Below are 113,429 nucleotides of genomic sequence, written 5' to 3' on the forward strand. Positions count from 1 at the left end.
CAGGCCCGTATCAAATTAATTGGCGTAAGAGTAAATTAAATGAACTTAAAGAGTAAATTTGATTTACTCTTCAATCAATTAATTTATTGCAGACCTGGTGGACTATTTTATTAAGAAAATGAAACTTTGGTTAAAATCTTAAAAGAAGTTAGGAGATTGACTAGTTGCAACAAATTCTTCATAAATTATTGTTGTTTTATGTTTAACTTAAACTTTTGATAATTAAATATTTAAACTCAACAATAAAAATAAAAAATAATTACTATAAAAATAAGCATACTCTATTATTTAAGTTGTATTGTAGAAAATAATTTAGATTATGAATTAAGCTCCAAACATTTAAAATCATATGAATTAAACTTTGATTATATATATATATATATATATATATATATATATATATATATATATATATATATATATACATACATATTTAATACTAAACTATGAAATAATTAGATTGGAATAATGCTTAAATATTTTGTGTAATTTTGACACCAAATAAATAGTATTACACCAAATTGGATTTGGTGTAACACTATTATTTGGTGTCAAAATTACACCAAATATAGAGTAAGAATTTTACCATTGAAGAACTCCAACTCTATGTGGTAGCTAGCTTGGTAGCTTGGTCTAGTGGTAATCTCACACCTAACTTGACGGAGAGGTCCTAAGTTCGAGTCTAATGGGCTGCAAAAATGCATGCCCCATACATGATTTAACAATAGTGTCACATACGCTTGCATTGATAATATAGCATATCATGTAATATTGGCCAATAGTGCCACTTCTCAACCAAAAAAAAAAAAAAAAAAAGAACTCCAACTCTCTTTATAAGATTTTAGGGTTCTGGATGCGCTTAGTCCACTGTAACCAAATTATCTACGAATAGAATCCAAATAGTGACATTGAAACATTAACAATAAAACTTAATAAACAAAAAATAATTATGAAATTACTATACGTGTAATGAGATGTTATTAACTGTTAGTTGTGACAACAAGTTGTACAACTGATTACTTTTGAAAGAACAAATAAACAAGCAATCAAACAAGAAGAAACAATAATAGACACTAATATTTGAGCAACTCTGTTCGGTGACAAAGCACCTACTCAAAGGGAATGATATGTCTAGTGGTGAAAAACAATCCAATAATAATCAACCAAATGTAAGAGGACTCAAATTTGCACACTACCTCTCAAACTTCCGTCTTCTTTGATTCGCCGGTGAATTGCAATCTAAGATCCCTTTAGATTAGAGAATCTCTCTCTTTTCCGCGCAAACTTCTCACGAAGTTTGTCAAACACACGTCACTCACATAATTTGTACAAATAAAGTACATAAGTAGTAGGCAATTCCTTAAACCAGTCATCGATGAAGATCTCCAAGGTAGAGAGATTGCTTCACGTTTAACTCGGTCGTGCGAGACTAAAATCCAAGTTCAAGACCTAATTAAAACCTTAGGAGAGTTAGATTACGTTTGCAACTAAATCTTACTCGAATATGTGTAATTGGAAACCAAATCTGATGATATCTTTCCAAAAATCTCAAAACTAGAAACATATATTCTTAGTTCAATTCACGCGGGCAGAAACTGTGACTTGAGTAACAACTTGTTACAGAATGTCTTGAACAATTTTACAATGGTTTTTCCAAGCTTAAAGCCATGCAAAAGAAGATTCAACAAATTAGAAACACGAAAAGAAAAGCGAGAAGACATTTCCCTAAGTATGAAGAACAATCTATCACAACTCACTAGCACAATGATTAAGAACTCGTTACACATACTAAAATTGTTCAAACTCCGGTTCCGGCGAGATTTTTCTCGGTTCTTCTAAGCTCTCGATCTCACTCCGAGATAGTATTCATTTTTATGAATATGTGAGTGAGTTTAGGGACCTCAAAATCGTTTTAATTATAGGCTCCTAACCATCAATTGAGAAAATCTTACAAGAATAATTAGACGGACTAGCCAAAATCAAACGTTAAGATTCCATATTAGCCAACGTTTAGAATTTTTTTTTTTAAATAGTTAGAATTGATGATGTGGCGTTTCAGCCCATTTTTTTGGTCGAAAAGGCTCCACTGAGAATATAACATGTTTTTTTTTACAATTATACAAAAACAGAAAGTCAAATGTGTCTGATTTTTGTGATTAATAGCAATAAATTTCTTCTCAATTACAATTTGAATTTGATTACGTGATCTCTCTCTTTCTCAACCATAATCCTCTGAGGTCTGGTGCCGCTGAGTGAGAGTCACCACAACTGGTCTTCTTCTTCGCGTGCTTTCTCTGGAGGTGCCTTCCCTTGACGAATGCGACACGAAGCAATCCTTCATCTCCGAGGTTCGACTCTGCGATGGTGGTTGGCGAGTTTCAGATCTGTCGACAAGCTTCCTTGATCGTGCGACTGCATGCCTTGAAGATTTTGCAAGCCTCGGATCCAAGTGGAGAGCTTCGTCCCGATCCAGAGCTGGCGTTCCTTCCCGACACGTGTGGTATACGCCGGATTTGCGTCGGAGGGAGCTTGTGCTCGACTTCCCCGATGTTCCACGTGATTCAACAACTTCTCCATTTTTCGGAGCTTCGAGCGACCAAGGTGTGTCGTTTCCAAGTCCGACTAGTGCGCTCCCAAAGAGGATCGACGAGGGGTCGGGAAGGGCATTCCGGGGAGAGTCATGCATGGCTTCGGGTCTGGCGTCCTATGGAGGCTTGACCTCCGACACCCTAGGAGCTCTGATGAGGTTCGCGAGGAAGATGCAGATTTGTTTATTTATTTTTTTTTATTATGATTTCTACCCGATTTAAAGGTTTATATGTGTTAATATATGTTTATTTCTATTCTTTCGTTTTATTTTTGTGTATTTTTACGAGGGTCTGACCTAGATCTGCCGGCGTGCCTTTACTCCTCTGGTCCGCGTCGGAGAGAGACGACGGACGTCCTATATCCTTCTCTGATCGAAGTCTATACATCATTATATTGTTTGCCGGCGTGCCTTAACACAATTTCTCAACATGTTGTTACAGGTCCGGTCCGGTTGAAGTTCATACATCATTATATTATTTGTGGTCTCTTTGAGTAGTATTTTATAAAGTGGTAGTGACTTTCATCGATTTTTATTTTTACTCCGATATATTTGGCCCCCTCTTACAATTATAAGAATCTGGCTCCGCCCCTGCGGATTGGGGAGCCAAGAGGAAGCTCACGATGTTGGGGAGATTAATATATTAGGGAGATTGATATTTTATTGGGTTCTATAATTATATAGCCATATAGAAACTTTTACATTTGCATAATAGTCAACGTTTAGTTTTTAATTAGCCATCGATTAAATTGACAACTTTGTCCAAATAATTCTTGCTTATTAATTGAGTTATTTCGACAAATTGTCAATTTAGTTACAGTTAATAGAATCCATGGCTAATGCCTTATATTAACAGAACATTGGCTATTTAACAAAAAATAAGTTTGATTTTGTTTAGTTGCTTATAAATTTATATTTTATTTTAGGGAGATTCCTTTTTTTTTTTCTTTTCTTTTCTTTTTTTTTCAATTTTATTTATTAATATTAATAATCAAACTCTTTTACGTGAAATTTCTGCTTAACTATTTGAATCTGCATGACACCTACGTTGATTTTTTTTTTTTTTTTGAAACAAAGGTTGATATTGTATTATATAAAATGGTGACGTCGTCAATCATATATTTTTTTTTCTTGTTGAAGAAGAATTACTCAAGAAACACATTACAAAAGATTGTACAAATACTTTTCAATGAATACCTCACTTGAGCCTCAACGAAAAATACGGTCAAGACTGGTTTTTACCAAAGTAGGAATGTGAACTTTGTCCAAAGAAGAATCAAGACCTCCAAGAAAATAACTCGCTTTTGCCTACATCCGTGGATATACCTCGGCATCACCTAAAATGATTATAGTGGTGGTTTTGAAACAGGTCTAGTTATTGCCAAACACAGGTGAGAGAATGAAAATAAAGGGTTGTCATGTCATCATATTGCAAACCCTTGTATGGAGTGCAAAAATATATGAATCTACAAGAATATAGCAAGCAAGAGATATTGCATTCGCATCCTAAATTGTCTTGGTCGTTGGAGAAAACAAGTTCAGCTCCCCAGGTGAGTAACCACGGACCGGATCGTTCGTCCATGACATTACGAGGGACTTCTTGAGCCGAACCTGTGGTAATCGAGTTAGGCAAAGAACCATCGAGGTAGTCAATTTCACATTTTCTCCGACGTAACATCAAAATAGAACATAACCAGTGAATAAAGTTTGAACCAGCAAGCTCAGGCAGCAGACATTACGGGATAGAAAGTAAGCTGAGAAGTGTCCAAAACCGCTTCAGTCAAATCCTCTGCTCAAGCCAGCTGTCAAGCCAGTGGTATTTATCCTGCTCAACTCTAGAAGGCAGTCTTTGTAGCATAAAAATGAAGTACATAGAATGTGCTATAACAAAAGTCTTATTGCATTTTGAATTAATCGTATATCTTCAAGTAAAAAAATAAAGGCTTTTATTCAACGTCTTTACGTGATAAGCTAAAGACTAGCAATCATATCATAAAATATATTAAAATAAAGGACTTAAATAGCATTATATCAGACCGAGTCTGCTATCCCATCTAAATATGATATGTTGACCAAGTCTAATATATATAAATATCGCCAAGTACATATTTATTTCATTAAAGCAGAGGCCTCCTGAAACAGCATGTACCATTACACTTGTCTAAATGCTTCCAACTACAAAGCTTGACAAGAGAGAACAAAAAAACAGCTAAACGCATTTGCATGGACAGACAACGATGACAACAACAGCTATGTACAATCCCATATTCCAATGATAAACACCACACAATACAGTCCATTACCTTTCACGAGGCCTAATGATCTACACCGTTCTTCTTCTTCTTCTTCCAAAACCAGTAGAAATTGGTTGGTCGACTATCGGCGTTGCTGGCAAATCTGGCAGACTGTGGCGGACCTGGCGTTTGCGTAAGTGCACTGTTCGCAAGACCAGTGAGTGGAGTCGTCGTTATTTCTAGCGGATATGCTTGTTTTGGAGCTCGTAGCCTTGCCCCTCCCACCTCTCTTGCTGCTCGTACTTCCCATGCTCTTCGAACTCGTCGTAGTTCTGCTAGACGCTCCATGCGAGTCCACATCCGATAGCCCGTTCTCTAGAGCCCGTACTAGATTCTCAAAGTAGTTCCGGGTCACGCTACATTCAGTCATGAATTTGTATCAAGTCAGTTGAGAAATCAAATAGCCTCCTCTATGAATGAATGACTTGTATTAATTACGAGAGTTTAGAAAGTTTTTGGGTAGTAGCAACAACCTGGTCAGTCCAGCAAGTTTTGTGCGGAACTCGTTGAAATCTTTTGATGGGCCCTCGGTGGCACCGAGATACGTTTGTAGCTCCTTTTCTGCGCATTGATGAAGTTTTTCCAAGCCAGACTCGGCCTCGCCTTCATAGAGAGTAGTGTTGGAAAATATGATAAAAAAAAACATCTATCAACTGGAATTTCTAGAAACTGGTGATACCTTGCAGGTACTCAAAGAACTGTCTTTTAGCATGTTCGTGTTCCGGTAGGTAATATCCATACGCATACGTCCATTTTAGAACTCGCCTGCACTCAACTATCTGAGAACAAAAATACACAGCGTAAGAAATAGCAGCATCCAATGATTCTAGATAGAAAGGGTGAGAAAATACCTGAAGCCAGGCCTCTGTTATGAACTTCAGCTGTGACTCAGGCTGGCACTGGATATCACTTAGCTTCTCAAGCTAAATTGGAGGCATCAAAATAATAAATTAGTTACATGTAAAACTAACCTATACTTTATGGCGTGATAGATTGCTTAAATTTGAAAAAAATATGAAATAAATTTGACCATCTGCCCGCTAAAATGAAAATATATTTGCTTCAGGTCATATTACAGAATGGAAAAAAATGAAAGAAAGATCTTGATCTCAAGGAAACATGACAGAAAACAAATAAACTCTACTGATCATATCGACCCAGACTTAATTGTGCGAAGCTGACAATGTAAAAGCACTAGGAATTTCAAAGAACTTACATCTACCCACTCTAATGAACTTACATCTATACCTTTTCTTCCAAGAAAATACTGTTAAATTAAATACTTATAGAACAAAGAGCCGAATACCGAACATTCTCCAAAGTACTTTTTTCCCCACTATCACTTGAAATCAATCAAACAAATATATAATTAAAAAAAAAAACCTTAATTAAAAAGCATATACAAGTTTCACAATGATAGCCGCATAAGTAACTACTTACATGTACGGTTTGCATTTGATGTAAATCCGCTAGTGCTTTTTGCCTAGACTGCAAAGGATAAAAAAATATAAAATTCAAACTCAAAGTTCAAATAATAAAAAGTATTTAACGTTCATAAACACAGGTTTATACACAAGACATGAATCATGATTCAGCATTCACTATTCGCTACCTGATTAGAACATTTGGAATTAAACAAAAATTATTAGAACAAACGTTACAGGGCACCGGACCATTCCCTTACTAAGTCTACCGGGGATATTCTTTAAACTCCGGGTGAGAAGCAAAGAGTTGAGCCATACTCCGGTTTACATTTTCTAACAGATCATAAACATAAGCAGCACGATCATCTCCTTCAAAAAGATTGCTATTCTTTCGCCAAATGCTAGTGGCAGCCGCAAGGACTCCAGTTTCAGCACCGGTGTGCCACTTCAAATTTTGAGTACAGGTCGTACGGATCTGGAACAATTCTTCTAAAGATGCAAGCCTATCGGAGTCGCAGTTGAGCTTGAAGAGCAGGTTTTCCCAGACCATGATGCTGAAGGGCATGAGAGAAAAAGATGACTGGTCATCTCCTCGGGTCTAACCTTCCTTGAAAAAAATTATGGATGATTTCTCTATTTCGTCCGCCACTCCAATCAACACGCTGAAGATGGTCACGAAATAAATATGGAGAACTGCCAAAACGGATTGGATTTGAGTTACTTTTGCCGCCCTTGAAAAAAGAGCTGCCTCTTCCATCCTTCCACGTCTTAAAGGACTTTTGCAACCACTAGATCCCAAAAACAAGTTTCCGTGGCTATCCACAAGAGCACTCAATATGAAGTTGGCACCAGGTCACATCATATACAAGCATCAAGGAGTTCAAAACAGGATAACAATCAGGAAAAATGGTCTCGAAAAGAATGATTTTGGTCCATCTCATTCTAGGCAAAGCTCATCAAAATTGTTCAATGAACTGCCAGGGGTTTGGTCTGTGGTAACTACCTCCACCTACACCTAAGTGTTTATGAGTTTGAGTAATCCGCGAGTACTCAAAAAATAATCTAAAACTTCCAGGGAGTAGCAAAGGAACTCTGATGACTAAGATTCCTTTTTGTAACTTTTTTTTAGGCTCAGTTATAAATACAAGAGAAAGAGATTGTACTTTTCAAGAGAGAGAAAATACAGTACTTATCGCCAGGAAAGAAAGTATACTGACATACTTCATGTTGAAGTTATCAGTCATCAAGCACAATGGCCAATACTAATGGTGCATACCGATTGGTTAGTCGCCCATCTTTCATAGTAATGTGTGTACCGCTCTAAGGAATTCTTGGCCATCTCTCTTCTTTTCTCAGCCTCGTCATACTGTACATTAAATTATTTGAATATTATGACATGCAGGGATTTGTAGACTTGAGACGCATTTCTAGAGTAACAAAATTAACTTGAGGCATACCACTCCCTCTTGCTTAGCTGTTTCATAGCGGTTGCACGCATAAAACCCACCAGTCCTCTCACCATGGTCTGACCATGCTCCAAGACAAAGCCTGCAAAGCATTAGCTCTTTATAAGGAAAAATTACAATCACAATAGCTTCCTTGTGAAAAGTAAAAATGACAAGATAAGATTAAGATTAGCAACGATTCAACAATGTTGGTATTACTGTACTTAAAGAATGCTACCAAACAACAAAATTTATTGATTAATTTATTTTTTATACCCAAGCCTTTTATATATAATTTATATCCTTTATAAAAAAAAATAAGAACTTCATTTTATCATCTTTAAAAATTAAATATATGCAAAAACATCATTTCAACGCTAATAAAAGTAAAGATATCAAAGAGGATCCACTATCCTCAATCAACAACAAAAAGAGGCTATACCCGAATAAGCTCAGAGAAAACACTGTTTGAATATCTAAACTCGCCACACACGCACACAAAATCAACACTTAAGGTTATGTGTTCTAGAATTTTATAATCATGCAGTTTATGATCTGCATGATTGATATCGATAGAATGAGGAAAACAATATTATAAATTAACCATTAACTTTATGACATTGCAAGAGTGTAATTCCAATTGTCTAATGAATTTGAAATGGAGAAAAAAACTTACCAACAAAACTCAAACTTGCAAGGTGGAGTGCAAGTGATATGCATACACCCCTGATTTTTTTCAATTGGTCGTTTGCACTTTGGACAGGGTTTCGAGTTGGCCAATATCCTAAAATCACCAAAGTCAGACAACTTTGCATTTGTAGCTAGAAAAGTCATACAAAATATCTGGATACCTGGTAATTTTGGCGAATGATAAATGCTAGAAAGAATAAAATTGCTTTAATTGCATGTATTTCCCAAAAATAGCGTTTTTCATCAGTTGTAACGACAGAAGGAAATGCTAACCACCTTTGAAGCAACAGAGCCAATTAAAGTAATTCATCTTTTATGTATTTGATCAACTGGATACGTTGCCAATCAATTCAATACGTCCCATTCAAACTTTCTAAGTTTATGAAAATTCGGCTAACAGTTTTGTTTCATACTCATACCAGTTCATATTTTCAGATTCAGCACTATTCTTTAAAATCCATTTGCCAACAGTGCCACAATCAACTGGACGGTGAGCTTCCTCAGTACACTGCCAGGTCAAATTTATAAAGTTATGCTACGACGAGAAGGGCTCATAAAAAGGGAATAGGGGGGGATTAAAAGAATACATTTTCTCCTTAGAAAAAAGATAGAGGATACGTTGTATCCACATGCTGTACTTACATTCCAACAAAAACTATGTGAGCACTTGCATACAACATCATAACTTCCACTGCCAATAACAAAATCTACAGCATAATCACATCCGGGAGCCGGACACCACTTGGTCTACAAAATCAAAGCATTGAATTGTTGGAAGCTTGTATAGGAAGTAAACGCCAGGCTCGATATGCAATATGGGAAGTGCAATGCAGAAACTCCAGTTTTATATTAATGATCAGTAAAACTTACCTTCCTATTATCTTCAACATAAGATCTAATAAAATAACGAGAAAATTTTTCGTTGTCTTCATCAGAAGCTAATTCCTTGATCATATCTTGACCAACAGCAGCAGAACAAGATGGATCAGGGCATCGCAACATCAAACAGCCAGGACCATCATTGATGGCTGTACTGATATAGCCTAAAGAAGGGAAGAAAAGATACGCATGTCAAATCACATGAGAGGTGAAGAGAAATAAACAAATTTCAGCAATGCTCCATAAGAGTAAGTAACAAAGAAACATGATCGATATAAACCCAATTATCATCAAAGAAAGCCTCGTTTAGGCACTGAGCATCTGATAACATAACAAACTTTCTACCTACAAAATACTGTGACATTCAGAAGCAAACCTGACCAACAGGAATCACAAAATGGATGGCCGCAAGCAGTGGCACGAATTTTATCACGAGGATAGGCCTCGAAACAGATCCCACAAGTCAACTGTCAAAGTAAGAACATGCAAATGAACTCGTGAACATAAAAATTCATTGCCGAGCACCAAAGCACTAGGTAGAATTCAACAAGCTATTAGAGTTTTAGCTACACAATTGACAAAGACGAATAATGAACATGCATTTAAAACATATATTCGATAATGAAAACTGATTTTTTTAACCTGAAGGTACACTTACTTCTTTTGCATTTGGATACTCGACTGTATTCTCCAAAAAGCCGACAGCCTTACGAACCTTTTCCTCATCTGCAAACCACTCATCATGTACCTTACTGACACTCCTGTTAAAGAAAATAGCTTACTTAGAATTTAGCTACGAAGTTCCTTTAACAAATAAGCTAACTCTTCCATAAAAGCAGTCTATATCGAACTGAAAATGGAACTAGGAAAAGGTTTGAGTACCAATTATAGTAGCGGAGCAGTATACTTGCTGGATTCTTAGGGATAGAAAGCACAGTAGAAATCCTCATGATATCATCTTCTTGACGCCGATGAATATCATTTTCGGTTAAAATGGTATAGTTTTGCTGAAAATTATAAAAATTATTAGCGAGAATGATAAGGGGGTACTTTGCTGGCTTGTACAAGTATACTTGGTTTACTAATGACTACTTTTACAGATACATTTATGGCATATGCATTGACGTAACAGATTTGGTAAAAATCATGTGACACTAACGCTTAGACACAAGTACTGCATAGCTCAGTCACGGCTATGACTGCAAATTTCACATGAATGACTTCTAACATATGGTTCAGCGGCTTCCCAATGAGCACTAACATGATAAGTTAAAAGCAAAATTGCCAATTTCCAATTGTCTTCATTGAATTGCCAAGGAAAGTTGTACGCAGATGCCAGATACTGATATGATAAGCATTGAGATGCTCATTATCTCGAGAACAAACAAACCAGTTGATTAAGGCAGGCATTTGTTTACTTTTGTATGTTCAAACTTAAAGTTAGGCAATTCAGGGTCGTGTTATAAATGCCCTTGCGAAAAGCTGTTGATGGTGTAGGTGAAATTTCAGAAGCTAGATTTACTATGTTATCTAAGCGCAGCTAGCCTCCTTTAGTATTCACTGAGGCTTTGATAGATAGACTACTCACATGCTAAACGCAGCTACCCTCCTTCAAAGAATGGATAATTTTGATTGAAATAAAGCACCGAAACACGAAGAAAATATCTTAAAAGCTAAAACCATTCTAAGCTATGTAAAAAGAGGGGAATCCCCACAGCACGTAGTTCATCCCAAAAATCGTCCTTCTACATAAATCCGAGATTAGTACTTCACTATTTACTGACACACAATGGATCAAGTCTTTACAACCAAACTGAGTAATCATACACAACGTGAACTACCAGGCACAAATTAGAACAAAATATGATTAAAACTTATCGGTGATCACCAATCCACACACTTTAATAAGCTCAGAAGCAGAAATAATTGTAAAATGAAGATAGAAAAAGAACAAAGACCGAGACACACAGAGCCGCAGAAGAGTGCAAACACGCGAAAATTAACCTAGCTTCGAATGAATGCATCAAAACGACTTCTCCTCCTACCAAACGTTAAAAGCTCAAACAAATTTAACCAAATGCTATGAAAAAGTTCAGATTTTGAGCACAAATTCGCTACTCCACAACCATGGACAACAAAAATTTTAAGAAATGAAAGTGAAAAGAAAGACCTAAAATGTTAACAAGCACTGACCTGATGCCGATGCGACATAACATCGTCGGAATCATCGGAATCGTTGTCGATGAACTCGTAATCGGCGATTTCGGCATCGTCGCTGTCGAGAGCCGCGGCGGCGTCGTCTTCGCCGCCGCTGTAGAAGTCTTCGTCGTCATTGTCATCATCGTCGTCTTCGTTCGCATCGTGCATGTCAAACTCGTCCTCCGAGTCCATTCTGTCCGATTAAGAACCCTAACCGGGCCAAATCGCAGACGCCGTAAGAAAGGGAATTCCGATCAGATAAAAGAACCCGCGGCAGATGCGTAATATAAGCAGAAATCGAAGGGGCAAATTTGAGTTCAATGATGTTAATTTCCCTGGTTCAAAGAAAATAAAGGTCTGGCTGAAGAAGAAAAGTGGCTCTTCCGATGAGAAGTCGATGAGAATAAATAATTATGGAGGCCTTCCTTAATACTTATAAATTACAATACGAATAATTATTTTTTATTTTACATCTGATAAAACAAAAATATTTATTTTTATTTTACAAGTTTGTACTTTGTAATTTTTGTAAATTAATCAAGGTGAGGTAGCTTAGTAGCCCAGGAGCTCACCGAGAAATAGCTCAAGTTTGGTTAATTTAGAAAAATAGCCCGAGATAGCTAATTTGACACTGCACTTCTGAAATTGCCCTCATAAATATTGAAAAAAAAAAACAAGCTCAATTCTCAATCGTCCAAAATTTATGAGACCCCAAAACACGAAAAAAAACCCCCTAAAAACTCTCGTTCTGTCGTGGAGATCCACACTTTGTCGCACCAATTCACGTAGTTTTTGGCCGTCGCCGCTCGAAGACATCTCCGCCAATACATTTGTCTTCGTCTCCGACGCCATCTTCCGACACAGCTTCTATTCCACCGTTCCAAAAGGTACATTTCTAAACTAGGCAAGATTAGTTAATTAATTAACTCGAATGATTCACTGCATCTGAATTAGAAATTAGGTTAGGTTTGTTAAGGTAATTTATTAACTGATTGAATTCGAAATTAAGTTAAGTTATGATTTTCCTGTGAATTGGTTATTAAGTTAAATTATTAATTGATTGAATTAGGAATTAGCTTAGGTAATTCGCGAGCATAATACTTGTTATAAATAAGTTGAAGCATTCATTTTTTTGAAGATTGTGTCTATGATTATTACTTTGCATCTTAAAACAACTCATAACAAATGCATAGTCAAGTAGTAATTTGTAAGGATGAGTCGATCCTACGAGAACTAAAATTAACCGAGAATTTATAAGCTAGCTATGAATTGAACCCAAAACTTTGAGAATGTGATTATTAACTTAAAAAAACTATCAAATTAAACTAGATAAATAAACCAGTGGTAAACGGTTATGAGGAAGGACATGGTACTGGTTTCACTATCCTCTCTTATGGTCGGGATTCCTAGAATTAAGTTCGATTCGATCAATCCTAATTTGCTAATCAGGTTCATGTCATCACCAAACCTCGCTCGAGTATATAACAACATATGTCAATATCGAACTTGTATCTCTCGATCTCAAATTTTAAAAATACGAAAAGTATTAAAACACGACTGTAGTAACCTAGGTTATCTCTTGTCTAAGAATGCACTACGATGACTCTTTTTCTCAACTGAATGAATCTTTCTCAAGCATCTAAACGCTCCTAAATTCAAGCACGAGGTAGCTAATCTAACACCATTACTCTTGAGGGGATTAAATCATGGAGACGAGAAACAAACAAGAAAAGTAATTAACTAAAATCCTTAAAAACTAAAGCAAGATAACAAAGCATAATTAAACGAGTGTTCCAAAGAAAATATTATAAGATGAAAGGCTTATTTTTGTGGCGGAAATGACGGTGGCGGAATGGGTCTTCTCCTCCAATTCTCATTCTCTCCCAAACTCTCCTAAAACATAAGAATAATTAAAATTTGTGTTTTAGAGGTTCTAATTCGCGTAAATAGCTTATCTAGGTATTTTTGGAGCCTTATGGACCTTTGGATCGTATCTGATGGCCAAGATTACATTTAACACGCGAGTAAAATTCAGGTGAAAACTAGCATGGTGTGGTGTACCACCATTATGTGCAGCACGTAGCTTCTTCTAGCCAACGTTATGTGTTGCACCACGGGCACACTGCCTATGCACCAAGCCTTCCTCGAGCCTCGAATCTAAAAAAATTATAAAAAAAGAGAGAGAAGAAGGAAAAACTCCAAACGACGATAAAAACGCTTGAGAATTTACAACATTTCAATGCCGTGAGCACTAGATTAGCAGTATAAAATGCACTTATCAAATTCCCGCAAACTTGAAATGTCGTTCGGCCTCGAGTGATAAAAAACAAAGTTATCTACTAAATAATCACTAAAACTCGATGATTTAGTTGCTTTGACAGATTAATATTTGCCCCAATTACATATCTATAGACCTACAACGCAGCAATGAGAGTCAACTGCAAAGTGTAAAAGAGAATTGTCTAACGCCTAATTTTTGTGAATTTTGATTCATCACATCCATACATTTACTCTTCTCCCTTAGTATTCAATAATGTGCACACATCATTTCTATCATTTGTAGTCGGCATGCAGGTCTTTGTGACTTGTAACGTTCAGGCGGGTAACGTTCAGATATAGATAAATTCATGGATAATAATCAACCTAGCAAGGAATGCGAATCATTTCTCGCTAAACACTCAAACCTCACACCGATTCGATCTCGTCCTAGTACTCATACGTGAATACAACTAAGACTTTTTGACTCAACAATCGTTCCTCCTAATCATTCTTAAACTCGTTTAAACATCTTAACCAAAAAAAATGAACACAAGAAAACTAGATGCTAAGAACAAACATCACTCTAAAATTTCTTGCCTGTTTTGAGTATTATTTTTGTTTTCCAAAGCATATATTGTGATCGAATAAACAAAAGAAGACAAACAAAAACAAATAACATAGAAAGAGTTACGGTGTTTAACAATTTTTTCACACAATTCTTCAATGATTCGCAATGATGTCTTTACTAAATCAATGGGTTATTTGTTGGATTGTCTTCATTGGCTAGGCTTCATTACATAACTAAGCTTAGGAAGGTTACCAAACTTGGATAGAACCATATCACACTAAGGTAGTTCATGAACTATATTCCCGAAAGAAATGCTAAGATCATACAATTTTCTAGACAAACAAAGTGCAAGTATTACATGATCCTTTGCTGTTTACATTTCTCAAATTAGCATTAGGAATAGTTTTATTTTCTTCCTTTTAATTTATCATGCATATTAATTCAAATTTTTATTTTTTATCATTGAGATTTGTAGATACTATTTACTTAACCAAAATTTCTCAATTGGGTTTGGTCGAAGAGGCTTTTACAAAGCTTTTTTCAATTTATTCATGCTCATTATGTTACACTTGCATTTTAGACCATATGTTAATAAACTTACATGAAAAATCAATTAAAATTAATTACTTTTTAAGGAAACCACAATTTTCGGCTTGTCCCACAGAATTCTAGTTTCAGTTTTATAAGTACTCATTTAGACGGGCGAGGGCATTCTATTATGGTGACAATCAGAATTCCAGTTTGGACGGAACAGAATACTTGTTCCATACAAACTCCCGGGATTAGCCCATCTACAAAAATGAATATGCTAGTTTAGCTAACATACTTCGTGAGCAGAACACAGTTTAGTAACGCATATTTCTTTTTCTTTTTTTTTTTTTTCTTTTTTTTTTTTGAATGAAGTAACGCATATTTCTACAGTTCAATTTTGGGACAACCTTACCTGCAAGAAAATTTAATAAAATTATCAAGGAGACCACTTGTGCAGCAAAAAAAAAAACAAAAAAACAAAAAAAACAAAAACAAAAACTTCGCTATTAAACACAGCAACCTCAGTATAAGCGACACAACTTTCAAAACAGCCCTCTACTTGTGGATTGAAACCGCAAAGATCCTCAAAACTCTAAAAACAATATATAATTTATCAGCACAGACAAGCACGCATATTTACAATGTCCTAATTACAGTACAAGTCATAACATAGAGAGTGAAGAGAGAGATCCACAAAATTCATTGCTCGTTTCCAACACCCAAGATGCACTGCGCTAGATGAGTCAGATACGGCTCTGCTTGGGAACTACTGCTCAACATCGGTCCAAGGCTCTGAAGTTCCGCATTGAACTCCTTCTCGAATTTTCTGCATTGCATAATACGGAAAACTATAAATATAGGTTCAAAAAAATGGGCACGTGGGTTTCAAAAAATCTAACTTACAGTATCGATTCTGTGACACTTGTATTGGCAGAACTTAGTTTTATTGCACGGCTCGGATTCCTTGACTTGTGTGTCTCGGAGGAATTTTCCGGGCTGGAAATGTCGATGGACGATGATATCAACCATTGAGTCGCTGCAGCGTATTGTAGGCAAAGTGATTTCAGCTTCTCCATTTTCTGCAAATTTGAAAGAACAATCGCTCTAATGTTGCCATGTATCCCCAATGGTTCAATAATAAGCTTTCTTAGTCTGGTCATTTTACAAAATAAATAACCAGCAACATCTATGATGAAAAGCAGAGAAATAACCAGATACCTTGACTAACTCAGGTGAAAGAAGCAAACATTCTCTGAGACACTTGTCAAGAAAAAAGTCATGGTGCTGGATAACCTGTTTAGAAAGATTATTGTAAGACAGCCTTTACATTCATACCACAAACTCGATCCTTTTTCATTTTTATAATATCCTATTTAACTCAGCTGTGATACAAAGTAAAAGGGAGTGACGCTAGAAACAAGATATAGTGTAGAACTTCAGTATGATTTACAAGTAGATATTGCATGCCTCTTTAATACATATTTCATCATTTTTTTTTTTACATTTTGAAAATAAAAATTATAATCTTATCATATAGGCTTTTAGAAAGGCGAAAAAGTATTACTTACGACTCAGAGTAGATCAGAATTAACTAATGTAAATACAGTTTGTTTTTTTCTTTTAAAGCTTATTGACTTTCAAATACTTGAACTTTTTCTTGCGCAACTTTAAAGGCGTAGGTCAATTATATATATTTTTTTAAGAAACACTGATTTTATTGCATTAATAATTGGCAAAGCCGGAAAGTGTTACAAGGCGTAGTTAGATTTTATATGCTTAATTATATTAGAACAAAAAAATATAATGAAGTTACCGTTTCAAAAATATATATATATATTAGAACAAAAAAAGATTAAAAAATATAGTAAAATTTTATTCTAGAGGTGTATACAATCGATAACGCAAAAACAAATGTGTACATTATGCTAAATCCTACAAAAGAGGTAATTAAGAAAAAGGGATAAGTAAACCTCATCTATACTCTTTGCTGTTTGAAGTCTATTATGCATAACATGCCAATTCGGTTCCAGAACCTGAAAAATGAGTACCATCAAAGGCTGTTAACAAATATAATTTACTAGATACATGCGGTTCAATCATTTACAGAATTATTTTGCAAAAATAGAGCGTAAAAGACAACCATGAGCACATAAATTATCTTAGATTTTCATAATGGAAATAGGTTTTGTACATAAGAAGATGGCAAAAGCAGTCTAAAGAATTGAAAGTAAAAAGATAAATCACCTCAAATGTTAGATAATGCAGAAGGCTGTTAATGAATTTTAGCATGCTGCGACAGAGCAATGATGATCTAGGAATGGCAGTTCCACGCATTTTGAGGCTGCGAATTCCCTACAAATTGATGATATCAGTAAAATAGAACAGGAAGAGAACGTATGTTGAATAAACCTTAAACATGCATGAAATTGAATCAAGGAATTTTCAGCCCATACTTGATGTATTTGCCATGCCCCACAAAGCTGCCGATCCACATGCTTGCAGTGAAACAGAAAGCGGAAAATCAACTGGTACTTAGCCAGGGCTTCTCTAGATATAACTATCGACAATGGCCATCGAACCTGACAGGAATAACCAGTGTTAATCAACAACAGATTACAGCCCATACCATAATAATTTACATTACTTGCACCTTGTAACTCAAAGAAAATGTCTCCAGGCCTGTTATGTTCATGGGTTCCTCGAGGTCATCACTATCAGAAATGGTTCTGCTATTGTCACTGCTAATGAGTGTGCCCAGCCTTTTAAACAATGAAGATGTTTCCTGTGACGACACCAAATAGACATTATATTAGAATTTACATTTGCACAAAAAGGTTGATACCTTAAAAGCACTTTTTTCCCACTTTGTAACTCAATCCTCCTTTTATAGGTTATTAACTAATACTAGTTTCTTCAGATGTGTACCACACAGCATGTCAAATCTTCATGGCAAGGATCGGCTACGGCAGCTGTGCTACGCAAAGCAAGGTCTAGCAGAGACTTTAAAAAAAAAAACCCAATTACGAAAGAATCATAATATAGTTCCAAGATCAGAATCTTTTTTATAATAATAATAATAATTATAATAAAATCCAAACCTGCAGTTTCTCCACAGATATATCGTCAATCTTTTTTGTAAGCTCATCCCTGGCGATATCCATAAAATGGACTAAGAAATCACCCTGTAAGACATTATTACAATTTTAGGAGTTGATTTGATTGTCGTACACTTGTATCGGAACAACATGTTGAGATATCATAAACACAAACAATCTTTTACATCATGTCTAAACCAACTTGCATTTAGTCACGATACGGTTAAACTCGCCCATTGAAAGGTTACAAAAAAAAGAGGAAAACAATCATTTATAACTATACCCAAGTCTAACATTATATATATATATATATATATATATATATATATATATATATATATATATATATATATATATATATATCAATACCTGATCAAGCAGAAGATAATGCTTTATAGATCGCAGTTTTCCCATAATATCGTACTACATATATACAACAAAAAAAAATGATACAGAGGGTTAGTTGATGAGGTATAATTGCGTAAAAAAATACGAAAGATACCGATTACCTAGATACAAAAATAAATAAATAAAATAAAGTGGGTTGGAACCATATGGATTACGCGCGGATTAAGCACATAGATAACAACTTTACGTAGGACCAAATATAGAATTTTGTGAGTTAAAAAAAAATAAATAAATAAAAAAAGCATGATTAAATCTCACCTTGTCTTTAATAAGGTTGAGGAGTTCACCACTGGCAAAATCATAGGAGGATTTTATACACTCAAGATAATGATGGTTTGTGCCAAAGCTAATGAATTTTATGTTTTCTGATACAGGGACCTATAATAAAAAAAACAAAATTCAATACCAATGATATTAAGAAATACAAATTCCACAAACTAAAAACAGATATACACAATTGTGTTGTGTAAGCATCAAGTAACCTGAACATGGTGCCCACATTCTCTCATGACATTTAGGTATTTCCCGGTTGTTAGAATTGTCCCAGCAACATTGGCAAGGAAGCTAGGAATTCCATCCTTCAGACTGTAACGCTGCCTCCAATACTTAGCATCATAATCTTGAGCCAAGCTCTCCTGAAGTATTGCAAGACTACCATGTTTACTTATTAGGTTTTTGTAAATGATGTCATGTATGCATCGTGAATTACCATACCTTTTGAAGACTTTTGTTCTCAGCAATGAAAAATTCTCCGTAAGGATCCTCAATTACCCCTTCATAGACCCACCTAATTTCGTTTCGTTTCATACAAGTGATAGAAGGAAATCATCAATCAGAAAACACTACACTGTATAATGAATAAGAATGATTAAGAAGATAACGCAGACCCAGACAACAAATAAAAGAATAATGTCATGATTTCCTTTGATTTTCGATAAATAAACTTGGATTCCGACCACTACATGTAATTATTATTCTCAATGAGCATTGGAAAAACAAGCCAAAACAACATTCTTCAGTCTAAAGGAAGATCCAACACTAGAAAACAGTTACAGTTCCATTCCAATAAAAACCTAATGATTAAATAGCTAATAATTAGAAATTATCAATTATTTCCGTTAGAAGCTAACAATTGAAGTCATATTAAACAAAAGAAAAATATTAGAAACTAATTCCTACCAAAAAAAATAATAATAGCGAACATAGCTCTATCAAACCAGTGTTGAACCATATATCAAGGCACAGTTTCCAAGTTTAGTCCAGAGATTACAATGCGACACAGCGGCGAAGCAAAAAAGATCATAGTTGACTGTTAAATTAAAAATTAGTATGTACCTCTCTAATATTCTAAGGTATGCATTGCTTGCACATTGTGTCATTTTCTCTAACAACGACCTAACAGCATTATCACCAGCCATTGCCTTAGCCTGAATATAACAAATAAAAAAGTAGATAAAATATAAACTTGAAGAAATATTCAAGGGGTTTATATACGGCTAGATAGCTAATAAAGGAAGAAACAGTGAAACACCGAATCATGTCATGCAGAAAAATTGACTGTGGCTCATTAGAAACTCAACCTGGCTCTGCAATAGGTTTAGGACTGCTGAGCCTGCAAAATTGTTAGCAGAAGCCTTCTGTACGACAGTTGATAGTGCTTGCATGGACCCCATCATTGGCTGCAACACACGGTACTCATATAACAACAACAATAACAACAACAACAACAACAACAACAACAACAACAACAATAACAGCAATTAAAATTATAATAATAATAATAAACTGAGCATCAAAAAAGTCATACCTGACAATAAAACCACAATCCTTGAAGGGAGAGTCTTCCAAGTCGAAATTGGTGTTCAAGTTGAGCAACCATGGCCTGGTAATCCTGAATGAACAAAATTAAGGGGCAATCAAGTGAAACTTATGAGAACTCGTATCATCAGCATTAGCTAATATGAATGCATAAGTGACATCGCACGAGAACAGAGTAAATAAATTTGTTGGAAATTGTAATTAATCTCTCTCCTCGTACTGTTCCTGTACACTGAAGTAGGACAAGCAAGAAGAAAAGCCCCCCTAATAAACCATTCATTCAGTTATTTATAAGCCTGGAAAATTTGTGTTCATAGTTGTTAACAGTAAAAGGATTTCTTTTGGACCACCCCACCCAACACCAAGTTTTAGAATAAAACAGGGCAAACTTTTAGCTCCTAAGATACCCTCTTCTGTACCCACTAAACCGATAACTTGGATGAAAAACAACTAAAGAGCGGTGCATTTATTAAACTAATCTTACTGAATATTACATAAAACAAACAACACCAATAAAATGAAAGGCCTGCACAACATGCCTAACCAGAGAAGAAAAACTTACTAATAGCAATGCCCTTAGAGCAGCAGCAAAGGCATGATTGACTAAGCCATTCTTAAACTGAGACCTTGATTCAGCAAATAGATCTATCACCATGAAGCTCTCACACAATGGAAACATCCTCTTGGCCAATTCCTGACCAAAAACACCAACTTAAATAACTTGCAAACTTATTCAGTTGCCAAGTACAAAATATATGGCGGCATTTGCTGCTTTAAACAAAATAACGCAACAATTCAATAGCCTCATGGTCAGAACACTCGATGTCCTCCGTTTGACTGCTTCTCAAGTAAAGTTACTCATAGTTACCTAAAGCTAATCACAATTTTAAAACGCCCACCTGAAGAGCTAAATCCATGGATGAATCGACTTGAAAGCTAAAATTATCTTCCTTTCCGTGGACCCTTTTGATGGAAATGTACCGTCCTTCAATCCCAACAAGCACAGACAATAGGTCATCGATCACAATAAGTTCCTACAGGAAACGACACAAAGCAGAGTTACATTTCCTTAATAAACACAGACTAGACTTGGAAGACTTCAAATACAACTATTCACATCAATAAAAAACCTTCAAGAGCATCGAAATTATTTACAAGATTTTACCTGAACCGAAGCGCTGTAACAGCCAATAGCCTTGTCGGATACTAAACTGCAGGAAGAAAACAAAAAGATTGAACAAAGAATAAAACTTGAACTTACAAACTCCGTCGTGTAAAACTTCTGATTCGTACTGTATGAAAGTGAAACAATGTCGCTGAGAAGAAGTCAGATACCTTAGGGAATCGACTGACATTCCCTTGGAATCGGAGAATCGCGACGTCGCTTTGACCTCCTGAAGCAAATTAAACACCCACATTCTCAGACCTCAGAATTCGAAAGAAAAAAATGAGAGGGAAAGAGGGATCGAAAGACCTGGTGAAATCGGCCAGTTAGGTAAGGTCTATCGGAGTTCCAACGGGGTGTTGAAGGGCAAGAAATCTCCATTGAAGACTGAAAGAGAAAGAGTGAATAGAACAGATCGGAGAGAAGTGAGGGAGTGAAAAAGAAAGACGATGACGATTGAAACACAAAAAAGAGCGAGTTATGTTTTTCGAAATTTTGAACTTTTATTCGTTTTAGATTATTTACTGGCAGTCATAGTAACCCAGATTTCACAAGCAGTATTCCATGCTTGGTGGATGTAATTAATCCCTAATTTTTTTATTTCATAAAAATCCGTTGTTTAATTTATCAAAGAGGAACTACCATTGTCTTCTTATATTGTTATGATGTTGTTATGTTTACATTAATATATTGCTCTAGTTATTTTTTTAAATGAGGTCGTGTAATATATTATATTCTTTGAGATACATAATTTATGTCTTGATGACAATATGGAGTATAATATATTGTTAATGGGTTTGGTTAGGATCGGGAGTGAAAATGATTTACATTTAGTGGTACCATGTCTCATTTGCGAACAGCAGTGCCATCATAGAGGTTGAAGAGGAATATGCAGCCAAAGAAGAGAAATTTAGGGGCCGTTTGGTTTAATTTTCTAAACTCGTTTTCTGTTTTTAAATTCTGTTTTCTTATTCTAATTTTTAAATTTTAAAAACAGATTTAGAATTACGTTTCAGAATATTTTAAATGTTGTTTGGTTATGTTTTCCATTTAATTGTATAGAGATAAAATAGAAAACAATTTTTCATTGTTTTCTGTTTTCTAAACAAATTTCAAAGAAAACAGAAACATGATTCTAAATCTGTTTTCTGAATTTATAACCAAACAGTTTTTCTAAAACTGTTTTCTAGAATTTAGAATCAGAAAACAGAAAAAGAGATAGAAAACATAACCAAACGGGGCCAAATGTCTCGGAAGAAGAAAAATCGGATCATGAAGAATGTTCTATTCCGATTATAGGGACTTACCCTGCACGAAATTGATTTGGTTTCCATAATACTATTGTGAATCAAGACTTTGTTTAGAGAATAGTGAGGATTTGTTATACTTAAGTAACGGTAGTTCTAAAGATGTGATTAAATAACAAGTATGAAGATCAAAGAAGAAACAAGATATGTATACAATGATCATATTAATATGTCAAATCTTGTCTTCAATATTGGAATGATGTTTTCGGATGCAAAATTTCTTAAATTGGACTTTAAGATCATGCAATCAAGATCCCCACATGTGTTTAAAATTGACAAAAAAAACGATAAAGCAGGCAAGATGTGTTGTAGTTTGTCTTACGGCAATGTTTGCATCTTTGAAAAGTGGAAGCACTTCATTTATTATTAAAACTTTGAATTAGGAGCATAGTTGTCCATTAGAATTCTCTATAAGAATATTTGAACATAATTGATTATGTAAGAAGTACTTGAATCAATTTAGTGCGGCTCCAAATTGGTCATATGAATGGTCTAGACGACGAGTGAAATAAGCTACACTAAACGACCTTTGAATGGCCGTTTTATAGAGCTAAGCCTGAGAAATTATTCACGGTTCAATGAAAATGCAATATAGAAAGCTTTAGAATTATGCCAAAGATTTGTGGAAATCCAATCATGGGTCTACAGATATGGTTAAGTGTTACCCTCTTAATCCAAATAGATATGAAATCATAAATTCATGAGGATGTATATTTGTGTGGGTGAAACAAAAAAAAGGTTAGTTAGTTAGGTGTAGGGGCGGACCCAGTAATTAAAATCGACGGTGGCCAACTATAAAATATAAAAGAATATCATATGAATTAAATTTCATAAAAAAATCGTAAAACCTGTTTGATAATACATTTAATTAAAACAAAGAGCTTCTTGATTCCAAATCACGGAAATCGTCTATTATTAAATATGTGCTAAACATCTCAACAATTTCTTTCTCGATGTTCACGAGCAAACAATCCGATAATATATCACCTTCCATCTTGTTCCGAAGTGCGGTCTTCATTATCTTCATTGTTAAAAAAATAATGTTTAATAGTAGTGGTAGAAACTGGAAGTGTGGGAATTAGAGTTAAACTTTATACACAATGAGAAATGTTCCCAATTTTCTTGTTTTCACCAACCGTTGACATACATCGAAAATCGTTGTCATCACAATAAAATCTGGAATTTTCGGACTTGATCAAAATGTTGGAGTATCATATGCAACATTGTCATATCATATTCTGCAAAGTCGTTTGAGTAAAATTTATGAACAAGCTTACATATATCATCAACTCTGAGTGTTGCACACATCTTCTTAGAATAAAAAGCTAAACTGAGAATCATCAACTCCACCATGTTATCATTAAATGTGCTATTCAATTCTTGCAGTTGAAAGTCTATCATATTATCATATTGTATAGAAAATATATATCTCAACTTTTCAACCAAATTACTCTATCCATCATCTCTAAACTTCTGTAGGAGTGACTTAGTTGTTGAAACAAGCTGCATTGCATTTAAAATATCTTGAGACTGAAGCTGCAAATCATGTTAATAATCTCTATAATTTTTCGCATGAGATACATAATGAAGACAAACTAATAAGAAGTCGTTGTCTCTAAGCTGAACCTGCTTCACCACTTTGGCTATGAGTAGTTCCATCAGCGATGATGTTCAATAACACTTCACATGTTGCACTAAACATCTTGATCAAACTAGAAATTGATTTACAGTGAGAAGTCCGAGTATCACATGCCCTTTGTAAAGAGCCTGCCTGATTTATGCATTTCCCACTTTAAAGCTCATCAATATCAAGTAAATAAGCAATATTTAATGCACGGACATCTTTAAGTTGGTCGATGCACTTACATGATGCACTAAAAATATTCACATAATCATATATTGAATTGCATGAAACTCATATCCATATATAATTTCATTCGAACCATATTTAATTACAAGAACGAATCAATTAATTAAATAAAACATCTGGCTCTGATACCACTTGTTGGTGATAAACCGGGTTGGTATCAGACACGAACAATCGTTCTGACACAAAGGGTTGTTGATTATTCACCTTATCATAATAACTGTGCGGAAAAATAATTAATTATACTATCTTAATCTAATCAATTTAATGGTTATTAAAACAAGATTGTCACGACCCAGAGCGTCGTCACCTCGCCCGCAAGCCGCGATTTGTCGAAACCAACATCACATATCCCAAGCATGTCATCATATAAGTAATAATATTTAAATAAAAATACTCAAGGCGAATATATAATTAATGAAACATATAATAAACGAAATACAACATTATTTAAATTGCGGAAATGTTTATTACAAAAGTGGTTATCAAAAATCTCGGGAAATTTTTCGTTTTTCGTTTAGAACTTAGAAGTCATATATCGACCCTTATACATACATATATATATATATATATGTACATAGAAGCTCCCGACTTTACTCATATACACGGGATATTATTCTAGGAAAGGTTGATATTATACAAAATATTATATAGAAGATTATTTCTCGAGTCAGAACCCATAGCCCGTAGGTCAAGAGATACCCGTCCCATCTCGGTTTTCCTTCTCGCTGCTTACATTGCCGTCTTGCCCTTATCTGCATTACCAATGGACATAGAACTATGAGTCGAATGACTCATAAATGGGAGTCTAACATAGGAAAGAAAAACAGTCTAATGCAGAGCATATGACGTGCGAACAAGCGTACAAGAATGCAGGATGCAGCTATCACCTAACAGTGACTAATGAGTGCGCATCCTAAAAACACTTGCCGTTCCGTAAGGTTATACACTCCTCACTGCTATAACCTCTGGTCCGACCAGAGACCATCTTTAGACTTCGAGCAACAGTCATCACCTGATCTAAGTTTTAACACTTGTCTGGGATCCATTAGTGGTACATTCTTCGTCATGACGTCAGCGCCGCTGGTCTCTGGTATAGTGAGCTCGCAAACTGCGGCCTTCACCCAATGCGACCCCAATCAAGGCAGCTCCTGTTGAGTCTTTTTAGCTAGCAATGAGCTCGCGATGCGCGACCTTCACCCATTGCTTTGAGTACTTGGCGTACGGACCGGCATGGCCCGCTAAGCACAAGTCAACGTGGGTACCACCGACACTAGCTTAATTAAAGTTTGGGTACTCTGCAGCTATTAGCGTACACGTTAAACTTGTATACGGAAGAGCGTAACGGGATAAACCCCGAAAGAACTTATCGTTTCCCTTTGATGCCCATTAAATGTTTTAAGCTGAAAGCTCGAAATGTGACTTTTGAACCCTTTACTCCCAATTGAATTCGTGAGTCTATCGCTCTTCCGTCATCTCGATTCTAACCTACTTCCTAGAGTTAGAAGAGAAAATTAACTATACACGTTGTAAATGTGGCCGGTTCAAGTTAGCGTTTGAACCTTACGGGCGTACCCGAACTAAATTTTTCAAGCAAGAGTGGCCGAAGCCTTAATTTTCAAGTTTATTCATTTTAGGGCTTTCACTTACTCTTGTTTACTAACAAATAAATGCACAAACAAACAGGGTTATCCCCTTGGTAAGAAGTTGACTTATGTATCCTCACTTACCCGGAATAATTCAACAGAAAGCTCGACGACTTTCGGCGATGTCTTGCTTTTCACGTTCTTCGAGACACTTGGCACTTGTCGAAACATCGAAAGAACTAGCATCCGGAGTTAAAAGTCCGTTAGTTATTGGATTCGAGATTACTTGAAGAAGATAGGTTTCGTTGTCGGGATTAGATTCGAGTCGGTTCGGAATTCGAGAATTTAATTCATTATTCTCCGGTTTTTCGGAAGTTAAACTTATTTAAGACTCCGTACTTTCGTCTCAAAAATTATACGAAATAAAAGTCAGCAATATAATTATGAGTCTTAAATAAACTAGTTAATCTGAATCAAAATAACCGAGAATTCCAAAACGAATAATTAAATTAAATTCTTAAACGTTTTTAAAAAATAATCATAAATTATTTATTTAAATAAAGGAAATACGCTACATAATGAAATTAACGATTCAATTCCAAGAGTATTTAAATGCTACAAGCGAGTAATACACTCACGAGTTAATCGAGCTTTAACTTTAATAACTCTTTTCTCGAAAACTTTGAATTCCGGCTTCGTTGCCTTCGACTCTGGTTCCCGCTCGTCCGTCTAAATCTGTAATCAAGTTGCGGAATCCGATAACAAGTCAATTTCATAATTTCAAACTCATATCAATCCTGAAATCCGAATCCCGACATTTCGACCCAAACCCAACGTTTCCAATTCAACTCGACAAACAACCATAACCATAACACACACATACACGGCCTAAATCAAGCCTACGACCAAAATCAAACACACCGCCAAATTACTAGTTCATCACCAAAATTCCCAATAAAAACAGTTTACATACAACTTCAAACGCCAAAAACGTACCTACAATATCAACACATCATTTCAGAATTCCCAGCCGAAAAGCCCTCCAAAACCACACGGCCAAAACGAAATAACCAATGAAATTCGTCCAAAAATTAAACACCACTCAAACAGTAATTCGCAACCAATACCCAAACACTAAACATGTTCAAAAACGTCATAAGATCATCAATCAATCCTCAAAAATCCAAAAGTCCAAAATTCAAATCTCCAAACCCTAGATTATGAAATTTTTGGCCAAATTCAATCCAAACCAAGAAATCCAAAATCAATCCTCCAATACAAGCCATTAATAACATCAGTCGAGCTCAATGAACAAACAAAACCAACCAAGTTTGCGACATACGCGTTTGGGGATACCCGTCCAAAGTGAGTTCCACAAGAAAAGAAACTAGACCTTAGGACTATTAATGGGAATTTCATTGGATATTCCAAAAAGTCTAAAGGTTATAGATTATATTGTCCATCTCACAGTACTAGGATTGTGGAATCAAGAAATGCTAAATTTCTTGATGATGACTTGATTAGTATGAGTGACCAACTGCATGACTCAGTCTCTGCATTAGATCACAATGAAGCTCGACCTTCTAGTTCAAGTGATAGACTGATTATTATACACATTCCTCAAGCTCAATCGTGTATAAGATAATCAGTTGTCAAAATTCCACAAGTTAATAATGTTGATTCTTTAGATCAAGTTGCTGATCAATATCATGTTGAACAAAAAATCGAACAAGTGATTGAACAACAAAATCCTCAAGAGAATGATGAAGCAACATTAAGAAGATCTACTAGAGTTAGAAGATCAACAATCCCTAGTGATTATGAAGTGTGTCTGCAAGAAATGGACAGCAACATTGGAGCCAAGAATGATCTCTAGATGTTTTCAAAAGATTTAATCTAACTTGTGGCACATGGCCATGATTGATGAGATGAACTCTATGGTAACTAATCAAGTCTGGGATCTCGTTGAGTTGCCTGATGGTGTAAAAGTCATTAGATGCAAATAGATCTTTATTAAACCAAGAAAGACTCGCAAGGCGACATCGAGAGACAGAAGTCAAGACTTGTAGCCAAAAGGTTTACTTAAGGAAAAGGTATAGATTACACAGATACATTTTCTATTGTACCAAAGAAAGATTCTATTCGAACGATTATGACATTGTTAGCTCACTTCAATTTTGAGCTTCATCAAATGGATGCGAAAACGGAATTCCTTAATGGAGATCTAGAGGAAGAGGTCTACATGAAACAACCCGAAAGATTCTCCTCTAGTGACGGTGAGCATTTAGTTTGCAAGCTTAACAAATCCATTTACGGTTTGAAACAAGCCTCCCACCAATGGTATTTAAAGTTCCATGATGTCATCACTTCATTCGGTTTCGAAGAGAACGTCATTGATCAATGTATATACCAAAAGGTTGGTGGGAGTAAGATATGTTTCCTTGTTTTATATGTGGATGATATTTTGCTAACAACTAATGATAATGGATGTAAGATGTGAAACAATTTCTTTAAAAGAACTTTGATATGAAAGATATGGGTGAGGCATCTTATCTCATTGGCATTAAGATCCACAGGGAAAGATCACGGGGCATTTTGGGTTTGTCTCAAGAGACCTATATCAACAAAGTTCTAGAGAAATTTCGGATGAAAGATTGTTCACCAAGTGTAGCTCCTATCATGAACGACAACAAATTCAGCTTGGATCGATGTCCAAAGAATGACCATGAATGGAAAAAATGAAGGATATCCATATGCTTCCGCTTTAGGAAGCCTTATGTGTGCTCAAGTTTGTACCAGACCTGACATTGCACATGTTGTTGGAGAATTGGGTAGATATCAGAGTAACCCAGGTCTTGACCACTGGAAAACTGCAAAGAAGGTTATGAGTTACATTCAAGGAACAGAGGACTACATGCTTATGTTCAGACGGACCGATAAATTGGAGGTGGTTGGCTACTCTGACGCTGACTTCGCTGGCTCCATGGATTCAAGAAAATTCACTTCATGATATGATTTTATGCTAGCTAGCGGAGCCGTGTCTTGGAGAAGCACCAAGAAGACATTGACTGCTACTTCCACTATGGAAGCTGAGTTTGTATCTTGTTTTGAAGTTACATCACACGGTGTTTGGCTGAAGATTTTCATATCTGGACTTAGAGTTGTCAGCTCTATTTCTAGACCGCTAGAGTTGTATTATTACAACTTAGTTCCTATTTTTATGGCTAAGAATAACAAAAATGGAAGTCAAAGCAAGCACATCGACATCAAGTATCTAGCCATAAGAGAACGTGTTAAATATGATAAAGTGATCATCCAACACATTAGATTTGTTTTGATGATTGCCGATCCTTTAACTAAAGCCATGCCACCAAAGAAATTTAAGGATCATGTAGAAAACATGGGACTTAGCTCCATGATGTAATCTTTCGTTGTACATTACTTTTATTTTAATAAATTCGTATTTTAGTTTGATAATTTCTCATATAGTTGTGCACATTCATTTTAATTTATCGAGAAATATCGTTTCAGTGGACCTAGAATAAATATATGGTTTATTCACTAAAAAATAAAAGGTCTATCGAGTTGAGAGACTTGAAATATTGTAATACGTGGAAGATAATATTCGCTCATAGAGAACTTACCGCCATGATTCATATATTTTGTTTTTTTGTAAATTTTTGAGCTTATATGAAACAAGTGGGAGAATGTAATAATATTTTCTTTAAATACGGTATTAATGAAGAAATATTATCTACATTATAATGGTCCATATATATTAAGTTGACCAACTAATTAATGGACAAAATTGTGCTCGAATAAATTGACAAAATCAAGAAATTACCTACAATGATGGAATTGTGATTTTTCTCATTGATGACTATACGGCTATAAATACAAACGTTTTGGGGTCCCTAAGCTCAGTCACACATTGAGTAACCAAAACCATCTCGGGGAGAGCGAGAGCTTAGCAGAACCGCGAAATAACTCGCCATAATCGGAGTCCGAAACTCGTCGAAAAACACAACAATGACCGAAAGTAAGTCAATCTTTTTCTCTTCCATTTTTACGTGTTCATATTATTAGAACATTTTTAGTATGTGTAAAAACTAAAAGTACTTACAATGACTCCTCGTGAAGATTTACTATCTAATGACATAAGATTTTACATAGAGAAAACCAAACTTGTATTTTATTAACAAAATCAATCAAAAACTCAAAATTGAGAAAATCAATCAGAGGCGAAACGAAAATCAAAAGTCAAACTCTAAAGACACTGAACAAATTCACATGTCTAGAATGAATTATTTAAGCATAAGAAAATTCATTTTTCTTGCTTCCCTATTTCATTATACATTACTCCATTTTTTACAAAGTGTGAGTTTACCTTACTCTCTCATGTTGTTTCATAATAGATCATTAGTTGCCTTCTCCTCATTGAATGTAACACTTTTATTAATGAGATTTGTAAGTAACTAGCCTCTTTATAGAGGGAAGCTTAAAATAATAGCCTAACTATTCAATTATTTAAGAAAATAGCCAAAACTAATTAGAGTTTCCAAAATTACCCTTTTTCTCCCAATTCACCTCTCATTCTTCTCAGTAGACACGTTCCTAAAATTGATTGAATATGGCTATGAAGAAGAAGAGAAAGGACGGCAAATCTCAGGCGAGCTCGAGGGATGTCTTCCTGATCGAGGCTCTTCTCTCGCCCGCGCTTCATCAGCGGGTTCATCCGCCAGAACGAGAGCGGCGAAGGAGGATCGCGGCAAGAAACTCTCTGGCCTCGGCTAGGGTTTCGGCGAGGACGCGGAGGAGGGAGAGAGGGACGACGATTAGGGTTTCGGTGAGGCCTTGGCGAAGGGGCTCGGACCAGAAGGACTCTAGGGTTTGTTGGATTCCTCGGAGCGGGATCGAGCAGAGAACCGCCCAATGGATCGGACGGAGGTATTGTTCTAGAAGCTTCGAGAGACCGAAGAGGACGAAGATCGCGAGCCCGAGCCCCGCGTGAGCCATCGCGGTGCACAGAGCGAGTCGAAATTGGGGTCCGATGATGACGTGGCAGAGAGAGAAGGATCTCGTTCCGGCGAAGCCTGAATCGCGATTCCGACGAATAGATCTGTTTGTCCGGTGTCTCAATTTCACGATTCTAAGGTCGATTCTCTTAACACTCGTAGCGTGTTCTTCAATCGCTTCGCTATTTTAGGGTTCTAGGGTTTCTGACCAGTGATGAAGTCCGAAACCCCGATCCCCTTTCGATTAACGTTCGTTTCTCCTTGCATTTGTTTCAGATCTAGAGGTTACCTCGACGAAGACGTCGTTTTCGACTCGATCTGCTAAAGCATCTCAGTTTAGGGTTTTCATGTTGTGACAAAAAAGCTTCTAAATCAAATACTGATCTTGTTTGTATGTATCTGTATTCCTGTAAAGAGAGAGATAAAAACCGGTGTCTCTTACGAACCAGAGCTTGTATCCTAGGGTTTTGAAAAACTCCTCGAGGTCTTTGTATTCTCAATCCATTAGGTTAATATTGATCGTTTTATCTCTCTGTCTGAGTTTGGTTTGTTGGATTGGAAGAGAAGAAGAAGAAAAAAATGTCGATTTTACCAAAAGGCGATTCGATCGAGATCCGAGAGGTATGGAACGAGAACCTGGAAGAAGAGTTCGCAATGATTCGCGATATCGTTGAAAAGTACAACTACGTGATCGAGAAGCTCTTTCCCGGGGCCATCATGAATTCTAAAAAAAAAGTGGGTTCTTTCTGTTTTCAGTGGTCGAATAACACTCCAATTGAAAATAGGATTTACTGTTATATTTACCATAGAAACGAATGATTTACTTAATGATTAATATGATTTACTATCGGATTTACTTACTCGATTGTTCACGAAAATAATTAGTAAATCGTATTTACTGCTAGATTAGTAAATCGTATAAAGAGATGAGCGATATAAAGAGAAGAGCGATATAACAGTAAATCGGATTTACTATTATATTTACCATAGAAACGAATGATTTACTCAATGGTTAATATGATTTACTGTCGGATTTGTAGTCCTCGATTGTTCACGGAAATAATTAGTAAATCGTATTTACTGTTAGATTAACTAGTCATATTTACCATAGAAACGAATGATTTACTCAATGATTAATATGATTTACTGTCGGATTGTTAGTCCTCGATTATTCACGGAAATAATTAGTAAATCGTATTTACTGTTAGATTAACCAAGTCCTCATCTCTGATACTTTTCCTGTTAGTTTAACTACAAAATGTTACGGTAAATAAAATTTACTTTTGTTCTTGTTACGGTAAATAATATTTACTGTTGTTCTTATTACGGTAAATAATATTTACTATTGTTCTTGTTACGGTAAATAATATTTACTATTGTTCTTGTTACGGTAAATAAGATTTACTATTATTCTTGTTACGACAAATAAGATTTAATATAGTTTTTGTTATTGTTAATTAGATTTACTAATTTTTCTGTTATAGATAATATTATTTACTATGATAGTTAATAATATTGACCTAAGGGTATAATTGGAATATTGGAAAGTTGTCATGATAAATTGGCTATTTTCCTAAATATGTTAATAGTTTGGCTATAATTTTAAAGTAGGGGTGTCATTTTGGCTAGTTCTTTAGCCGGCCCTTTATTAATTAATGTTTTATTATTCCAAGCAAGGTTTCAAATGTCGTTTTCGTTGTCGTTTCGAGACTCTTGATTTACGAAAAATCGACACACCGACGGAAAATTGAACGGAAAAATGTGGAAAAGGGCAATTAATATGCCGTTTTCGATGGAAAACCGACAAGCCGATGGAAAACCGAACGGAAAAAATGTGGCATAATATATTAAAAAATACATATATATATATATATATATATATATATATATATCTTCAATTTTAAATTTGTAAAATATATGGTACTTAATATATGTATGATATTTATTTAAAAGTTTATGACAATGTATATATTATATCTTTAAAAGTTTAATTATATGTATGTCAAATATATTTATTTTTTTATACAATATATATATTCATTTACTCTATATATATATTCATATATGTATTTATACATTTATTTAAGAGAACAAATAAATAATGTAATAAAATAATTTATATATATGTGTTTGTAAATATGTGTGTTCATTTAAAATATATAAATAATATTTTCAATTAATAATATCTATTGTTTATATTTTTTTTACTTTAATATTATTAATACATAATACTGTATAATATAATATATTTAATGTAGGGTGGTGTAATTGTACTAGAGTCTAGATTCATTGAAAATATGAAATGATGTATTGGAAATATCGAAACGAATGGGAAATAATAAACTAATATTATTTGTACCGTCAAATTAAAAAAAAAATCTATCTCTCTCTTGCTAACTCTCCATTTTCCCACTCAAAAGCAATATCAATGAGTCACTAGAACTTGTACCGTCAAATTAAAAAAAAAACTGCTACACTAGTACACTGCTACACTAATATTACATATTTATTTATTAAAAATAATTATTTTTCGAAAAAGCTAACAAAGTACAAACTCAATTTCTCAACCATCGTTTACTTTATCTCTCCCATCATTTTCTCACTCATTTTATCTTCTTCTTCACCATTTCTTCTCCACCATTTTTTTACAGAGACAAGAAACATAACATACATCTCTCTCTCTCTCTCTCTCTCTCTCTCTCTCTCTCTTAAACAAATCTCGCCGATTTTCTCCGATCGCCGCCGATATTTTGTGGAAATCACCTTGAGCTTGTCCGATTATTGCCGATTAGCAACGAATGTCGCCGAAAGTCGCCAAAAATTTGACGTCGTCTCAGCTTGGAAGGTCCGGTCCGATAATCGTCTCTTCCTCGCCGCTGGTCATTTAGTGTGGAAACGACACGTCGCGAAATTAGAACGACAAAAAGTGAAAAAACAACATCAAGATGATTTTGTTTTGTAAAGGTATATCTCCAACCAATTAAGTTAATTACTTGAAGGAATGTAATGAACTAACATTTGAAACTAGGTTAGGAGGGTTGCGCCAGGCCCAAGCTGTAGTGCAAGGCATGGGCGACGCTCGAGGTCCCCAGCAGCAAGCTACTGTGGCGGGCACTCACCCTTAAAAAATTAATTTAATATCGTGTGGGCCAATGGCCCACATATCAGATATTAAACTGATAAGAACAGATACTACACTTGATCTTAGCCAAAAGGCCGAGAAAGGTATGAGTAGAAATGAAAACTGCATTGTAATTTATATCTCATCTCCTTCTCATTTACCTATACGCTTAGCGATGTGGGATTGTTTCTAAGGGTTTATTAGCCTAACTCTTGTTTTTAGTTTTTAGTTTTACACTTCATTACAATATTTCGAAAATGTAAAGAAAACGTGAAGGCTTTATTGGATGAAGTGATGAACTACCTGCTTTGCTTGTGATTTTTTTTTTTTACATACATAAATACGGTTTTACTACAAAACTATCACTTTTTTTCTCTTTGAACGGTTTTGCCATCATGTAGAATGCGAGTGCAGCTGCTAATAATCCGAATACTTGTGTAGAGTAATTTTTTAAAAAAAAACTTGTGTAGAGTATTGCAAAAGCATCATCATCAACAATCTATCAAATTACAAAAACTCATCAATAAAACATAGTCAACAGAACCAAATGGATCCTAATACAATTGAATTTTAGCTAATGGGGAACTCAGTACCCTTTTCTTTATCTAGTTACTGAATGTTTTCACTATAACCACACTTGCTTCACGAAACATTACAACCTCAAAGTCAACTAAAAAAGTACCAGCATGAATCAACACCAAAGGGCTAATTGACATGTTTGTAATCCAGGCCCAAAGAAAAGATATGAAAGAAGATAATCCAAAATTTTACAAGACTTCATGAGAAAAGGTGGAGCCACAATCAAGTAAATGAAATGGTAACCATATTCTCTTTCTATCAGCAATCTATAAGAGCCTTGGATTTCATTCTAACTCTCTCTTCCTCCTATTTCACAAACTAGAATAACAAACATCAATTTTCCGGTGCCCCAAAAAAAAAAAAAAAAAAAAAAAGTCCTAACTTCCGAGTTTGAAAGCATCGACGAAAAGCCCTAAGCAAACACCGGCTTTCCAAAAGTTGACCATCTCCACGAAAGACTGCAACCTGGAGGTGGAAACAGAGGGTGGCTTTCTGTACATAAGCACGCCGATGCCTTCAATGGCGGCCACCACTACTCCGGCGACCAGAACGTCCCAATCTCCGGTCTGGCCGAGAATCGTGGCCAAGGCATTCGCGGTGTAGAAGCCCAGCAGAACAAGAAACACCTTCATCGGAAAGTTCTTCCTCGCCGCCCTCAGCTTCTCCAATAGCTGCCTGCCACCTGCCCCCACTATCCGGCCCAAACGGGTCTGGCCCAAGTTGGGCCCACCTCCTTCCTGCTCGCTGTTCCCGCTCCCCGAAAGCCCATCCGTGTTCAACGCAAAACCTAGTCTCCACCGATGTCTCATCGTCCTAAGACATTAAAGACATTCCAGGAGAGTTCTTAGAGCCCGAGAGTGATGAGCTATATGAAGGTTTGTTGTTGTTATGTACCTTGTTCGGGGAAAACGTGCCGACTTTAATAGGATGCTTGTACTCGACTCTGCATTAAAGCTTGGGTCACAGTGTGGTCTATAGTGATTGCACGTTGAGATAGTCGTGGGTGATCTCTCGTGGGCTTCGTTCTCCATTGTTGTAAAGCGCATCATGGTCATTGTTTGGCATGCCATGACCTGAAGAACACACAACATTTCAATGTGGAACTTCAGCTTCGAGAAGAGCATATTAAAGCAATAACCCTTTTTGCTAATTCGAGAAAGTTAAGATCACAGTTGAGAGTTGAGATTGTTTTTTCTAAATAAAATAGAGGAAACAAAAGCTGTATCAGGAAAGAAAAAGGAAAAACTCGTTCCGGAAAAACAGAACCAGAGCTGAGTTTGAGACTTGAGACAACTAAAATAGGATCAGTATATCCATCTGCGAACAGCTCATTCATCATAACGATTTGGTATCAGATTGACTAGAAAATCCAATCCAACACACAATTCTCTTTCACGTTCATTTTCATGATTATTCTTCATTATTCCTTCAGCCGTCATAGGCCTAAGCGCAAAAGGCTTACATTGTTTCGGTTTCAGAGATTAAAGCTGGAAAAATGAATCCATAGTCAAATCTGGAGAATTTAGTTCCGTTACTAATACAACCAATGCGAGAAAAAATTCGGTCACCACTGAAAAACTTACAGAGCATAAAACTCAGATAGAACGAAGAAGAAATCCGATAAACTAACTGGAAAATAATCTAAATAAAACAGGAAAGCATGTGATACCTCTGGAAAGGAGGCCAATCAAATCCAGTGATGAAAATTTAAGCAACTCGTTGTCACCAAGTAGTTCATGAATGGGCTCCGCTCAGTGAGAGACGAACATTGTCATCAGATTAATGATGTGCCTGAAATTATACATTTCTCTCCTCTGCGCTGCTCGTGAGTTTCGTTCTTCCCGGAGAGAGAGAGAGGCTTGCCATTTCAGTGGACTAAAATGACCAAATCTCTGTCAACTTTCAGCTTTTCTACCCAATACGCATATGCCACGTATAAATCTGTCGTATCAGAAGGAAAAAAAAAACGACTTGACGATAAAGCCTAATTTTAGTAAACGAAAACAAGCTAGTACATATGAAGTTGAGAAAATTATAAGAAAAATCGACAAATGTTTTATGTCATATTGATTGTCTTGATATTTGTAAGTTTTTTCAAATTTGTGTGTATAAAAAAATAAAAAAAGCTATGAAATTTTCTAACAATTTCATTGTTCATTATTTTTAATTCTGAGATTTGCAATATGTTATTGGATGCGTTTGGTTGAAATTAAAAAGCTCGCTCTGTTTTTGTTTTTAGAATAAACTAAACTGTTTATTTGGGTGGTGTTTGGTTAACTTTTCCAAATTTGTTTTCTGTTTTCTGATTCTAAATTCTAGAAAACAGTTTTAGAAAAACTGTTTGGTTATAAATTCAGAAAACAGATTTAGAATCATGTTTCTGTTTTCTTTGAAATTTGTTTAGAAAACAGAAAACAATGAAAAGTTGTTTTCTATTTTATCTCTATACAATTGAATAGAAAACATAACCAAACAACATTTAAAATATTCTGAAACGTAATTCTAAATCTGTTTTTTAAATTTAAAAATTAGAATCAGAAAATAGAATTTAAAAACAGAAAACGAGTTTAGAAAACTAAACCAAACGGCCCCTTGGTGTTTGGCAAAACTGTTTCTACAAAAAACTTCAAAAGCGATTTTAGATTTTGTACAAGAGTTGGAAAAACTAAGATTCCTAACTTTTGAAAAAAAAGTGTTTTTATTTAGTTTGCTATACAAATTACTGTAATATCCTAGTACATGAGACAGAGGAAAGTTTTTTTTTCCTCAGACAGCGATGTCTTGTCTCTCTCTCTTCTCTGTTTATTTATTTTATTTTATTTTTTTCCTCTTTCTATGACTGATCTTATGAGAACATAAAATACAATAGTACGATACTAATTTGGTTGGCAAGTGATGTGATTACTATTTTATCATTTTTTTTTTCCTGCAGTGTTGTATTTTTAATAATAATTATTACTTTTGTTTAGCGAAAGGTTTATTTCATTTTTTTTTTCATTTTTGTAACAATAACTAATGACTTTATACGAGAGATGTAAAAACCTTTATGGTACGCAACATTATATTTTGGAATTACATAGTTGTCTTCCATCTCCAAAACCTCCTTCTTTGGAAATACTTGAATCTCAATTTTCCTGTTTTAGCTTAATAAGTATTAAGAACATAAACATATAAATAAGCGTATTAATAATTATTATTTAATTTTTAAGAACATATTTATTTTAGTCTTTTTACTATAATATATTTATTTTACCAAACGTTAAATCAGTTTTTGTTACCAGCAACAACTGTTTTATAAACAGTTTACCAAACACTTGTCAATTTTTTTTTTTTAAAAGCATTTTTTTCAAAAACAAAGTTACGTCAAACGATGCTATTATTTTAATTTTTATTATTATAATCAGTCTCCCTAAAAAAAATAAAAATAAAAATTTGTAAGTGACAGCTTGAGTGGTCAATTAATATTATAGTCCAACTATTATTTTATTTCAGGAAGTATCCAATATTATAATAGGTTCCTAATTACCATATTCAAGCAATTATTAACAATAACAATAGTTAATCTAATTAAAGAAAACAATAACAACAATTAACTTTATTAACAATAACAATTAATCTTATTGTTAATAAGATAAACTGTCACTTAGTTTTATTAACAGCTTCATTTCCAACTGACTATATATTTGAAACATAATATCAGTTTCTCAATCCCTAAATAACTTTACGAGAATGTATCATATGTCCATTCCTACCAAAAGGCCTATTCATCATAGTCCAATTCAAACATTGCCAAAATCTATCATCTAATCCTAATGATAGAGAAACTGGAGCTCAATCTCTAACAACTACTAGCGACCTAACTCTAACCTAATTATTCAGCTAATTTATCATACCTCCCAGCAGAGGCAGCTCAAGGTCTTCGGGGCCTTGGGCGAAACATAAAAAATGGGCCTTTTAATAATAATATTTCAATAAATTAAGAAATAAAAATAACATATTGTAATATTATCATTTCAAGGTTCTCTAACATACTCTTTTTCTTTTACTATCTGTGCTCTAATATATTCAGATTTTTTTTTTTATTTTACTTATTGTTTTAGTTTTTGTTTGACCATTTTTATCAAATGTAACAAAATTTTCAATTGCTCTTTTCTCTATTCAACAAAGTTTTCATTCTTTTTATTATTATTTAATTATTAGACACGTCTAATTTTTATTTCGAAAAAATTTCAATGTACAATTAAATAAAACGTGCCAATATGTTGACAATAAAAGGCATGAATTCTTTTAAAGAGAGGCATTGACAGATAAAGCTTGAAAATAATGTATCCAAAATATACCATTTGAAATAGACTCTTAGTTTTTTTTTATTCTTATTTGTATTTCTCTGTACTCTTTTTTCTCTTAACTATCAAATTTTTTTTTTTTTGTGAACTTTGAATAGTTGATTAAATCACTTGAAGTTGAAACAACAAACTATAAATAGGAGAACTTTTTTTTTTTTATAAAGCCATAGTTGATTAAGGAATACAACATTTTGAGCTTTTAAAAATACTTCCAATATTTAAGTGGACTTTGAATAGTTGTTTAAATCACCTGAAACAACATACTATAAATAGGATAATTTTTATTTTTATAAAGCCATAGTTAATGTAGAATACAACATTTTGAGCTTTTAAAATTATTTCCAATATTTAAGCGGGATGGAGTGTAGAAACATAGGTTACGTTAAAGTACTAACCAACTTTTTGTGCGAAGGCCCTAGAATAGGAGTAAAGACCAAACTAATGCTCTACTGTTTTTTTTTCTTTCTGAAAAATGGGGCCTACTTCTGGGAGGGGCTTTGTGCCATTGCCCTTTTCGCCACACCTTTGGACCGGACCTGCCTCTCAGTAAGATGAATAAGAAGAACAAAAACAGACATTAATTTAACAAATCTTTTAAACTTTAGTTATCAACCTCTCTCTCTCTATATTCATTTAGCCACACTAAAGAATTATATTAGAGGGAAGACGGAGCATCGTACAGTGCATGGAGAGGAGCCTGGCCTCGTGCGGGCTGGATCAAGGGCATGGTTGGAGTTTCCTTCGTGAGAGCAATAGTCATTGAGGTCTCCTGCCAAACATCTCACCATGACACCTCAAGCTATCCTCTACGGCAAGCCACCACAACCAAGCCCCGACAACTCTCCTATTATTGTATCTATTATTATTATTATTATTATTATTATTATTATTATTATTATTATTATTATTATTATTATTATTATTATTTTTGTTGTTGTGCATTTCCAAAGATTCTAAAAACTGGTCATTAAATAGAAGATCCAAATGACAAGTTTGCCAGTTCTAACAGACTTGTCATTAAATTTTCAAACAAAAACCTAGATTTAATGACCAGTTTGAAATCCCTACTTGTCATCAAAAACTGTTTTCAACAATAAGTTTGTCGTTAAATACTGGATTTAATGATATGTTTGTCATTAAAATACCACTTACTACTGTGCCGCAACTTTGATTTCACTAGTAACCTGCATACCGTTGAGGTATTCCGCGGTTTTTGAAGCATACCGCGTATCGAGCTGACTAACTAAAAGGCGAAGAAGTGTCTCAAAGGAGTTATACATAAATAAATAAAATCATCATCTATAATCAGAATCAACGATAATAACTAACTGTATAGCTTTGAGATGCATCAAACCCCATTAATAACAGCAAGAAGCTACTCAATTAACATCACAAAATAATCGCCCGTATTGGTTGAAAGTTGAACATCTCGATAAAATGCCTGTTACATTTTCACCTCAACAAATGACTTGGACACTGCAAGACCTTTAAAGTTCAAGAAATGACTAAGCAAAATTTTCAATGAGTAAGTTATACAGTGAGCGTTTTCATTTTACATCCCTTAAATAGCCAAATCACTTGAAGCAAGATTTGTGGACCCTACCCAGTGATGGCACGGATAAAAAAAGACCTAAACTTGTTAAGTCATCAAAACTGTCTGTAATGTGGGATTATATACTCCTAGTTTTGTAGACAGTGAAGGCCAACAGTAGAGGGATTGTGAAGCTATACACTGGACTGTGGAGAATCGGATTCATTTCGTAGGCTTTCACAAGCGCCTCGCAATTCTGTAGCAAAAAGTCAAACCAAAAGGAGTTATATGCAAAGTGTACAAAAATCAAACCAAAAGAGCATAGCGGAGTAAGACCGCAAGATTTGACTGCAGTTATTTTTAGTTCTAACGTAAATAGTCCTTGGCCTATTATGCGAGTGACGTTTGGTTCCTAAACTATTCTGTGAGTAAATTGGTCCTCAAATTTAAAAATTCTTTGTCAACTTAGGTAATTCTGTTTCTTACAAAAGAAACTTTTTTTTTTTTAAGAAATAAACCGAGTTTTATTGGTAAAGCAAACAGCCTATGAGAAGTACAAAATATGTGACGGGAAGAACTAGTTCAATTATATTATAGCTCTACGTACACTAGATAAAAAAAAAAAAAAAAAAAAAAAAAAAAAGGGGGTCAAATCAATGTTTTATTTTGAGTGAGATTTTGTTTTAATCATACTTTTTTTAAATTATAAACTAGTTCAGGGACTATTTGTTGTAAAAGATCACAAAATAGACAAGAGTGAGCACATGTTACACATGATCCTACAAACCATATAAGGTTTAATATTCAATCTTGCAGTGGTCATATTTTAGAGAGAGAGAGAGAGAGAGAGAGAGAGAGAGAGAGAGAGGGAAAAAAAACAAAAAAAAGGAGTGTAGTGATTGTCTTACCTTAAAATGCTTCCAACAGATTGGTAAGCAAAGGATTAAAAGAGCATTACGGACCCATCGCTTCCCAATGCAAGACTTTGACTCTCTATACTGACCAAGATCATCTTCTTTCTTTCCTGTAACTGACAGAAAATGTTTCCGGTAGAACCCTTTTTCGGCAGCCAAAAGAGCAGTCACGATTATAGAAGGCCAAACCACAAAGAAAAGATGGGGAATAACAACCAGCATTATGTCTGGAACCCCAAGATATTCGGGTTTTTCTTTTGCATAGAGAGATCTAACCAACCATCCCCGGTATGTCATGTATCCCCACTCGTCACCCTCGGTGAAAACTCTTCCGAAAAACCAGGGGAATAGCACAAGGTAAAATAGGTATCCCACCAAACCAAACCATACTAAAGGAATCTTGCAAAGTTCAAGAAAACCCCATAGTATGCAATTTTTCAATCCTTTAGGAGCAATGGAATCCTTATAGGTGAACTGCTTCTTTGAAAAACACAGCAAAACCTTTGGAACGATGAGAATGGAAAGCATGACAGATAGAGCAGACCACAGTAGAGGAAAATAAATGGCAGACCATTGACAGCCCATGACTTTAAATTCCGTCCATGTCCAAGTGACCTTAGAATTCAGACCGTTAATCGAAAATGGCCTCATATCTGTTACAGTCGACCTTCCTGTGGCATCAGACGCTTCTATCTGCAACCAATATCTATCAGCAGATGGGTCTTCAAAGGCTCTGTAATTCCACGAAGCAATGTAAAGATCCCCCCTAGAGGTATTATCGGCTATCTTTTCCATTCGAGCCTCCAAGACAAGATCGAGGCTCCCGGACATCGAATCATAGACCCGAGCGACGACCGAGGAAATTTTAGAAGCAGAAAACACCAGAGCTCGAATCGACTCGTATGATGACGGAACCATAACTTGGCATTCGTGATCGCGATGTGACGAAGAAGTTGACATGAAGCGCGAATCGAGAGGAAACGTGGGCAAAATCACGATGGTGTTTTCTTCTCCAGACTTGAAGTCGACATCGAGGTACGAAACGTGGCCTCTGTCGATCGCCAGAATCCTCATGGCTCTACTCTTCCTCCAATCACCCATCTCCCACTCCCAAAACTCCTTGACCGGTGTTGCTCCAACTGAACAATTCACCGTGTCCTCGTACAATACCTCTTGAGGATTAAATTGGAAAAAGTTCTGCAACGTTGAACTGAAATCGTGATGATGCCGTTTCAAGTTTTTCCCGAACTTTGTGTGTAAATGCCCACAAAGATAAGCAGACAATGAATGCTTGAGAAACACGTCCTTTAGGCTCTTGCCGGAAGTAGACAGTGCTGAGAACGAAATAGGGAAATGGCCAAAGGAAATCTTGGTGGGTGGTTTTCTTGACTGAGAATCCCATTGAGAAAGCTCCGAATCAAGATCTGCTAGTAGCTGATCTGTCGGATGCCCGAAAAGATTAGTCGGGCCACGTACACCAATACCTGTACTATCTACACCGACAAACAAATGTCTCTTCCCACCGATCTAGACAAAGAAGAGAAAACATGTCAAACCTTTATATAAATAATGTTACCATAGATTTGCATGTATACATGTGTTTCTGCCAACAATTTCAAGATAGAGTCTCCAGCAACATCTAAAGCATGATTCTTCCAAAGTTACTTCCAAAAAAAAGACAAAAATTAAATCAAACAAAATCTCAAATCTTCTGAAACTCAGTGAAAATCAAAACTTTAATTTAGATTATCGCACGTTGAAAAAAACCAACCACATAATGAAACCAGCTTTCCAGAAAAAATCGCTCACCTGAAGTGTGACACTATTAACATTTTTAGTCCGCCCCAACTGCCCATTGATGCTATACCTCGTGAAGAAATCGAGAGAACCACCGACTTCCGGTACGCCAAAATTATCGTGATTGCCTCTGAGGTCGAAAAACACGCTTTTGTCGAGTCCGCTTCTCTTCACAACGTCTTCCATTACATTTTTGTATTCCCTCCATTCATCCTCGTTCAGCTTCATAGTCAACATATCCTTGCTTTTCCCATCTACCACATTTTCGGGGAATTTAAAAGGAAAAGAAAGAAAAAAAAAACATGAACTTAAATGAATTGAAAAAGATGATATAGCATAGCTCTATTTATAAAATCGTGATCGCTCTCGTCTAGGCGGAAAAATTAAAATCTTCCTAAGAGAACCAAGTAAGTGTGTATTGATGATTGGTCAACCTATCCCAATGTTTATCTGAACAAATAAAACTCGTAATCCTTCCAAAAATAACTAAAATTTTGGTCACTATGCATATAAATCCACAAAAAAAAGGGTAAAGATATTTAACACAATGACAGCACTTTCAGGCTTAACCTAGCTCACTGAGAAGCTCCATTGAAAGACAAGTCGGTTTTGATCTAGTAACAAGTCAACCTAATCACGTACACTCGTAGTCGAAAAAGAAATCCAAAAAAAAAAAAAAGAGAGTAAAAGAGAAAGACCTGTGAGATCACCGGTGATGAGAACAAGAGACGGGTTTATGATGGAAAGAGCGGGACCGACGAATCGTTTAAAATCGAGAGCTCGTTCGGGATGGTGGACACTGAAATGGAGATCGGAGAGCTGAACCGCCCAAACCACCTCGTCTGGGCCTCCATTGACGTCAATGATTCTTCTGTTGTTGTTTTGAAAACGGGGTATTGACGAAACTGATCGTTCTCGTCGTTCTATTTCGTCACTTGCAGTCGTTTCATACGATGAAGAGTGGGAAATGGAGATGAGAAGCAACAAAAGCACCGTCGTAGTCAATCGGGGACTTCTCATTCTCGCCGGAGTTTTTTTTTTTTTTTTTTCTTTTTGTTCTTAAACTGCTCTGCTTTACCATGGAGCAGGTTCTCTTTGTTAATTGTTGGGAAAATGACACATTTGTTCTGTGTTTTAGTTCGTATAATTTTTCATAAATGATAATGTCTTCTTTTATTGAATTTTTTTTTTTTTTTAGATATTGACTCTTATATAAGAGATCTAACTGAGACCCAAACTAATATTTTAATTCTCAATTTCTAATTTTGAAATAAAAAATAGACCTAAATCAAAATAAACTATTAGAATTTAGAGGAAATGGCGGCATAAGTGTCCAAAGTTTTCGTGTTTTTACACTTATGTACCCAAACTTTTTTTTTCGTGGCATAAATATCCAAAGTCGAGTCTCCGTTTCGCTTTTAGTGTTTTGGACGTTAAATCTAGATGGTCTTTGAAATGGACGGTTGTGACTGATTTGCTTAAATAAAAGAATTTTGAAATGAAAAAATAAAATAATTTTGAAATGGAAAATAAAATAATTTTGAAATGAAAAATAAAAAAAATAAAATCCCTAAATTCGCTCCTAAACCAAACCAGATCGACTAAACCAGAAACCATGGTTGAAGCACCGACGCGACTCGAGGAAGCACCGACGCGACTCGAGGAAGCACCACCGCGACTCGACGAAGCACCACCACTGGTCGACGAAGCTGCGTCGCGGGTTGAGGAAGCACCACCAGACTCGGATTCAGTTGAAGAAGAGGCTGAGGTCGACGAATCCGACGAGGACGAAGCAGCAGACTTTGATCTTCATGAAGAAGAGTATGCAGACGAGGAGGCTGAGAATGATGAAGCCAGAGCTCAGTCACAATGGTGGGCCGACATTAACAACGTATGCAACGATGTAGAACAAGTAGATGCAGAGTCTGATGGATTGGCTTCCGAGTCCGACCTCAACAGCATATGTAGCAGCGACGACGAGCAAATGACGAAGAGGACGAGGACGAGGATAACAGGTATTTGTTTTGATTTATATTTGATTTACTGATAATCTGAGACTTTTGTTGGTTGATTGAGAATCTGATATTATTTGGGCAGGTCATGTTCCGAGGGACCGAGAGTTTTGCGGTGGACTTAATAGGTAAGACATGTACATGTCGCCTATTCGAGTTGACCGGAATCCCGTGTCCACATGCATTAGCATGTATTTGGTCATCGGGTCTGCAGCCTTTTGATTATGTGGATGATTGCTACAAAAAGGATAAGTATGTAGCCGCGTACTCTGGCATGATCGCGCCTATGACGAGTCCAGAAAAGTGGCCAAACTCCGGTCTCAATCCAATAGACCCACCGCTTGAGCAGCGTCTACCTGGGCGTCCAAAGAAGAAGCGAAACAGACACCATGACGAGATTCCGCCAGGAACTACTCACGCCCCTCGAAAAGGACAAACAAACCGGTGCAGCGACTGCAAGCAACAAGGGCACTCGAGAAGGACTTGTCTTAATGAAAAATCGGTAGAGGTTAGTTTTTATTTGACCTCTTGTTTGTTTGTTCAGTTTAATCTCAGTTCAAGTTTAAAACACTACCTCTTGTTTGTTTGTTAGGACTCGGCTCCAAAGAAGAAAGGAAGACCATTCTCGGCGAACCCGACCGGCGCGACACAAAAAAGGAACGAAAGAAGAAAGAGGCAACGGGAAAGAGCTGCTGTTGCGGATACTCGACTATAGGCATTAGATAATGGCTGCGTTATGGTTTTTTTTTAGTTACAATATGGTGACCATTGCCATCTTTTGTTGTTTTGATTGGAATGCAAAATGTTACAGAATGATGTTTTGTACTATCAATATGTTTTTGCTGTTTTGATTGGAATGAAAAATTGCATAATTCATATCAAGGCACAAAAAGCCATTTCAGTCCCGAAAGATGTTTTTTTTTTAGCTGTTATCTTCATCAAGTAAAAACTTCCGGGCATCAAGAGAAAGCCATTTAACACATTCATATGCCTCTTCAAACCCATATTAAAACTGCCGGGCATCAAGAGAAAACCATTTAACACATTCATATGCCTCTTCAAACCCATATTAGTATTGCCGGGCATCAAGAATACAGTTGTGGAAAACAAATTCATTACCATTAACATGAGAGTCAAGAAAACAGATTTAATATGGGAGTCAAGAAAACATATTTAACAGCCAAGAAAAAAAACCAATTACAATTCCAAATAAAATTCCTGCGAAAATGTATCTAAAATTCATGCTTTGTGATTTCCTAATTGCTTGCTCTTCCTCTCTGCCCGTAGGTCGTCTGGATAGTTCGAATTCCAACTCGTTTACTCTCCTAAGTAATCCGGGTATAATTTGCTTTGATCTTGGGCAAATTTCTGGGTCTAACCATTGAAAAAAGCTGCATTGTTCCTCAGGCTGAATAAGAAGAGAAGAAAATCATACCAAACAAACATTATCTGTTGAAAGAAATCAAGAATATCCACAAAAGCAAATCAGTCCACATAGCAGCTCAAGAATCTCCACAACAGCAAATCATATCAAACTTACACGTGACTTGTAGCAGCTCAAGAATCTCCTCCCGGGATTCAAATCAGTCCACGAGGTCCTCTGGACGACTTCTACACCACACGAGCAAATCCAACCCCGAACGGCTCTCGACGTCGTCGATTCTCCACTTCCGCGGGGAGAGCGGCGGCTCTTGCTGTTGCAGCGACTCCCGAAGGACGAATTCGATCCTTCCATGAGCTTAATTTCAGCGATTCTCAAGTAGAAGAAGTATCCAAAATTTGGGGATTTAGGGTTTTAGGTATTTTTTTTTTCTTCTCATAATATGTGAACTGGTCTTTATTTCGGTGGTTTTATTTCGCCATTTCCTCTACTTTATTCCCGTTTATTAAGTCTGATATTGTAGGATGAAGACACGTGGCTCGCCGTTTATATTTAACGTCCAAAACACTAAAAGCGAAACGGAGACCCGACTTTGGATACTTATGCCGCGAAAAAAAAAAGTTTGGGTACATAAGTGTAAAAACCCGAAAACTTTGGGCACTTATACCGTCATTTCCTCTAGAATTTATACCACTCAAGAGGCTCGAATTACAACTTCGAATTGATTCTGATGAATATCGATTCTAGATTTTTATCCCTTTTCTCTGTTTGTGTTCAATGCATGTTGTTTGTTTTTTTCGTTTTTAAATAAATTGTTGGAAAAGATCTAGGATTAAGAATAATTTATCGCTTCTAGCAAGTGGCGGAATATAAAAAATTCTTTAAAACATGTCAAATGATTTTACTATCTAGACAAAATGCATGAATATATAATTTAAAATTAATAAATATAAAGAGTTTTCACTCGATACCAACTTCGTTAGAAGCTTGAGCGTTGAGAAGCCTTTGGAAATGTTGAATCGCTCGTCTCCCCACTTAGCTTGTCTCCTTGTGTCTTCTTGAATCTGAGTAACCACAATAGTTTCTACCACTAGAGTCTTCGAGTTTAGAAAAGATTTAGTGTGTGTGCACTATTAAACACAATGACTCAAGAACTAGTCTTAGAACCAAAGAACTAATACAAAACGCTAGGTTTAATGGGGACCTAGGTGCCAAAACAAAAGAGCAAGAAGAGAGAGAGAGAGAGAGAGAGAGAGAGAGAGAGAGAGAGAGAGAGAGAGGGGGGGGGGGGGGGGGGGGGGGGGGGGGGGGGGGGGGGGAGGCCAAATCTAGAGAGAGAAGCTCTCAATCTCAAAAACTTATTTCAACATTGTGAATTAGGTGTGGTATTTAGGATTGCCTTGAAGAGATAGTTTCCTTTTTTCTATTGAATATCACATATTCACGAGCACAATCTTTATTTCTCATTCATATCATAATAATACCAAGGTTGAAAATTTGTTTCCCTTTTTCCTTAGCTTGGTCGTCCATACCATAGAGCCACAAATAAGATTTTAGACATTTTCATATGATGACAATGTAATGGATCCACACGGCCAACATTAAAAATTGGGCCTTGAAGATTGAATTTCATTTTATGTGAAAAATTCTACATGAGCTTTTCTTGTATTGTTATGAACAAATAAAGAAACATCTAGAAGCTTGTTCTAGATGCTCAAAACCGTGGCCATCATCAAGGAATAAAGGGAAATTATTTTGTGCATTGATGTATGAAGATACTTGCCAAAAGGAAAAGAGAAAACAAATTAATAGCATAAGGCTACTAGTTTTGACTTAGCTACTAGTTTAACAAATTCTACTCTAATGACTTGTGGTAGTGACCTCATGGATCCAAATGAACAAAGCTTGAGCTAGCATACTTGGATACAAAAGTTCACAAACCTTTTCCAAGTTCTAGCTTAATGTCAACTGACTCCACTAAAGAGTTGACACTGAAAATCTCTCGGTTCAAATGAATATATTTTCTACTAAATTCTACTTAATTGTGATGAGTGGATCCATTGAATATTATCTATGTTTACCCTTCATGAATATCATCAACTAGATGGGATTAATAAAATTACCATTTTACCCTTCTAGTTGTTATTTCCTCAACTCATTTGTCACTTGTGAATAAGTTATAAACAATATATTGACGAGGAGCTAACAAATCACATTGATTCATCCAAAAGAGTCACAACTCAATTTGGAAACTGGCTAGTTCATTTATTCAAATTCAAAGGAACAAAGCATGAGGTGATATATATTGCATTTCAGCAATCTTGTACATGAATTCCATACCTATGAGATCTTCACAAAGTTGTTCATGACATCTTCATAACTTAATACTTCATCAATAGGTCTTGTCTATATCACATAATGAATCTAGAACTCTGACTTTCTCAAATGAGAGTACGTAAGCTATGAAATGACATGTCTCATTTCAGGATTGAGGTAAGCATGATGCAATTCATACACATTGACTTTGAGACAGAAGAGGTTAAATGGTTTGTTCTTATACTGTCTCTAGAAGTGCACTGGTCAATTCAGTATCTTCAGAAGATACCTAGGAAGAACTGTGGAGTCTCCAACTCTCTATGTCTCATAACCAGACATGATAGATTCTCCTAACAATCATACTGAGATCAATAGCCCTTTAATCCTTAGATTGTATGTTGTTTTAGGCAAACCATGAAGAGTTTGTTCATGCAAATCTATATTTGACTCTTCATTTGTTGTTAGGTTTGTTTAAGGACTAAAGATTAAGGTTTATCATAAAGCTTCAAACAAACGAGGAAGAACGAATGAAAGTTTCAACTCTTTATTAATTATTCAGCAGTTACAAGCAAAAGTCTTCGTGAAAATTTATTACATCAAATGTATATAAGTTTTAACTACTACTATTCTCGTGGGCACCAATGCCAACATAAATTACATACACGGAGTAAAATGGAGTTTACATATAAATATTAGAGTTAGAATCAATGAAAATTCAATAAAAGGAAGATTCGCGACACAGTTATCTATTTTAGTTACAATTTTATCATATTTTGATTAACCAGGGGGTACAAACTCGACATATATGAAAATCAAAAGTTAAACTCGATATTTCACTAAAACACAGAATATATGTCATTTCTCTTAATTGTTTAATCAAACACTCATTTCTAAATTGCATTACAAAAAGAAAAACTATACAAAATATTTGTTAATGGTTGAATATCAAAAATAGTCTAACTCAGCCATATTATTATTATTATTATTATATATATAAGAGAAGTAGGATTTACTATTCACATAGACTCAATTTACTAGTCACATCAAGCTGCAATAGAAAATTTACCATTTAATTTTAAGATATCAACAAAAATGCTAATAGTCATCATTAATCTAAGTCTAACAACGTCTAATCTTTTTAGATAATAGTACAGTAATATTCGTCATAATATCTGACAACAACGAATGCAATTTTTTTTATTTGAACTATAGATATCTAGATAACAGTATAATCATCGTTATTAGATAAAAATTAAAACATTTAAATCTAGATATTTCTAGATGAGTTTCATCTACATGCCTTTTATTTGAACTAGATACTTCTAGATGATAGCATAATCATCATTATTAGATAACAATTAAAATTTTAAATCTAGATTTTTCTAGATGATTTTCGTCTACATACCACTATAAGTAGGCTCTTCGTTTTTTTTGTTTTTGCAAAGTTTTAGCTAACAAAAAGATCTTCATCATGTCATTGTTTCTACTATTAGTCATTTCTTGCACCAAAACTAAATAACTACTTTCACCATCCTCTTTTCGTGTTGCATTTTCGCGTTCTACAGTTTTTAACAAGGTATGTATGCCAATGTTAAACAACCATCAAATGAGCAATTGTGAAAGAAATTTATTGCAAATTAGTTAATCTATTAGATGCATTTAAGTTATAGCGGCGAAGTGTGTGAATGTTTCTTGTTTACTCATATATGATGATGATGTACGTATTTACTTTGTATTAGTTTTGAGTATTTTTTTTTAATAATTATAAAAAAAAACTAGAAATTTAACGTGAATTTTTAAAATCACACATTGAGAGTAAAGGAGAACTAGCAATATTTATAAAGATCATGAGTTACTCATTTCGTCGTCAATTAGTTTTAAAATGGGATCTCGTGATATTTTCATATGCTATTATATAACTCATTAAGCTTAAACAATATCCGGTCTAACTGCTTAAGGTAAAAAAAAAAAAAAAAAAAAAAAAATCGTTATGTAAAGAACGTAGGTTAAAGTTGATAAGAATCCAAAAAAATGTCTTTTTTTTTAACTACGTTTTAATATTTTTGTAAGAGAAACCCCGCTTTGATATGTTAAAAACAAACTGGAAGTGTAGGGAGGAGAAAATGGACTCCTAGAGAATTAGGGTCCAAAACATGACTAAAGAAATTATATAAATAATTAGAAAAAAAAATATTTATCAAGTATAGAAGATTTAGAAACATTTTAATTTTGTGCGCATTTTGGATTTGGACTTGTATGCAAGTGTGTTACGACTTTTTTTTATGACATTGTCATCTCAAGATTCTAAGAACATAAATGATTTTCATTAGCAATCAGTAGACCGCTGATATGAGAGAAGAGGTGGATCTCACATTAGGTGAGTCTTACTCTTCTCTCACAATCTGATGACCGTTGATGTGTGTATCATTACTCTTCTAAGAATGTTAATTATGAGTTCCAAATATAATTTTCTATTTTGTAACATAATCCTCTATGCTTGAGAAGTAGTATTTTATATGTTAATTTTTTGGACTCCACTTCTCTAGGAGTCCCTTATCTCTTCCCACACTTTTGAAACGTATATACATATAAGAAAAACCAGTAGGCACCTGAGAGCTGAGACCAATAAGCAAATAATTACAATGTAACGTAAAAAAAAAAAACAAAAAAAAAAAACAAAACAAAACAAAACAAAAAACAAAAAAAAAAAACAAATTTAATAAATAAATCACAAAGAATGCATAGTTTCAGAAATAATAATACTACTAGTTGATCAAACCACTCTGATAAGTTTTTCTGCACCGATCCATTCGTTGACATAATAAACCACGTCCCATTTCCAAACTAGCCTCTAAAACCCCATACATCTTTTTGTGTGGAAATTATTCGGTAAAAAGAGAATAAATTCCCACTGGCTATAGCATCAACACTGATTTTGAGAAATAAATATTGACAAACCTTCCTTTTTATACAAAGATATAAATTATGAAGAATGATTTTTTTTTCTTTTCCTTCCTTTTTTTTCTACATTTACAGGGGCTATATGTATATATATATAGGAATAAATATATATATATTTATAGCGGCTGTACTCTATCAACACTTTGAGAAGCAGCGAGTAAAGCTGCTCCGATACCAGACCCATCTTCTGTTACCTTGAGAACCACATGTTGTGCGACTTCTTCGCCCAATATTTCGGCCAAAGCCTCGTGCAAGTACTCTCTGAACACTGTATAGCTTGTGTATAAAGCCCCTTCTACCGCGACCACCGTTCTTTTCATCTTGTTGTCGTTCCTTCTGCCACCTGTCAGACCGCCGCTCCCGTCTCGCCCGATCTTCTTTAGAATCCCCGCCACTCCCGCTGCCGCCAGCCTGGCGGCCCTTCGGGTCACCACATCGCAAATCTTCACCACGAGCTTTCGCACCTTCAAAGGAACGTCTGGAATCTGAAGATCACGAAAAGTAAGTGTCAAAGACGTATGTCTGTGTGTGCGCGTGTATATATTACCAGCAGAGGCCAAGGAAAGGAAAAGCTTACGTCTAATATTTCTCTTAAAATCCTTCCGACTTCCTCCAAATCGGGAGAATCGTCCTCGTGCATTGCAGCCATTAAAGGTGTCCTGAGACGGAATGTACAGAACAAAATTGGAAAATGTCGTTTGTTGAACTGTGTTCTGATATATAACTATCATTATTTTATTTTATTTTTTGGTCTGTGATTTAGACGCAAACTTGCACAAGTAAACACCTTGAAAGACGAAAAAAAAAAAAAAAAAAAACGCGTCGTCACCAAGTATGGGAACTATTCCTTATCCTCGAATCCTCTGAGTGATCGCATTTCCAGTTTTATTTTTAAAACGCATGAATTAAATGATTGAAAACATAAAATTAACAATATCACTGTCTAAGCTCTTTTCCTGTAGTGGGCTCTTGTGCCCAATGATAGAATTCTGTCTATTCCATGATAACTCAAAAAATATTAAAAAAAAAAAGTAGTAATAATAATAAATCCTCGAGAGAGAGAGAGGAGACTGACCTCAGGACAAAAGGCACTGTTAGCTTGGAGGAAGCAGATCCAAAGATATCTGTCTCGTATGACATTCTGAGAATCACTCTCCTAACAATGTCCCCCAAATACATCCCAGATATCATCTTTTCAAAACCCTGGAGTAAATTCTAATAGCATGAGATTTTCCTCGGGTACCAATTATCGGCACAATATAAGAAGTCAACTACCTAACATTTACCTGGTCATTGGGGTTTGGACTATCAGCATCTAGTTCAACATCATAAGATGTTCTTGGTAAATGAGACGTCCAAAAGTTTCCCCATTCCATATTGACGACCTATTAACCAAGAAACAAAGGACATGAATACATGAGTAAAAAAAAAAAAGAAAACGGTGGGTGGAAATAAATACCATGCATCCTGTAGGTGTTACAAGTCCTTGGCACTTGATAATAGCATCAGTCCTTTCCAAATAACAGGCATTTGTACCAGTTCCGATTATCACAGCCGCCACGGTGTCTTTGTCATGGTAATGCCCTAGAGCTAACGTTCCCACAGCGTCATTGACCTGTTCAAATAAAATAGAACAAAATCTACAGCTTTCAGTCATGGGAATTCCAGGGTCAACATGGATAATGTAGGCACTGCATTCCCTCCCGCTATTGGGGTGTTGAAACCAGAGAAATTGAAACATTTAAGATTAAATCCATAGAGCTCTTTTGTGTGAAGAAAAGACTAAATTCTTGTAGCCCTGTTGACATTTTAAGGAGGTCAATCTGTATGCATACCTTGTTAGGTGATCTTTGACGAGACTTATGTTGTTGAGAAATTATTTAATAATGCATGTAGTTATTTTATTAAACAAATAAAGTCCTGAAAGCGAATAAACAAAGAGACAAAGTGTCCACGCAATGAAAAAAAAAAAGAGATGAAGTGTCAATGGACCAAACCCTCTATGCTACTACTCTGAATAGTTCAATTATACTGATAATATTCCCAAGAATCATTTATATCCCCACATTAGACTAAACTGTAAATTAACTGCTTCAAATCTCAGGATAAGAAAATAAATAAACACATAAAAATAAAAATAAAATAAAAAATAATAATAAAACATATTCACCTTCAAACATTCCAAAAAAAAAAAATTAGTTGGCAATAAAAGCCAACATTGAAGAAACCTAAGTAACATTTAAAAACTAGACTCGTACTCGCTGAATCAGAAACTAAATCACCATCCTGATCCAATTTCAAGACTATGACATGATGCAGCAGAGCTAAAAATTTTGCAAAATGCGGGAGTACAGGAAGAAAATAGCATGATGGTAACAATAAATAAAGTTGCAATAAGAAGTTCATTTCTATTCTGTTTACAACACCACGATGTGCATGCGTCACCGAGCTTATAAACGCAAATATATATATATATATATATATATATATATATATATATATGCATACATACATATATCTATGTATAAGATTGTCACGCACCAGAGCTGCTACCCTCATATTTAGACCCTGTCTCACCAATGCTTGCTCCAGACATCCTGCAACCTCCTTTCCAACCTGATCAACAATAAGTCATATACATATTTTAGTTATTTCTATAGGCCACTCCTAGAATAAAAAAATTGATTGTAGAATGGCTAAACAAAGAAAAAAAACCACTCTTCTTTTATTGGAATACAAAGGACGTGAAATTTCTCATTTGATTAGGGTAAAACAGTCATTCGCAGAATAGAAAAAGTTATTCTTGGGGTCAGTAGATCCCAAGTGTTGAATTATTGTGAACAAATGGGATGCAAAACTAAGGGAACAGCAGGGAAGCTTGGGAAAAAGTGAGACAGGAGGGAAAAAATGTGGTCATATACTCCACTGCACTTTCAGTTTTCTAAATTTCAAACTATAATAACAAAAAGACCAACCGTGTCTGCAATTCTGAATCCTTTTGTCCATTTGATGAGGATGCCTGATGAAATGGACACTTGTTTCACAGGAAAGGAGAACGTAAATCCGAGATCCCTCCCTTTTTCCAATGAGATTTTCGAATAATTTTCTTCTTTTTCAACAAATTCCTTAAGTGACAACGCAATAAAATCAAAGAGCTCCTACACAAGAAATCAAAGAAGACACATCAGTATAAATCCTGGACAGAATGGCAAGTTTAACAAAGGTATAGTAGTCAATTGTAAAATCATTAGAAGAAAATCACCTCGCTTGTGCAGGTCATTAGTTCCAGAGGAATGGGTTGCCGTTCCACATCATGACCAATGGTAGAGGATCTTCTTCCTCTTAGTTGAACCCGTAACACCCTAAAATTAGTACCCCCGAGATCGAGCGAGTAATAAGTTCCGCTTTCACTCCTGCCCATAGATAAATTAAAAGGAAATAAATCAGCCTTGATTAATGAATACACAGACATTAAGATACATAGATCACTAAGCCGAGATATGCAAATCTTAAACATGCTAAACACCAGCGATATGTCACGATGTGACTTAGGTGAAAGACAAGGCTTTCCAATCATAAACTCAAACAACACTCGTATAGTCAGAAACATAACTGGGCTCTGTCAATTGATAAATATAATCGCATCTATAGATAAGCGAAAAAAAAAAAAAGGAAAAAAAATCATTATCTGTCTACCTGATTACGCTAAAATTATACCCCAAAACGACCGACCGAAGAAAACAGAATGAAACGAAAGGCGAATCCTAAACAGTGAAAAAATTTATGGACGTATTCATTGCATACCTATCAAGTTACACCAGGAATTGTGAATATCACAAAAGAGAATCATAAAACAGCAAACTATTTATATCTGGAATCTACGAAACAACACTGATAAACCACTTCTATAGATCTTAACAATTATGTAATAAAGCGAAGGACTTAAAGAACCTTCAGATTGCCAGGGGCAAAGTTTTCAAAATAAGATCTTAATTTTAGCAGTGGAGTGATTAATTCATCGTTAAGACTGAACAACAACAACACAAACATTTAATGAAAGTAAACAACTTTCAAATCCCCCAATTCACTATCAGCATCACCTGTATACCCAACAATAACAAAGAATAATTATTAAAAATGACATCTTTCAATTTGTAAACAAAATTAACAACCCCCACAGTGAATCAAAAAAACAATTACCAAAATAAAAACAAAACAAATAAAAATTTAATCAAGAATCAGGACTACATTCAAATTGAATTCCAACTAATTAAATATACCTAACCAACTGTAACTAAAATACAAATCACATATCATACCAACAAAACGCCAACTAATAACCATCAAAACACACCAAATTAAAAACAGAAAAAATCGAATCAAATAGCTCATTGTTCCGAGCAAAAATAAATTCAAAAAAAAAAAAAAAAACAAGAGATTGCGATTGAGTGTGTTACTACACAGTACACAATGAAATCTAAACTTATTATCAGTATTACCCATTGGGGAGAGCATCTACGAATGTGAGAAGCATCTTGAGTTTGGAGCCACCTTCGGAGGCGAGGCCAGCGTGCATCTCAACGGCCATGGCGTCGACGACTTGCCTGAGCCTGGCCACCGGAGTCCGACAGCTCTCTTCGAGCTCCTTCAAAACTCCGACCACTCTCCGCCATTTCCTCTTGCTCTTCACTCTCCGGCCAACCACCACCGCCGCTACAGCGCAGGCAGCCACCGCCGCCAGTCCCGCCGCCACAACCACCACTCCCTTGCCTCCTCCCATCTCGAAAGCGTTACCTTCAGAGTATTTGACCTAATTTTTTTTCTCTTCTCCGATCAGAAATCTGCGGCGGCGGAACGACGCCGTTTTTTTCCCCTTTCTCTCCTGCTAGTTCTGTCCTCCGACCGACGCCGTCTCACCATGCGGTGTCGTTACACGCTGACTGGCTCCGTCACGAGGCCTCGTTCTTTCACTGTTGGTACGCTGGAAATTTTTTCGCCGGTGGAGAATCCGGCGAGGGTTTTGCCCGTAAAGAGTTCAGGGAAATGCTTCTCACTGAGAGAGAGAGAGAGAGAGAGAGACTTTTCTCTTTTTTTGCGTTGGCGAAATATTGGAAAGCGAACTGGTGTATATACTTATATACGCGTCGAAACGACTAAAATACCCTTCGGCGAATTTGTTTCCTTTTTTTTAATTATTTTTACAATATGTGGAAATGGGAAATGAAAATGAAAGGGAAGCTTTGTACTGGACTTTTTTCCTGTAATATGTATATTTGTTTTTGGTATATTGCCTTTTTGGTGTCTATCGGGCTCTGGAAAAAAGTTTTGGTATTACTTTGTAGGAAAGTTGTGTTTCTCAAATATATGGTTGATTTTGTTTTGTCCCATTGATTAAGACATGCCCATTTAGCAACCAAGTAATGCTATAGCCATGTCTTGCAGTAATTTTGGTGAATAGAGATGTCACGGGTTTATGTTTAAGCATCGTAACATTTTAATATAACGTTATGTTTATCCGCACAAAAACCTATTAATATAGTTTGACTTGTGCTTTATCTCAAACCTATTGATGCGTGCGTGTTTGTGTCTAATGCGTGTGTATATATCCTTTGTATACGATTTCAAATTAAAGATAACGAAAGAGGCAGTTTTGTAAACAAATTCTTCTTTTTTTTTTTTTTGCTAGGAACAGACAAATTCTTCTCACTATGTTCTTGATGATGATGTTAGATTGTTACCGTTGTTGCTTCATTAGGATAAAATAAGAATATCCTTTTGTTTATCTATAATTTGAAGTAATCTTAGGAATATGTCATCTTTATCTTTATGATTTCATGATAAAATAATGTTATACCGTCATTTACACAATGTAAAAATGACATCCCGATAGCAAAAAACCATATACAAGGCCTAAGTCCCCGAACAAAGTGTTCGGGACAAACCTTGTGTCAACTGTGAAAGAAACTTGCGAGCAAGAAATATTGCAACCCAAGTTTCACCTTCAACCCGACTCAGACCTTCAACTCAACTTTCATTTTAGTTTTACCTTCAACTCATTCTAGCAATCAAATGAGTCTTGGCGCCAACCCATTTTGGCCACTAAACATCCCTTGCCGCCAACTCATTTTGGCCACTAAATCAGCCTTGTCGTCAACTTCGTTTGGTCATTAAACAAATTTTGCCTCCAACCCATTTTGACCACAAAACAAGCTTTGCCTCCAACTCATTTTGGCAACCAAATGAGTCTTGACGCCAACATGATCTTTGCCTCCAACCTGATGGCGCCGCTAACCTGATAGTGTTGCCAACTCAAATGTGTCACCAATCCACATGCCGCCTACCCCCTTGAGCCACCAAACTCCAAGCTTCCGCGAATGTGCATGCCGCCAACTCCCATATCACATCCATATATTGGTCCACATGTCTCTAAGACACAGGTAAACCTCCTCATAAGCCTCAATACTACTATATCATTTTCAGCTCTCTCTCAAGATAAGTCTCTCTGGACTTGAAACCCTCTGCGTATCTCTCACTAAAAAAATATTTCCTCTCTCTACCCTCTAGAGACGAGATGAGACCCTCTATCCCCCGACTAATGTTGAGCGTCAGAGCACGCGTCAGGGGAGAAATCATACATGCCTGTTGTTCATGTTTCTTGATTATCAGATGAAGAACACGAAGAACATGACGAACACGAAGAACTCGACGATCATAACAATGTGAAGAACATAAAGGACACGAAGAACGCGAAGAGCACGAAGAACACAAACACCTAAAAAGCACAAAGAACACGAAGGCCGATTGTTGATGAAGTGATGAGGAACCGAAAACCTCTTTCCGGTGAGGCAAGGACAACGAGAATAGAAGACTTCACCACAGCCCAACCTATATGCGGTCATAGGGTCCAGCCTTATATCAACCCACGGAAGGTTATAAATGTTGATTCAAAATTGCAGTAAACAAATAGCTAAAATCATGTGATTGATTTACCATGTGATTGATTTAAAGGTACAAATTTAGTTAAAATCATGGTGAATCGTCTTAATAAGTAATAAACTATGAGGTGACATACATTGCATTTCAGCAATCTTGTACATGAATTCCATATCTATGAGGTGACACTGGCCAGTTCATTTATTCACACTCCAAGGAACAAAGCATGAGGTGACATACATTGCATTTCAGCAATCTTGTACATGAATTCCATATCTATGAGAACTTCACAAAGTTACTCATGACATACTCACAACTTAGTACTTCACCAATAGGCCCTGTTCGGAATCACATAGTGAGTCCGAACTCTGACTTTCTCAAATGAGAATACTAAGGTGTGAAATGGCATGTCTCATTTCAGGATTAAGGTAAGCATGATGCAATTCATACATAGTGACTTCGAGACATAAGAGGTTAAATGGTTTGTTCTTATCTTGTCTCTAGAAGTGCACTGGTCAATTCAGTACCTTCGGAAGATACCTAGAAGAACTATAGAGTCTCCAACTCTCAATGCCTCATAACCAGACATCATAGATTCTTCTAACAATCATACTGAGGTCAATAGTCCTTTGACCCTAAGATTGCGAATATATCGTTTTAAGCAAACTACGAAGAGTTTGTTCATGCAAATCTACATTTGTCTCTTCGTAAGTTGTTAAGTTTGTTTATGGACTAAAAGACTAAGGTTTTATCATAAAGCTTCAAACAAAGAAAGAATGAATGAACGTTTCAACTTTATTAATGAATAGATAGGCAATTACAAGCAAGAGTCTTCATGAGACTTTATTACATCAAATGTACAAAATAAAGACTACAACTCTTCTTGTGGGCATCATTGACAACAGTTGATGCATCGTACGATGTCGTACGATGAAATTCATAGAGTTGTACGATGCCATACGATGTTGTACGATGCTGTACGATGGGTTTAAGTTTTTAAAAAAAAATTGTCGTACGATGCCATACGATATCGTACGATGTCGTACGATGTTGTACGATAGTTTTAAAAAAATTCAAATTTTTTTGTTATACGATGTTGTATGATGTCATACGATGGTTTTTAAAAAAATTCAATTTTTTTTGTTATACGATGATGTACGAGTCTGTACGATGTCATACGATGAATTATGATTCTGACCTAATTTTGTCGTTTTTAGGACAATTTGAACTACATATACAACGTCCCATTCCCGGGTCGTATCACCTACGGTGGGACGGGGATCTTGAAGCTGGTACGGAGGAGATTCGATGAGCTCGGGATAAAAGATCAAATCATCGAGACTCCGTTCGAGCAATTTTTTTCGGAGAGCGAGCTCGGTTTCTCACCGGTGCTCGTACATACTCTCCTTCAAAAGAAGATCGAGGCGACAACACGAGGGGAGATACATTTTGGTATCAGAGGCAAACGAGTAAGATTCAGACGCCTCGAGTACGCACTCGTCTCGGGGATTAGCTATGAAGACGGTCCGACTAAAGCCGAGCAAGACGAGCGAAAGAGCGACTGATTGATCACGGACCAGTTGAACGGCGTCGTCGGAAGCAAGTTCAGCACGTTGATCAACGTGTTCACCATATGTCAGAGCCATGACGATGCGTTCAAGCTCGGGCTGCTCGTATTTGTGTATGGGTATCTTCTGGGACAGCCGGCCAACAAAGTCATCGAGGAAAGGTGGCAGAAATTTCTATACATCGTTGAAGACCTCCCATTCTTCTTCAAGATGCCTTGGGGAAATTTGAGTTGGGCGGAGACGTATTCCAGTTTGTCGGTGAACCTAAGGCATTATCACGAGACGTTGCAGAAGAAGTTGAAGGACAAGCCGGACATGGCTCAGAAAGAGGCCAAGTACACATTGACGGGTAATCTTCATACCCTTCATTACTAGGCGTACGAGGCTATCCCAGAGATCGGGATGAGGTTCGGGTCGAACCAGGGGATTCGTGTGCCCAGGATGCACTCGTGGTCTAGTAATGTCGTCATATGGGCGAAGACATCGAGACCGTCCTGAATAAGAAAACGGTAACTTTTTATTATTTAACTTTTATTAAACGTATGTTACATTATTTTGGAATATTAATAATTGTTTTTGGTTTTGTATGTGGGCGTTCTTCAAATGCTGAGACCAAGGGCAGCAGAGAAAAAAAAATTCACTCTCCTCGAGACGCGGACGAGCAAATGTCTGTATCCCATAGACGTCGAGGGAGAAGACGCGATAGAGCCGCGAGCTATCGAGGAAGAAATAGATCGAGTCGCGACTGTCGCAGACGATGTCATCGTCGGAGACTCCGACGACGAACACGTGTCAGATACTCCACGTGTTCGTCTTGGTAGTCCGACCACTCCCGCAATGGGATCGAGGCCCCCACCGACCACTCCCGCAGTGAGATCGAGGCCCACACCGACCCCTCGCGCGGACGTTCCGAGCCCTTTGTCCTAACACGGGAAATGTGGGAAGAAATGCGAACCTCCCAAGAACAATTGATGCAATCACAATGGATGGTCTTACACGCTCTTAGCACGAACGGGAGTAGAATCGAGGGAATCAGGCGAGACCAGGTTAGATTTAATTTAACATTTTAGAGTTAAGTTTAAATTTAATTTAACGTTTTAGAGTTAAGTTTAAATTTAATTTAACGTTTTAGAGTTAAGTTTAAATTTAATTTAACGTTTTAGAGTTAAGTTTAAATTTAATTTAACGTTTTAGAGTTAAGTTTAAATTTAATTTAACGTTTTAGAGTTAAGTTTAAATTTAATTTAACGTTTTAGAGTTAAGTTTAAATATAATTTAACGTTTTAAAGTTAAATTTAAATTTCATTGTAGAGTTAGAGTTTAGTGTTAAGTTTAAATTTCATTTATAGTTTTGTGACAAGTTTAAATTTTGTGACATATTTTGTTACTTTGACTTGCAGGTTGCGATGTGGACGAGGCTTAACATTTTATTCGAGGAACAAACGGGGTTGCCTGGGGGTGAGATTCCCACGACCCAAGCTGATGGTCATCGTAAATGCCGGACCCCTCCTCCTTCTCCTCCTCCTCATCCTCCTCCGACGGCTGGTCAAAAGTCGGCGTCTTCATCGCACAAGCCGTCTTCTTCGCATCGCGAGTCGTCGAAGGAGTCGAAGAAGCCGTCTTCTTTGCATCGCGAGTCGTCAAAGCGATCGGAGACCAGGCCGGTGACTTTGCCGAGGTTGTCGATGTCTTCGTCGAGTCCTCGTAGAGAAGACATTCCGGATAAGCAACGCCGACTCACAACTCCGCTTAAAAGGAAAAGCGACAAGGCACAGCTTACCTCGCCACGTCCAGATCGGCAAGTGCGACATAAGTCGTCGCGTTGGGCCGATTTCACTGATCCGACGAGGCCCAAGTATTCAGAGAAGCCGATCCCCAAGTTCAACCCGTTGAAGGACGCGAGGCTAAAGGAGTTTAATAATTTCGTTAAGTGGTTGCGAACAAAGAAGTGGGACAGCAAGTTCATGGAGTCTACTCGCCTGAAGACGTGCGACGGAGACACGAATTTCTTCAACACGATGTTGACAGAAACAAAATGGCTACATGATTCGGTATGTTATTTATTATATTTCGCATTCCCTTTTAATTTAAAATAACGTTATATGTTTGTTATGTCTCAGCATATTGATGCTATAATTCACATGATTCGGGCTCGCCAACGAGCTCTCGACAGATATCGGCAAGACGTCCGAATCATGGATTGTCAGTGGGTCCACCACGTGTACGGCCGATTCACAAAGGAAGAAGCGAACATCAAGAAGACCATCGAGCTGGGGGCAGAGCCTGAACCCGTGGACTGGGACATGAGGGCAACTATTACCCCCATGACTGGGTATAGAGACACCGATATTTTGCCTTAGGATGGTGCTCGTGGGATCCTGTTCGTCGTGAACTTCAAGAACATTCATTGGTTCACATTTCGGATCGACATCGAGGCCTGGACCATTAGATGATGGAGGTACGTAAAATGTTATGTTATTCGCAATTATTACATTTATTTGTGGTTAATTAAATTATAAGGGTTATTTAACATTGTTAAAATGTTTATTATTCAGACTTGGACTCGAACATTTGCTAGGATTGTGGCCATATGTGGTTTCTTCAAGAACAATCGCATGTCTTACCGGGAGAGTGAGCACGGTGAAATTAAGTTCACATACCCGTCATGGCTAATCGATCAAAATGTCCCATAATGTGCATACAGGTAAACATGTTTACATTTTTTTTACAAGTTATTTTAAAAAAGTTTTTTTTGACTAGTTAATTGAACTTTTTTTGACAAGTTTTTTCACAAGTTTGTTTTTATTGACAAGTTATTTTACAAGTTTTTTTTTACAAGTTATGTTATTCAACTTTTTTTTGAAAAGTTATTTTACAAGTTATGTTATTCAACTTTTTTTTGAAAAGTTATTTTACAAGTTTGTTTGTTTTTTTGACAAGATTTTTTACAAGTTATTTTAAAAAAGTTTTTTTGACTAGTTAATTGAACTTTTTTTGACAAGTTTTTTCACAAGTTTGTTTTTATTGACAAGTTATTTTACAAGTTTGTTTTTTTTACAAGTTGTACTTATGGGGCAAAGTATATCATGGTTCAATTTTAAGTAAATACAAAAGATTCTTCTTTAAACTGTAAATCTTCATTTAATTGTAGCCTCGCGTTAAACCCTTTCAATAATGTCATAACCCATTGACACTAGCTGTGGGCGCTGAGCACCCTCGTTACAACCTCGGAGAATCCAACAAAAACACATATTAGAATAGTAATATATGATCGATAAATTTGGATAAATAGGAGAAGATAAAGACTTTTCATGATTATGTTATTGTCGCATTCCATACAAACATGTCGTTGATTACGAAATCTCGCAGAGAGCACCGAAACAAACACCCCCAAGGCCCCAACATATCTTGCTGCGGATTTATATGGTTTTATGTATTACACATGAAGAACAAAAAAAAAAAACGGCAATGCCAAATATAGTAGACTCGTATACTTTTATTGATACTCTCTTGAAGATATAACACTCAAATTTTTTACATACATTTCATTTTTATCAATCCACCAAAAAAAAAAAAGCTTTTTGGTTGAAAATTTTGATCACGTGAGAATAACTTTGCCCCCGGGCAAGCATAATAATTTAAGGAGGAAAAAAAAACATTGTCCGTTGTGCTTTTTTGTGGTTGTTAAACATACATAGTACTTATTAAAGTCATGTGACACCACATTTAAAACACTTGATATTTTAATAGTATGGATTCTAAGGAACAATGTAAATATGTGAATAGATTAGTACATGTATATATAATAAGGGGCTTTTTTGTAAAGATGGGAAGAGAGGATTCCATTTCCCATTCGACTGAGAGAGAGAGAGAGAGATCCAAAGACAAACGGCGACGGTATGCGACTTCGTACCTTTGCCAGCTGTGTCTCGCTAATGCCCAGCTCATTTCACTCGCCACCATATATAATATAATATAATAATAATAATAAGTATTGGCATACGGCAAAAATAAAGTTTATTATATCTCACACACACACACCAGTCCGTTTCTTCTCTGTTTTCCTCTTCACACATCCCTTTTCTTTGTTTTTTTGGCTCGTCCCTACTCTTCTTTCCCTCTCATTATTATTCCTCTGATTTTCGTTTCCTTTATTTATTATTATTGTTTACAAAATGTTTTTTACGTTCAATGCATGTTCAACGGTAGCGAAAAGTGTCAACTGTCAAGAATATACATAGGAGTAGGACACGTTCTTCAATTTTTTTTTACACAAACTATTTCTTTCCCCTCATCAAATACCGAGCTTTCATATTGAGAATAAATATTATATATATATATATATATATATATATATATATATATCAGAGAGTTAGGGAATTGAGAACCAATGTTGTACTAATTTAATTAATTTTAAATTTTTTTTTTAATGTTCTTTGTTTTATATACAGCTAAAAATATTGGAGATTGGATTTTTTTATTTCTTTTTCGCTCAACAATAAGGCCTTAAATGACGTTACAAGTTGTCATGGTACTTCTTCGTAGGAAAAAAAGACATATGATTTGAATATCCATACATTAATTAAAATCCAACCATTATAAGTTGGAAAGAAGAAATGATAGCTTCACCAAACTCAACCCTTTTCCATTATTGCATCAAATAAATAAGACTCAAAGCATTCAAACTCCAACTGGAAACATATACACAAGTATTTATATACATTATTATTTTGTATGCTAATGAAACAAACAAATGCTTGAGTTTCATTTAATGGTTTTATCTTTGGCGACCCTGGAAATTTGTCCTACGGGTAAAGGTGCAAGTTCTATTGGAACAAAATAAAAAATAAAAAATTTACGCTTTCATGTTTGTCCTATGGACATAGTTCAATATTCGCCAATTTAATCATGAGTTCATGAATACATTCTTACTCCAACATACGCACATAGTACTATATATACTCTCAAACTTATTTTGACGAACTAATTTTTTTAGCTCATCTTCACTTGAGCTAAAAAATGACGTGCAAAATATCGCCATTTATCTAGTGCTTCGATAACGACGACAACACCGATATCGTTGGCTCTCTACATGCAGAATTATTATTTTTTCATTGAAATTATATTTCGAGACACAAGATTGATGATTCACTTTCAAGGAATGAGTATGTGTTTCTAACGCAAAGAGTATAGATCGAGAGATTTGCACCAAAGTCACTTCTTATGAACAAAATTGCATCTATGTCACCACTAAAAAACGTGTTGCAAGTAAGTCACTCTTATTTATTATTAGACCAAAATACCCTTAAAGTAGAACCAGAGTTAAATATTTACAAAACAAAAGTAGACTAAAAGAAGAAAGTAGAACCACAGTTAAATATTTACAAAACAAAAATAGACTGGAAGAAAAAACTAGGACCACAGCTAAATATTTACAAAACAAAAGTAGACTAGAAGAAGAAATCGATAATATGAAGCGTCTCGACTCCGTTGGACAACTTATCGGCACCGTTCTCTGCCGCGGCCGCCTTGGAAGACGCCGCCGCCTTGCCTCCTCGCTTCGCCGCCGTAAAACACACACCAACTTCTTCAGTGTGTATTACTTGTTCGACGCGTATTACCTGTTCGACGAAATGTCAAAGCCAAAAACATGACTTCAATTCATACCTCTTTGGAGACTATACAGAGTCTTCTGTCAGCCATTCCGTTCTCGACGAAGGTCTTCGTCGCGTAGCCAATTTATTTATCTGTTGATCATCTCATTGTCAAACCTTGAAAACTCATTCATTGATATTTTTTTCGCCCCATGCTTAGGGATTGTTTTCCAATGGAGTATTGTTGTGTTAGGGTTCCGATGATCGGAAAGAAGAGAGATCGGTCCGAATACACCGATGATTTCTCAGCTCCGGTCGTTTTCAGCCCCGTTCCAGCCACCAAATCCACCGTCTTCTTGTCCCCATCGCTTCTGCCCCCCTCCGACCTCGACCCCGCCAGAATCCCCGCCGGAAACCGCCTCTGCTGCCTCCGCTTCCCCGACGCCGACTTCGACTCCTTCGTCCTCTTCTTCCCCGTCGGAACGAACTCCCACTACCTTGGCTTCCTATCCGTCCTCGGCGCCGGCGGCGTCCGATCCCTCGCCTGCTCCGGCGAGCACCACCACCGGATCCGGAGAATCTCCGCGATCCCGAACTCCGACGAAGGCGGCAATGGTGAGTTCGTCGGCTTCATCATGGTCGAAACCATACACTCCGTGGACTGGTTCTCCGTCGAGCCCGGTCCGAATCTCCGCCGGCGAATAAGAACACTGGGAGAGATCGGAGCACCGCGGCTTCGAGGCCGCGGGAAGGCTGGTTCTGTGATTTCGGCGAGAGCTCCGGCGAGGGTTACGGTGGCGGTGGCCTCGTTGGAGCGGCAATCGGCGCGGTGGTCGAAGCTTGAGCTAGAGAGATTAGGGTTTGAGAGAGAATTTGATGAGAGATTAAAATTTGAGTGTGGATATGGATTCTTGTTGGATATAAAATAGAAGAGTAATTAAGACATTGTATAGGTGACAAATATGCAAAAAAAGACACGAATGCAATTTAGACTTATTTGTGATACAAATGAAATAATGTGCTGCTGTTGTGACTTCAAGAGCAAATCCCCCAACTAAAACGTGATAGTCAAGACTTTAGAGGCCCAATATGTGTGTGTAGTGGCTTAGTTTCGGCCCAATACACTTTCGTTTCATTTTATTTTAATTTGTTTTTGCGTTTGTCAAAGAAGGACATAACGAACAAAGAAATGTTGGACGGATATTAGGGTTAACTCTCTCACTTGGGACTAAAGGGAATTCAGAGCAATTCCATTTAGCTGGTTTTTTTTTGGTAAACTCTCTCACTATCTCTCTCGTTAAATTTATTTTGTTACGAATCTGAAAATACAAATTTGAGCTGATTTGCGTTGTAGTAATTTGACAATTAGAGTGGCTTTATTCTTCAGTAACTGGATTTATGATATTTTCCATGTTTTGCGTCTGAATCTATATAGTGTATGTGCTGTAAGTATTTCTCAATTTCAGTCATCAAAGGTCTTTCGGGTTTACTCGTCCCTCGTAGCTGAAATGATGCACAGATCTAATCTATCACCAAGCCAAAACGATTATTTTAGTTCAGTTTGGTTATTTTTAAGGTAGGCATTTGAATTTAGCTAAATTGAAGCTTTAGGTATTGTTTAGTATCGAAACAAAGAAACAAGACGTGAGAACTTTTATTATTTTTTTCTGACTGTCATTTTTCGTCGAAAGCACCTGTACTTTGCCTTTGAACTGTAAATATTGTGAAAGCGCGAAATGAGAGACTTGGCAATGTGTGTTAGCTTCTTTGTCTATATAAAGTTTAAACTGGGTTTGGTGTTTCAATGACATATTATTTGGTGTAATAATTACTTTTTGTGTCTGGATACAGTTTCTAGTTGTATCAAATACCGTGAGAAGGTTTACTTTGTGATTTTTGGATTTATGATACGAACTTGGTTTTTCTTTGTTATTTTTTCTGTTTGATGTGTTTTTCCATGCAAGAAAATCACAGTACAGCTGTGCTGTCTGCAGGACTTGATTTTGCTTCAATTTCATGAATCTGGAGTTCAATGGCAAATTATTCAGGAAAAGGTGGGGCTTCAAATGGTTCTGTGTATGTTTGCAATTTACCAGAGGGCGCGGATGAAGATATGTTGGCTGAATATTTTGGTACTATCGGGGTAATAAAGGTACGGACTTTGATCAGGTATTGTTGGGGATAGTATTTTTGATTAATCCATGTTTAGTTCGAATGCTTCTTGGCCTATCATTTTTCAATCCTTGTCTAAAGTTTGTCCTCTGCTTTTGGTTATGATGTGTAAACATACAGAGGGACAAGAGAACGGGCAAACCAAAAATATGGTTCTACAGAGATAAAGTGACAAATGAGCCCAAAGGAGATGCGACTGTGACGTATGAAGATCCGCATGCCGCATTCGCTGCTGTTGAGTGGTTCAACAACAAGGAATTCTATGGGAATATCATTGGAGTACACATAGCGGAATCGAAAAGCAAAGATGATTACGCGTATAACCCGGTAGCAGATTCAAGTGCTCCCGTTGTCGCTGCTGCTGCTGCTGTTGCTTCTGATGGGGTTGAAGAAAATCCCGAGGATGTGAACGGAGGAGCTGTTGCTGGTGGTGGAGCTGAAGCACCGCCTGCAAAAGCATGGCAGCAAGATGGTGACTGGATGTGTCCAAATACAAGGTCTGTGATGTGAGATCGGTGAGCAGCTCTTCTGGCTCCTATATTTCCTTTATATATATATATAAATAAAAATGAATAAGCTTCGATTTTGGGCTTATAAATCAGTTCACTGCAATTAGCAGAATTGCAAGTTGATTTTGGCAGTTTTATACACCAAAAACTAAAAATGCCACAATAAAGTTGTTCACAGGCAGCTTGTCTGGGCGTAAAATCTTTGAATCCCCGAGCATGAAGCAAAAGCCAGAGGGTTGTGTCCTAGTTTTTCTTTTTATGCCAGAAGCTCTTGTCTTCGTATAGACTGTTGTTCCTTGAGCCTAAAGTACTCCAAACCCATGCCTGAGCTGCATATGTATAATAGATTTGTTTGTTATGGACATGGGTGTGCTTTATTGTGGTGGCAGTTGTTCAAACGTGAATTTTGCATTCCGAGGAGTTTGCAACCGGTGTGGAACAGCACGACCAGCGGGAGCGTCGGGGGGCGGTGGAGGTGGTGGTCGAGGAAGGGGTCGTGGCCAGGACTCTGGCAGAGGTCCTGGTGCTCCCACTGGAGGACTCTTCGGTCCCAATGACTGGGCTTGTCCTATGTAAGTCTTCATGCTACTTTCTTTAGACTTTTTTAAATTCAAAGGTTTCTATTTTTTCTGATTATAAAATAGATATTCCACATTTAATTAAATAAAGCATTGTAGACAAATGCAGAAAGAGAAGAGCAAAGAACACACACTGTCACGCAATGAGATGATAAAACTTTTTCGTATGTCCGTGGTTTGTTGAACCTAGTTTCCCGACCATAGAATAGCCCCTAAATCATCTGATTACATCCTCTAATTGCACTGAATTAAAAGTTATGGCAGCTTTTCAACCTTGCATTTCCAATAATCAAATATAACTATACAATGTTTATTATCTCTTCTGAAAAAAAATACAATGCTTAATGCCAGTTATAGGACAACAAATGCATGGAGATTCATTGAAAAGTTAGAAATTAATGATATTGAAGAACAATTTTTACATTTACTACGAGTGACAATGTTATTATTTTTCATCCAAAACAATATTCTTGTCGTTTCTGTGCTTGGGGTGCACATTTTTCATATTTTTTCATATTGACATCAGGTGTGCCAACATCAATTGGGCAAAGCGTACAAAGTGCAATATATGCAACACAAATAAACCCGGTCACAATGAGGGTGGTGTAAGGTATCATCACTTCATGGTTAGTTTGCTTAATTTTTTGAGCTTTAACGATAAACACGTGCAAACCAAAATAGAGATTTGTTGTAAGAATGTTTCAATACACGACTGATCTTGGTAGGGAGAATTCCTTATCTACTCTTTGGTTTCAAATTGTTTTCCAGAGGTGGGCGTGGTGGAGGTTACAAGGAACTTGATGAAGAAGAGTTAGAAGAAACCAAACGCCGACGCCGTGAGACTGAAGAAGTAAGAGGCTCTATTCAAGCACCCAGCGAAATTTCAACTATGATGCTATTTCTTCCTTATCTTTTGTTGTTCCCACTTTTATCACCTGATTAATTGGATCCTTGTTGCTTCAAGGATGATGGCGAGCTGTATGATGAGTTCGGAAACCTGAAGAAAAAGTTCCGTGCCAAAACACAGCAAGCCGAAGCGAGGACACTTCCAGGTGCTGGACGTGCTGGATGGGATGTCGAGGAGCTAGGTACTTTTGGATTTTATTTATTATAGGTTTTATTTTATTGTGCTACAAGCGACCCAACTCCATGTTAAACATCATCGATTATTTAGTTTTCACTTTTTGTGCTAAATAAACACGTGATTGCTTATATCATATAGACCATCCAAGCCGTTTCTTACCTGAAATTAGGTCATTCTGGCATTAGGGTTTGTGGGATTATTGGTTACTACCAATTAGTTAAACATTTTTAGTCGGCAGAGTAGCCGGAATCGGAGTCTGAAACAGCAAGTTTGTTTTAATGATAATAATATCTATGTATTTCATAAATTTCTGGGGTTTTAGGATTATGAACTTATGCAATGTCAATTGACTTAAAATGGGGACCGAGTGTGCAGGCGTTGTGGAGAAGGACAGAAGAGAGAGAAGCAAAGACAGGGGGAGAGAACGGGACGATGGCAGTGCCGGTAGAAACAGGGAACGTGAACACGATGATAGAGAGAGGCGTCGGAGCCGAAGCAGAGAGCGCGACAGAGGTCGAGATCGAGGAGACCGCGATCACGATCATCACGGCCGAGACAGAGACTATGGCGGCCGCGATAGAGACCACCGGTCTAGGCAACACCGCTACTGATATGAAATCTCGATCCTGATCACTGCTGGGCATTTTGATCACATGTATTTTTGTTGAAAGACTCGGGATTCATCTTATTAGTATTGACCTTTCGTTGCCTATGCAGTGAGGAGAAAAAAACACAGACTGCTTCCTCGGAGGAGTGTATTTGTTGGATTTTGGAAATGGTCTAGTTTTGTCCAAACCGAGAGAGAACGCTAGTTGAACGGTGACGTGAAAATGGCTCTGTTATAAAACCAAAAAATAACTTGAATGCTGTATGTTTCATCTTATGTGATCTGTTGATAATTCCAATTGGATTGAAGGGCCGATATGAAGTCTCAAGTACGGAGATGTGATCTCAGATTTGGATAGTATAATACTACTAATGAAAGACACAAAAATATTGATAACTTGCAAAAAGTTTATTGTGAAGGAACACCAATATGTTTTTGAAAGATAGCACCGAGTCTTCAAATAGAATTAGGGTAAATTGCTCATAGAAATAAGAGAATAGCATATTAGTACTAGGTAAATTACTCCTAGGTATAAGAGAATAGCATATTAGTGCTAGGCACGTCAAATATCAAAGTCAGATTAAAATATGTACATGTTATGGCTCATTTTATGCATGCTTTTGACAAATAGAAGATCAAAGAATATCTATAATGATTGATGGAAAGATTCAATCAGTCACGACTTAATGGTGTCATGAAAAAGATTATAATTCTTCTGCTTCTATGACAAAAACATATCAAGAAACCTAAACTAGGATATCGAACGACGATTAATCCGATTCCAATCCGAATCACACCAACCCAACCAACACACAACGAAAAATTAAACGGTACACAAAAATCATAAATATGAAGAACACAAAAAATCAAATAAACACCCATGAACCACTCTCGACACCAGATGAGTCATAGGACATGCACAAGCACCTTCCATACACAAGTCCCGATGGGAACACCATCATCGAGGACCCCCCGGTAGCCAACCAGATCTTCCCTTATGCACCATCCCCCAATGTAGCGCCTTCTTGATCACATAATAGAGTCACTCTCCCAAACCACGTGACCAGGGCGACAAGCCACATAGTTGGGTCGTAGCTATCCTGACTTCCTTGCTCGTCTGAGAAGAGAGTCCCCTTTGTTTGAGCTTGGGTTTAAGATTGACGAGGATGTCAAAAAAGCGGATCTTCCGCTGAGATCAATCTCAAAGCGGCAACCCGTGAAGAGCAGTATAGAGGTGGTTGCGATGGCCCGATGAGCCGACCCAAATGATGAAGAACAATGTAGCAGGACAACCTCGAAGAGGCGGAGATGTCTTCAAAGTTTGGCATAGGACGGGATCTGGAGAACCGAGAGGTGATCAGGAATTTTTAAGGGTCGAGAGCGATAAATATGGAAGATTTAACAAGCAAAGAAGAAAAATCTAAATGCCCCTCCATGTAAGAACTCACTGCAGAGGTAGCGTATAGGTCTTCGAGGGGATGACGGCGGCTTAGGAAACTTAGGGTTTACTATTGTTTTTGAAGTCGCCGTTATAGAGGTTTTATCAACCAACATTTTGAGAGCCTTAAAATTCTATGAATATATATTTATTAGAAATTTAAAATGAATCTCTGCAAAATGGTTCCATAATTAGAGATGAAAAAAGATTATACAATAGCAAAAAATAAAGTAAAATAAAAGTCTAGCTTTGTCTGAAGAACGAGCCAATATATAGTCGAAGAATATAAGAAAAGACTCCACCATGAATTAAAACTACGTTCGCCGCCATTTCAAAGTCGTTTAAATGATCTGGTCCATTTCTAAGTCATTATCGATCAAGTATTAATTTGTTGTAACAGTTTAAAATACTCCGGTCCTATTTAGAGACTAATTTGGGATATACAAAGGAAAATTTGAAAAAGTGTGTGTCGAAGGTGGGAAAATTGGATTTTTGAAAGGTAGATAGTTTTAGCTTGGAAAGTATGTGTAATTTGACAAAAATGTCATTGATACATAATTTTCAAATGTAAGGTTTTCAAATTTCAACTCGGCAAAACAGAAGACCGCAGGACACATCAGAAGACTGCATGGCCGTGACGAGACCGTAAGCCACAACAGAGGACCGCATGACAAAGCTGAAGACCACATGCTACATCTTTAAGAGTTTGTAGTGTGTGAAAGACATTTATGTCAAAATGCACATATTTTTCCATATTAAAACCTACTACCCTTTAGAAAATCAATTTTTCAAACCTTCGAAACACACTTTCCAAAATTTCCTATACCAACCATTCATTATTTTAAGGGTCCATTAGGTAAATAACCACATTTATAGTTTGACATTGCTAAATAGTCAACGTTTCGTAAATCTTAAAGAAATAGTCACTTTCATATATTTACAGACGTAAATCTTAGATAAACAACCACTTCCAATTATTAGACCGTGTCATCTTTATGGATATTTGCCTAAAATTTACGAAACATTGATTATATAGCAATTCTAAACGCTTTAATTGGCTATTTACCTAATTTTTGTTATTTTAACTAGCAATAAAAAATAGGACTATATAGACAAAAAATAGACGAATAGAGGACTATTAGACAAATTGTCTACAATATTATATGCGAAGTTTCATCAAGTCTAGTATGGCTGGACTTATTGGGCGAACGGCGAAGCGAAACTGAAAGAAACACCAAAGCTCTCTCTCTCTCTCTCTCTCTTATGGCGTCTGAGAACAAACCGAACTCAGGTTCCACTGGCAGGTCGAAGAAGGGCAGGCCGCGCTATCTCCCTCAGAATGTGAGTCTATCTCTCTTTTCCTCTCTCTCTCTCAAAAGAGATTTATTGAGACTGACAAGTGACGATAACAGAAAGCGGCGAAGAAGAAAGGTTCGTACCCGTTAAGGCCTGGAGTGGAGGGTTTCTTCCTTACCTGCGATGGTGGCAGAGAACGCCAGGCCTGTCAGGAGGCCATTGATGTTATTGATTCTGTACATCTTCTTTCCCTTCTCTTTTTTCTCAATATATAGTTCTTTTTTAATATTTTTATATCAGCAATTGGACCTTTAGTTTCTCTTGATTAGGTTTATTTTTAATTTCTTGTTGCACGAAAATTTTTTTGGCGTTAGAATTTGAGTGTGTTTCATTTTCATTGTTAGGACAAGAGCACAAGTACATGTGTTGAGGATAATGGGAATGAAAGTACCCTGATTAGGTCTAAGAGATTTTACTTTGGTTTGGGCTAGTTAGTTACATTTCATAACAGACCTTGATAGATTAACGAGAGAAAGTCTGGATGATTGTGTTGGATTGATGGATAATTTTCTACATGTCTGCGGTTAAATTTTAAAAAGTAAAGAACTTTGCCCCAATAACTCCGAGGATGTTCACTTCTGGATTACGATTCTCTCTCTCTCTCTCTCTCATTTTTTTCTATGGTTCTTTTGTGTCCAGTTCAAGTATGTGTTCTTTTAGGTATTCTCCAACATATCGATCATTTCCTCTCGAATCCCAAGAGGCTAAAAACCAATAACATGAAAGCTGTGAGTCGATGTTAGGTGTCAGTTTTTGGTGATTGGCGATCGACTGCATCGATAGTCATTCATTCTCATTTCAGAAATTGTTGTGAAAATCATTTGTGTAATGTAAAGATGATGCATAGTTTTAAAACATTTTTTTTTCTTTTCTCGCAACTACTTGTTATCTTGCAGTTTCTCGAGGAGTTAGTCCTTGGGAAGGATGCCGATGGAAAGCCTGGAAAGATTCTCAGTAAACCACAGAACAAGAAGATCACGTTCTCGTATTCCGATTCGTCTGATAGTGATGATGATAGTGACAGAAATGAGGACAGCGAGAGTGCAAAGGATGAGAATAAATCTGATCCTCCTAATAAAGACGATGATGCTGGTAACGAAAAAAGTGAGATACCGAACCCTGACAAAGACAATGATGCTAGCAATGAAAATAAAACCGAGGCAGAACCAGAAGTTACTGAAACTAAAGGGGTCGAAAACGAGGCCGAGGAACCACCGGCGAAAAAACAGTGCGTGGAAGGAGACGTGCCAAAAGTGGTGATCCCGAAGAAGCCGGAAGAGAAGTCTGTTGATAGGCTAATTGAAGAGGAGATCAAACAACTTGGAAATAAGAATACGGTGAGCTTTCAATGACCATGTTTCTTCTTGTGTTGCAATATATGTTCCATTGTTCAATCTCGTTGCAGAGTTACTTTTCTGTTAAAAAACTGAGCTGACATTTCTTTTGTCACATTGGAGTTCATTATTCAAAATCCCAGCTCCTATTTTCCCCTTGTGTCCTTTAATTTTTTTTTTTTTGTTTTGTTTTTTATACCGTTTCCCCAATCTTGGTTTATTTATGTATTTATTTTAATCTTGGTGTCATGGTAAATTTATTTTACAGAAGCGGTTTTTCCACCTGGATACGGGGTGTCACGGTGTGGTGTTTATACAAATGCGGAAGAAGGAAGGAGATGCGAGCCCCAAAGATATTGTGCAGCGTATTATGACATCTGCAGCAGCTACAAAGAAACACATGTCCAGGTTTATTACGTCTTTTTTTATTTTTTTTTATTTGCTTACACTGCCTTATATAAAAAGAAATGCACTTAATAGAAATGCTGTTTTGGCTAACTTATACTGGTTGGATTGTTTCGGATTTAGGTTCATCATGAGAATTTTACCCGTTGAATTGTCTTGCTATGCCTCGGAAGAGGAGATTTCGAAAACCATCGTGCCTCTGGTGACAAAGTATTTTCCCGCTGAGACTCAGGATCCACAAAAGGTTGGTCTTCTTTATACCTATCTCCCAATCGCGATAGAAATCCAGGGTAGTTCGTTTGCAGTGAAAAATCGTGAGTAGTCTGATTGAATGTTGTAATCTTCACACAGTTCTGCGTGCTATATGGAGCGCGTGCAAATACTGGGATTGACAGGATGAAGATTATAAACGCAGTTGCCAAATCTATCCCTGCACCGCACACAGTTGATCTTACTAATCCCACTCGGGCCATCGTTGTTGAAATCGTCAAGGTAAGTTTTGCCCTTTTGAATCTTGAAATAACCGTTTCCTGTTTTTTTAGTCTCCGCTTTGCAAAAAAGAAAAAGAAAATCTAACCAGTAAAATTTCCCATTCCTTGTCAGACCGTATGCTTGATTGGGGTGATTGAGAAGTATAAGGAGTTGTCCAAGTACAACTTGAGGCAGCTCACTTTGCCACAGCCATGAGTGAGCTCGATTTGGTGATGATGCTTCTTCAAAGACTCTTGAAATTTTCAAGTGCAAGTGTTTTAATCAGAGGGGTCTAAGAGACGGAATTGGACCCTTGGCCAGTAATGTAACCCGTTATCGTAAAATTTTGCAAGAACCCCTTTTCTTCTGTCTTCTATGCTAGTAATTTTACAATATAAAGTTTCTAACTAAATGATAGCTTAAATTTCCAAGATGGTATTTATTTTCTCTCAGATGATTCAGGATATATGTTCTAAAGCTCAGATGGTATGTCTGTCTTTATATATCTATCAGCTGAATACACAGTTTTGCCTCTACTCAATTTTAACCTTCTACGCTCATCCTTTATAGTTCTATGACTCATATATATGCCGTTGACCAAATCAAGAGAAAGAAATTAGAAATGTTAGAAATAATATTGGAGTGGTGTACAATGATATAATATTGTCACCATTCCAATTTACTGATGAAATCAGAGACAACTATGATTCAAAGCGCAATTCAACTGAGCTTAGAATCATTATTTATTTATTTATTTATTCCGCCGATGAGATTTTATTTGAATTTAGTCAAGTTATGGGATGTTATGAAAAAAAATAAGACTTCTTAACTGGTTAAACTTGGAATATGGGTTTCACTGGTTATACAAGTTTTCTTAAGAGGGTTTGGTTTCTGATTAAGGTTCTCTTGAGAAAACAAGACTTCTTAACTGGTTAAACTTGGAATATGGGTTTCACTGATTATACAAGTTTTCTTAAGAGGGTTAGTTTGGTTTCTGATTAAGGTTCTCTTGAGGAACATCAAATTGACTGCTCAACAAAAATACAAGTTTTCTTTTTATCGTCCTCTTCTTGGTAAGAGCAGAATCGACATTCCTATCGACATTCCTAAGATATGCTCCAATGCAGATATGATCAAACATTAGAGAAAAAAGGGACAGCATAAAAGAGAGAGAAAGAGCTTCATATTGTAGAAGAATCGATTGCTTGCCTCTGTTCCAAGAATTACATGAATTACGTCCTCTTTACCAACAGAAAACCATATGATATATATAGAAGAATTACATGAATTGCCTCTGTTCCAAGAATTACATGAATTGCATCTGTTCTAAGAATTACATGAATTGCGTCCTCTTTACAAACAGAAAACCATATGATATATATCGAAGACCAAAAACAAAAGGTTTGAAAACTAAAATCTAACTCAACACTGCCAGAGAGAAAGCTATTATTCTCATTCGAGTATAATTGAATTCAACCCCTTCTATGGAGCACTAGGAGCCTTGTACAACTTTTCAACCATCTTCCGAAACTCTGCACCATCCCAAAATCATGAACTTAGTGTCAGTCATTGGAAAAAAAAAAAAAAAAATTCAAATGATTCACTCATCAGATAATTACCCTCTTGGTTGCACCAAAGTTTAGCCGCTTGATTGTTAAAAGGAGAAGAAATGTTTGGCTCTGCAAATTGAAACCGATGAATGCACACCCATCAGATTCCCAGGAAAAAAAAAGCATCACAAAGAGAAAGTGAGTAATATTAATAACGACCTCCAAGAAGACTCTGGATTGACAAAAGGATAGATCTGACGTCATAGGCAGATGACCATTTATCCTAGACAAGGCAGTGTCAAGGTTAGTACTTATTTGAGAACATTATATTGGTGGGGTAGTGAAAAAGGAGAAAGAAGAACCTGAAGGATGTCCAAGCAAATGTTTCCGAAGATGTCGACGTTAGGGTGGAAACAGGGGGTCTCGAACTTGACCTTCGGAGGCTTAAAGGGATAGTCGTTGGAGAAGGAGAGAGACAGTCTGTACTCCGTCCCTTCATACACCGTATCTTTGCTTCCCGTTATCGTGCCTTTCCAACACATTATGTTGTCTTCCTCTGGGAATCCCGATATCCCTGAATCCCCACCCATCTGGAGTTTCGCCCAAACATATCAGATTCTTGAACATATACATATACAATCTTGCAAAACCAGACTCAAAGTTTGAATTGAAAATCTTACCATCAAGGCCATCAGTTCTGATTGCAACCTGTTCGTAATACAAGAGAAACAAAAACGAAATTAATCACCTATCAGTTCCAACGAAACCCCCCTCAGAATATATACGTTAAAAGAGATGATCTGATCATTCTACGAAAACTGTGTTTTTTCCTTTCTTTCTCAAGCATGTATTTAAACGAACAGATTGCGTGCGTGCAAGAAATCACAGATCAGACGTAATTAAATTGAAACGAGAACACACAGATGAAGATGGAAGAGACAAATACCTTTTGAGAACAGACTGAGAGTCGACGGTCTTGGGAGGAGGAATAGGTTTGGTGGCAGCGGTGTTGGGTCCAACTGGAGTGGTGTTCACGGCAGCCATTGCTGTTGAGAAAGAAGAAGAAGAAGGGAGAGATAAGCTAGGGTTTATCTTCTTCTTCCTTCAAAGAATTAGAGAGAGAGAGAGAGAGTAAATGAATTGATTTGAGTTTCTTCTGGAGCCGTTATTTAAAAGGGTGTGTGGGGTGGAGTGAAACGGCGTCGGATTAAGGAGGGTTTCGGGCAATATCCTTTTTTTTTTCTCTTCCGAACGTTGCAATGCAATGCCCATTTTTCCTTTATACTTCAACGGCTAGTTATGGGTTAGCGCTAACGTACGCCAGTGGCGCTTTCATTCCGTTTCTTTTCTCTAATAATAATTAAAAAAATATATCAAGTTTAGATCAATTAATTACAAATTATCTAAAAATAGATTTTTATCATAATTATTTTTATCCACTGATAAAGCGTCATTTTCCGGCATCAGAAAATGATCCCCTTAAAAACAAAGTAATAATAAATCGCAATGAAAGTCACCGTGAAAACCGCCGTGAGAATCTCCACCTAGCCATGACTTTCGTGGCATCCACCCGACGAAGATCTTCACCCGGCCATGACCGAGTCATCGCTCGGTCATGGCCTCCATCCGATGAGGAATTTCACCCGGCCATGGCCTCCACCCAGTGAGGATTTTTACCCGGCCATGACCGAGCGATGACTTGGTCATGGCCTCCACCCGGTGAGGATTTTCACCCGATCATGGCCTCCACCCGGTAAATATTTTCATCCGAGCATGACCGAGCGATGACTCGGTCATGGCCTCCACCCGGTAAGTTTAAGGGTTCTTTGGGAATTATGAAAATGGTGTGTTTGTTGTTGTTGTAGTTTGGAATTATTGTTGCCGAGGATTGAGCCGAAAAAGTGAGGTTCATTTTTTTTCTACGATGATTTGGGAGTATCTTCAACATGTTGGGAAATTGTTTCACATTGAGATTGGCCGAGACTTTTTTGTGGGCTGTTTGGCTGTGTGAAATTCTGTTTTGGCCGAGCCTGTTAAATTGTCAAGGTTGGATATGAAATTGTTTTGTGGAATGATTTGATTGCTGGTCTTGATCTTGACATTTTGGCCGATTTGATGTGTTTGGTCGGGTTGGTCCCGGCCGGACTATGAGTCGAGTCACTCGTTCGTTCGGAACTCGGTCAAACCATGATTACGTTACCGAATCTGAGAATTTCATTACGTGTCGTTAAGGTTTGAATTTGGTAAATATGATAATAGAGATTTGAGAATTTACTTGAGTTTGGTTAGCTTGTGTTTTGGTTTGAATTTAAGAATCTGGTTGTGATATGGTTATGTGATTTGAGATTTGATGTTTCATTTCCGAGTTCGATTTGGAAATTGCTTGATTTGTGTAACATTGCTTGTTCGATTTCGGTTTCGAATTCGGAATTGTTGGATTGTTTGAGAATTGGTTCGGTTTTTTGGAGTCTCGGGAATCACGCGGGTCTCAATGAGAGACCGAGAAATTGAATTTTATGGTAGAGTCCGAGTTTGGTATTATGTTTTGAATTTTACAGTTTATTCACAGATCGGATCGGGACGAGCGAGAGCCGACGGAGCCGAACGCATCAAAGCCGGGAATTAGAGAATTCAGAAAAAGAGTGAAGCTCGATCTCACTTGTGAGTCGTGTTATCGCTTTGTAGCGTTAGACTTCGAGTTACACTTTAATGATTTGGATTGATATTAAATAATTGTTAATTATTTAATTAAAAGACGTTCGAGAATTTAGTTTCAGTGTATTATTTTGGAATTTTTGGTTGTATGATTCGGATTATTTATTTATTTAAGACTCGTTGAAAATAACTCGTTGAACTTATATTTCGTACGATTTCTACTGTACGAACACATACGGGTCTTAAATAAGTTTAATTTCCGAAAGACCGGGAAATAAGTAATTAAATTCTCGAACCATGCATCGACTCACAACGAATCCCGACAATGAACCTTAAACTCTTCAACATTTTCGAATCAAATAACTAATGAAGTTTCAACTTCGGATTCTAGTTCTCTCGACGCTTCAGGACGTGCCAAGAGTCTCGAAAAGCATGTTAAAGCGAAGAATTTTTGGAAGTCAACAAGTTTTTCAACGAACTATTCCGGGTAATTGTGGAGACCTAAGTCAACTACACACCAAAAGAATAACTCTGTTTACGTGCATTATTACGTGTTAGTAAACAAGAGTATGAAAAGCCATAAAAACGAATTATCTCAAAGATTTAAGGCTTCGGCCGCTTTTATTGAAAACTTAGCTCGGGTTCGCCCGATAAGTTAAAACATAGACTTGTGAAACCTAGCCGTCTGCTCGGTCTCCTTCGCAACCAAGGCCATATACATGTCGACATTAGCCTCGTCCACAACTTTCTTCGGTTTCTCCATCTAGGAATACACTTTGGTTCAGTTGTTGATCTTGTCGAGTCGATCCTCAAGATGAAACTGGAGCGCCTGGTTTTTAAGGGAGAGCTCGGTCACATCCTTGGAAAGCTCCTTGATCATCGTATCTTTTCTCGACAGGTCCCTCTGGAGAGATGCGAACTTCTCGTTCATTGACGCTAGCGCGGTCTGAAGGTATTCGATTTCGGCATGCACCTTGGCGAGCTTTTCACGCTTTCCTACGGAATCCTGGACGTGACCCTCGTACATGGTCACGCCTCTGGTTGAGCTCAGTCGACATCTAGACCAAAACATAAAGTAAATATTTTTCTAAGTATGCAATTACTTCGTAAAAAACATAAGGATAATGAAAATCAAACTGACCACGGTGATGTACCCCGCCATACGTTGGTACCAAGCGGGCTCGAGCATGCTCGGTACCTTAGACAGAGACATGTCCGGATCGGCGAGCTGACGAAGTAAACCCGCAGATGAGTAGAGGTCGTCCATAAGCTTGTGGTCTTGATTGAAGTAGAAGGCAATCCGATTCGCCTTGTGAGTCTTCGTCGAGGCCGAGATGGAATCGAGCTGGCTTTCGCCTTGAACGAGCGAGGTGGTGCCTCCCTTGGCGAAGTCCACAAACTTCATCTTTTGTTTTTGGATGATCTTGTCGCCTTCTTCTTTTTCGTCCTCTTTTTCTTCCTCGATCGGCTCAACTTGAGCCGCCTTCTTCTTCTTCTCCTTTTTTTTTTCTTTTTTTTTTTCTTCTCAACTAGAGCCTAAAAAGTTTCCTTCTCCTTTTTCTTTCTCTTTTTTGTTCGCGTCGGCTGTTGCCCCGTAGGTGGCGTGCAAAGATGAATGTCGTAATGAATCTGGTATTTCCTATGATATGATTTTAAATCAACAGACATAACTAAAGACAGTAGTAAGAGATCTTCGTTCTCGACATGAGCTTTGGAAGATGACCCTCAGTTTTCTTCTAGGTTTGACATGTTTTCTGGGTTGAGTCCTAGACGAAGTCAAGAAAACTGAAAAACGAACTGCTAAGAACGCTAAGCAAACTCGAAGAAAATTATCAAGAAACCTACGAGCTCGCTAAAGAGAAAACAACGAAGCAAAGACAGTGAAAAATAGAAAATGAGAGAAGTTACCAGAAGAGTTTCTTCACTCAATAAATATAAGAGAAATAAAATTTGAAATGACCTTTTGCAATCTTTTATAAGGGGCGGTTAGAACCCACTTCCTGAAAATTTTCATAATTAACCATCAAATCAAATCTTATCTCTTCGATCTTGCGAAATATTTTCACTAACGCGTCAAAACGGTACGACTTTGGAATCGTGGCACTGTAGCAACACGACACGTGGACCGCATTTAAAATATAATATTTTTGAAATATTTGATTCGCGTCCAAATTTCGGGCGAATTCAACTCTTTTTCGACGCTGAAGTCTTTATAATATTCTCCGAATATTAAATAGACTAGGGGCTGATGTTGGGGGGGTAGAGTTCATCCCCATAAAATAATTTGATATTGGGCCACCAAAGCCCAATGTCCATCAAAGCCCATTTTCGATCAAATGATTTAAGTAATAAATATATGACAATTATTAATTGATTGTTATTAATCATTGTCGTACGAATTTAATAAATCAGTTGGGCCCGGCCTAAGTCCATTTACGAGCTCACAGTGCGACCACCAAGGTCGTGATGAAGTCGAAGTCAATACAGGAGAAACGATCTCACCTTAAAATTCGGAGAGCTGATGATTTCTATCAAGCCCGTTCAAACGCAAAAGCAACGTGGTAGAAGAAGAGGCGGTGAAGGACGAGGTCTCCAACACGTGTCTCTGAGGATTTCGCATCTCGTCGCAATATAAATTCTTCTCTTCAGAGAGAATTTTGGATGTTACTTTTACTTTACCGCATATTATCTATCTCCATCTCTCTCTAAAATTGTACTTCTGAGCTCGTCAATTGTCTTCATAATCAGTCAAGCTCGACCAATGTATTCTAGACCGAATAATTAATAAAAATGTTTGCTTGTTCTTAAGATAGTTGTTTATAACTGTCCTCTCGTTTCCTTACTACGTTTTTCTGAGATCCACATAAATAAATCAAAATAAACACCAAAATAATCTTTTAATTTTCTTCATGATTGTTAGAGGCTCAGAAATGACATCAACAGTGTGCATGTCGTTTTGGTTAGGAATTAAGTCAAATGTATTGTGAGCATTTCAAGCTTGTGTGTTGCCCTAGTTGTTTCTCCATAAATATGTTGTAGCCATCACTTTTGCATGTGTGAAACAACAAAAGAAAAAAGTCGGTGCAGAGAGAAAGAGATAGCGAGTTTGTTTACATTTTTTCCGATTGGATTTATAGTAAATATACAGTGACAAAGTAGACGTAGATCTCACGTTGAGATTAAACCTCTATAAATCTTTAAGTCCTTTCTTTGCTATTATTTTTATTTCGTCTTCTAATTTGTAGGGGGTTTCAGCGTTGAAATCTAAGCACTGATCACGTTTAGTATCCAGCTTTATTCTTTTGACGGACTAACTTTGTAGGCTTGGGCCAAATTGTAACCAATTTGAACCTAAGCCATTACGGATTAATGAAAGATGAAGTGCAACATAAACAATATTCATTATCGCCTTGCTAACAAAATTACGAGAAACTTTTCATTCAACTAGAGAGACAAAAAGGAAAATCCCGTGTTTGTGTTTTTTTAATTCATGTTTCTTTATTATTAATAATTTTTAATTCATGTTTCTTTATTATTAATAAAACATTTACATCTTTTTATTTTATTTTTATTTTAGTTTATCAGTAATAGGCTTACGTAGCTTCGTTGGTTATTTAATTTACGTTTTTTTTTTATTCTATCTTTCCAAAAAAAAAAAAAAGGGGAAAGAAGGAAATCCCAAACAATTGGTGTTGTTTTTCAGTCTTAAAAAAACCAATTGGGGGTTTTCGTCGCTAGAAAATCGCATCGTGAGCTGATAAATCCACCGTTCGATTCGCATCTAACGACAACACCCAGGGCTATATATTCGCATCTAAAAATAATTAATTCATTACCGTAGAGTTTATGCAAATCGATCTTCTTCCCATTTTTAACCTTCGTCGTCTCTTCCCCATTTTCAACCTTCGTTGTTCTTCGTTGTTGTTTCTTTTTCCTTTTCGTATCATGCTTTTCTAGATCGGTTCTTCGTTATTGTTTCTTTTTTCCTTTTCGTTTCATGCGTTTTTAGATCCTTACTTTCTGTTCTTCGTACTCCGTTGCTGTTCGTTTTCCTCTTCGTTCTCATGTTTTTTAAGATCTGTGTTTTGTGTTCGTCGTGATTCATACTTTTTTTTTTTCCCTTTTCCTCACAATGCTCGCGGCTATAAATTACGCACTCGAGTCCGTCATCCTAACCATCCGTATTGCTAGGGTTTATGCGAATCGATTGAACTCTTCCCCAATTTCTTACTTCGTCTTTCTTCGTTTCTGTTTTTTTTTCCTTTTTAGATCTTTTTTTTTTTTTTTTTTCAGATCTTCGCTATAAATACGTACTCAAGTCCGTCATCCTACACCATCCAGTATCGCTAGGGTCTATGCGACTCGACCATCTCTTCCCCAATTTCCTACTTCATCTGTTTGTTTTTTTTGCTTTTCGTTCTCATGACCCACGACCAGCGAAAGACACGATTTTGACCCTGACCCGCAAAAGTCACATGATTGTGACTCGATTGTCCCGTGAAAGTCTCGATTGTCCCACGAAAGTCCCTTGATTGTGATCGATGGTCCAGCAAAAGACCCACAATTGTGATTCGAGTGACCCGCCAGACCCGATTAAAGACCCACGACCAGCGAAAGACACGATTTTGACCCTGACCCGCAAAAGTCACATGATTGTGACTCGATTGTCCCGTGAAAGTCTCGATTGACCCACGAAAGTCTCGATTGTCCCACGAAAGTCCCTTGATTGTGATCGATGGTCCAGCAAAAGACCCACAATTGTGATTCGATTGACCCGCCAGACCCGATTAAAGACCCACGACCAACGAAAGACACGATTTTGACCCTGACCCGCAAAAGTCACATGATTGTGACTCGATTGTCCCGTGAAAGTCTCGATTGTCCCACGAAAGTCCCTTGATTATGATCGATGGTCCAGCAAAAGACCCACAATTGTGATTCGATTGACCCGCCAGACCCGATTAAAGACCCACGACCAGCGAAAGACACGATTTTGACCCTGACCCGCAGAAGTCACATGATTATGACTCGATTGTCCCGTGAAAGTCTTGATTGTCCCACGAAAGCCCCTTGATTGTGATCGATGGTCCAGCAAAAGACCCACAATTGTGATTCGATTGACTTGCGAAAGACCCACGACCAAGATCGAGACCTGATTGACCCAGGTAAGACCCACAATCGAGATTGACCCAGGAAAGGCTCGTGATTATGACCCAAATGACACATTAAGAACACTCGAGGATATCGGTTAGAGAGAGAGAGAGAGAGTCCATATATGACCCATGACCAGTGATAGATTCAAAGACCCACAATCAGCAAAATACTCACGATTGTGACCCTGACCTGCGAAAGTCACACGATTTGACCTGATTGTCCCGTGAAAGACCCACAATTGTGATTCGATTTACCCCTCGAGACCCGATTGACCACGGAAGACCCACAACCGAGATTGACCCAGGAAAGGCACGTGATTGTGACCCGATTGACCCATGAAGACACTGGGGGATATCAGTTTGAGAGACATAGAAAGTCGATATATATACACAACTTTGGTCTCGAGCATTGGGGTCAGACTCAAAATGTGTGGAAATAACCTCGAAACCCGGCTTCTGAATCTTCTGCTGATTGGACTAGGATTTTGGAGATGTTTATTGGCAAGGTTCATGCTGGACTAAAACCTAGCATTCAGTTGTTGATTGCTGCAAGGCTTGCTTGTTTGCCTTATATGTTCCGTTCTTTCATCTCTTTTGAAGCTTGCACCCTTTGATTTTTAACTGTTTAGCTTGTGGCATGTGATTAACAACAAACAACACTGTAATCTCATTACCTAAATGCAGGGCATTGTACCATTCTTAAACAAAAAGTGTCAACAAACATGAATCGAATGAGCCACCATCAGATGTGTGGTTCCAGAGAGCTGACCAATTGAATTGAAAAAGATTGATGACGGAAAGTTGTAAATGCTATGATGATCAGCCTGAAAAGAACAAAAAAAGATGGGTATTAAATAGATAAAAAAAAAATCTTTTGGAAAACCAGGGTCCGTAACCGCCGAGATAGCCATATCAACGAATATCTGTCCTATTTAAGATACCTTGTACTCCAAGGAGAAATTATAAATGGCAGGTAATGGCCTTGTTCAAAGGAGATGATGTAACTTCTGGTAAAAGTTCACGGATAAGTGAGACAGGAATTCAATATCATAGTCTCGTCTTTAATTGATACTTAATAATATAGTTTATGAAACTTGCTTTCATTATCAATAGATAAACCTCTTTGAGCCATCTAATTAATGTTTGACATAAAAAAAAAAGTTTGCCCTGAAATGATCCAGGGTATTCTAACCATGCGTGATGAGATTTACAAAGTGCAACGAAATTAAAGTCTTCCTTGTTGAAGCTGTAATGTTTGACTCGACTGACCCGCGAATGACACACGACTGAGACCTGATTGACTAGCAAAGACCCACGATCAAGCCCGAACAGAAATCGTAGAGTTCCTCGAAGAACTGAGCTTCGTCGATCTTGTAAATCTGTTGCAGAAAGAAAGCCGAGCGGAAATTACATGGCAAACTCAAGAACTGTGAGGCCTTATTCAATTTTATGCCAAGCCATTTCAGATTGTTACAGGAATGACTTGGTAACATTTAGGCGACATGTGGGACTATGTTTATACATGGGAGTAAGAATTAGAGCCAACTTTCTATCAGAATGGAGACAAATCTTTCAGCGCCCAACACGGATAAGAATTCACGTCCAAAATTCTGTTTAGAAATTCAGGTGGTGAATCAGGTATTTGATAAGAATTTGAACAGATACAACTTTACTGATATGGTAATAAAACATAATTAGCTTGCTGTAATTGTCGCATTGACTGGGACAAAGCAAAATGTGATACAAGACATCCTAACATGCCATTAGAACATATTTCAAGGTTTTGACCCACTTTATTTCCTATACTTTTTTAATATAAAGTTTTTACTCTGTTGCGCATCATCCAAGTGATGCACACCCACCCTTCCTTCAATGGAGCCAACCTAGAGAAAAGCAGCACATCATTTAAAGGCTTTTTTCTTGAAAATGAAAAGAAAAAAAAAATAGTAAAGGAATAATTTTTACAAAATGCATGACAAAAACTTAAAAGGTTTGCCCTGATACAATCCAATGTATGTGTGACAAGATTTCCAAAGTGCAACAAAACTTAAAAGTCTTCCTTGTTGAAGCTGTAATGTTTGATCCGATTAGCCCACGAAAGACCCACGACGGAGACCCGATTGACCCGCAAAAGATCCACGATCGAGCCCCGATTAATCGACAATGAACCTAGAACAGAAATCGTAGAGTTACTCGAAGAATTGAGCTTCGCCGATGCCGATCACGTAAATCTGTTGCAGAAAGAAAGTCGAGCAGAAATTACATGGCGAACTCAAGTACTGTGAGGCCTTATTCAAATCATATGCCAAGTCATATCAGATTGTTACGGGAATAACTTTGTAATGTTTAGGCGACATGCGGGACTATGTTCATACCTGGGAGCAAGCATAGGAGCCAGCTTTCTATCTGAATGAAGACAAATATTCCAGTGCCCAACACGGATAAGAATTCGCATCCAGAAATTAGTTTAGAAATTCAGGTGGTGAATCAGACATTGGATAAGAATTTGAAGCCAATACAACATTTGCTGATATGGTAATCAAACATAATTAGCTTGCTCTAACTGTCGCATTGACTGGAACAAAGCAAAATGTGATACAAGAACATCCTAACACGTCATTAGAGCATATTTCAAGCTTTTGTCTCTATCTGTCACTCTCTAATTCTACACTTTGATCACACACAATATAATCCATTAGAAGTGAGGTGGTCACAAGCACAAAAGTTATTTCAACAACGGTGTGATCACGAAGGTATAATGATAAAATGACTAGATTCTGACCTCAAGGGTGATCATGTGGTCATAAACATCAACTGCGTTGCCGCAGAAAATACCGGTGAGATCAAGAGCGTCCCTCCTCAAAAGGTAAGTGACTTATATCCCAAACTTGAGCACAAACTCATGAGGAGATTAACAAAACTTAGTCGAATCTCTAGATGGTAAAATATTTTTAGATATGTGGAATTCTGAATATTTACATGTGGCAATCTCACCCATCGCGAGTCAAATTAGTTATGGTAAAAAAACAGCAACTTGTCCTTCTCATGTATTTTTAAAACTTTATTTTATATTTATTGTTATTCATTGCCGTTTTTTTTTTCTCGAAAGATCCATAATCGAGCACCGATTGACCCGTGATGGACCCTATCTAGCTAAGGCAGACCCAATCTGTTGCTTTGAAATATAATTTCCTGATACCAATTTCAAAGGAAGCAAAATGTGTGTATTGGTTGTGTGACCATACGGAAATATGTGATGAACAATCTATTGTTTACATAGAAGAATGTTTCTTGATAAATATTATCTGGCGAGCCATGGAAAACCCCGATGAGAACCAGATTAAGCCCCGATTGACCCGCCAAAGACCCACGATCGAGCCCTGATTGACTTGCTATGTCAAAATCCATGACTGAGCCACTGTCCAACAATCTTTACCCGAGCCACGCCCTCGTGGTGAGTATAATACCGTTGAGGATAGCAGTTTAAAAACACTATCATTTGGGACTGAATATTTTTCTTTATGTTTTTTTTACATGTTCTGTAATTCTGAGGTATAAACACTCTTAAGGATAGGGTTTTGATGTTCATTGATCAACTTAGTTTATCCGGTCTGAATTTTCAGAATTCAGTATCTGACACAATAGATTCAAAAAAATATTTGTGTCAATCGGTTGTTAAGTTTTCTCTTTCAGACACCTCTTACTCCCTTGTAGTTCTAATTGGAAATATAAACTTGTCCTAAAAAATGCAATGGGATTCATAGTCAAACGACAATCTACATGATTGATCGACCTAGTTAAGCCTTGGGTATTCTTACGGAAATCAATGAGCAAAGGCCGGATAAAAGTTCCGCAGAACAACTCGATATTTTGAAAAAATATGTGCGCTTTGGTCTCGAGCATTGGGGATTAAACTAAAAATCTCAGGGTTGAATGGATAAGATCCGAAGTGAGCTCTTTTCATAAGCCGTGCAAAGAACAAGTTGCAAATCATGAAAATGTGTGCCAAAGTGACAGAACTCTACACCATGTCAGGGATCATAATCCATTTTAGATCTAAAATATGTAAAAAAAAAAAAAAAATGAAGCTCCTGAAGATAGGATAACTTACTGGCAGAAGGTATGGAGCTCACCCAATTCTTGCTTTGAACCAACTCATGAGGTTGGCCTCGATTTCCAGCAAGGAAAAGTCAATTCACTATTACTTGTTGTGGCCCTACAAATGAAGAGAAATAACAACATAAGCTTTCGGAAAGTCTAAACCTGGAACAAGTAACATGAAGAAAAACAACTCCATTAACAAAAACCCGTGTATCACAATCAAACAAAATAAAGGCGAATGGGAAAAGAGACTGTCATCAGTCTTCAAGCGAGCAACTGCAATAGAAAACGTCAGTAAGTATTGATTTCAAGGCAAAAAAAAAAAGTTTTGTTATAAACCAGAATGTTAAAGGACTTACCAAATTTCAAATAGAAAGGATCAGACTAAAAAGGTTTGGAAACGACGTTGGCTGAACCTTGTCGCGCATGTATTCTAATCCTCGGTGGATCGGATTTTCAAAGTAAAACTAAACTTAGAAGTGTTGTTGAAGTTGTAATGTTTGCTTAGATGTATTGACAATACAAAAAAAAAAAATGCAATGAAAGAGATCTTAAAGCTCCTTGACTAAAGTCATCAAACAAATTAAAAAAGATAAGATTGTTTAACAAATTCCAAGTTGTTTCAAAAAGGTGTCCTTTGGCTGGAAAGTTCAGTATGTTTCGTTTCTTTCAGGCATGCCTTTGATATTGAAGAAACTCCTGAGGTTGGCATTGATTTCCATCCAGGAAAAGAGAAATAAGAATATGAACTTTCAGAGTAAGTCTAAACCAGGAGCAAGTAACATAAAGAACAAAAAAACTCTATTAACAAATATCGTGTATCATCACAATCACAAAGTAAAGAAGAATGAGAAAGAGGTTTAAAAAATCAATCGAAGAAAAACCACAAAGACCGTTATCAGCCTTTAAGCGAGCAATTGCGATAGAAAATTATGGTAAGTCTTGTTTTCAAGGCAAAAAATTGGTTTCATAGTAATCCAGAATGTTGAAAGACTTACCAAACAGAGAAAGGTTTAGAAGAGACGAGTCGTTTCATAATACCATGTCATTCACGGCCTCCTCGGTCCGGTCGTCCTTACAGAGCCCATTGATCAGCGTCTTGTTCGTGAAGATATCGGGTTGAAACCCAGCTCTAGCAATATCCCTACTTAGAATCTCTTTGAGCCGGCCAACGAATCACGTTCGGGCTCTATCGACCCCCCCGGACCGGCATATACGTTGGATCAGACCCCGTGAGTCTGATTATCCGGAACAACGTCCCTGAGAGACATACGACCGCCGAGCTTCGCAGTCTATCAGAAGCATCTCCTCAAAGAGCCTCACCGCCTCTTCAACTGAGTGAGGTAAATCTCCAAGCTCAAGACACACCCGGTGAGCGACCATCTGATGAAAGTCGGGTCGCAAGATTAAACAGTCTTCATCTTCAAGAGAAGCTGGTTCGGCCGTGATGGTGATGGAGATGAAAGCGACACCTTCCTCTTTCATCCGGGCCAGCATTGTGACCTCCGATGCCTTTCTGAGCTTATCGACGAGGATAGCTCCTATGTGAATCGGCCCGTTTGAATATATGGATCGTGGTTGGAATGTCAGAGCATAAGAACCTCGCAAATCCCCAAACTGGGGTTTCTGAAACGGTTTTCAAGCTTTTACTCTAAATGTGTGGCTTAGAAATCTCGTACAACATTAAGAGGACTGAAGTCACTGAACAAAATGAGTTGTTTTCGGTTCGAGAAGACTTACAAAGATTTAGCTGGAAAGTTCAGTATGTTCCGTTTTGTTCAGGTTTGTCCATCAAGTACGTCAACGGTGTTAGACCTGAAACTGGTTCACAAACCGGAAAGTTATGGCGAAGCTATGAAATCCGAGGCAAAAACTGTGAACAGACTTTCACTCGACTCTTCTGTGTGCGTCCGTGTGTGATGCATTTCTCCTTAACCGACCCGATTGATTAGGAATTTCATATTTTTTTTTTATTGAACATTAGTCCCTAAGTTTTTATTCTAAATATTTATCATCCCTTAGCTTTATTAATAACCAACTTTTTAGTCCTGCTGCTAGTGTCAATTGATGGCCGTCAGTCTAATAACTTAATAACCCAACTTCATACAAAGCAAATATCAAGAAATCTAACAAAAATAAATGGTTTTAAGTCTATAAAACAACACAATCTGAGGGGACCCAAAATGCTCTCCATACAATAGGTGAAAGTTGACCCTCCCTGAAATCTACGAAATTGGTCAACGATCATTCCTGTGAGCTCCGGCGGCTCCTTTTGGGACAAGAAGGTCCTTAGGTTCACATACCTTAACCCCATGGGTTCCAAGCGCCACCAACCCTGCAATCCTTTCGAAGACAACGACGATGACGCCACTGAAATGGAGGAAGTTATCGCCCAAACCTCCACTTTGTTAGCCTCTGATCTGAACCTCGGCAAACCTGAAACCACCCCACCGATCACAGGATCCGATAACGTTCTTTTGGGGAAGCTGATTTCCTGGAAACCTTGTGGCAAAAGCACCATCTCCGTTATCCTTAATCAAGCCTGGAAAACTACCCAACCCTGGACCATTTCCGAGATCAAACCGGGACTCTTTAGATTGCAGTTCACCCTCAAAGAAGACCTGGAAAATATTAAAAAATGGCCCATGGACTGTTAAAGGAGTTCAGTTTATTACTCAACCTTGGCCAGAACGGTCTACCTTTGACGAAGTGAAATTCCGATCTTGCTCTTACTGGATCCGTCTCTCCGGCCTCCCCTCGGAGATGGTCAATGACCAATGTCTTCGCCGAATCGCCGCCACCTTCGGCGAGGTCCTGGAGTGCAGAGTCAACAAAGGAGGTCGTTTCCGTCATTCAATCCGCTTTAGAGCCTCAGTTCCGATCAGGCGCCCCATCAAGGCGGGCTTCTTCCTCGACAGGGGCGACAACAAGTTCTCGTGGGTCCAGGCGAAATATGAAAGTTTGGGCTCCATCTGCTTCAGGTGTGGTACTCTCGGACACGGCCAATCGGACTATTCCCACGCCGAAGACACTCAGATCAAGAAGGAGGGTTTCAGGAAAATTCCCATGTTTGGCGAATGGATCTATGCGTCTTCTCCGATCGAATCTTGTTTCTCCAATGGCGGCAGAATTCCTCTCCGCCATGAAATCCCCCTCCCAGAGGAAGACGCTCACTCTGATCTTCCAGGCGGCCTGGAGAAGGACAATACCAAAGAAGGTACTGCCCTCGACCAACGCGCCCGGGACAGCTCCGTCCTCAACGTCTCTGATGCTCTGCCACCCACGTCGCGAACCTCGAATCGCTGCGTCAATCTTTCCTCTCCAGGATATGCGGCCACTGGTCTCTCTCTGAACAAAGGAAAAGAAGCCTTATTTCCTTCCCCTTCATCCGCTGCTTTACAGACCTACTCTAAAAAGAGGTCATAAGTCAAACCTTCCTCTCATTGGCCCCAATCCAAACTCAGCCCAGAAACCCTGGCCTCCCCCACGCCTTCACACCTCTCAGGCCCTTGTCCCTCTCAGATCACCTTGGGCCCAAATCACCCCACCTTAACCCTGGGCCCAATTATGCCCCAAAATTCTCTGAGCCCCACGGGCTCTGTCCCAAATCCCCCCCAGGCCACCGACAATGAGATTTCTTTTCTCACTAAGGCTCTCAAGAATTCCTTCACTGAGATCAACTCCCCCCCCTCCCCCCCCCCCCCCCCAACGTCCAGCAACTCCAGACCAGGTCTAAAAACCAAGCAAGCTAGCTTGGAGAAACAGACTTCGCCTCGAAAACGCCGTCGTACTTCCTCGAGCCGCCCTACCGACTCTCAGCATGAAGATCCAGCCCCGGCCTCGACCATTTCTCCTCCTGATTTGGACGAGCCCATTACTAAACTTCTATCGGCGCCCCTCATGTCCCGGGGCGACCGGTCACAATGATTAGCCTATTTTGGAACGTCTTCGGGCTAGGCGGCCCGGAGACGATCAACACTCTCACTCACCACATTCAAAGGCACAACCCGGACTTCGTTTTTCTTTCGGAAACTAAATCCACTAAGCACCGTATGGATTGTCTATGATTGAAGCTCGGTTTCGAATCTTGTCTTAGTGTGGGGAGTGAGGGTAAAAGTGGAGGCATCGTTTTATTTTGGAAAGGCGGCATCAATCTTAGAATCGGCTCCTATTCGAAAGCTCACATTGAAGCTTCGATCACTGAGGACGACGGCGCTTGTTGGTGTGTTATGGGTATCTATGGAAACCCAAAATCGTCTCTAAGGAAATTTACATGGGAGCTCCTTTCACGGGTCCATAAGCTTGCTAGTGGTCCTTGGCTATGCGGGGGCGACTTCAATGAGCTTCTCTATAACTTCGAGAAGAAAGGTGGTGTTAGGAAATGCCCGAGTCATATGGGGGCTGTCAACTCGAGGATTTGGGGTACGTCGGGGACCCGTTCACTTGGAGGCGTGAAAACCCGAGTGGCGACACTACCCTCGAGCGTCTTGATCGATGCGTGGCCAACGAGAAATGGCGTTCCTTGTTTCCCCAAGCCACCATCACGTACTTAGACCTTTGGGCCTCCGACCACCGGCCCCTCCTCCTCTCTACGGACGGCCTACACACCCGGAACCCAAGGTTCCCCCGTCGCTTCATTTTCGAGAAAGCTTGGTGCGAAGAAGATGAGTGCAAAACCATTGTTACTCATCATTGGAACACCTCGCTCTCCTCGTCCCTCGCCCTTTGTGCCTCCGCCCTTTCTTCATGGGGAATGGCGTGAAAACCCGGGTGGCGACACTACCCTCGAGCGTCTCGATCGATGCGTGGCCAACGAGGAATGGCGTTCCTTGTTTCCCCAAGCCACCATCACGTACTTAGACCTTTGGGCCTCCGACCACCGGCCCCTCCTCCTCTCTACGGACGGCCTACACACCCGGAACCTAAGGTTCTCCCGTCGCTTCGTTTTCGAGAAAGCTTGGTGCGAAGAAGATGAGTGCAAAGCCATTGTTACTCATCATTGGAACACCTCGCTCTCCTCGTCCCTCGCCCTTTGCGCCTCCGCCCTTTCTTCATGGGGAAAAAAGCGCTTCCGTGAGCTCTCCTCCGGCATTAAAAAGCACAAGCTCAACCTTAGCCGCTTAAATGACTCCTCTACTCCTTTCGACCCCTTATCCATTCGTCGAGAGGAGATTGCCCTCAACTCCCTCCTAGCCAAAGAGGAGTGTTATTGGAGGCAACGTAGTAGGGTGTCTTGGCTCTGAGAAGGCGACCGCAACACCAAATTCTTCCACCGGAAAGCCTCTCATAGACGGAAAAAGAACAAAATTGTTGGCCTCTACGACGAGGACAACCGATGGACCGAGGACCCGGTGGGTGTGAAAGGTATTATCTCAAACTACTTTGTCAATATCTTCTCGTCGACTAACCCCTCTTCGAGAAATATTGCTCGTGTTACCCATTGCCTGCTTACCTCGGAGTTTACTAGAGAAGAGGTCCGAGCGGCATTCTTCAACATCGACCCCAATAAGGCCACCGGGAAAGACGGCTTCTCCGGCCTTTTCTTCCACAAGTTTTGGGACATCGTGGGAGAGAGCATTACCAACACTTGCCTCGACATCCTTAACCACAAGAGGAACCTCGGGCCCCTCAACGAAACTCTCATCGCCTTAATCCCCAAGGTCAAACACCCAACGAAACCGCAAGACTTTAGGCCCATAAGTCTTTGCAATGTGATCTACAAAGCCATCTCCAAATGCATCTCCTCTCGTCTTAAATGCACATTGGAGAGGGTCATCTCCGAGAACCAAAGCGCATTTGTAGGCAACTGCCAAATCTTCGAAAACGTCATTATCGGGATCGAGGGTACCCATACCATGAAGAGGGGTCGATTTGGCAATGGTAAATGCGGTAGTCTCAAACTCGACATGTCTAAGGCCTTTGATCGTGTGGAATGAGATTTCATAGAAGCATGTATGGAGAGGCTTGGTTATGCCAAGGAATGGGTAGAACTCGTCATGAGATGTGTGCGCTCCGTTCACTACTCCTTTATCCTTAACGGAGAAGTGAATGGAAACATCACTCCGGGTCGGGGCCTTCGCCAAGGTGACCCTCTTTCCCCGTTCCTCTTCCTTATTTGCTCCGAGGGTCTCTCCGCCTTGTTCCGCCGGACTGAATCGTCGAAATCTATTCACGGCCTCTGCTTTGGGTACCACGGCCTTCAAGTCTCCCATATCTTCTTCGCCAACGATAGCATGATTTTTTTCCGGGCCACGGAAAGAGAGGGTAGAGAGGTCCGGGAGCGCCTCGATTCTTATGCCCGGGCATCCGGCCAACTTAGCAATTACGAGAAATCCAAGATTAGCTTCGGGAAATCGGTCAAAGCTAACCTTGGCAACCTTGTGGCCCGCGCCATCGGAGTCAACATCACCAACGGCCATGATAAATACCTTGGTCTCCCTCTCTCCTACGGTCGCAGCTAAGCCGAAGTTTTTCGATTCATTTGGGACCGAGTGTGGAACAAGGTCAAAGGTTGGAAAGGTACCTTCTTCTCGGCAGCCGGAAAAGAAATCATCATCAAGGCTATCATCCAAGCTATTCCTAGCTACGTCATGCATTGCTTCAAGCTCCCTAAAGGTCTTATCGACGATTTACACAAGCTCTCGGCTAATTTTTGGTGGGGCTCCGACGAAGAAAAAAAGAGGACACGTTGGGGACAATGGGACAAGTTGTGTATGCGGAAGTCTCTAGGAGGTATCGGGTTCCGTAACTTAGAATGGACCAATAAATCCCTTCTCGCTAAGACCGGGTGGAGAACTATCCGGAACCCTTCCTCGCTTGCTTCCTGGGTCCTTAAAGCGAGTTATTTTCCGAACTCATCCTTCCTCGATGCTCCGGAATCCCGCCACGCCTCCGGTCTTTGGAGAGGTCTTCAATGGGGGCAAAGAAGCCATTATCCTCGGCTCTAGGTGGAGAATTGGTGACGGCCTCGCCGTGGATGTCTACTGAGACCGTTGGTTACCCCGTCCACGGAATTTCTACATTCGTCGGAACGTCTCTACCCCCTCCCCCCCCCACCCGACCTTCTTGTGGCGGACCTAGCACTCCCCTCCGGTGATTGGAACGTCCCTCTCCTTCACTCCCTCTTTTGTGATGACGACATCGACGCCATCCTTCACCTTCCCAGCACCTCCGACTCCTCTCCCGACACCCTTTGTTGGCACCACACCAAAGACGGCGAATGCACCGCCAAAAGCGGATATTGGGTCATTGTGGACTCTTTCCAACCCCCGGAAGCTTCCTCGACGCACGCTACAAGGCTTTGGTGGACCACCCTTTGGCGGACCCGTGTCCCCCCCAAGGTTCGCTCTTTCTTATGGAAGCTTTGCATGAATTGGATCCCCACGAGCCGGAACCTCGCTTCCCGAGGCATGGACATCGACACGAGATGTTTTCGGTGTGCGAGAGAGGCTGAATCTTCTTACCACGCCATTTGGGGCTACCCAACAAGTAAGCGCCTATGGAAAAAAAATAGGCTGGTGTTTGAAATGTATTACTTAAGCTTGAATTGTTTTTAAATCAAGGAAAAACTGTATAAAATAGCCATTTGAAATGTATTAATTAGCAAAATAGCCAAAGTTTCAACTTTTCAGTAAAGTAGCCGAATTTAAGTTTTCAAAATTTTTTTGACAGCTAAAATTAAAATTTTTGACGATTGTTATAAGCAATTTATCACTCTAAAAAAAACTAATCTTGGGGTCGAATTTTTTTTGAAACCAGATTACTGCACATTTTGACTATTTTACTAAATTAAGATAAACTTTGACTATTTTGCTAATTCATAACTTTAAATTGACTACTTAACTACGCCACCCTTGAATCAAACCAAATTTTATTACAAATATGACACAATCAATCCTATGTTTTCAATTCAAATAAAAAAAAATATTCAAAACGACACCATTTAAACTTGCAAACGGAACGACCCTTTTACTTTACAGAAACTATACACGTTCCAACTAAAGAAAACAAAAAAAAAAAGATATAAAATATGAATTTCATATTCTATCTGTGAAATGAAATTATATATAATTTAATTTTTAAAGAAGATATGTCATAAATATAAATTTATTTTTCTCTAGTTAATCGCAGACTGTACAAGCAATGCGGTCAACTAAAAGGTTAAAATGTTTGATTAAAAAACTATATGTATCTAAGAACAATTAAATTGAATTACACTTAGGATTTCTAATTTTGATACATGAATTAAATTAGACAATAAAATTTTCCATATGAAATCACCCCCCTTCAATTAAGAAAAATAAGTTTAAATAAAAAAGAAAATCCGGTACCCCGCATATTGCAACAACAAATGAAATAAGTATCACGACACAACCGCTTGAAATCAAAGAATAAAAACGTTCAAAGAATCAGTTGACACGCACAAACATATTCACACATTCATCAAAACAAGGATAACATATTCACACATTCATCAAAACAAGAGATGAGACACACACGCAACAAGCCCCAAAACCAAACCAGCCGCCAAGCCCTTTGCAGCGGCCGAGCTCGCGCCCGAGAAGCTTCCGGAGGGCTTATCAGTGGTGAGGATGACAACAAACCAGTCGTCCTCAGACCCGACCCCGGCGCCGGTGAATCTCGAGTCTTTGAGGAACTTGGCGTAGCGCGACCGAGTGTAGTTTCCGATCAGCAAGTCTCCGGTCATCCTCGGCACGCACGCCGGCAAGACAGCGCCGCCGAAGGTGGTGTTTGCGTCGATGTTGCAGTCTTTGAGGAGCTTCGGGAAGTTGACGATCGTGGCCACCACGCCGGTGGGGTCTTTCTGGCCGGCGAACTCGCCGGCGCCGCTGCATGGGTGGTTCTCGAGGGCGTTGGCGATCTCGTCGGCCAGGCACGAGGCTTTCCCGTTGATGGACAGGGCTGAGAGGTTTAGGCTTTTGCGGTACGTGTTGATTCCCCGCCTGAGAGAGTCTTCTTTATCTGTTCATCGCAATTTTACGCACGTGATTCAAATAATGCTTATTAAGTATTAACAAAAAAATTATTGGCTGAATATAACAATCTAGATAATTGGCACAAAAAAGAAGAAGAAGCAATATAGATAATAGAGCCACAGAATTTTGACGTTGTGGCATGGCTTAACGTGCGATTGAAGTAAATAAGTTGGAGTTATACTTAACTTCTCCCATAAGCAGATCAAGGAAAGGAAAAAAAACTATATTTTAAAATAACTACACAGCTTCTACGATATATATGTTACTTAGTTGTTAGTATGTGTATGGACATTTTATAATCATCATAGAAACAAAATTATAACTAATATGGTTTGGAATGATAGAACGTCAAGGTAAAGGACTTAAGATGAGAAAGAACGAAAATAAATAAATAAATAGGTAAACACGTACCATTACAATGGACTTGATAAGAAGACAAGAGGAAGGCTAAAACAAGTAGAGAGAGAAACAGGCAAAGTTTTGAGAAGGCCATGATATATTAGGGTATACAAACAGCAAGCCTTTGTTGCTTTCTAGTCTCAAAGGCTGTTTCAAATAGCATTGTCCTAATTCGCATGAATTTATACAAGTACTAAAGTGAGGAATAAAAGAGAAGTCCACTTCTCCAAGCATAATCTCATGTATATGACACATAGTAGACATTATATTCCGCTAGCTTTTAATTCTTTGCTTATCCATATAGTTGTTCTGTTCATGGAGACGATTCTATATTCTACAATTGCCCTTTACTTCTCAGGTAGTATGATGTTCCAATAAAATTTCCAAACACATATTAATTAAAAAATTGGTTTTCACAGCGTGGCCATGCATGAATTTAGATCATCTGTCTCCTATGATCTGTTCCTCCAATTAAAATAATTTTTGGACTCTCGTTTCAACCATAAAATACAAAAATAAAATAAACTGATGACGTTGTCATAAGAACAATATATAAGAGAGAAATAAGAGAGACATAGACTTGCGATGCATGGCAAAGGAAACATGAGAGATAAATGTTTTAGTTATATATATGATTATATCCACGGCAGGGAGCTATGTGTGAATTTATTTTCTATTTTTTTTAAACTATAGATTACTTTAGTGTATATATACTTAAATGATCATTTGCTCAATGTTATTACTTTAGTGTCATAAACTCGAGCTTAAAACAAGCGTGACACATATTTACACTATAAGAAGAAAACCAATTCAAATTAAACACATTCATATGAACCAAAGGCCACCTTCCTTTTTTTAAAAAGGTAGCCCAAATTTTGATTTTATTAAAAATATAGCCTAATATAATATTACAGTATTATTCCAAAATTATCCTTGTATTTAACATGGTCCCAGATTTACGATAACCACGCCTAGTTCGATGCTCCACCAAAATATCTGTTGAAGATATTGTTAATAAAGAGTATTTATTAACTTGTGAGTGACTGATTTGTGGTTAAGATTTGAGTGGGTCCACTCATCGAAATTGATCAATTCCAATGTATTCTTATTACTCGTTGCGACGGATATATGGTTGAATATTTATTTGCCAAAGTCAGTGTTGTATTGAATGAGAAATTGATGCTCAAAGTGTGTTAGATAATACCAATATTTGTGAATGATATGAATGTGTTGTGGTTGGGTGTTTGAGTCCCACATGGAAGAGGTATGTGGACCTTGTTTTGCTTATATATTCAATTTGTGAGAAAAGAGTTTGGGCTAAAGGGTGATTCTATTTTGTAGAGGGCCAAGAACTAGAGAGTAACCACGACCGTCATCGCTATTTGCAAAGTACCCCATTGGAGCAACAAGTGGATTTGCAAAGTGCGCCATTGCAAAGATGTCAACTTATTATTATTTATATATAAAATTGGGAGTTATTATCAAAATTTTCTATATATACATGTACATGTCAGTTATATTTTTTAAAAAATTAATACCTAAATAAACTTCTCTTTCTGCCTCTCACTCACAGACGAGTTCTTTAATATTAGTGCAGTTTGGCATTGCTTATTACCCTATTTTGCTTTTTTTTATTTTTATTTTTTTTATTTGGTAAATCAATTTTTAATAAAAATTGTAAAAGTGCTTTAAAAAATATTAAAAAAATCAGAAACTTGTAGCTTTTGAGAAACATATTTTTTTTTGTTTTTAATATAGATACCCATTTATCCTCATCTAGATAAAAAAAATACACGATATTACTATAATTTTCAATTCTGTCTTCCCAAATCTCTCTACCAATACACCCGACGACATTCACCGTTATATTCATGCTTTGTCGAATATTTTAACCGATCTCAATTTCTAGTCTCATTTATTAAATTTTTCTTAGCGGCTTTATATTAACTTATCTTGTCAATAATCTATACACATACGATAAGATATATATATGTAATTAGCACAAAGAATTTGCGTGCAACAATCAAAGTCAAGATTACGATTGAATTACTTAAACTGATGAACAAAGAAAAATAAGATATATAAAACACTAGATTAAACCTGGGTGGAAGTGAAACTTCTAGTTTCGTCCAACTCTGACCAGCAAGACAACTCATAAAAGATGATTTCTTGGTCTAGTTCAGTTCGCACGCGTCTCGCCTTCGTTTTTTCCCCACAGAAGAGACTTGTTTATCTGATGTCTTGCAAGAAACACTGGCCAACTGATCGAGTATGTCTTCCGGAGTAAACTTATTCGGTGGCCTGTGTCTTTTATTTCGTAGTATGTAGTGATCGTTACTGTTGTGAATAAATCACACGCGCAAGCAGCCGTGTCGTCCAAGTAATATAGTGTACGTGAAGTACGAGTATTGATCCCACGATGACTAGCAATTTTTTAACAATTTACTCTAACTTGTAGCGAATTGATTCCAATAAAAATGTGAATGGATTTTAAGACGATTAACAAAACTAAATAAACGAAACCAAAGAATTAAAGACGAGTTTTCAATAAATGGAAAGTAGGGATCACGATTTCACCGAAACTAACTAGATCGGGGGTTTGAACAACAAAATCTTTTCCTATGGATGCTAATCTCACTCTATCAAAAGTATTCACTAGCCTCTCTCGAGTGTTCTAGCAAACATATGTAATTGACGGATTGTTATACTCTCGACTTCTAATCCTATTAAAACAATCACACGCAACACGACATGAATTCAAGCAATTACATAAATTGCTTAGTTTTCTACTAACCTAGGATCAATTATGAAGACATGAATAAAAGCACGATTCTTTACTCTCTTTCGAGTAGCTAAACAGTCTTAGATAACCGTCTAATGTTGATAATATACTAGAAAGCATTAAGCATATTTCACATCAAGAAATCCATAATAAAGAAGCAATTAAGCATAATCTAACCCTAATGAAAACCTCCAACCTTTACCAATCTTGTCGCAACCCCATAAGAAACTTAGCCTCTAATGGTGTTCATAATCAACGCTAAACATAACAGAATAATTAAAAGCAATAAAACAAAGATTAAAAGCAAAAGAGAATTCATATAACATAAACTTAATGTTCAACAATAATCCAAAGCAATAAAATAAATAAAAGAGAAAAAGAAAGAAGAACTATTGAAGTTGAGGTTCGGAGGCTCGTCGGGTTGTCAATTCCGGCAAAGAACATTTTTTCCTCTTCCAAAAGCTCTAAAAAATAATTAAACATACTAAGAAAAATAAAGGGAAGGTATAAATGTATTTTTGAGAACCTAAATTAGTATATATAGGGTTTTAGGTGATTTTCAGAGGTATTTGGACCATTAGATAATATTTTAGAGTACAAAACACTTTAAAATTGAGAAATTGACGAAAGCTGTGTTTTTGGTCATCTTGGCGAGTTCTGTCTCTTGATTTCGTTGCAGCGCAATGAAATCGGGCAGCTGCGCAATGATTTTGAATCGGTCATAACTTATTGCTCTAATGTCTGATTTTCGCAAATAAATATGTGTTGAAAAGGTAAGAGAAAGCTCTATCCAATGGTAGAAATAATTCATTTAAAATATTAACTTAAATATCTCAAATCATGCAGAAGAAGACAAAATGTTTCTTGATTAGCTCTAATTCATTCGAAAAGTCTTCAAATCATCCCAAAGTTGTTCCATTGCCTCAAAACATGCAGAAGAAGACGACATGTTTCTTGATTAGCTCTAATTTGTTCGAAAAGTCTTCAAATCATCCCAAAGTTGTTCCATTGCCTCAAAACATTTTTAGCTGATGAAAAAGCTATAATAACAAATAAAAACACAAAAAGATATAAAAACCTAAGAATTCACTTCGATTCTAGTCTAGGAACGAGCGATTTATACGTATTAAGTGCACTCATTAGTTACTTTCCTCAATCGATGTGAATGAGGCAAATATCGACGATGGTTGTAGTAGACGATTCTGTTGCGTCTAGAGTAGTGCGACACACAGCTGAAATACTTAATTGTTGGCTCCATCTCGTAACTTGAATCCAGTCTCCCAGAATTCTTTCAGCTCTTCAACAACTAGCTGGAAGAACACGTCTGCGTCTTTTTCGAGTGAGCTCGGCCCGAGAATTTGAAGCGTCAACATCAAGTAATCATTCTTCAGGTACAACCAATGCGGCAAGTTATAGGTGTTGTCAATAGTGCCCACAAGAAGAGTAGTAGTGTCTATTTATGTACATTTGATGTCATATAGTCTTACGAAGACTCTTGCTTGTAATTGCTTATTCATTAATAAAAAGTTGAAACGTTCATTCATTCTTCCGTATCTGTTTGAAGCTTTGTGATAAAACATTAGTCTTTAGTCCATAAACAAACTAAACAACTTACGAAGAGACAAATGTAGATTTGCATGAACAAACTCTTCGTAGTTTGCTTAAAACGATACATTCGCAATCTAAGGGTCAAAGGACTATTGACTTCAGTATGATTGTTAGGAGAATCTATGATGTCTGGTTATGAGGCATTGAGAGTTGGAGACTCTATAGTTCTTCTAGGTATCTTCCGAAGGTACTGAATTGACCAGTGCACTTCTAGAGACAAGATAAGAACAAACCATTTAACCTCTTATGTCTCGAAGTCACTATGTATGAATTGCATCATGCTTACCTTAATCCTGAAATGAGACATGTCATTTCACACCTTAGTATTCTCATTTGAGAAAGTCAGAGTTCGGACTCACTATGTGATTCCGAACATGGCCTATTGGTGAAGTACTAAGTTGTGAGAATGTCATGAGTAACTTTGTGAAGTTCTCATAGATATGGAATTCATGTACAAGATTGCTGAAATGCAATGTATGTCACCTCATGCTTTGTTCCTTGGAGTGTGAATAAATGAACTGGCCAGTGTCCAAATTGAGTCCTGACTCTTTTGGATGAAACAATGTGACTTGTTAGCTCCTCGTCAATACATTGTTTCTAACTTATTCACAAGCGATAAATGAGTTGAGGAAATAACAGCTAGAAGGGTAAAATGGTAATTTAGTAAATCCCGACTAGCTGATGACATTCATGAAGGGTAAACATAGATAATATTCAGTGGATCCGCTCATCATAATTAGGTTGAATTCTTGGGTAGAAAATAAATTCATTTGAACCGAGAGATTTTCAGTGTCAGCTCTTTAGTGGAGTCAGTTGGCATTAAGCTAAACTTGGAAAAGGTTTGTGAACTTTTGAGTCCAAGTGTTTAGCTCAAGCTTTGTTCATTTGGGTCCATGAGGTCACTGTCACGAATCACATCGATAGGAATAGTTAAACTGGAAGCAATGTCAAAACAAGAACGAAAATTGTCAAAAGGGTATTTTTGTCTTTTGAGACAAAGGATGAAATGAATGTCAATAAATTTTTTGACAAGTTCATTTGATGACTTAATGTCACTCGGCCATGACTTGATCATTGGGCCTTGTGGATCAATTTCATTTCATAAGAATTTTATTGAAAATTCTAAATGGGCCTTTTCTTATGTTGTCATGAACAAGTGAAGAAAATTCTAGAAGCCTTTTTCTAGACATAATAGGCGCCCACTACCCAAAGAGAAAGGGAAATTATTTTGTGCATAAATGTATTTAGATACTTGCCAAAAGAAAAAGAGGAAACAAATTTCCTATGCATGGCATAAGGGAATTTCGGCCATAAGGGTCAAGAGAGAAACAAATAAAAGAGGAAACAAATCCAAGGACTTGCTTGGCAAGTCTTGGCCGTGCGCCACATTAAAGAAAAAGGGAAATTGGCTCATGAATATGTGATATTCTATAGAAGAGGAAACTACCTTATTGAAGGTAAGACCTCTCCTATAAATAGGAGCATCATTCTTCTCATTTTTCTCATTCCACACAAGTTAGAGATTGAGAGACTCTCTCTCTAGACATTGTGGCCGATCCTCTCTCTCCCTCTCTCTTCATTTTCGATTTTTTGTTTTGGCACCTAGGTCCTCATTTGACCTAGTGTTTAGCTCTGCGACTTCAAGACTCATTCTTAAGTCGTAGTGTTTAAAAGTGCCCACTCACTAATTCCTTTATTTCGAGTGATTTAGTGATAGAAACTTTCGTGGTTGCTCGAGGTGCCGAGGAAAGGAAGAGAGACGTGCTGCGAGGGGAGACGAGCCTTGCAAACTTTCCAAAAGCTTCTTCAAAGTTCAAGCTTCAAGAAAGGTTAGTAAACTCTTAGCTCATATTGGTTTTTAATTACATGTACTTGCTTCTTTGTCTAGGTTAGTAAAAACTGTTTTTACTTGAAAATAAATTTTTTAAAATTCCGCCGCTTCCCGAAGCGTTTAATCTTTTTCTTAAACCCTAGATCAATTCCAACAAATGGTATCAGAGCTATGGTCAAAGAGATGCATGTACATGTTTTTAAAATTATGAGCTTGAAAATCGTTTTCGAAAGTTTACTAATTTTGTGACAAGTTAGAATTGTTATCTTAGGTTTTTTTTTTTAATTTATTGCTCATGCCTTTAAATTAAAAATCATGTTGATTTTCTATGAGTTTGGGATGTTTTTAAAACACATTAGAATCAGTTCTAAAAGTTTTTAATTTTTTATATTGAAAAACGTGTTTTAAAGGTTTGAGAAATTTCGAGTAAAATTTTGTGACTAGTTTTGTTATCTTGCTAGTTTCTTATTTTTACTTGAATCGTTTTATGCTTGTTGTTATTCCTTTTATGCCTTGTTATTACCTTGCTAATAAAACACAAATAAAAGATTTAACAACCTTCATAAAACGTTCCGTTACACTCGATTCTTTTTCCCACCTAAAAAGGACCGAGCTTTAATTATTTCTTTTTCTTCGAGCTGGAGTAAATCCGCATTAAAAGTGGCATAACTCTCTGCTCAGAAATCTAAATTTAGTGATTCTTGAATCAAATTAAAGCTCTGTTTGTCCTCTGTCCAATGCCACCGGTTTCGGCTCAAAAGGACATCGGAGCCGCCAGATATGACGATTTTACTCCGAGGTGCGCGGCTGTCTGAAACTCCAGTTTTTTAGAAATCCGGATTTTCAAACCCCACTACCATGAGTTATAGAACTCTAATGAGAAAATTTTCTTGAGCAAAAATGTTTTTCATATGATTATAAACATGATGTGTAAGATTAAAATGTTTTGATTTTTGAAAGTTTAATTGAAATTGAAGTTTTACAAAACTAGTTTGAATTTTGAAAAACCGTTTTCACTTTCAAACTTGAAAATATTTTGTCATCCAAATCAAATAAGTTTTCAAAATGTTTTCAAAACTATATCTATATCACATATGTTCAAAATCTATATGCTCTTGAAAATTTGAGTGGGAGGTCTCCTTGTAGAGAAGCCGAAAAATAAAAAGATGTGTAATCTCAAACTTTCAAGTGTTCGAGTGAGTTGAAGTTCACACTTCCCTCACGCACTTTCCCGAAATAGAAAATAGGAAAAGATCGAGTATGTACCTTGTGCCTTTATGCACTAATACTACTCTGAACATGTCAATCTAGGATTCTGTTCTAGTTGTCCGCTCTGTCGCTCTCTAACTAGGAAATCTGTTTCCGAACTTATAAGAGTCGATGAACCAACTCCAAAAACTAAGTGGGAGGGTTATACTTGTTGTTTGTAACCCACGATCCCCAACACTAATGAAAAGTGCAAGTGTCGCCGGACTAAGAGTCACCCTCGTGGCCCTCTCTTAAATGAGAGTACTCAAGGGCGCTTTGCTCTGATCATTGCTCAATGAGCTACGTCCGAGAGTGAGACGATGATGGCAAGGCCTCCCCTTGGGGGATTGTTTTTCAAAGTTGATCTTTTGGACTAAGTGGTTGGTTGCACACTTAGGCTCAATCCCTAGTAATCCTCCCTCGAGGCCCTGCGAAAGGATGTGAGTGATCAAACCAATTTACAAGGTGGCTAGTCAAAATAGATGTATTGACATCTTGGCTTAGCATTAATGATGTGTCATTTACTTATAAAAGGAGATTTTTTGTGGCCTTCTCTTGAGGGAGTAAATTATCGTTTGGTTTATAACACCTTTGGATTTTATAAAAGTCTTAATAAAACTTAAATCCTAAACTAAAGACTAATCATAAACTTGTTTCAACTTATATAGGCAATATGTCTCTCAACCATCTCTCTATCTTTCTTTCCTCGATCAAACTCGAAAACGAAAACTACGTAGATTCGAAACGTAACATCGACATAATACCTACCGTTAACAAGCACAAATGGGTACTCACCACCCCGTGTCCTCCTCTGACGAATGATGATTCAACTCAAGAGGACAATGACGCCTTAGCGGCCTGGCTTCGATCCGATGAGATTGTGAGGTGCTATATCTTGGCATCTATGAACAATATGCTGAAAGAGCAACATCGTGACTTCGAGACTGCCGCTTACATGCTCTACAATCTCCTTGAGATGTTTGGAGGGCAAAGGCGTCAAACAAGGCTACAAGCAGTCCGACAGTTTATGAACTGTCATATGCAGGCTAGGACTCCTGTTGGAGACTTCATGATACTGATCATTAGTTTTCTGACTAAAATGGAAATCCTAGGATCTCAGATTGATGGGAAGAATATCATAGATATGATCTTGGAAACTCTCCCCGCATCTCTTGATACCTCCAAGATGAACTACTCCATTAACAAGCTAGAGTACACTGTTACCAAGCTTATGGAGGAACTTCACACTGCTGTAGGTCTCACTAAGAGAAAGAGGAATCAAGGAGAGGCACATGCTACTGAGCACAAAGCCTCCGCCTCTATAACTGAGAAGGGACCTTACAAGGCCGATAAAAAGAACTGTCCTGCCTATCTCAAAGCAAAGGAACATAGTACTGTACTAGTTACCGAAGCATGCTTAGTAGCTGATAATGTATCAACGTGGATTCTTGACTCCGCTGCTACTAACCATATTTGTTGTTCCTTGAATGGTTTCAAGAAAACCAAAAGCTTAGAGGAAGGCGAGTTCTGTTTCAAATGGGGTGATGGGAGCCTGGTGTCCGCGAAGGCTGTGGGAACCGTGACGCTGTCGTTTGAAGACCGCACTTTAAACTTGAATAATGTTTATTTTGTTCCTACCTTTGGGAACAACTTAATATCCGTTGCTCGTCTTCGTGAGCAAGATTATTGTTTAAAGTTCATTAAGAATGGAATTCGTATTTCGTTTCCTGATAATTCTTTTGTCACTGATGCATGTATGAAGAATGCTCTTTTCTACATCTATCCCACTAAACCTTCTCTTTTAGACACCGAAATAGATAATGATCTAATTAGGGAGCCAAAGAGGATCAAACTTTCTGAATCCTCCGATCTAACAAAATCAACATACCTCTGGCACTTGAGACTTGGTCATATCAGTCTAGATAGGATTAAGAGACTTGTGAGGGATGGTACACTCCAAGACTCTGCAATAGGTTCACTACCTACTTGTGAATCCTGCATAGAAGGAAAAATGACTAAGCGACCTTTCTCCGATAAGGGTCGAAGAGCCACTGAGTTGCTGGAACTAGTACATTCTGATGTATGTGGTCCGCTCAGCCAACAGGCACGTGGAGGATACGAATAATTCGTTACCTTCACCGATGATTACTCACGATATGGGTTTGTCTACTTGCTCAAACACAAATCCGAGACCTTTAACGTATTTAAGGTCTTTAGGGCTTTAGTGGAAAAGCAAATTGGCAAAGTGATCAAAACCCTTCGATGTGATCGAGGTGGTGAGTATATGTCTGGAGAGTTCGATGACTTTCTTAAAGAAGAAGGTATCGCTTCTCAGCTTACCGCACCTGGCACACCTCAACAAAACGGAGTGTCAGAGAGAAGAAACCGAACTCTTATGGAGATGGTTAGATCAATGATGAGTTACTCATCACTCCCTCTTTCCTTTTGGGGATATGCCCTCGAAACAGCCGCTTACATTCTGAACCAAGTTCCGTCTAAAACGGTTCCTGGTACTCCTTATAAAAGATGGACTGGCCGTAAAGTAAGTTTGGGCCACATCCGAATTTGGGGTTGCCCTGCACATGTGCTAAGGCAAAAGACTAGCAAGTTGGCTAGTAGGTCAGAATTGTTCCTGTTTGTGGGATATCCAAAGGAAACCAAAGGTTTCATCTTCTATAGTCCCGAGGACGATAAGACTTTCGTTAGCACGAATGCTCGTTTCCTTGAGGAGGACTTTATGAAGGATGCGAAACCTAGAAGTAAAATTGTGCTTGAAGAAAAGTTGGGTGAGGAAGCTTCTACCTCATCTGTAAGAACTGTTCTTACCCCAACTGAAACACAACCTAACTCATCAGAATCTCGTCAAGTAGTACTTAGACGTAGTGGGAGGGCTACTCAAAAGCCTGACAGGTACATGTCTTATGGAGACTCTCTTGTAGCCGTCTCTGACATGGATGATCCTGTTTCCTATAACCAAGCGATGGCTTGTTCTGAATCAAACCTTTGGCTTGACGCCATGAAAGTTGAAATGCACTCGATGTATGTCAACAATGTCTGGAAACTTGTAGACCTTCCTGAAGGGATTAAACCCGTAGGGTGTAAGTGGATATACAAGAAGAAAAGGGGTCCTGATGGGAACGCCGAGACGTTCAAAGCACGACTTGTGGCGAAGGGTTATACCCAACAAGAAGGGATTGACTATGAAGAAACCTTCTCGCCAGTCGCGATGCTTAAATCCATCCACATACTCCTATCCATAGCTGCAGCTCTCGACTATGAGATCTGGCAAATGGATGTCAAGACAGCCTTTCTGAATGGCAATCTTGACGAGCGCATTTACATGGCTCAACCAGACGGTTTCGTGGAAGAAGGTCAAGAGACCAAGGTTTGTGAGTTGCTTAAGTCCATTTATGGATTAAAGCAAGTATCTAGGTCATGGAATATTAGATTCGATGAAACTGTAAAGAGCTTTGGCTTTGAACAGCCAATAGATGAGCCTTGTGTTTACAAGTTAATACACGAAGGCAAAGTTGTGTTTCTGGTGCTATATGTCGATGATATACTACTCATTGGTAATGACGTGGGTAAGTTATCCGAGGTTAAGGTCTGGCTGGCAAAGCAAATCGATATGAAGGATCTAGGAGAAGCCGCGTACATTCTGGGGATCCAAATCTTTCGAGATAGGAAAAACCGGACCCTGTCGCTCACTCAAGCATCTTATATTGATAAGGTAATGGATCGCTTCTCGATGCAAGACTCCAAGAAGGGCCAAACACCCTTTAGGCATGGAGTTTCACTATCTAAGGACCAGTCTCCAAAGACTGCACAAGAGATTGAAGACATGAGGAAGATTCCTTACGCCTCTGGCGTAGGAAGCCTCATGTATGCTATGCTTTGCACTAGACCTGACATCTGTTTCGCCGTTGGCGTAGTTAGCCGTTTCCAATCCAACCCTGGACCCGAGCACTGGATTACTGATAAGCATGTTCTTAAGTATCTTCGAAGAACTAGGAACTTGATGCTTACATACTCAGGTACTGACCTGACTATGACGGGATATACCGACTCCAATTTTCAAGCGGATAAGGATTCCAGGAAATCCACTTCGGGATCTGTGTTCATCCTTAATGGTGGAGCTGTTGTGTGGAAAAGCATTAAGCAATCTTGCATTGCTAACTCCACAATGGAAGCAGAATATGTAGCTGCTTGTGAAGCATCCAAAGAGGCTGTATGGCTTAGAAAATTCCTTAAGTATTTGGAAGTTGTTCCGAACGTCGACGAGCCCATGACCCTTTATTGTGATAATAGTGGGGCTGTCGCTAACTCAAAGGAACCTCGAAGCCATAAGCGCTCTACACATATTGAGAGGAAATACCATTTGATTCGTGAGATCGCGCAGCGCGGAGACGTGGAGGTGAAGTAGATCTCTGGCAGATCCATTCACCAAGGCCCTAGCGAACATGGTCTTCGACCAACTTCGAGAGGGATTAGGCATGTAGGACTACTCACATCTTCTTTGAGTCAAGTGGGAGTTTGTTGTCAATAGTGCCCACAAGAAGAGTAGTAGTGTCTATTTATGTACATTTGATGTCATATAGTCTTGCGAAGACTCTTGCTTGTAATTGCTTATTCATTAATATAAAGTTGAAACGTTCATTCATTCTTTCTTTGTTTGAAGCTTTATGATAAAACCTTAGTCTTTTAGTCCATAAACAAACTTAACAACTTACGAAGAGACAAATGTAGATTTGCATGAACAAACTCTTCGTAGTTTGCTTAAAACGATATATTCGCAATCTTAGGGTCAAAGGACTATTGACCTCAGTATGATTGTTAGAAGAATCTATGATGTCTGGTTATGAGGCATTGAGAGTTGGAGACTCTATAGTTCTTCTAGGTATCTTCCGAAGGTACTGAATTGACCAGTGCACTTCTAGAGACAAGATAAGAACAAACCATTTAACCTCTTATGTCTCGAAGTCACTATGTATGAATTGCATCATGCTTACCTTAATCCTGAAATGAGACATGTCATTTCACACCTTAGTATTCTCATTTGAGAAAGTCAGAGTTCGGACTCACTATGTGATTCCGAACATGGCCTATTGGTGAAATACTAAGTTGTGAGAATGTCATGAGTAACTTTGTGAAGTTCTCATGGATATGGAATTCATGTACAAGATTGCTGAAATGCAATGTATGTCACCTCATGCTTTATTCCTTGGAGTGTGAATAAATGAACTGGCCAGTGTCCAAATTGAGTCCTGACTCTTTTGGATGAAACAATGTGACTTGTTAGCTCCTCGTCAATACATTGTTTCTAACTTATTCACAAGCGATAAAGGAGTTGAGGAAATAACAACTAGAAGGGTAAAATGGTAATTTAGTAAATCCCGACTAGCTGATGACATTCATGAAGGGTAAACATAGATAATATTCAGTGGATCCGCTCATCATAATTAGGTTGAATTCTTGAGTAGAAAATAAATTCATTTGAACCGAGAGATTTTCAGTGTCAGCTCTTTAGTGGAGTCAGTTGGCATTAAGCTAAACTTGGAAAAGGTTTGTGAACTTTTGAGTCCAAGTGTTTAGCTCAAGCTTTGTTCATTTGGGTCCATGAGGTCACTGTCACGAATCACATCGATAGGAATAGTTAAACTGGAAGCTAGGTCAAAACAAGAACGCAAATTGTCAAAAGGGTATTTTCGTCTTTTGAGACAAAGGATGAAATGAATGTCAATAAATTTTTTGACAAGTTCATTTGATGACTTAATGTCACTCGGCCATGACTTGATCATTGGGCCTTGTGGATCAATTTCATTTCATAAGAATTTTATTGAAAATTCTAAATGCGCCTTTTCTTATGTTGTCATGAACAAGTGAAGAAAATTCTAGAAGCCTTTCTAGAAGATTTGGGCGCCTACTACCCAAGAGGAAAGAGAGTTTATTTTGTGCATAAATGTATTTAGATACTTGCCAAAAGAAAAAGAGGAAACAAATTTCCTATGCATGGCATAAGGGAATTTCGGCCATAAGGGTCAAGAGAGAAGCAAATAAAAGAGGAAACAAATCTAAGGACTTGCTTGGCAAGTCTTGGCCGTGTGCCTCATTAAAGAAAAAGGGAAATTGGCTCATGAATATGTGATATTCTATAGAAGAGGAAACTACCTTATTGAAGGTAAGACCTCTCCTATAAATAGGAGCATCATTCTTCTCATTTTTCTCATTCCACACAAGTTAGAGATTGAGAGACTCTCTCTCTAGACATTGTGGCCGATCCTCTCTCTCCCTCTCTCTTCATTTTCGATTTTTTGTTTTGGCACCTAGGTCCTCATTTGACCTAGTGTTTAGCTCTGCGACTTCAAGACTCATTCTTAAGTCGTAGTGTTTAAAAGTGCCCACTCACTAATTCCTTTATTTCGAGTGATTTAGTGATAGAAACTTTCGTGGTTGCTCGAGGTGCCGAGGAAAGGAAGAGAGACGTGCTGCGAGGGGAGACGAGCGTTGCAAACTTTCCAAAAGCTTCTTCAAAGTTCAAGCTTCAAGAAAGGTTAGTAAACTCTTAGCTCATATTGGTTTTTAATTACATGTACTTGCTTCTTTGTCTAGGTTAGTAAAAACTGTTTTTACTTGAAAATAAATTTTTTAAAATTCCGCCGCTTCCCGAAGCGTTTAATCTTTTTCTTAAACCCTAGATCAATTCCAACAATAGGCTGTCAGTACCACCAGCATATGTTGTACGCTAAACTCGTTTCCCCAAATGGATGAACCCATAAGATGCGAGTGTAAGCCGAACGGTCTACGACTCTGTAGCAAAATATGGATATCTCTGGTCTAGATTTTTCCACGGTATTCCATCAGCAGGATGTCGCAGAACGCTTTCTTCCTTGACACGTTCTCTATTGTGCCACTGCATTTCAAGCGACATGTGTCGGCATGCATACAAACCACTTCAAACGGTC

The 113,429-nt window shown here is 37.6% G+C and overlaps 10 protein-coding genes and 2 non-coding genes across 14 annotated transcripts; 4 read left to right on the forward strand and 8 right to left on the reverse strand.

Moving 5' to 3' along the window:
- Positions 1-4,639: 4,639 nt before the first annotated feature.
- On the reverse strand, positions 4,640-11,972 carry ARI8 (IBR domain-containing protein). Its single transcript, XM_089630275.1, has 15 exons — positions 11,513-11,972; positions 10,202-10,326; positions 9,978-10,080; positions 9,696-9,786; positions 9,311-9,483; positions 9,083-9,187; positions 8,860-8,948; positions 8,427-8,534; positions 7,763-7,853; positions 7,582-7,671; positions 6,322-6,369; positions 5,733-5,804; positions 5,561-5,660; positions 5,355-5,484; positions 4,640-5,237 (listed from the first exon to the last, which is right to left on the reverse strand). The coding sequence occupies exons 1-15, from the start codon at positions 11,708-11,710 to the stop codon at positions 4,964-4,966; spliced, it is 1,797 nt and encodes a 598-aa protein (XP_089486401.1). The 5' UTR covers positions 11,711-11,972; the 3' UTR covers positions 4,640-4,963.
- A 3,387-nt stretch (positions 11,973-15,359) lies between these two features.
- LOC149380778 (Spc97 / Spc98 family of spindle pole body (SBP) component) lies at positions 15,360-21,869 on the reverse strand. Its single transcript, XM_089601848.1, has 21 exons — positions 21,672-21,869; positions 21,533-21,591; positions 21,363-21,408; positions 21,097-21,231; positions 20,760-20,891; positions 20,187-20,270; positions 19,960-20,058; positions 19,715-19,806; positions 19,094-19,166; positions 18,862-19,014; positions 18,638-18,757; positions 18,341-18,394; positions 17,975-18,058; positions 17,802-17,876; positions 17,527-17,658; positions 17,330-17,455; positions 17,121-17,228; positions 16,847-16,909; positions 16,095-16,169; positions 15,780-15,955; positions 15,360-15,702 (listed from the first exon to the last, which is right to left on the reverse strand). The coding sequence occupies exons 1-21, from the start codon at positions 21,741-21,743 to the stop codon at positions 15,576-15,578; spliced, it is 2,085 nt and encodes a 694-aa protein (XP_089457974.1). The 5' UTR covers positions 21,744-21,869; the 3' UTR covers positions 15,360-15,575.
- Positions 21,870-34,170: 12,301 nt separating this feature from the next.
- On the reverse strand, positions 34,171-34,366 carry LOC149380779 (U2 spliceosomal RNA). The gene has a single exon (XR_016293987.1). It is a non-coding gene; the product is annotated as a U2 spliceosomal RNA (small nuclear RNA).
- Positions 34,367-34,924: 558 nt separating this feature from the next.
- Positions 34,925-36,728, reverse strand: NPQ7 (antigen receptor-like protein (DUF565)). The gene is made up of 3 exons (XM_089630002.1): positions 36,507-36,728; positions 35,732-35,910; positions 34,925-35,650 (listed from the first exon to the last, which is right to left on the reverse strand). Exons 2-3 carry the CDS (start codon positions 35,905-35,907, stop codon positions 35,215-35,217), a joined length of 612 nt encoding a protein of 203 aa, XP_089486128.1. The 5' UTR covers positions 35,908-35,910; positions 36,507-36,728; the 3' UTR covers positions 34,925-35,214.
- A 3,817-nt stretch (positions 36,729-40,545) lies between these two features.
- On the reverse strand, positions 40,546-44,574 carry LOC149380781 (Calcineurin-like metallo-phosphoesterase superfamily protein). The gene is made up of 4 exons (XM_089601165.1): positions 44,124-44,574; positions 43,438-43,679; positions 41,623-43,155; positions 40,546-40,970 (listed from the first exon to the last, which is right to left on the reverse strand). Exons 1-4 carry the CDS (start codon positions 44,443-44,445, stop codon positions 40,854-40,856), a joined length of 2,214 nt encoding a protein of 737 aa, XP_089457291.1. The 5' UTR covers positions 44,446-44,574; the 3' UTR covers positions 40,546-40,853.
- Positions 44,575-51,833: 7,259 nt separating this feature from the next.
- LOC149380782 (hexokinase-3-like) lies at positions 51,834-57,220 on the reverse strand. Its single transcript, XM_089630626.1, has 9 exons — positions 56,595-57,220; positions 55,358-55,508; positions 55,071-55,253; positions 54,637-54,711; positions 53,555-53,710; positions 53,382-53,480; positions 53,171-53,298; positions 52,673-52,754; positions 51,834-52,580 (listed from the first exon to the last, which is right to left on the reverse strand). Exons 1-9 carry the CDS (start codon positions 56,873-56,875, stop codon positions 52,212-52,214), a joined length of 1,524 nt encoding a protein of 507 aa, XP_089486752.1. The 5' UTR covers positions 56,876-57,220; the 3' UTR covers positions 51,834-52,211.
- Positions 57,221-67,360: 10,140 nt separating this feature from the next.
- Positions 67,361-71,455, forward strand: TAF15 (TBP-associated factor 15). 3 transcript variants are annotated; one of them, XM_089601548.1, is made up of 8 exons: positions 67,361-67,462; positions 68,185-68,342; positions 68,483-68,859; positions 69,261-69,443; positions 69,976-70,059; positions 70,218-70,299; positions 70,414-70,537; positions 70,909-71,455. In XM_089601548.1, exons 2-8 carry the CDS (start codon positions 68,223-68,225, stop codon positions 71,142-71,144), a joined length of 1,206 nt encoding a protein of 401 aa, XP_089457674.1. In that variant the 5' UTR covers positions 67,361-67,462; positions 68,185-68,222; the 3' UTR covers positions 71,145-71,455. The 3 variants fall into 3 exon arrangements, with proteins under 3 accessions (XP_089457674.1, XP_089457675.1, XP_089457676.1); XM_089601549.1 differs by having other exon boundaries at positions 67,361-67,459; positions 68,184-68,342; XM_089601550.1 differs by lacking the exon at positions 67,361-67,462 and adding an exon at positions 67,659-67,766.
- Positions 71,456-73,750: 2,295 nt separating this feature from the next.
- On the forward strand, positions 73,751-76,685 carry LOC149380784 (THUMP domain-containing protein). The gene is made up of 7 exons (XM_089602031.1): positions 73,751-73,919; positions 73,991-74,110; positions 74,831-75,271; positions 75,537-75,676; positions 75,797-75,917; positions 76,025-76,165; positions 76,277-76,685. The coding sequence occupies exons 1-7, from the start codon at positions 73,842-73,844 to the stop codon at positions 76,358-76,360; spliced, it is 1,125 nt and encodes a 374-aa protein (XP_089458157.1). The 5' UTR covers positions 73,751-73,841; the 3' UTR covers positions 76,361-76,685.
- A 625-nt stretch (positions 76,686-77,310) lies between these two features.
- LOC149380785 (ubiquitin-conjugating enzyme E2 20-like) lies at positions 77,311-78,854 on the reverse strand. Its single transcript, XM_089601761.1, has 6 exons — positions 78,641-78,854; positions 78,375-78,402; positions 78,057-78,284; positions 77,914-77,977; positions 77,764-77,823; positions 77,311-77,676 (listed from the first exon to the last, which is right to left on the reverse strand). Exons 1-6 carry the CDS (start codon positions 78,736-78,738, stop codon positions 77,627-77,629), a joined length of 528 nt encoding a protein of 175 aa, XP_089457887.1. The 5' UTR covers positions 78,739-78,854; the 3' UTR covers positions 77,311-77,626.
- A 10,111-nt stretch (positions 78,855-88,965) lies between these two features.
- On the forward strand, positions 88,966-89,058 carry LOC149380786 (small nucleolar RNA SNORD96 family). The gene has a single exon (XR_016293990.1). It is a non-coding gene; the product is annotated as a small nucleolar RNA SNORD96 family (small nucleolar RNA).
- A 5,209-nt stretch (positions 89,059-94,267) lies between these two features.
- Positions 94,268-94,846, forward strand: LOC149380787 (uncharacterized). Its single transcript, XM_089601204.1, has one exon. It carries the CDS (start codon positions 94,268-94,270, stop codon positions 94,844-94,846), a length of 579 nt encoding a protein of 192 aa, XP_089457330.1.
- A 2,980-nt stretch (positions 94,847-97,826) lies between these two features.
- On the reverse strand, positions 97,827-99,152 carry LOC149380788 (putative GPI-anchored protein At3g06035). The gene is made up of 2 exons (XM_089601147.1): positions 99,011-99,152; positions 97,827-98,585 (listed from the first exon to the last, which is right to left on the reverse strand). Exons 1-2 carry the CDS (start codon positions 99,090-99,092, stop codon positions 98,077-98,079), a joined length of 591 nt encoding a protein of 196 aa, XP_089457273.1. The 5' UTR covers positions 99,093-99,152; the 3' UTR covers positions 97,827-98,076.
- Between the last annotated feature and the right edge of the window lie 14,277 nt (positions 99,153-113,429).

This window comes from Urtica dioica, chromosome 11 (genome assembly GCF_054948205.1).
Source record: "Urtica dioica subsp. dioica isolate 48M chromosome 11, U.dioica_male_clone48M_v1_H2, whole genome shotgun sequence".
Taxonomy (NCBI): domain Eukaryota; kingdom Viridiplantae; phylum Streptophyta; class Magnoliopsida; order Rosales; family Urticaceae; genus Urtica; species Urtica dioica.

Excerpts from the sequence above, each read along its gene's own strand:
- ARI8 (XM_089630275.1), bottom strand. The coding sequence starts at position 11,710 with ATGGACTCGGAGGACGAGTTTGACATGCACGATGCGAACGAAGACGAC. Across the intron at positions 9,787-9,977 it reads AGTATCCAAATGCAAAAGAA|TTGACTTGTGGGATCTGTTT; the intron begins GTAAGTGTACCT and ends TTACTTTGACAG. Across the intron at positions 5,661-5,732 it reads TAACAGAGGCCTGGCTTCAG|ATAGTTGAGTGCAGGCGAGT; the intron begins GTATTTTCTCAC and ends TTTTGTTCTCAG.
- LOC149380778 (XM_089601848.1), bottom strand. The coding sequence starts at position 21,743 with ATGGAGATTTCTTGCCCTTCAACACCCCGTTGGAACTCCGATAGACCT. Across the intron at positions 21,592-21,671 it reads TAACTGGCCGATTTCACCAG|GAGGTCAAAGCGACGTCGCG; the intron begins GTCTTTCGATCC and ends AATTTGCTTCAG. Across the intron at positions 15,956-16,094 it reads TTTCACCTGAGTTAGTCAAG|AAAATGGAGAAGCTGAAATC; the intron begins GTATCTGGTTAT and ends TCAAATTTGCAG.
- NPQ7 (XM_089630002.1), bottom strand. The coding sequence starts at position 35,907 with ATGGCATGCCAAACAATGACCATGATGCGCTTTACAACAATGGAGAAC. Across the intron at positions 35,651-35,731 it reads GCACGTTTTCCCCGAACAAG|GACGATGAGACATCGGTGGA; the intron begins GTACATAACAAC and ends TTAATGTCTTAG.
- LOC149380781 (XM_089601165.1), bottom strand. The coding sequence starts at position 44,445 with ATGAGAAGTCCCCGATTGACTACGACGGTGCTTTTGTTGCTTCTCATC. Across the intron at positions 43,156-43,437 it reads TTAATAGTGTCACACTTCAG|ATCGGTGGGAAGAGACATTT; the intron begins GTGAGCGATTTT and ends TTCTTTGTCTAG. Across the intron at positions 40,971-41,622 it reads TCTGTTGGAAGCATTTTAAG|AATTGCGAGGCGCTTGTGAA; the intron begins GTAAGACAATCA and ends TTTTTGCTACAG.
- LOC149380782 (XM_089630626.1), bottom strand. The coding sequence starts at position 56,875 with ATGGGAGGAGGCAAGGGAGTGGTGGTTGTGGCGGCGGGACTGGCGGCG. Across the intron at positions 55,509-56,594 it reads GTAGATGCTCTCCCCAATGG|GAGTGAAAGCGGAACTTATT; the intron begins GTAATACTGATA and ends ATCTATGGGCAG. Across the intron at positions 53,299-53,381 it reads GTCCAAACCCCAATGACCAG|GGTTTTGAAAAGATGATATC; the intron begins GTAAATGTTAGG and ends AATTTACTCCAG.
- TAF15 (XM_089601548.1), top strand. The coding sequence starts at position 68,223 with ATGGCAAATTATTCAGGAAAAGGTGGGGCTTCAAATGGTTCTGTGTAT. Across the intron at positions 69,444-69,975 it reads AATGACTGGGCTTGTCCTAT|GTGTGCCAACATCAATTGGG; the intron begins GTAAGTCTTCAT and ends TATTGACATCAG. Across the intron at positions 70,300-70,413 it reads GACGCCGTGAGACTGAAGAA|GATGATGGCGAGCTGTATGA; the intron begins GTAAGAGGCTCT and ends TGTTGCTTCAAG.
- LOC149380784 (XM_089602031.1), top strand. The coding sequence starts at position 73,842 with ATGGCGTCTGAGAACAAACCGAACTCAGGTTCCACTGGCAGGTCGAAG. Across the intron at positions 74,111-74,830 it reads CCATTGATGTTATTGATTCT|TTTCTCGAGGAGTTAGTCCT; the intron begins GTACATCTTCTT and ends GTTATCTTGCAG. Across the intron at positions 75,272-75,536 it reads AACTTGGAAATAAGAATACG|AAGCGGTTTTTCCACCTGGA; the intron begins GTGAGCTTTCAA and ends TTTATTTTACAG.
- LOC149380785 (XM_089601761.1), bottom strand. The coding sequence starts at position 78,738 with ATGGCTGCCGTGAACACCACTCCAGTTGGACCCAACACCGCTGCCACC. Across the intron at positions 78,403-78,640 it reads TCTCAGTCTGTTCTCAAAAG|GTTGCAATCAGAACTGATGG; the intron begins GTATTTGTCTCT and ends TATTACGAACAG. Across the intron at positions 77,824-77,913 it reads AATCCAGAGTCTTCTTGGAG|AGCCAAACATTTCTTCTCCT; the intron begins GTCGTTATTAAT and ends TTCAATTTGCAG.
- LOC149380787 (XM_089601204.1), top strand. The coding sequence starts at position 94,268 with ATGAGTGCAAAACCATTGTTACTCATCATTGGAACACCTCGCTCTCCT.
- LOC149380788 (XM_089601147.1), bottom strand. The coding sequence starts at position 99,092 with ATGGCCTTCTCAAAACTTTGCCTGTTTCTCTCTCTACTTGTTTTAGCC. Across the intron at positions 98,586-99,010 it reads TTATCAAGTCCATTGTAATG|ATAAAGAAGACTCTCTCAGG; the intron begins GTACGTGTTTAC and ends TGCGATGAACAG.